This window comes from Notechis scutatus, chromosome 10 (genome assembly GCF_049901735.1).
Source record: "Notechis scutatus isolate UNSWTSFEM ecotype Mainland chromosome 10, rNotScu1.2, whole genome shotgun sequence".
Lineage (NCBI taxonomy): Eukaryota > Metazoa > Chordata > Lepidosauria > Squamata > Elapidae > Notechis > Notechis scutatus.
Genome location: NC_142018.1, coordinates 6,321,352 through 6,465,530, shown reverse-complemented (window position 1 = coordinate 6,465,530; position 144,179 = coordinate 6,321,352). Strand labels below are relative to the sequence as shown.

General features: G+C 41.0%; 4 protein-coding genes and 1 long non-coding RNA gene across 8 annotated transcripts in view; 2 read left to right on the top strand and 3 right to left on the bottom strand.

Moving 5' to 3' along the window:
• Positions 1 to 8,857, bottom strand: part of IRS4 (insulin receptor substrate 4) — a 16,249-nt gene extending 7,392 nt beyond the window's left edge. Inside the window, exon 1 of the mRNA XM_026674628.2 lies at positions 5,006 to 8,857. Coding sequence (XP_026530413.2) covers positions 5,006 to 8,579 — 3,574 coding nt within the window. The 5' untranslated portion in view covers positions 8,580 to 8,857. The remainder of the gene's footprint in view (positions 1 to 5,005) is intronic.
• A 25,095-nt stretch (positions 8,858 to 33,952) lies between these two features.
• Positions 33,953 to 47,159, top strand: LOC148129743 (uncharacterized). Its single transcript, XR_015750683.1, has 3 exons — positions 33,953 to 34,214; positions 44,291 to 44,349; positions 46,811 to 47,159. It is a non-coding gene; the product is annotated as an uncharacterized LOC148129743 (long non-coding RNA).
• Positions 47,160 to 85,090: 37,931 nt separating this feature from the next.
• NXT2 (nuclear transport factor 2 like export factor 2) lies at positions 85,091 to 93,391 on the top strand. The gene is made up of 4 exons (XM_087972035.1): positions 85,091 to 85,456; positions 90,382 to 90,468; positions 91,064 to 91,208; positions 92,565 to 93,391. The coding sequence occupies exons 1-4, from the start codon at positions 85,442 to 85,444 to the stop codon at positions 92,741 to 92,743; spliced, it is 426 nt and encodes a 141-aa protein (XP_087828161.1). The 5' UTR covers positions 85,091 to 85,441; the 3' UTR covers positions 92,744 to 93,391.
• A 2,647-nt stretch (positions 93,392 to 96,038) lies between these two features.
• On the bottom strand, positions 96,039 to 99,252 carry KCNE5 (potassium voltage-gated channel subfamily E regulatory subunit 5). Of its 2 annotated transcripts, XR_015750710.1 has the most exons (2): positions 98,011 to 99,252; positions 96,039 to 97,897 (listed from the first exon to the last, which is right to left on the bottom strand). XR_015750710.1 is itself a non-coding variant. In XM_087972027.1 (1 exon), the coding sequence occupies exon 1, from the start codon at positions 98,755 to 98,757 to the stop codon at positions 98,365 to 98,367; it is 393 nt and encodes a 130-aa protein (XP_087828153.1). In that variant the 5' UTR covers positions 98,758 to 98,883; the 3' UTR covers positions 96,039 to 98,364. The 2 variants fall into 2 exon arrangements, 1 of the variants encoding a protein (XP_087828153.1); XM_087972027.1 differs by having other exon boundaries at positions 96,039 to 98,883.
• Positions 99,253 to 103,114: 3,862 nt separating this feature from the next.
• Positions 103,115 to 143,628, bottom strand: ACSL4 (acyl-CoA synthetase long chain family member 4). 3 transcript variants are annotated; one of them, XM_087972026.1, is made up of 16 exons: positions 143,487 to 143,628; positions 125,959 to 126,040; positions 123,428 to 123,667; positions 121,512 to 121,689; positions 119,990 to 120,099; positions 119,189 to 119,327; positions 116,607 to 116,757; positions 113,513 to 113,636; positions 112,893 to 112,964; positions 111,873 to 112,012; positions 110,933 to 111,105; positions 110,185 to 110,259; positions 108,771 to 108,962; positions 108,283 to 108,397; positions 107,138 to 107,295; positions 103,115 to 105,159 (listed from the first exon to the last, which is right to left on the bottom strand). In XM_087972026.1, exons 3-16 carry the CDS (start codon positions 123,653 to 123,655, stop codon positions 105,002 to 105,004), a joined length of 2,013 nt encoding a protein of 670 aa, XP_087828152.1. In that variant the 5' UTR covers positions 123,656 to 123,667; positions 125,959 to 126,040; positions 143,487 to 143,628; the 3' UTR covers positions 103,115 to 105,001. The 3 variants fall into 3 exon arrangements, with proteins under 3 accessions (XP_087828152.1, XP_026530411.1, XP_026530412.1); XM_026674626.2 differs by having other exon boundaries at positions 123,428 to 123,935; positions 143,487 to 143,608; XM_026674627.2 differs by having other exon boundaries at positions 125,959 to 126,041; positions 143,490 to 143,544.
• Between the last annotated feature and the right edge of the window lie 551 nt (positions 143,629 to 144,179).

The window sequence follows — 144,179 nt, the reverse complement described above, 5'->3', positions numbered from 1 at the left end:
TGCTTAAAGAATATTAAAACTGAAATACTTCCATTAAGCTATTGCAAGATACAATGAGCATTTACCAAACAGAAAGTTAATAAAGAAAAGCCCTTTTAGTAATTTAAAAAAAAATATAAACCAAGCTTTCAACAATTACACTTTTCCTTTCAATGTAACTTTTCAACCAATTTTTTTTTGTCTTTTCCCCCCAACAAAAATGGTTTTCAAGTTGCAGGTAAAATAATTCTTTGCATCTTTTAGGTACACGATGTCAAATATCCATATGTCCCTTTCTCAAGTTTAGAAGACTGGGAGTGAACAACATGCATGGAAGCAAGCAATCTTATTTTTATACATTCAGTTTAAGAAAGTATTTTCTGGTCTGTCGTTTGTTCAGTATCTAAATTGATAAACTATAATTTGAAACAAAAAAAAACCAGAACTGCAAACAAAACTAAACCATGATTTGCACTTCTGATGTTAAAAGACTTTTAAAAATGCTTTGAGTATGGAACTAATAGGAAGTGACAATGCAGAAAGTGTATTACTAAATTGAGCATGTAAGAGCCGGCTGTATATACACATTTCACACCATATTAAACTATGATTTGCTAAACCAGTCATGATCAGAAAAACTGGATTATTTTGGTAATATATAATTGGCTGGGTAGGTCTGCATGACACACATAGCCCCAGGTAAGTACCTGAAGGGAGTAGATGGCAGGTGTAGCCCTGTAACCAACTAGAGATTTAGCATGCTATACGAGTACAGGCTGTGAAATACTACGCTAATATTTCTATTACAGATGGTGCTTTGGAATGGAATTTTCTCAGGTCAAATAAACAGGACTATGTCAAGAGTAGGAGAGAGGTCTTTTCATGATTACAATCAATGTAATTTTTACAAGCAAGGTAACTAGAGTCAAACAATACTTGTTTTGTTCTGTCATTCTTACTACAATCTAAACTGCCCTCCAATAGTGAGTTTCTTCTACAATCAGTCCTCAACTTACAAGTTTGTTTAGTGATGACTTAAAGTTACAACGGCATGGAAAAAAGTGATTCATTTTTCACATTTATGAGCACTGCAGCTTCCCCAAAATTCAGACACTTGGCAACTGGTTTGTATTTATGATGGTTGTAATGTCCTGGGGTCATGTGATCACCCTCGGCAACCTTGTGACAAGCAAACTCAATGGGGAAGCCAGATTCACTTAACCGTATTACCAACTTAACTGCAGTGATTCACTCAATAACCATGGCAAGAAAAGTTGTAAAATGGGGCTGTTCACTTAACAAATATCTCACTTAGCAACAGAAATTTTGGGCTCAATTGTGATCATAAGTTGAGGACTACCTGTATGTGAAACAGCTTTCCTTGCACTTTAGAAGACTGCACACAATTTACTAAATTCAGATGTATATCATATGTAGTTGTGCCAGAACCTGGAACTCCAATGTTATAAAAAAAAAAAAACCAAAAGTATATTATTAGAACTATTAGCCTCTGTTCTTTCTCCCAAAAATTTTCAATGTTTGATGTTTATTTTGAAATGTAACAAAATCTGTATTAAATTTACTTCCATTTTAAGTCTCTTAATCAGATATTATATTTTTATTTTTGAGAGGGTGGGGAGGTATAAACTGGTTTCCAATTGCTTAAGTCAAAACAATACAATAGACTAGTTACTATTTTTTTAAAAACTTACAGTATGTGAAAATAAAACCAGGTCATTTTGGCTCTAACTTAATGTAGTAAACTTCAGGAGCTGCTTATGATAAAACAAACCAGCTTCAGAGGGAAGCATTCTGGAAGAAGAAATAAAAAATTGGGGAAAGGTTTTTGACTTTTTGCTTGACACTTCTTCCTAAAACCACTTGCCAAAAGAAGCTTCAAATACAAGCTTGGGAGAATAAACAGTAGAGTTGAAATGGATACTCCTGTTTCCACTCCTTTGCTACAAACTGCCACAGCATGAATTAACTTTTCTGTGAGAAGAAATGACTGGTGTTTTGTTACAATTCACTTCAGTCTAATGTTTACTCCTGCTCACAAGATGTCACCTTCAATTTATCACAATATAATGTTCTGTTTCCTTAGTTTCCAGTTGTTTGGAATGAGGAATCAACTCTTCCTATTCATAAAAAGCATGGAGGAGGGCCATAGTAATAAAATAACTGCTAGCAATATTTTGGTTGGATCCCAGGAAAAAGGAGAACTTCAATGCAGCACAATTATTGGTGGATGAGACTTGCTTCTCACAACGAAACTTTGCAGAGTTCATTAAGTTTTTGTGTTAATTAGTATATAATCCTGAAGAACAAACCCTTTCAAATTCTATGTGCAGAAACAATATGCAATATGTTAAAGCAAACATGCTGAGAAAAATAGGTGCATTCAACAAGTTACCTGAAACTCATGTTTTGCTTTATAATTTTAAGCAGAAATGTTTGTATTCAGACTTCCCAAGTAATAAAGTATGATGCCTTGGTATAAAAGAATCAGATTCCCTGCACTTTAATTCATACTTCTGGGAAATTTGTTGCATTTTACATGTAAACAATATTACAAAGTTTCAGTGGAGAGGCTTAAAGTAAATGAGCAATTTAGCCTGTATCGTAAACATAAGCTGCACCTTTATGATTAGTTCTTAATCACAGAATACTGAAAACACCTCTGATGTTAGATTAATAAAACTACAACATCTGGAGGCAAACATGTCCCAGACAGCCTAAGCACCTTTGAATAGCCATGTAATGATATTCGTGCTTTCTTTGCTCATGATGAAACGAAAAAGGCTGTATTCACAGCATGTACTGAGCCATGGTTAATTTAGTCACTGCTTATTCACTTTATTCTTGTTTCAAGGTTCACACAACAAAACGAAGCACAAGTAGCCACAAAAGTTGGGTTCCTACAATATGCTAGAATAAAGTGTTGTTGGACCTGTGGGGTTATACAAATAAAGCCAGAACAGAGCAACAAGACAGATGTAAACTCTGACATTATTATATTTCATTCTTCCATTTGGTGCAATTATTAAGCAGAGATACTTGAAAACTCTACTTCTGTAGGACCTGAAAGGCTCCCAACTACTTCTAAGTAGGAAAGCAAATTTTTACCACTGGGAATAGGTTTTATTCAAATATGGTGATTAATCAAAGGAGAGATGGAAAATAAGGAGCACTAGGTCAATAAGCTTAAGTGCTCATAACTCTGGGCTGAATTGCAGCAACTGCCTACAGCACACTAACTCTCACACATATAAACAGCATGTGCACAAATGGCTTTTGAATAAGGAAACAACAGTCAACAGTCAGAACCTTAAAATCTACCAAACTCAGCAACTGATATCACTCCCAAACTTTTCATCTCTTTCACATTTAAGAGTTACCATGGTAAACCTCAGTACGGAGTAATATATAAATTAAGCACAGGCAAATGCAATCATTCTCTTAAATTTTCAACCGAGGTATCAATAGGCAAAAATATAGTAACATGCTAAAAAGTTAATCTGTAGTTTTAAAATTGCTGCAGTCAGATACAGAAAGCCAATTTCTCAGTTGATATATGTATATACAGGTAGGTCCAATTACACTTTGCAGATATAAAATGAGTTTTCTTGAAGCAACTCCAAAGCAGTACAAGGTCTCACTAGTTTTGATTCTAACGAAACCGAATGCACTTAATTTACAAAAAGATGACATTCCACACGACTGAAATTCAATAGCTTAGGGAGAACACTTGAACGCTTTGAATCCAGCCAAAGTCAAAACAAGAGAAAAGAACACCAAGGCAAGCTACATATTTTCCTAAATCCCAATGCCCTGCTTACAGATTGACATCTTTTATGTAATCTTTTCCATAGGCTGTAAAGCACTTTCCCAACCTGGTGACTTCAGGAAGCAATGAACTACAACCTCATCCCTTCCCCCAACTCCCAGCTAGTATAACCAATAATCACAGATGATGGAAGTTCAAACACAGGACTCAATTTTAGAAACTTCCCCCCAAATGTAAGGTGTTTACAGAATACATGGTTCAAAATTTTGGACTCCACACTTTTATAATGTCTGTACATGGAGTGACAGTCAAAGAGTTCTGGTTAAACAATCTGAGCAGCAATGTATTACTCAGTTGTCATTCTGGTATTTTTAAATACTATGTACATTCAATTAATCATTAGTTGCTCAGTGACCTTAATTTAAACACTAATTAGAATCGTGTAATCATGTAATAGAACACAGAGTGTGTTCTATTTTTCTTTATCTTCTGAAAACTACTATTCCCAGAAATCTTTGGAAGAGAATCCAACTTAATTCACTGTAATAATTACTTTTATAGAACTATAGTTTAAAGTTTAAAGTGCCATAGGAAAAAAAAAACAGGGAGACTTCTGAAATTGGAGCATTTCTTCTCTAAGACATGAGAAAATGTAATTGTTTTGCAAGGGATCCATCTCTAAAACTATGAATTAGAAAATAAATTTCAGGCACCTGAAACATTAGCATTTAAAAAGGATGGTTCAAAGATTTCTGGGAATGTGTACAGCTATTGCTTTTTTGCTACTATACTGAAAGATGTCAAACTTTTAACCCAAACCTGGGAATTACAAGTGCAAGCATGATTTATGCCTCCTCAAATACTTTAAATCTGACTACTGTATTATCAAGCATAATAAGGATAATTCAACAAAAAAGAATACCATGTCAAAGAGTTACATTTAGTGGTAATGATTTAAGGTTTTGGTCTACCTTGTTTTTGCTCATAACTTTTCAGTCTTGTCCTTGACTGCAACTGAGCACCCACAACATTTGGTTTAGATGGTGGGTGTTGCAAATCTAGCAGAGAAGGGCTTTTGTTTAGAGGATAGTACCTTATATAATGCCACCCAAGGAAAAGGTTTGGGAAATGAAAAGGGTTAATTAAGGTCCACACATATTTTATAAAGTTGTAATTCAAAATAATATACTGAAACTTTACATGCATTAAGTATTATAGGTGTCTGCCAAAATTACAAACCTTTCCTTGCGGAGTTGCACTTCAAACTGTCGGATCTGCTGAAATCTATGCTTACGTATACTCCACTTTCCAGATTTAGAGTACCATTTGGGAGATGGCAATTTGGTGTACTAGGGCTCTCCTCACAGTTTAGTGAATTCTCCCGTAAATTCAGAGCTATATAATTTAAGCCGTTCTGAAATCCAGTTGAAGTATCTCTGGACATCTTGCTTTCATGGCCATCTGAAATATGTTCCTCAGGTTTCAACCACACGTTGTCAAAAGAGGCCGAGCTGTGCCTTTTACTACTGTCAGTAAAGAAAGAGGAAGAAGTAGTAACAGTGGCTGCAGAAGAAAAGGTTTCAGAACTGTGCCTCCTCCTGCCTTGCGGGTCAGCTCGAATGACTTTAGGTACTACAGGAGGATCAGGATTAGAGACAGGGAAGTCCCTGTGACTAGCATATTGGTCAACAATGCACAGTCGGTTAACTATAGAAGGGGGGCTATCGATCTTTAACCCGTTTTTGCTTTCAGTGGCAAAGGGTCCAGGTGGCGTGGCTGCCATGTTGAAGGTCATCTCGGTGTAGTCATCAATCCTACCACATGCTGTGCTAACACAAGCCATACCAAAGGAAAGCCTAGCATAATCGGCATCAGACAGGTTTCTAGGGATACTCGAATTTGCATAAATTGAAATGTCCGTCAAAGAGTTAGATAGTTCTTTAGCAGCTTTGGGGGACTGGACATCCAGATCAACACTCATGTAGTCAGAAAGTGGCGACTGCCTATGGTCACTATTGGAACCAAGAGATGATGGAGATCCTTCTGCAGATAAAGAATATGGCGTGTTACTTGCTTTTTCACCAAAATCTATATTTATATATTCACCAGGGCTAGATGGCTCAAGTGGAATTGTGCGATCATACATTCTTGGTATGGTGTTACTACCTCTAGTACTGAGTGGAAGTCTCGTAGGCCTAGTAACCCTGTTCTGCGCAAGGCCTTCTGAACTTTTCAGGTGGGGTGATCTGGAAAGGCCATTAGCCACAACTTCATTGCTGATGCTTTTCCCATTTTCAGATCCAATATACAATAATTTTCCAGGTGATGACATTGGAACATACTCATCATGTTCCCCGGTTAGAGCCTTAAAGCTTCGTGGGAGAGAGAAATAGGAGCCAAAATTTTTGGAATCGATGTTGGCATGCATATAATCTGGATCACAGGGTTGCTTCGGAGCAGCAGAATTTCCAGGAGACATATCCATGTACTCGTTATTTGTTGACTTTTCATGACCAGATTTAGAATTAAACTCAGTTAAGGGATTACGTATAGGTGAAGAGACAGTTCGGGGAAACATCATCATGTATCCTTTAGAATCAGGCTGAGATGACAACCAGGAACTGTTAATCTGTTTCGGAACAGACATACTTTTAGGAGTCATGGGCAAGTAGTCACTGTTGCTTGCCAGAGAAGAGGCAACTCCTGGCATCATTGGCATGTACCCATCATCTCTGGCTTTATTCTTGCTTTGATTACATACAGAATCAAGAATTGATTCCTCGTACTCAGGTTCAGGGTTATTTTTGAATCTTGGTGATTCAGAACAAGACAGGCGTCCATGGCTTCCTGAGGAATCTTCATCTAAAGCGGTTTGGGTTTTCTGTTGTCCTGGTACTGAAGCAGGCTTAGTTAATGAGTATGTTCTTTTTCTAAAGCATTTGTCAGCCTCCCTGTAATCATCTCTTGAACTATTATCCATCTGCTGTTTATTCATGGACATGTATTCATTTAAACAATTTTCTTCTCTGATTGGTGGAGTATTGCCCAAGGAATCTGGCGTGTTACTTCTTACACGAAAGTACCTAAAGTCTCCAGGGCTAGAACCATATTCATCTGAGGAAATGAAACCTCCATCGCTTGGGGACCCACAGACGGACGAGCTGGAAGGCCTTACAAAGTTATCAGGAACTGATCCATGTCCACTTCCTGAAGAAACACTGATGGGACTAGTAGTAGAAGGAAAATGAGAAACTGGTAGAGAGGCAGACCTGGTATGATAAGAAGAGTTAAATGCTGCTCTAACGTATCGTCCGCTCCCTTCTTGGCGGCCCAAATTCATCCTTGCAGTATTCAAATGAATCAGACTTCCAGTAACTGATCTAAATGGCCTGGTCATTGTCCCCTCCCCTTCACTAGAAGTTCTGAAGCGATAAGCACTGCTGCTTTTGGAAGTGGGAGGAGTCCCCCCTGTAACACTTTCTGTTCGGGACCTTCTTTGTAGGCCAGTCTGGCTAGGTGGTAGATTACCAAGGTGCCTCCTTGTAGTTATGAAAGAAATGGGATTGGTACTGCTGCCACCGCCAGAAGACTGGCTCTTGCTGCGAGGTCTGAACTCAGAGAAGGCTTTCAGAGCTTTCATGGTCTCTAGAAAAGTCTCATGCATGTTCTGGGCAACCACTGAATCATCGACTTGCATCCATAGCTCACCTGGTCCAATGGAGGCTGACCTGCCCACTTCAATGAAAAAAAAGTTTTCCGAGTGCCCACATCGCCGAATGTTCATTAGTTGTAAGTGGACAGAAGGTACTTCAGTATTGAGCTTGACCAGGTGAATGGCCTTGCTGGAAAGGCATAACCTGTACACCCCTGTCAAATTCTTGGTCTGCCCCAATCCCTTAGGCTTCACGTTGACTTGCCAAACTTCTTTGAACACAGTTCCCGGGCGGAGGGCAGTTCCGTAATGCTCATCATCGTCGTCCAGCTCCTGATCGGCCTGGTCCTCCTGCTCCAAAAACCCTCTCTTGCTTTGGCTCATGAGCTCACTGATGGCCTGGTACCACCCTTCTTGCTCAGGCTCGTTCTCAGCCACCATGGCAAAATACTCATCCTTGGTATACAGGGCAATGATGTGTTTATGCTTGGCATCTGCCCTCCGGCTGACAGTGAAGCACTGGTAGAGAGGAATCACCCTTTTGGGAGACGGGCAGCAAAGGGCCACATTCCCTCCAGCTGCCGCCGCGGCTGCCGCTCTCAAGCTACTCTTGAACTTCTTCTCGCTGTCATAGTATTCCAGTCGGGCCGGGCCAAGGTGACTCTCTGCCCGCAACACAAAGTACCGCTTGTGCCCATGCTTCTGCTTCCTCAGGTAACCGCATTTCCTCACGTCGTCCCCCCAGGTGATGCTGGCTGTGGGCATTAGGGCAGATCCCCGGGCAGAGGTCGCTGGAGGCCCATTCCGGCCCAGGGGGGTGGCAGGGGCTCCTGCTCGCCCCAGCGCTGCGGGGTCCCCGGGCAACAAGGCATCTTCTTCCTGGACGAGGCAGAGGGAGCTGCTGGGCGATTTCCTCAGCAGGAGCATGAGGTGGTGCGGGGGCTGAGTCGGGGGCGGGCAGGGAGCGCTCTCCGTCGGCTCCTGGTCTTCCTCAGCCGCCGCCAGCCTGGACGCCCCGCTGCCGCCGCCGCCGCCGTCTCCCGTTGCTGCTGCTGCTGCTGCTGCTGCTGCTTGGGCCGCGCTGCCCGCCGCCTCGCCTTTGCCTTCCAGCGCGGTGCAGCCGCCTTCCCCGCCGGGGCCAAGCATCAGCGCGCTCGCCATCTTAAGGGGCCAGGGCAGGGTCCAAATCGCTACGCCAGGCGGGCGAGGGAAGCAGCCGCCCTCACAAGGGAAGGGTCTCCCAGGCCCGGCCGGACATGAGTGCCCGCGGGACTCTCGGCGTCGCCTTAGCCGGCGGCTCCCGGCCTGCGAGGCAACGGACAAGCCGGCGGCTTCCACCCCTTCGCCGCCGGTCGGACGCGCCGGACTCCTCCGACTCTCCCGCTTCTCTCCTCACACCAGCGAGCAGGCTCGGCGGCACCACGGCGAAAACATCACGTGACCCACACCCCCTCCCGCGCGGGCGGGGAGGGAAAAGGGGGGAGGCGAGGCGAGGCCGCGCTTGGGCCCGCCCAGGGGCGGGGCGGCACGACGCGGGGAGACTCCGCGGTCGAGCCTGGAGGGGAGCGGGCGGGGCGGCAGCCAATGGGAGTCGGCGGAGTTTTTCTCATGGGCTCCAATTGTCAGCCACTCCCGCCCTTGGCTGGCGAGTGGGTTCTTACGCCTCTTTGAGAATGACGGGCAGCTGCTCGGCCCAATGAACGACAGGAATGATTAATAGTTTGGGGGCCGGGGAGTGGAACGTCGTCGAAGTTTGTATGTGTGTTTTTGAGAGACAAGAGGCACGGAAGGAGGGGCTTGGGTGCCGTCCAATCATCGTCTCACACAGTGGAACAGACACCAAGCGGAGGCCAGAGCCGCTTCGTGCGTGCGTGTAAGAATGAGAAAAAAATACACACACACAAAAAGAGGCCGGCCGCGGCAGATTGAGCAGCAGCTCGGGCAGCCAATCGGCGGACGCCATTCCCTCGCGGCCGGCCAATCAGCAAGGCAGGAAGGCATTTTAGCGGAGAAGGGTAGATGTTTTTCTCCCCCCGCCTTTTACAACCTTTTTTTTTTCTTCAAGAAAGGGCGGCCTCACACACATACACCGCCTTCTCTCCGCGCCAGCCTCGAGGGCCGGGATTGGCTGCGGCGAGGGCCAATCGCCGGGCGCGAGGGCCGGGGGGAGGAGGAGTGGGTGGAGCCGCCGGCGAAGTAAACAACCGTCGGCGCGCGGCCGACCGTTGGAAGAGGTGGCGGCGCTGGCAGCGGCGGGAGGTGCACAAAACCAACCGTCGCCTCTGCTGGGAAGCGCGAGGGGCGGGGCGGGGGGATTTCGACCACGTGCTCTGGGGCCGCGTGGCCACGCCCAAGCCACGCCCCCGCGGCGCCCATGGTGGTAGGCAAGCGGGAACGTGTGGAGTCGGCCAACACGGGTACCACGCGCGCGCCGGCGCTCTGAGAGGGGGCGCTGAAGACGCCCCCCCCGTTAACCCTGGAGTAAAAGGAGAAAATGGGGGAGTGGGGAGAGAACTGGGGTTTGCCTTGCTCCTGGCAACGGAGCCGGGTCATAAATCCTTGAAACGGGTGCAGGTGGCTTGGGGGGGCGTCCTTAGGATGCGGTCAAAAAAGTCAAAATGGTGGCCATCACCTTGCCTTCCCTCATCTCCCCGCCCCTATTGAAGACCTTGGGTCTTGAACTAGGAACGCCTTCATTTGGTTTTATATTTGGTTATATATATTGATATATATTGATATATATATATATATATTGATATATATATTTATCATATATATATATATATATCAATCAGTATAGTATGGGTTCCACACACACAAGAGTTTGCAAAGGAATGTGGAGTGGCCAAACACACTGCAGAGAAATGGAGTGGGGCTTATAACACAAACATGCCTACTGTTTGCAAAGGAATGGACTGGGGACACACACACACACACACACAGACTGATTGCAGAGGACTGAAGAGTGGGGCCAGCCTTTAGGCCTACCCAACATGGCCAAAAGAAAGGTGGTGGCTCAGGCTGCCCTAGCCTTGGAAGCTAAGCTGGGTTATCTATCCCTGGTTAGACCTTGGATGGGCGAACCTCTGGAGATTCCAGGCCCAGGCGTTTAAGAAAAAAAGCCCAGGAGTCTGCCATGGCCAAGCCTTTGCATGTTGATGCAAAGCAAATTGCAAGGAGTCTCTGCTCAACTTGGTTTGCTGTTAAACCCTCCTAGATGGTTTCCCTCCTAGATGAAGTTTCCATTTCTACCCCGTTTGCTTATGCATTGATCCTTTTTATCTAGTTTGCTGTTACTTTTGATGTTTCAATGCCCAATGTTTTAATATTTTTAATTTTCTAATTGTATCGTTATTTCTGATTACTGTAAGCCGCCCAGGCTTGATTGATTGTGAGATGGGAGGCATGCGTATAAATGTAAGAAATGAAAGTATCTCAATCTGTTTTTGCCCTGGCCTCCTTCCAATCTTCCTTTTCTCCTCTTTTCCTTGTCCAGTCCCATTAACAGGATATAATCATGGGAGAGAAACTGATACGTTTTATGGCTTTCAACAAGACAATATTTGTAGTATTAACACCTGGACTTTTGGTCCTTTATTATAAGGGACAGTCCTTTATTTCAGAAAGCTGTCCTTTAGATTTGTTCTTCAAATCTTTGTCCTTTATTTTGGTCATTTAAATTGTACCTCACAAGTGAGGCACAGTCACATTCATGTAAAAATATGGAAATTGAATGGTCCTTTTAAAATAAATTCACACGTTATAGGATTTTAGATATTTTATTGGAATATGCATTGTAAAAGATTTTATGGATTTGCTGTTGAATTTTTCTTTATAAAGAAAAGTTATAAATCTAAACAATTTTTTAATCCTTATGAACCTCTTTTAGATTTGCCCTATTTTTCAGATTTCTCTCTTAATCTCCTAGGCCTCTTAGGGTGTCATGTGGCTTTTTTGTTGAGAATAGAGTTTAGGCCTGGCCAAACAATAACCATTGAAAAAGACTACCATTACAAGGCTGTCCAAGGATTCAGATGTGCAGGAAATGTCCTGATGTTCGAGGCCAGACCTCCTTGCATTGGGAACTGATCTCCCTGCTTCTAAACCATTTTCCAAAATTGTGTTTGTTCTCCACTCCCTCCTACACGGAAGAATTTTTTGTTACTACAGTGTGATTTTTGTCCTTTTTTAACTTTAATCCTTGGGGTTTTTTATTTTATAGTCTCTTAACTTTTTTAATACTTTGGTAACTGCCCTGAATGCTTTTGCTGAGTAGAAAAATATGGAGGAAATAAAAAACAATTTATTCTGGATAAAATTGTACAGCAAAACCCTAATTTAATACACCATTTGGGAAAGGGGTATTATTCCTGTTTATTCATTACATTATCCATTGCCTTGTTACTTCAGTACATTGGCATAATGTTAAACTGGAGATGTTAAGTACAATGGAAAGTTGAACCATTGCATTGAACTCTAGTTAACTGAGGTCATTGTACTTGAGAAAGTTGCAGTGCTTGTGTTTCTGATTTTTGAGGATTTATTTTAAAAGCTTCTCTTTAAAAACTGAAACAAACAACCAGAGACATAAGAGACTGCTGATACCTGGAAGGTTGAAAGTCTGTTCAGTGAACAAGTAGTAGTTCCTCTGCAGACAAATATTTTGACCAAAAAAGCTGCTTTTATATCTGATACCTGAAAAAGAACAATATGGATAATAAAAGTCAGTAGAAATTGTTGACCAAACAAACTGCTTTTATAAAATGGTATTGAAAAAAACAATATAAAGATTAGTATTTCCTTAAATATGAGCATAAACTGGGTGACACAGCAAAAAGGAGCAAATAATGAAAATACAATTGGTTAATAACTACATGTCTACTAACAGTTAAGGACAGAACATTGCAAAAACAAACTTGTTGAATAATAATCATTTTGATAGATATGTAAAGCATCAGAGGAATGCAAATATCCAAGTAATTCTCTTCTGATGAAAGACTTGGGCATCTAATTGAAAGGAATTCTGTTCACATAAGTGAAACTAGAGGCTATTATTGAAAAGCAAAGATTAATCTCATTTTTGTAATATTTGAGATATTCCTCACTATATGCTAGACCTGAGATTAATTTTGTTTACAGGAGATGATACTGTTTGTTTCACCAGGAATATACACCCAATGATTCATTAGTGAAATAGAGATTTCTTCTATTAACTAGCTGTTTGCTGTTTGTTTATATATTGTTTATACAAACTAGTTATTACATAATATCTATCTGCTTATGGAAAATTTATAGTTACCTTTTGGAACATTTTATTGGGTGATTTTACTCACTGTATTTTCATCGTTCATTTTCTATGCTATAGTTTATTCTTTGGTGAGAAAAGATGATAAGAAGTCTCTTATTCCACATTCCAAAAACTCCTTGCTTTCCTTCCTTCCTTCCTTCCTTCCTTCCTTCCTTCCTTCCTTCCTTCCTCCCTCCCTCCCTCCCTCCCTCTCTCCCTCTCTCCATTCTGCTTTCTTTCTTGCTTTCTGTCTTTCTTTTCTTTCTGGCTTTCTTTCTCTCTTTCTTTCCTTTGTTCTTTCTTTCCTCCCTCCCTTCTCCCTTCTGCTTTCTTTCTTTTTTCTTGCTTTCTTTTTTTCTTTCCTGATAATCATTTTCATTTGAGTTGATGGAAAAATATAACCATTTTACAAAATTATATCTGTGAGAACTGAAGATTTTATCTAGATTTAATCCAAGGCCCATCTGTCCCATCTCCAGTTTCCTACTGGGTAACTAACCGTAAGCAGGACATGGAGGCGATAACTGATTGTCAAAAGCATATTGCCTTGAAACCCTTAGGTTGCATTTCCCCAGTGTGACCAGCGTTCATTGAAACTCCTCTTGAAAACCAGCTACACTGGGAGGCCTCCCTGATTAGGATAATTAAGCAAGCAAAGAAGCAATCTTTTCAGTCTGTTTCAAACGTCTGCTTTTATTAGGTGATCCCATATTCCAGATTTGAAAAACATTAGCAAATAGTAAATCCTCTTTTTTATTTTTTAACACATTATCACAGAGAAGGATACGTACTCGTTGCAAATAATTCTCCATCTGACCTGAGACTGTTTTTTCACAATAAATTAAAAAGAGGAGAAATTCAAGATCCATAAGAAAATGTACCATGTTGGGGTGGATGACAGTGTCCAAATTCAGGATCAGTTAGAAATAGCATCTTCCCTTCAGGTTAGACCCAATATTAAGAAAACCAGGAGCAATATTAAACTTTGCCTCCTCCTTCTTGGAGGATACTGTCCTACCTCCGTGTGGCATCAAAGTGTTTGGGTCACTGTGTATTAGTCCTCTGATTCACAGAAAGGAAAATGATGGCTAAGGAGCACCATTTTTGACTCTCCAGCTTACAATTCAAAAAAATTACAGGATTTGCCTAACGATTTAGAGGAGTTTATGCAACTTGGATCTGGTTTAGCTCTCAAGTATACACTATTACACATGGTTCCCTGATATCCTCATGACAGATCTTCCCTCATAGTCCAGTCATCAACATGGATCTTGTGCTTTAGAGAGTGAAAGGGCAGATATGTCCTCTACTCCTTAGTCGTCTACTTCCATACAAGTGAAATGAGGTTCCAGAAAGCAGATGCATCTCTGCAGATGGCAGCAAAACGTTATGCCAAAGGAGCTTATCTCAAGATATTTCTTGGGCTCTTAAGGGAATTTCAGCCATGGTACCTTTCCTGGCCCTTTTTTAAAAATTTCAACTAGCAAGCCTAGTTATGCTGTTTATATTGTGCCACCTTTTGCAATAGAACAGAACAAAAGATACAGAAGATTCAACTGAGGACTCTTCTGAGCTGCACATGTAAATCAGTCATTTGCAGAAGTACAAGTTTGCTTCTAGTAGCTTTCTCACAATGTCATTGAAGGACTTCATGAAGGAACATAAACATTGCTTCTTACCGAGTTTAATCTTATTCAGAGGTCACTCTTGACAATCAAGATGACAGATGTTTACATTACTTAAATTCCAATTCTAGTCCATACTTGCTATTGTCTATGTAGTATAAGTCTATTGTATCGGTATTTTAAGCATACTTACTCGGAAGGAAGTTTTATTAAATTCAGTTAGATTTGCCCTATTAAAAAATGTGTAAGATTGCAAAATTTTTAGAAGTCCAACAGTCATCTGTGTACAAAACATCAAGGATGTGATGTCCTATTTGAGAACAGTGGAATGCTGTTTTGCTACTCACATACCCTTTCTATTTCACGTTTCCCTATCAGCATACTTTCTTTGGCCAGATATGAAGGATGTACATTCCTGAATTGTTTAGGTGTTGCAAAAGCATTCACATTTCTCCCAATTGTCATAATTTCCCATAATTCAATTACAACTATTTGCAATTTCTTATTTTAATGTATCGTTTAAAAAATCCCAAATGCAGATGTATTTTTCTCCATGGATGCATTTAATATATTCGTTGTATTACAAACAAATGTAGAAGCAGATCACACAAAGTTATTATGACATTGCAGTAATAATAGCTGCAGTCGTAATGTAGTTGCATTGACAAAATGGAATGGATGGGCTCCAAACTAATATTAGCAATATTCTGAAAATGTACTATTAAATTAGTACAGCATCCTGATAGTTTATGAAAGACCCAAGCCTTTTTAAGGATAAGGTTGATTTTGCTTTATCTCCTCTTAGGACTTACTGTATTCAGGTTTTTGAACTCAGAATTTTTTGCTGAAGGCAATGTGGAAAACATTCCCAGAAAACATTTGTTTACTTGCTCTTTCTTCTTAATCCACTGACTTGTTTTGACAGTTGCCATGACACTTTTTTTTACCTATAGGAAAATAACTGCTTGATTAGCATTTCCTGTTTGCAGACCCAGGGATTACACAGTCTGTAAATTCACTGAACTTTGCTATAATTCAGAATATTAAGCAGGATTCAACCAATTGACTTCTACAAAATCTATCCATTTCCTATTAATACATTTTATTTTATTAGGCAAGATATTTTGGAAAAGGTGTTCAGTCCTTTTTCCAAACAGGAGCTCCAAAATTAGGAGGGTTTAACTTTAGGACATGTGTGGAAAGAACACTTCATGCAAATTCCAAAGTTCCCCATCTCTATAACAAAAGAGGTGATCTAATTTAAAATGGTTTGGTGTTTTTTTTTGTTGTTCATGGAATAATTTCCATTGAAAGCGAAGTAACGATGGTATAATGATGTACCAATGTGAGTAAATAAATCCATGTTGTGGAAAGCATAGACAATAGCAAGTGATGTGAAAGAATCTATCTGGCCTTGCTCCTTCTATAAATTAGAATAAACAAAAATAAAATGGTCTCTATTCACACATTTACAGGTAGCCCTGGTTTAGCAACTGTAACGATGACAGCGATGAAACAGTAATTGCAATCAATCTTCACATTTGTGACCTTCACAGTTCTGTAAAACAGGGAAGGTGAAGTCAGATGATAAGCAGATGCAGTGCTTTGAATGAGGGGGATTTGTTGGAGCCCTGGCAGCAGTTTCACTTAGCCACCATTTCACTTAATGACCAAGTTGCTGGTCCCAATTGTTGTTGTTAAATTATTATTTTTTAATTTTAAAAACAACTTTATTCACAAATCTAAAAACGTACAATTTCAAAAATACAGAAACAATAATAACACATAATTTTTTACATTTGTTGTCGAATTTGGTAAGTCCTTAAAATCATTATTGGCTAGTACTAGTCACATCTTCACTCATTATCACATCCTAAGCACTAAATAATTCACAATATACTCCATTTATTTTCATGTTGGTTTATAACTACAGTATTTGCCGGCGTATAAGGCGACTTTTTGCCCTAAAAACATGCCTCCAAGTGGGGGGTCGTCTTATACGCAAATACATTGTCACCGGTGCAAGAGCGACGGGGCGGAGCTCCGCAACTTGCGAAGCCCCTTCAAGCCCAGCCGAAGTCTCTTCCTCCTCCTCCCACCCACCCACCCACCCTCCGCCCGGCTCGGGCGCTTGCGGAGGCCAATCTGGAGGGCGCGACTTTAAAACCGAGCGGAGGCCAGAGATAGCCGGAATTACCCTCCACACCACACACACACACACACACACAGAGAGAGAGAGAGAGAGAGAGAGAGAGTTGGCAGCTGTCCATCCCCCACCCTTGGAGTCCCGATGGCACGCACGCGGGGCTGTCACAAAGGGAGAGGAATTGAGTGCCAGCCTGAGAAAGGCGAAGCTGCCTCTCTAACGCATTTTGGTGGCTTTGTAAGTTTGGGGGAAAGGGGTTGGGGGTGTCAATCAAGAATTATATCCAGAATACCCCAAGTGTTACAACTTACCGTATTTGCCGGCGTATGAGACGACTTTTTTGCCTTGAAAAGCATGCCTCAAGTGGGGGGTCGTCTTATACTGCGAGTATATAACAAAAACTATATTTTGAGTGGAAATGTTGGGGGCTCGTCTTATACGCCCAGTCGTCTTATACGCCGGCAAATACGGTATTCTATTACGAATACATTCATGTTTTTTAACTAATAAACACAAAAAATATTATAAATGGGTAATAATAATAATAGTAGTAATAGAGAAAAGAAGATTTAAAACCTTTGTTTTTATGTACTTAATATATTATAACCGCTGGATATACTTTGTATCTTAGGTTCATTTATATGTTTCCCCTTTTATTGTCTACCCATTTATACCATTTATCCCATATCAGGTAATAATCTGTATCCTTCCCATTAATTTTAAGTGTAAGCCTGTCCAATTGGGCACACTCATATGTTTCCTGAATGACAACCTGTATCGGTGGTACATTTGGGTTTTTCCAATATTGTACTAGTGAAATACATACTGCTGTTAATAAATGGATGGTCAGATATTTTACTTTAGCGGGGTAGTCCCCTTTGATCATTCCCATCAAAAATAATTCCGGTTTCCACTCCAGCCCACGCTCTATAATTTCTTCTAGCCACGTTTTCATTTTAACCAATATTTCTTTATCTCAGGACAAGTCCACCATGAATGCAAGTATGTACCATTGTAATGACTGATTCGGTCCATCAGTTTTTAATCACAGAAATAAACATCAGACTGAAAAAGACTAGAAAAGACGCAATCCCAATTAGATGCAACCTGGAATCCATTCTTGAAGTATGTGAAATTGAGAAACAAAGGCCTGCACCTAGTGGACAGGAGCCCAAGGAATTGTGGCAAGAAGTTAAATGACTGTAAAATGGGATGGACTACAATAGATTAGAACAGAACGGAATACAATTTTTATTCATTTAGTCCTTTGGCCATATCAAAGCGTAAAACTGGAAGCCAGCAAATATATAACGGTGCCAGTAGGCAACAACATACGATATCAAGGCCATAAAAATAGCCAGGAGGAAAAAGAAAATGGCAAAAGCCAGAAAGATCTAGGAAAAATTAAAGAACATAATCCAGTAACAGGTGAAAAGAGTTGTATCTGAATGCAAAGTGAAGACAGTTAGAAAACAACAGACTAAAAGAAATCTATTTAGGAAAACCTGAGAAATTATGGGAATGTTCCAACTTTGTGCCAATGTCATATGGAACAAGCATGGAAAAGAATTAAGGATGCAACCAAATCTGAAATAAGATAAATAGAAAAAATCTTGTAATGCAAAACTAGAAGACCAACCCCAATGACACTGTAATAAAAGAGAGGTTTATGAGGATGAACGGGGAAAAAAGCCCTTTCCCCTGAATCTAAAGAGCAAGGCTTCTCACTCGCTTTTCTTCCTGTTGGTAATATTTGCTTCACTCCCTCCTTCCTTATATTTGATAGCAGCCCTTTGTAATGGGATTGTAGGTGTCACATAAGCATGACGGAAACTTTATGGAAACGTTAAAGTTCACCTGAAATATAAACCACAGGATTTCCTTCCTGGATCAATAAACCAAAGATAAAGTTCCTAATTTAGAACAGTTAAAACAAATGAACTGAACGAAATCATAATCCTGGTGCCTCTCACTGTCAACACAAACTATTTATTGTGGGCCATTTCCCAAAGAGCACCACATGCTGTTTGCCTGCGCATGAAGGACACAGAATGCCCGTGCATCGAAAGTCCGGCATGTGCCAAATGTTCAGAAAGAGAAATCCACCAGATGCTCTGAAGTTGTTTACACATTTCACTCTTACGATTACTCTGTGAGTACACCTTGTAGTCCTGGGCAGAGCTCACCTACATATAGTAACTTCGGGAGTGGCTCAGATGAAAAGTTGTTTCTTACAGGCCCTCTGAGTCATCACTCTTCATTCTGCATTGCATAAATGAACATGCTCCATTGGCCCACAGCCAGCCTCAATGTACTCTCATCCGTGTGGCCAGCAGGAAGTTTGTTTTGTAAGCTGGTATAGAGGGGGATAGGCGTTCAGTTCCCGCACACATACTACAAAGATAAACAGGCCTGCAGAGTTTCTCTTTATACTTTGGTGAAATTTGTACTAGGACAGGATGTACAGTCAAAGGGTAACTAACATGGGAGGGCTCTGGACAGCCAGCTGAAGACAGATTTCTCAATTCAATTCAATTCTCAATCAGGATAGAGCTGGAAGGGACCTTGGAGGTCTTCTAGTCCAACCCCCTGCTCAAGCAGGAGACCCTATCCAGGGGTCTCCAACCTTGGCAACTTTCCAATCCCTTCTTAAAAACCTACAGGGATAAAGTACCCACAACTTTTGAAGGCAAGCTGTTCCACCAATTAATTGGTCTCACTATTAGGAAGTTTCTCCTTAATTCCATCATAAGAAGTTTCTCCATAGTTCTACCATCTATCCGGATTAGGAACTACAGTACTGTAACAAGAAGAATATAGGTGCAATAGTAGCCAAGACTATTGGGTTGTTGCAATTATGGAGGGGACTGACTTGGTTTTAGCAAAGCTGAGTTATTGAAACTGGTCATTTAAACATTTATCTTAGAAGTCGGAAAAGAGTTGCTAATATCAATAGAAGGGAATATGTATATAGCTCAGGGTTGAACTGTGGAAATGTTCTCTCTGAGCGTGGTGGTTTTCTTGCAGACATTTCTTTACCCAGCTAGCAACATCCTCACGGCTGGAACCCTACTCCTTTCTAGCACTGATGATATTACCTAGTTGGGTGGTGAAATGTCTACAAGAAAACAGCCAAGCTCAGAGCACCAAGGACTCGACGCAACCGCTAATTTAAAATGCTGAAAGATTTGCAGCACTGGCTATTGGCAGCCCTGAAGCTTTTGACTGGATTGGTGGTAGGTTGAAACATTTGTGAGCATTCCATCTGTTAAGAAATTTTAGTATTTATTTATTCAGTATTTATTTGATTTGTCAATCGCTTACAAGATACAGGTATAAGAATAAATGTAGTTTTGAATACATGAGATAGATAGATACAAGAAAAATAAAAAACAATAGGACAGGGACGGTAGGCACGATTGGTGCGCTTATGCACGCCCCCTACAGGCCTCTTAGGAAGGGGGTGAGGTCAATAGTCGACAGTCTAAGGTTAAAGTTTTTGGGGTTTGGGGAAGAAACCACAGAGTCAGGTATTCCAGGCATTGACCCCTCTGTTGCTGAAGTCGTATTTCCTGCAATCAAGTTTGGTGCGATTAACCTTGAGTTTGTATCTATTGTGTGCTCTTGTGTTGTTATGGTTGAAGCTGAACTATTCATTTGCAGGTAGAACATTGCAATGTATGATTTTATATACTATATTTAGATCGGACCGGAGGCGGCGTAGTTCTAGGTTTTCTAGGTCTAGAGTTTCAAGTCTGGAATGTTCCTGCATAGAACAGACTCCTGCAGTCCAATTTTGTGAGTCAACCTGAATGTCTAATGGGCTGAGTATGGCAGATCTGGCACAGGCTTCAGGTACCAAACCTGGCAACTGTTCTATCTTTTCTGTGGAAGTTCATTGTTTGTTTGGCAGATGTTTAGCACTTTCTCCACCTCCTTCAGATTAAATATTCTTTGGAAAGATAATCAATTCTGTCTTCTGGTGAAAATTTACACCAAGACTATCCACATTCTAGTACAACAAGCAACTCCTCCATACAAACTTACAGCTGTAAGATAACAGCTATAACAGTGTTAAGGCCCATCATCCAGTTTAGTACAGAAAAAGCTTGAGCTATAGATACGATCATGATTAAATAGCCTGAATAACTTACAATCTGTTCAATTCAGTTCCGAACTGAAGAAGTTTTTTGGATGAGAAGCAAAATGTTTTCAAGGAAAAACCAAGGAAGTCCAGCTGCCTTTTGGCAAAGTACCTTTGGGATAAGAGGTTAAAACAGACTATAGGTATTCAGGCTATTTAGTCATGATCGTATCAATAGCTCAGGCTTTTTCCATACTCAACTGGGTGATAGTGCCTTAACACGGTCAATTATATGGGCTGTAAGTTTGTATAGAAGAGCGGTTTGTTGTACTAGAATGTGGTGTAAATTTACACCAGAAGATAGGACTGATTCTCTTAACAGCCAAGTTACTAGCTTATCAATTGCAATGATTCAATTAACAACTGTGGCAAGAAAGGTCATAAAATGTGGCAAAGCTCACATAACAAATGTCTCACTTAACAACAGAAAATTTGTGCTCAGGTGTGCTTATAAGTCAAGGACTTACATTTTTCAAGTAACAGCTACTCAAACTACCAAAATAATCCTGGCACTTTCTTCCACTGAAGATACCATGGAGAAAGTAAAAAAGTGCAATTGTGATTACAATCACCCAATGTAAGAAAACCAACCTTGTTTTTTCAGATGAGGCTTCCCTCATGCAATCATAGCCCCCATCTTTTCATAACAAGGGTGCAGCAGGTTGAAAAATGAGCAGAACCCTGAGAAAGAAGTAGGACAAAAATCAATTGGCATTTCACATGCATTTTGTGAGGAAGGAAACTAAAATTGCAGTTGATTTTTTCCAAAATGGCAGGGAAATCTGCAGCCTCCCAGCATCGCTATGTGTCCATTGAGCAGGCATTCAATCTAACAGGCGGAGGGAAGTCATTGTCAGGAAGAGCCCATTGATTTAAACATGTTATAGGACTGGGGAACGAAACATGGCATGATGTACAAAGAAAGTCACTGTGTTATAAATGATAGGAAAAGGTTTAGTACAACCCTTGAGAATAGAATAGAATTCTTTATTGGCCAAGTGTGATTGGACACACAAGGAATTTGTCTTGGTGCAAATACTGTCTGTATACATAAAAGAAAAGATACATTCATCAAGTATCAAGAACCATAGGTACAACACTTAATGATACTCATAGGGTACAATAAGCAATCAAATCATACTAGGAAACAGTCAATATAAATTGTAAGGATACAAGTGACAGTCATACAGTCACAAGTGGGAGGGGATGGGTGATAAGGAGTGATGAGAAGATTAACAGTAATAGTAGTGCAGACTTTGTAATAGTTGAACAGTGTTGAGGGAATTACTTGTTTAGCAGAGTGATTACTTGTTTAGCAGAGTGATGGCTTTCAGGGGAAAAACTGTTCTTGTGTCTGGTTGTTCTGATATGTACAACCCTTTATTCGGTTGTCTCAGTACTTTGAGACATGTTGAACCAAGGATTCCAGAGGTTTGAAAATCAAAGTCTAGGCAACATTTCTTGTCTTTACTATTTTGATTTATTACATTGAGAAGAATATAACATAGAAATTGATGTGGCAGTATGACTTTTCCAATTATTTCCACATTAAATCCTGCTGCTAAAATGTTTTTAAAACTTCAGAGTTATACCCCCCAGATGCTTTCTTTAATTTTTCAGATATAGTTGTTAGAAAATATTCCAATAACAACAACAATAACATTGGAGCCAAAATCTGTATTCCTGAACATCAGGTTGATTACACAAATCCCATTGTTGGAGAAGAGTAGCTAATTCACACATATCTCAATCAAGAACAATACAAACAATTGTTTTGTTCACAACAATTGTGAACTGCCCATAATAAAAGAATTGCAGATAGGTAATTCAGGACATGTTTTTCCATCATAAACATTTTTTTAAATTAAATGTAATTATTGTGGGTTTACTCCAGGTACAATAAGATATCAATGATACCTGAACTTGCATTATTCCAACTGGCTGCAAAGAATCTACTTTAAGTATAAAATAGTCTGAATCTAATTATTTGATTACTGTAATCATTACTCATCTTCTAGTCTACATTCTTGTTAAAAATTGGGTGGAAAGTAAATCTTGATAATAAATGATTAACAAGAGTAAATAAATGTTGTCCCTGACAACAGAATCTCAAGCTGCAGTTACTGTAAATATTGGATGATGCACAGTTCCCCTTGTTCCTTCAGTATACTAAAAACATTTTTCTTCCCACTATAACATTTTACTGCTGTAACAATTTACTTAAAAGAAAACTTTTTTAAAAGTTTGCTATGAAATTAGTTGAAACTCTGAAAACTCAAAGAACTGCATCTGTGTTAAGTCAAAGTTTCTCTTCTCATAAACCGAGGGTGTAAACCTTTAAAAAAAAAACTTATAAAAGGTAGCTCATAGCATTTTTGTGCAAAAGAAGTAACTTCGGAATAAGCAAGGAACAAGTCAGGAAGATGCTGGAGAGAGGATAAATCCAATCTTGGGACTTGGGCGAATTTGCATCTATTTCTGAAAATGATAAATAAAAAGTACATAGAATTCCACCTTTGCCTGTTGCTTATAAATTTACATTTATCAGGAAAGATGGATTGTTGCTTTATCTGAATTTCCGAAGTATAATTTATAGTGTAGTTCTAAAACTGATTTTAAAACAGAGAAAGAATAAAAATCAGGGGAAAAAATCCATTTTGGTGGAAAGATAGAACTGTGTAAAACATGGGTCTTCCCTCACATTTTGCATTATGGTCTACCTGACTGTCCATTACCTCAGCCTTCAAAACTGAGCCATTGGACATCAAAGAGTGAGCTAAAATGTAAAAGTGGTGCAGAAACAATGTAGAAATTCAGTTTAAAAAGTCAAGCAAACAGAACTTGGATATCAATTCATCAAATAATTGAAGGAAGTTCGTAGAACATGCTGTCCTGCTTAGAACGGGATGGGGTTGGGCATATAAAAAATGCATCTGCCTCCACGAGTTCCAGTTTGTGCCAGGTGGAAGGGATTCCATGAATGGTGTGCCACAGTTGAAAAAAATGAAAGCCTTCCTGGTCATAACCCATTTCATTTTAGATGGTAAAGGCAATTTCAGAACCCCCTCAACTGATGCGGGAGGCTTCTAGATCCTCAGGTGACCGAAGGTGGTTCTTTAGCTTCTGAGGATATAACTGCTTCATCCAACTCAGCTTATCAATGCCAGGGAGAAACGCACTGGCTGCCTTTACGCCTTTCCCCTAATCCCAGTTTGAAGAACTAAGAGGTCAAAGTGGAGATTCTCAATCATCCAGGTCATGGTTGTCCCAAAGGACTGTGTTGAAAATGTTTTGTGTCTCGTGGCGGATCCAGCACAGGCTTCAGGTACCAAACCTGGCAACTGTTGAAAATCTTTTCTGTGGAAGCCCATAGTTTGTTTGGCAGGTGTTTAGCGCTTTCTCCACTTCCTTCAGATTAAATATTCTTTGGGAAGATAATCTGGCTTCCCCATTGACTTTGTTCATCAGAAAGTTGCAAAAGGTCTTGGGACACAGCAACAGTCATAAATAGGAATCAGCTGCCAAGCACCTGAGTTTTGATCACATGACCATGGGGGTGTTGCAAAGCTCGTAACTGAAAAACAGTGGTAAATCACATTTTTCAAAGCCATTGTAACTTTGAACAGTAACTAAATGAATTGTTGTCAGTCGAGGGCTACCTGTATACCCTTCTCACTCCAAAATCTACTGTCTGTCAGCCACTGCACTGCAGAACGCAGGCTGTCCATGCAAACATCTACAGAAGACCTTCGGCAGTCTTTACAACTGGTGACATGAAACTGAGTTCAAAGGAATTTTGGAGAAAAACAAAATAATCTGCTGTATCTCTGGAACTTTTTAACCTTTCTTCTGGCACACTGGCAATCAGAGCAACAGGTTAGTCTACTAAAAACCTATGAAAAGACTTTGAAAGAGCCGTCAGGTTTTTGAAACAAGACGTACCCTTGGCCTGCGTGTCAGAATGACTTTGCTTGCATAGCATCACATCAAAGTAAAGCTGAACGACTGCAAACTTTGAAAAACAAGAATCTGGCGTCAAAAGAAAAAAACACAGAAGGGAGACATCTTTTATATCAAACCCACTCTATCCAAAGTTTATTTTGAAGACATATTCCACTTCAACCGAACAATTTTCTTGCAAGTAAAGCTAAGTTTAATTGCTTTGATGAGATTTACCCCAATTAACTTTAACCGGATCAGGGTTAAAATGGTATTAAAAGAATGTTGGAAGGATATTTAGACCACGAAATTGCAGAGATGTTACTGGTGTAAATATAGGAATCTCAAAAGATCCCTGTAGGATTAACTCAATATTCAGTACAGGTAACCCTTGACTTACAACAGTTCATTTAATGACCATTTGAAGTTACAACGGTACTAAAAAAAAAAGTGGCTTATGACTGTTTTTCATACTTATGATGATTGCAGCCTCACGTGATCAACATTCAGACGCTTGTCCCAAGGTCACATGATCCCTTTTGCGACCTTCTGACAAGCAAAGTCAATGGGGAAAGCTGGATTCACTCAACAACTGTGTTAGTAACTTAACAATGTCAGTGATTCACTTAACAACTGTGGCAAGAAAGGTCGTAAAATGTCTCACTTAGCCACAAAAAATCTGGACTCAATTGTGATAGAAAGTCGAGGAGTCCCCCTAACTTGTTTCCTGGACTGTCTCTCCAGTTGCTTCCAAGAGATCACAAGAGATCAACAAAACATTTGGCAGCTATGATCACTGTCTGTTTGCCTCTCAGCAACTAATTGGCCACCTCTACTGAGCCTTGGCTTTCATTTAGCTATTAGCTGTCTACGCCTCACGGCTCTCTTTCATGGCTTCACCTAATTCCCTTTTAACACCCCCTAAACTAATTATCTTGTAGCTGTGAATCCCATCAGGGAATTCCACCTTATACACAGAAGGAGGCTCCCTGCTTTCAGCTGACCAGCAATTCATTTCATTGAGTTATTTTCTCAATGAACCTCTTTCCCACAATTTCTAAGAGAACATTCCTGTTGATTTTCTCTTCCTGCCTTCCTTTGCCCTTTGACATGAAAAGAGCCACTTTTTTTCAAAAAGATGCTCATGATCATTTTAATTCTTTTTTTTTTTTTAGCCTTGTACTACTGTAGAGCCCATTTCTCCATTTCATGAAAACAATACTTCGGAGGAAAATATTAGATTTTAGGCCGTGCGATGCCTAATAGGAAAGGGTTGCTTTGCAAAAGTGTGTTAGCGTTAACAAAGCATTTCTCTTCAACATATGAAAGCAGACGTGTCCTTGGCTAGGGTTGCACGGCTGCCTTGCAAGCTGTCCCCAGGTGTCCCCAGCTGTTTGCACATCTACATGCCCTTCCCTCGTGAAGCAAGCGGGGCTGCCTAGGCACACATTTGGGGACTCAGCCAGGGACAGGGAGATATGTTTCATTTCTAATGAGATGCTTTTCAAAGTACCTTCACTGACTTTTTTGCTCAGGCCTAGATATCAGTAAGGTTGATACATCCCTATGGAAGAAGAAATCAGGGTTTAATTGGAAAAAATGGGTGCTGCTCATGAACACTGCTGGGAAAGTTGTCTATGGAGATTCGGATTCTCCATCATCCAGGTCCTGGCCATCCCAAAAGTGCTTTTCCAAAAGGCAACTGGACTTTCTTGGCTTGTTTTTCCTTAGAAATGTTTCGCTACTGAACTGAAGAAGCTTCTTGGAGAAGTGGAACATTTTTAAAGAAAAAAAAAAAAAGAAAGTCCAGTTATCTTTTGAAAAACCACCTTTGGGATTGCCAAGAAAGCTATGGAAAAGCAAATCCTTCCCTGCCTGCCTGCCTGCCTACTTCCCTTCCTGCTGACTGATTTGTAGTTCATTTGGTCTGGAGGTACAGGTAGTCCTCAACTTAACGCCATTCCGTTTAGGAATCATTCAAAGTTACAATGACGACACTGAAAAAAGTTACCTCCAACTAGTCTGCACTTCCTACCACCTCAGCATCCCCACAGTCACGTGATCAGAATTCAGGTGTTTGGTGACTGGCATATATTTATGATGGCTGCAGCATCGTGGAGTCAGCTGGTTGCCACTGTGACCTTCCCAACCAACTTCCGCCAAAGAAAGTCAGAATTTGCTCAACAACAACAATTTACTTGAAACTGGAGGGACCTCTTTAATCACTGAGACAAAAACGTTGTAAGATCAGGCTCAACTCACTTAGCAACCACCCAGCTTAGCAACAGAAATTCTGGTCCCAATTATGGCCGTAAGTCAAGGACTGACTGCATTACCCTTTGAGATATGTTCCTTTATCTTCAGTGATGCCATTGATCAAGAGCCGTGGTGGTGCAGTGGTGAGAGTGCAGCATTGCAGGCTGACTCTGTCCGTTGCCAGCAGTTCGAACCTGATGGGCTCAGGTTGATTCAGCCTTCCATCCTTCTGAGGTTGGTAAAAAGAGAACTCAAAATTGTTGGGGACAATATGCTGATACTGTAAACGGCTTAGAGAGGGCTGGAAAGCACTGTGAAGTGGTATATAAGTGCTAGTGCTTCCAATTGGCTACCTAGCAGCACAATAGCATCCGACAAACCATACGCTCCTTGGTTATCTGATTATTGAAGGAATAAACAGTCCACAATTATACAAGGAGAAGGATTTCAAAATAGCAGCAGATGACAACCAATATATATTTTTAAAGCACTGAATACTGTGGTATTTACATGTGGTCCTCAACTTACGATCACAACTGACCCCAAAATTTATGTTGCTAAGTGAGATATTTGTTAATTGGGTTTTGCCCCATTTCACAACTGTTCTTGCCACAATTGCAGTCGTTCAACCAATCTGGCTTCTGAATTTTGACCCCATGACCAAGGGGATGCTACAATGGTTATAAGCATGGAAAAAAAAACTTTAGACAGTCACTAAATGAACTGTTGTAAGTCAAGAACTACCTGTATTAAACTTGTTTCTTTTTTACTCTCAATATCTTTCTTGTGCTCCTTTCCAAAGCTTTTTCCTGAATATTGAAAACAGACAAAAATGTTTGCAGATAGTGGAGAAGTAAAACACGTGAAACACTGAAATTCTTCCAGAAGGCACCGTATAACACCACATAAAGAGATGTGGAGAGAGAGATGTGGAGAAAAGTCACTTAAATTCCATGAGCTTTTTTTTTTTTTAAAAGACAGTTTAGAACAAAGGTTTGACTAGGAATTCCATAATGTGGATTGCATCAGATTCCCCCAAGAGCCCCTTTGTTTAAAAACATCAGCAAGGAAGAAAATATTTTTCCCACATCCCTTCCTGAGTCTGCTGAAATTAAGAACCCTTGGCAGAAAATCAGGAATATCGTTTCGTGGGAAATGGCCACCTACTCTGTAGTGAAACTCAAAATAAGTGAACCACATGCATACTTTTTTCCCCCTTAATTCTGCTTGGGGTTTGTGTGTTCCAGGCACAGCTTTGCTGCTGATACCAACTGGGGAACTTTAAGGCTCAGGATGTCAGCTTTTAAAATTCAGCTGCCACATTTTTTTTTTAAAGAGAGTTGGAGGAGTTGAAAAGTTCAAGGTTATTCTGTATATCGTATTAAGAAATTCCAGTGGCAGTTAATTGGTTCTCGTGATTTATGAAGTGTAGAAGTGGGAGGAGAGAAAGGAGGAGAGAAGGTGGATTCTGTGTAACGGGGCAAAAATAATTTCACTTGGGAAATTGCCTTTGACATGCCAGATCTGTTTCTAAATAAATCAATTGGAGAGGAATGTCTCAGAGTGATTGATATCATGGATACTTTCTGGATGCCTTACACGGGAACAGGCACGGGTGGGCTTCAAAAATTTTAGCAAAGGGTTCTCTTCCCAGTGGCTGGGTGAGCGTGGCCATGGTGTGTGTGGCCTAGTCAGCCTCCTACACCACGGTGGGGGGGCATTTTTGCCCTCCCAGGGCTCCAGAGGCTCTCTGGAAGCTGGAAACGGGGCCATTTCTGGCCTTCCTGAACTTCTGGGAGTCCCGTTTTTCGCCCTCCCTGAGCCTCCGTGCGCACCCTGCCCTTACCTGCATCCAAAACAAGCTGTGTGAAAACTCCTGGGAGGGGAGGGGTGGGCGGGGCCAGCCAAGAGTGGGATTTGGGGGTTCTTCAACCTGCACAGAATTTTAGCTAGGGGCCTCTCCTGAACCCCTGCAAACCCCCAGCAGCCCACCCTGGGGAACAGCCGGTAGCAATGCGTTGGCAGTTTTGATGTTTTGGCCCCCAATCCTAAGCAGAGGATATTTGGCTAGATACAGGTATCTTCAACTTACACAGCAATTGTTTGAAGTTATAGGAAGACTGAAAAAAGTGACTCATGACCAGTCCTCGCACTTATGACCATCGCAGCATCCCCATTTAATCAACATTTGGACACTTGGCAACTGGTAGGTATTTGCAATGGGTGCAGCATTCCGAGGTCATGTGATTCCCATTTGAAACCTGCCCAGCCGACTTCTGACCAGCAGAATCAATGGGGAAATCTGGATATTTTGCTTAACTGCCCCATGACTCACTTAACCTCTGCAGTGATTTGCTTAATAACCATGCCAAAAAGATTCTAAAAATTGGAGGCAGCTCACTTAACAGCCACATTGCATACCAAAGGAAATTCTGGTCGCAGGTCAAGGATTGCCTCTATTCACGAATAAGCTCCACTAAACACAGTGGAATCTTTTTTTTGGACACGGAAGTATAGAATTGCACTTAGTCTTCTAATAAGATAAGGAATTAAATTATGTTCAAGCAGTTGGTGCAATTATATAAGCTGAAAGCATTGGGTCTCTTGTCTTTTGAATCACTTCCTTCCGTACAAGCAGAAACATTCCTCATTCTGTTCATTGATCCAAGGCTTGTTGTATAATCTTGATTTACTCAACCACCCCACCCTTCCACTTCATTCATTCATTCATTCTGTGCTAGCTGGAGTACAGAAATATCTTGGCACATAAATAATACCTTATGTACTTGTATCTAACTCGAGAGGGATACTTTTAGAAAAATCACAATGGCTGCCTCACTGGGCAGGGAAAATGGATGTCAGAAAACTATAACACATAGTCCTCGACCTGCAACAAGTCATTTTGTTCATATGGGACTGAAAAAAATGACTTATGACCATTTTTCACAGTTACAACCTTCACAGCATCCCCATGATCATGTGATCCAAATTCAGATGCTTGGCAGCTGGTTCATATTTAGGACATTTGCCGTGTCCCAGGGTCATGGGGTCCCCTTTTGAAAACCTTAGGACAAGCAAAGTCAGTGGGGAAGCCTCTTCCTAACTCAACAACTGCAATGATTCTGCTTAACAGCTGCTGCAAGAAAGGTTGGATAAAGGGGCAAAACTCACAGGTCTTATGTAACAACACAACTCAACTGCGGTCGTAAGTCGAGAAGATGGATAATGTACCTGTACATTATCCATCCTCTGAAGAAGAAGAAAAGCATTTACATTTCTCTCTCTCTCTCTCTCTCTCTCTCTCTCTCTCTCTCTCTCTCTCTCTCTCTCTCTCCCCCCTCCCTCCCTCCCTCCCTCCCTCTCTCCCTCTTCCTCTCTCTCCCCTTTTCTCTTGATTTGTAATTTTTTATCCTGCTTTTCAACTGTGCTGCCAAAGCAGTTTCTAAGAGGAATAAGAATAATAAAATATACAGTAACTGCTTCATTAGACTGGATAAATCATAAAATTGAAATGCATAGACTAGAGCAGGGTCCCCAACCTCCGCGGACCGGTCCGTCCAGCGAACAACTCCTACCGGGCGCGGTTGCTGCGCCGCCATCTTTATGAAAGTGCTTCCGTGAGCTTTTCGGTAAAGCTCACCGGAAGCCTTTCATCAAAAGACGGCCACTTGAGCTTTTCCGGTGAAAGCCATTTCTCCAGAAAGCTCACGGTCCGCCATCTTTTTAGCTCGTGAGATCACCGGAGCACGTTCATCAAGATGGCGGCGCCCAGCATGCGTACGGCTGATGCTGGTTGGGGATCACTGGACTGAGCAGGTGTCTTGGCACTTTAGACTTGGGACTTCAACTCCCAGAGTTCCTCAGCCAGCTTTGCTGGCTGAGGAACTCTGGGAGTTGAAGTCCACAAGTCTTAAAATGGCCAAGGTTGGACACCCCTGGACTAGAGTCTTCTTCCCTCTTGCTTTCCAAAGTGAGGAACGTAAACTTGTTAAAGGCAATAGAGAGTTGCATCATGAGATCAATCACTCCGGACATCATCATCATCATCATCATAATAGCTAAATGAATAAAAGGAATGTCTGGGGATACTTGCAGTCAAGGTCTCGGCCAACTTCCCTTTCAATGTTGCCTCTGTTTTGCTTTCGGGTGGGATTGAAACATCTTCTGTCCAGTGCCTTCCCAACTACCAGCATGATGCCAGATGCCAACCATCTTCTGTCCAGTGCCTTCCCAACTACCAGCATGATGCCAGTTTTGCATCTGGGCTTCTAATTCAACGATCACTCTGGGTACTTGAGATGGGGTGGGGTGGGGGGCACATGCTAATTCCCCACCAGTTGAGAGCCCAGATCATTCAGGTCAGTGGTGGGATTCCAACATGTTTTATTACCGGTTTTGTGGGCGTGGCTTGGTGGGTGTGGCAGGGGAAGGTTACTGCAAAATCCCCATTCCCTTCCAACCCCACTAACCTGCTTTCCAGCTCTGTTCTCCTGTTCAGGGCAACCAAAGGAGACCCAGCCGATCAGCTGGAACTCAATGGGAGGCAGAGAAGAGATGGGGTTAGCGGGGCCAGTCAGAGGTGGGATTCGCCGGTTCTCCGAACTACTCCAAATTTCTGCTACTGGTTCTGCAGAACTGGTCAATACCACCTCTGATTCAGGGGAAAGCCAGGTAGCGCGTGGGAATGTGCCAATTCAGAGGTGCGGTGCTGTGCTCTGCTTTAAAGCCCCATTGACAAAAACCAGTGCAGAGAATGGGGGATCGTTCAATGGTGGTAGCCTCCGATGAAGGAGGTCCACGATGAGCCAGGCCATGAGCAAAAAGCTGCTTCAGGAAGACCATCCCTAAGTGCCATTCCCCACACATCTGCAATAGGCCAATTCTGGAAAAGGTGCCTTCCCTTTGGCATCCAAGCCTCTTAATACCTGTTTCCTTCTCACCTTTCTTAATTCTGTGGACAGGTGAAGCTGCAACAGAAAAACGATGTGAACCTTCCCCTAAACAGCGAGAGTTGTGGAACATTATATAGAGAAATAGACTTTAACACAACCAAGTGGTCCGAGCGTCACACTTGCCGAGGAAGCTTGTAAATAGGCTGATGTGCCATGACGCAATGCAATGCTCTTTATCTCTTTGCTAACCTTGAATGGTTATTTTGCAATCTGCTGCTCACAAGCACAGCTCTCCACACCACTTTCATGTTAATATTTTGGATATCTGCACCACTAAGATAGCACAGATCCAAGGCCTGGCTGTTGCCAATTCAGCCTCCGAAGTGGTAGGCGTTGGGAGAGCAATCCTTTCTCAGGTAGCTTTCAAGCTTCCAGTTTGTTTCTTGTTTTTAACAAGAGTTAGAATTTCCACTAACAGTAGATTGGTACAAAAAACTTCCAGCAGTGAGGTCTTACTACTACAGTCAGCCCTATGAGGTAGGCCTGGTCAGAAAACAGGCACCCCTTGAATTATTGGAATGCTACTTTACTGTTACAGGAATATAATAATACAGGTAGTCCCCGACTTACGACCACAGTTGAGTCCCATTGCTAAGCAAGACATTGCTTAAATGAGTTTTGCCTCATTTTACAACCTTTCTTGCCACGTTAAGTGAATCGCTACAGTTGTTAAGCTTAGCAACAACACATTGTTAAGTGGATCTAGCTTCCCTGTTGACTTGGAGTGTAAGAAGGTTGCAAAAGGGGATCAAGTGACTCTGGGATCAGACAAGAGTCGCATATGAGTCAGATGCCAGGTGTCTGAATTTTAATCATATGACCACCGGGATGCAGCAACATTTGCATGAAAAATGGTCATGTCGTTTTTTTCCCCAGCGCCATTCTAACTTCAAACAGTCGCTAAACAAATGGTTGTAACTCGAGGACTACCTGCAGAATCTTGAGAACCTGATAACTACCCACAATAAAATGCCTGGCTCAGCATAAAATAAAAATAAAAAAATAAAATAAAATAAAATAAAAAATAAAATAAATAAAATAAAATAAAATAAAATAAAATAAAATAATAAAATAAAATAAAATAAAATAAAATAAAATAAAATAAAATAAAATAAAATAAAATAAAATAAAATAAAATAAATAAAATAATAAAATAAAATAAAATAAAATAAAATAAAATAATAAAATAAAATAAAATAAAATAATAAAATAAAATAAAATAAAATAAAATAATAAAATAAAATAAAATAAAATAAAATAATAAATAATAAAATAAAATAAAATAAAATAAAATAATAAAATAATAAAATAAAATAAAATAAAATAAAATAAAATAAAATAATAAAATAAAATAAAATAAAATAAAATAATAAAAGAATAAAAGAAAATAAAATAAAATAATAAAATAATAAAAGAAAATAAAGAAAATACTGGGAAGCCTTCTGCTCACAGGACTTATGAGAAGCAGCCCAAAGAGGGAGGGGCCAAGTGAAGCACAAGTTAGAAGATCTCAATCCATCAATCAAAATAGAGCTGGAAGGGACCTTGGAGGTCTTCTAGTCCAACCCCCTGGTCAAGCAGGAGACTGTCAGGAATCATGTCAGACTGGTGGCAATCCAGTCTGTTCTCAAAAACCTCCAGTGATGAACCACCCACAATTTCTGGTGGCAAGCTGTTCCACTGGCTAATTGTCCTCACTGTTACTAAGTTTCTCCTTAATTCCAGGTTGCTTCTCTCCTTGATGAGTTTCCATCCATTGTTTCTTGTCCTGCCTCTGGTGCCCTCTTCTTTGTGGCAGCCCCTCCAGCATTGAAACACTGCTATCATGTGTCTCCCCCACCCCCCTGCACCTTGGTCCTTCTTTTCTCTAGACCGGCCATATCCCAATTCCTGCAACCGATCTTCATATCTGATGGGAGAGCCTTCCTTTTACCTCTCTGCCACCTGCCCTGATGACTCTGACATTGTGCACCCTTTCCTTTCATGCTACAGGGGTGGAAAATTGACCTGCAGTGTTTCTCTGGGATCCCACAAGAAAATAATGAGTCACATGGCTTGGCAAAGATCCCAGGACAACTTGTTCTGAAGCGTCACCTCCAAGAAGCTGTATTATTGTGCACGGAAACACAATGTCCACTTAAGGCAAAGTAGTTTGGACTCTTAATCAGCTGGGATGTGACTTAGCAGCCTTTCGGTTGCCAGGTTGTGCTCCACACTCCTGAAGGTTTCTTTCCTTGTCGTTTGGAATATGGACCTCCAATGGAGAATCGACCCAACGGTGAGGAATTTGCACCCTGAATTTACTAAGAAGAGCTGAACTAACCTTTCCCGGTGAGCGTCAGAAGATTTGGTTATGGAACGATGGGAGTTACATGAAGAAATATAATGTTTGGAAGGACTTACTCTTCTTTCTCCTCTGAGCCACTGCTCTCAACTCAAAACTACAGGTAATCCCCGACAGTTCATTTAATGACCATTACAACAGCCCTGAAAAAAGTGACTTGTGGCCGTTTTTCACACTTACAACCATTGCATCCCATGGTCACGTGATCAAAATTCAGACGCTTGGCAACTGATTCACATTTATGACCATTGCAGTGTCCCGAGATCATGGAATCCCCTTTTCCAACCTTCTGACAAAGTCAATGGAAAAGCCAGATTCATTTAACAACCATCTTACTAATTTAACAATTGCAGTGATTCACTTAACAACTGTAGCAAGGAATGTCGTGAAATGAGGCAAAATTCACTTAACAACTGTCTCGCTGAACAGCGGAAATTTTGGGCTCAATTGTGGTAGTGGGCTACCTGTAATTTCTTTCAGTTCTGCGCAGACCCCTTCCACCCTCCTCATGTTCCTTCTTGAGGAAGGGGCATTGGCTTCCCAAATCTTCCCGAAGGGGAAGAGAGTTTGAGTTGAAATTCTCAGGGACAGGTGTGGCCTTTTTGCCCTTCCTGGGCGATGAGGTGGCCACAGGGAGTGTGTGTGAACATCCCCCACCCCCTCTCTCTCTCTTCAATCTTCCCTCCCACAGTCTGCAGAATCCCTGCCTTCCCACATTTTAATTAAATCCAAAAAACATGAAGAGAGAACTCCACCCACACGGCTAGCTCAGATTGGGAAGTGTCAGCAGCCAGGGAGGCTTCAAACTAATGGAGGGATGAATCACAGAAAACAACCCCAGTGGCCTGCTGGCTGTCCTCTCTATCAAGGCCGGACGCTTGGAAATGCCAAGAGAAAATTCAAAGCAAGGATAGAGCACCTTGTAGGAAAGGAAGGAAAGGAAGTGACTCTGGGTGGCTTACAAAAAAAATACACCCAATATACAAACATTAAAAACAATAACTTCCCACCCACCCTGGTGACACCAATCAATCAGACAAGCCACTTGTCTTGACAAGCCACAGAGACAAGCCACCACACTCTGGCAAAACCAGGTCTTCAAGGACCTTGCAAAAGAGTGTTAAAATGGAGGCTATCTAATCTCTGCCGTGATGATATTCGAAAAGGAGGGAGCCACCACGGAGAAAGGCATTCTTTTGAGTCCTGCCAGATGCACCTCCTTAGGAGAAAGGACCCCCCCAACATCCCCTGCCTCCCCAAAATCTTGAAGACACATTTCAGCACATGGTTGAATTATTTATTCATTCATTGTTTATATCCCACCTTTCTACAAAGGACCACCTACTGGCAATCGGACAGAACTTCATTTTGGCCATTGACCAATACAAATACAAGGACCATCAACTGTGAATTCACAAACTGTCCCCTGCACTGGTTTTTACCGTTCCTACATGACTTGAAGGGCTGCTACGGGGAAGAGGGGAGGGTGGATTTATTCTGAGGATAGGACAAGAAGCAATGGGTGGAAACTGGTCAGCAGGAGACCCAGCCTGGAAATGAAGAGGAATGTCTTGACAGAATGATTCATCAGTGGAGTAGCTTGCTTCATGGAGCTCAGCTGTGGGTGCTCCATCGCAGGAGGTGTTCCACAAAAGATCGGATAAACATCTGTCCAAGTAGGTATGAAGACTCCTGCTTGGACAGAGGGGGCTGGACTAGATGACCTCCTGGGTTCCTTCTAGTCCCATGATTCTAAGTCTAGTGAATCCAGATGGAGCTGTGTTATTTTTCAGGGCTAATCCAAGGTCCAGATGAAGGCAAAATAACCAATGGTACTTCTCCCCCACCCCCTCCGGGCCTTCAAACGAGAGACATCGCATGCAAGGCTAGGCAATGATTTGAGCACTTGAAGTGTAATGGTTCCCAATCTGCTTCTTCCCACCCTGGTAGATAAAGAGAATTAGCCACAAAAAAAGGGAAATCGCCAAGATGGATCAGCAGCTGCCTCAATATTTACAAGGAAACAAAGGAATATCAACAACGAGCAAAAGAAAGTGTGATAAATAGAGGCGTCTTCCTCATCCCATCCTCCCAGCTGTGTCCTGCTCCTCTTTCCAACACGCAGCCTTGCTTTTCTCTGTGAAGTAATACAATGCATTGTACATGCCATCGCAAAGGCAATCAGTTTATTCTTTATTTTATTTATTAATGAGCCATGGTGGTGTTTATTAGTGAGTGTATTAACTCATGAGTTTATTAACAGTTTATTAATGAGCCTCAGTGGCGCAGAGGTTAGAGGGCAGTACTGCAGGCTAAGAAAGACTTCTGCTGCTTCTGCTGCTTGCATGAAGCCAAAAGTCTCTCTCTCTCTCTCTCTCCCCGAGAATGGAGCTGGAGACAGTGTCCTGCGATCTCAAATAAAGAATGATTGATCGGTAGGAAAAAATTTTGGGGATTTTCCCAGGGTCTCTGGTCCGTGGGATTTAAAATTATTGGTGCAGCGTTTGGTGCAGAGGTGGTATTCAGCAGGTTCTGACCAGTTCTGGAGAACCAGTAGCGGAAATTTTTAGTCGTTCAGAGAACCGGCAAATACCACCCGACTGGAGATTTTGCAGTATCCTTCCCCTGCCAGACCCACCAAGCCACGCCCACAGAAACAATAGTAAAAAAAATTGAATCCCACCACTGGTTTGGTGGTCCCTGAGGTCCAAAAGGTTGGTGACACCTGGACTGGCAAACTATTAGTTTGCTTAACAGCCACAGTGTTCACTCAACAACTGCAGCCTTCACTAAACAACCAGAGCCAAAAAGGTCATAAAATCAGATCAGTCACATTGGTTTTATAACCATCATGACATACAACCATGATTGTCAGGCACCATTATAGCCGTAGGTCAAGGACTACCTGTATATACAATGAGCATCCATGAGCATCCTCCCCCTCATGGGAGGGCAAGTAGTCTTGGTTTCATTGCTGTCTTTATTGACCAATAAATATATTTTATATACTTTGGAAGCTCTCCAAGAAATGGAAAAGTTCTGAGATTTCCCAAGAGTTGTGTAGGAGAAGGAGTGGCAGAATCCGAGGGTGGAGTTAAAGGAGGAAGCAGCCTAGAATCCTTACGCAGCCACCAGCAGTCTAAATCCAATCCCTCTTAAATTTCATTGACCCTTATCTAACTTCCACCAGGTGCTAACCGTTCATTGAGAGCATTCGGGTGCAAAGGCAATAAGTAGCAATAAGTGGTCTTGATTGTGTGAACCTGATCTCTCACACCTGACAATAACTTTCTCTTCTGGATGAGGCATTCACAGCTGGTAGAATCACAAAAGTCCAGTTGGCTGTCATTCTAAGCTCTGTTCTTTCTTACATGCATCAAGTGGAAAAATCAACATTTACATTGTGATTCTAGAAATACTTCCTTGAGTTCCTCAGAATGCTCTCTCATTGGAACAAAAATTCATCCAGGCAAAGATAAGTGGTATCCAGATTAGTACCAAGAAATACCCAAAGCAACGCCCCCCTTCTCTTTCTCTGTCTCCCTCCCTCCCTTTCTTTTTTAAATCTTGAATCAGGTTTGATTCAACTCCTTAACTGAAGTTGTCCATCGAGAGAATTATTTTTGTTCTTAAGAAACTAAAGTTGGTGATGAGTTTGAATAGGATCACCATCTGTTTCTCATATCCCACTACTCCTCATTTCCATACCTGAGATCATTTTGATCCATTTTTGGTTGAGGACAAAAAGAATTGAGCAAAATTATTTCTAGAATCACAATGTAAATGTTGATTAAACTTCAGAAGGAAAGCAACAATTATATTAAATTTACACCAATGTTTAAAACAGCTCATTTTCAGCACAATCTAAAAGTTATATATGCCCGTGCTCTCTTATTTACTGTACAAATCATCCCTGAACATCATTTTCCACTCTGTGCGACCAAAGCTGTTTTATATGGCAGTTATAAATCGGATCATCTTTTATTTTTCTGCAGCCTTGTGGTGGTATATCACTTGCAAAATCTTCTGCAAGATCAAAAAATATAATAGAGTAAGACTGTTTAACACAGTGATTTAATAAAGGAGAATGTTTGTAGCTCAGGTTTGAAATGTGAAGTCCTTGGTGCTCTGAGCTTGATTGTTTTCTTGCAGATGTTTCATTACCCAAACTAGGTAACATCATCAGTGCTAGAAAGGAGTCAGGTTTGCGGTCTTTATATTCTAGTGGCTGCCCTGTCAGTGTTGATGGGGGTGGGCTTAGAGATTCTTTGGCTGGGCTGTTTCCTGTTGGCTCTTTGGCAGTTTCTTGATTGGGGTGTTGCTTACTTGATAGTTAGTCTGATGTTAACCTTGGAGTTCATCTATGCTGATCTGAATGCTGATTATTTATTTTATTTTATTTTATTTATTTATTTGATTTGCCAATTGTTTTGAGGTCAATAGTAGACAGTCTAAGGTTAAAGTTTTTGGGGTTTGGGGAAGAAACTACAGAGTCGGGTAGAGTATTCCAGACATTGACCACTCTATTGCTGAAGTCGTATTTCCTGCAATCAAGTTTGGTGCGGTTTACTTTGAGTTTGTATCTATTGTGTGCTCTTGTGTTGTTATGGTTGAAGCTGAAGTATTCACTGACAGGTAGGACATTGCAATGTATGATTTTATATACCATGCTTAAGTCAGACCGAAGACAGGCGTAATTCAAGGTTTTCTAGTTCTAGAATTTCAAGTCTGGTGGCATAAGGTATTCTACAATCCAGTAGAGGAGTGGAGAACTCTTCTTGTGAAATATTTCTGGACTTTCTCAATTGTGCTAATATCAGATACGTAATGTGGGTTCCAGACTGATGAACTGTATTCGAGTATTGGTCTAGCAAATGTTTTGTATGCTCTGGTTAGTAGTGTGATATTACCAGAGAAAAGCTACGGGATTAGGTTAACAACTCTTAATGCCTTTTTGGCTATGTAGTTGCAGTGGGCTCTAGCACTTAGATCATTAGAGGTGAGTATTCCAAGGTCCTTTACAGAGCTTGGGTCATCAACAAGTTCTTGATTACTGGAGGAGAGGTGCTGGAGTCTTTTTGTTCTCTTTTGGCTGGGTGACTGACTCTTTTGCATAATCTAGAGATGTAATTAATGTGTATGTGTAACAACATCTATAGTCTGTGTAACACTGGACTTGTTGACCAGAAGGTGGACAGTTTGAGAACCAAGAACCTCATGATGGGGTGACCTCCCATTCTTGTCCCAGCTCCTTCCCACCTCACAATTTGAAAGCATGTAAATAGATAAAGTAAGTACATAAATAGGTACCAATTCAGTGGGAAGGTAGCAGCATTCCATGAGCCTTGGCATATAGTGTTGCTGGCCACCTGACCATGGAATCATCTTAGACAATGCTGACTTCTTGGCTAGCAAACGGAGATGACCACTGCCACCTAGAGTCAGGCATGACTGGAAAAGGAAAACTTTTATTTTATTTTAAAGTCTCCAGAATCTCAGACTAAAGACACAGGAGAAGACATTTGAGACAAAAAAAAGGTGGAGCTTGTTGCTCTTTAGCAAGGTCAGGAGACAATTCCTGCTATGATGGAATCTATCTTGGGGTTTGTCCTGGAGGCCATGAATGTAGCCCTTCAGGCTTTCAATGAACTTGGAAAAAACAAGTTCCTGGTTCTGACTTTTTTACCCTGAGGTTTTCAGATTCTTCTTCTTGTTGTGAACACCAGGAGTGAAGAACATCAGCTAAAACAAAACCAACATAAGTTTTTATGTCAAACCCTAAGACCTGATTGTCCTGTTTGCGCACCTCCACTTCCTTAAAGAATAACAATTGAGGGGAAGCTTCTGTTCTAAACCAGATGGCACCAGTTTGTGAAATGTACCATAAGATGTTGATCCAACAAACCTTTAAGATTTCCAGTCCTATGAAGTGGCCTCATGGAGGGTGGGGATTGCATGGAGTTTTGTCTAGGAATGCAGCCTAACCCATTAGGAAATGTCAAATGCTCCATACAAACAGGATCTTTGAATATGTGCAGGGTAAAGGCTGGAGCAGCACACCCATCTGCTTCAGTCATCCAGTTGTCTCCACAATGAATGGAAGAGAAAGAAGGATATTGTTTGATTCAGCAGTTGAGTTCATCAATCAGTCTGAGCACTGATGATGTTAATTAGTTGGGTCATGAAACATTGCAAGAAAACAACCAAGCTCAGAGAGCACTAAGGACCCCTCATTTCAACCTTGACCTACAAACATTCTCCTCTATCAAGCCAGTCTCTTCAAAGTTGGAGCTACTGTACTTGGGCTGCAAAAGTCTGGATAACCACTAGCTGGCAGGGAAGAGGAAGAGAAAATTTCAAGTCTTCAATGCCATTAAAGAGTGATTCACTTATTACCTAGATGGGGTAAGAGTTGAGGCGAGTCTAACATTCTTCCCAGCCGGGCATCTCATTGTGAAGAACACTTTCCTCTGAGATGACTTGATTTGAAGCAGAGCCATATTTGATCTCCTGGTCCTTTAAGCTCTGAGCTCTGATCACTTTAATCTACTGCCTTTAATTCCTTGTTTCTGTTATCCATTTTTATTCTACAGTAAAATGAGAGCTGGTATATCAACTAATATAGCAGTATCTTTATGAACTTGAAGGCAGTGATGTCCGATCCAGAAGAAACACATTATTTTAGACCAGATACCTGAGTCAGAGAAAAAGCCCCCAATTCCTATAGCCCCACTTTGTAGAATCTCACTTAGTTCAGATTATTCGGTACATGCAAAGTCACTATTTTTGCACCTTTTTGTTCCATAAAGACACCTCCCAAGGAGAACTGCACGCATTAATAAGAAACTGCCTGTCCCAGGGACTAATGCTTTACAGAGCTGTGTGTGCATTTCATGATTAGCTAAATATATTTGCATATTCATCATGATGCAGCTGGCGGGGGGGGGGGGAATCCTCCTAAAAATGTTGCTGAGTCACTGAGACCTGTTTTGCTAAAGTAAACATAGTGTACAATGAACCAGTCTCGGAGGATATGTAGGGTTTGGTCTTTCCGACTAGACTGCTGTCTTGACGGGTTGCCACAAAGAAAACAACTGAATGAAAAGCTGCTGGTGACCTTCTACTGCTGACCACAGAGAGTATCTTAACTTACTACACCCGTGGTTTGCCAATTGCACAGGGGCAGATAGGACAGCACTCCAGTGGGTTAACGTCATTGCCCAGAGGATCATGGGTTACCCTCTCCCCTCTTTGGAAGAGCTTTAGAGGTCCTGCTTCCTTAAGAAAGTTCAAAACATCCTCAAAGATCCATCTCATCCTGGGAACCCCTTTTTAAAAAAAATATTACTATCTGGCAGACAGTACAGGATAATAAAAACAAGGACAAATAAGTTGAAAAACAGCTTCTATCCCAGGGCAGTAGCTCTGCTGAATTCTGCTGTATGGTGCAATATTGATGTGATATCAGGGGTTTTCAATTCAATTGTATAGAATGTGAAGGATGGGTGTTTGTGTTTTATTTTTATAGTTATAATGTACACTGAAGATGATATTTAATTCTGCTGTACGAGGTGCAATGACAATAAACTAAACTAAACTAAAGAAGAGGACAATCTATTCTCCAAAGCACCTGAGAACCACACAAGAAGTGACGGATGGAAACTTATCAAAGAGAGATCCAACCGAGAACTAAGAAGAAATGTCCTAACAGTGAGAACAATTAACACTGGTCTACAAGGATGTTTACAAAGATGTGGCTTAATTTTACCAGAATTGAGGCACTAATAAAGGAAATTTAAATCCTGAGTATTAATTGGCCGTTTTCAAGATACACCTTCAGATCAAAACTGCATCAAAATAATTCAAAATTACGAGGGGGGGATGTGCCATTATATTCCATAACTTTTCTGCAAAATGTGATATAGCAATGAGAATGGTGCCACTGCCACAGCAATCATAAATTTATCTTTGTATTGGTACTAATAAGATAATTCTCCACATAAATTAATTTTTCCATGTAACATTTTCATACTTTTTGTATGAAAATCTGACAAGCTCTAAGATCTGATTAAATGACAAGGTTCCATCTTTATTCAGTATCTAAACTGCACTTTTTGGCTTTTCTCTTGTGAACTGCATTAGGATCGTCCCTAGAGAGATTCCAGTAGTAATGGGCAAGCATGGATGGATTCCATTTCCCTTGCTATCTTTTCTCCATACTTGCGATATCCTGGTGGAATCTCTCCCCATCCCTCACTGTCCCACAGTTCAAAGGGGGAAATAGTCGAAATGTGAGCGTAAGAGGAATTTTCAGTGATGTGTTTGTACCAATATGTCCCTTTATAGGACCTAAGCAAATTTTCCATGTGTTTTTCAGTCATCTGCCTTGCTGTTCTCAAAGTGAAGATAAATGTATACACTTCCATGTGATACCATTTTCATTGTTCTGCTGTACTTTGTCAAGAAGTTAATGAGGCCTCATGAACATTAGATCCCTCCCTCCCTTGTAGGCAAATATTGTGTATATTGCCTGTGTATAAATCTTTATTGTGAAATATCTTAACCAACCAACACCTTTGATGACCTGTTTTCTAATTCATCTAATCAAAATATGTAAAATTAACACATTTTTATCTCGGAGGTTGATAATTTCCCGAAATTTGTAGACCAGTGTAACCAGTAGAATGGCTTGCCTCCAAAAGTTACGGGTACTCCATTACTGGAAGTTTCTTTTTTTATATATATTTATATATATTTTATTTTAAGACAAACACACACAGACAATACATTAAAAAAAACCATAAAACCATCTTCCATTTTGTACATCCAGTGTGTCAGTTGGTTTAGAACCTTTTGTGTGATCCTTTCATAATCATTGTTCACAATTTATATCAATCTCACATTGTCAAACTAACATATGCTTATCTATTTATCAATTATTAATTATCCTGCTATTTATTCAGTATTATATTATATTACGCTGCTTGAGCAGGGCAATGGACTAGATAGAAGACCTGCAAGATCTCTTCCAGTTCTGTTATTCTGCTGTTCCCAAGGCTCTCTACTATTGGCCATGCTGCAAAGAACCAAGCATTGAACTTTCCAAAGATCGGGAAAGACACAAATTCACATAGTGCTGGATTTGTGAGTAGAATAGGAGGCAGTTCATGGGGTTCAGAAGACCTGCTTAGAATTCCAACCCATCAAAAGCCAAGTTTGTTAGTGAATCTTTTATTAAATTACAGGTGAATAGTCCCCAATTGGTATGAAACTGTTGGAGGCAAGGTTATTTTCATTGTTACCATCACTTGTGTTGAATATACACAAGAACCCATGTCCATATTTGTAAATGATAACTGGATTGGCATAGACCAGAGGTGTTTTGACAATTTTAAGACTTGTGGACTTCAATTCCCTTCAATTCCCAGAATTTTGGGACTTGGAAGTCCACAGGTCTTAAAATCACCAAGACTGGGTACCCTTGGCATAGACTTTTTAAATAAATAAATATATGGAGCAGAATACTATTTGGAAACAAGATTTGGGGGACTCTGAGTGGCTGCAGTAATGATGAGAGATCTGCTTCTATCTCAACTTGCAAAAATGGGACTTCCAAATTGACTGATTTGGAAGTAAATCCACTGTTTTCAGAAATATTTCATCTCAGCCATCCTCCGATTCAAAAAAGTTAAATTTGAGTAAATTTCACTCCTAGGACTTCTCACTCTTAAAAGAAAGATACAGAATGTGTGTTTATGTTAACAGAGACATACATCTAACTGAGCCACAGTGGCACAGTGTCAGAGTGCGGTACTGCAGGGCTACTTCTGTTGACTGCCGGCTGACTGCAATTTGGCAGTTTGAATCCCACCAGGCTCAAGGTTGATTCAGCCTTCCATCCTTCCGAAGGGTGTAAAATGAGGACCCAGATTGTTGGGGACAATAGGCTGACTCTGTAAACCGCTTAGAGAGAGCTATAAAGCGGTATATAAGTCTAAGTGCTATTGCTATCTTCCTGCGGTCATTATGCAAATTGCTTGTATGGTCCTGTCACTCTGAAATGGGGAGAAGGGGGAAACACACCCCCCCAATGTGTCATATCACTTTGTTCATGGTCTAAGTCAACAGTAACCCCATTCTTGAATAAGTCTCTTTCATTTCTCTGTCCTGTTTATCTAGACCCTTGAATGACAACTATATCGATTCTCAGAGCATCTATAACTCACCAAAGCGTGCAGGTAAGAATGAGGAGTAGCCACTGAGTCACCTGGGCACAGAAAATATCCCACATCAAAGGAGCATCAAGAATGGACATTGCTGAGCATCTGCTTGGTGTAGGAAGTTCAATGCCAGTTTGCAGAGGTTTCATTCCCGTTGTTTCCTATTGTTTTCCCCCGTTCGCTTGTCTTCTCTAAGTGTGCAAAGCCAAGGTGAAAAAGTAGAGCAATACACTGTACACATTTTAAAATTTATTTTATTATTTATATTCCACCATATATTATTTTTACAAATAACTCAAGACAGCAAACATGCCCAGCACACCTTCCTATTTCCCCACAACAACAACCCTGTGAGGTGAGTTGGGCTGAGAGAGAATGACCGCTTCAAAGTTATCCAGCCATATTCATGCCTAAAATGGGACTAGAACTCACCATCTCCTGGGGATTGGTCCAGCTGGTTCTCATGGCTAAGGCAGGATTTGAACTCATGGCCTCCTGCTTTCTAGCCTGATGACTTAATCACTAGACCAAACTGGCTCTCACCTATAAACGGTTTGGACTTGTGTGAATCCAGGCCAGTGAAAGGGCGGCCAAATGGATAGCAGTCATCATAGGGCAGTAAGTGGGAACTCAGCCCATTCAGAAAGAAGGAATTAGTAGAAGAGGAAGAGAAAAGAGGGGGGAATAAATGATAATTATATTCTTGACATGGTTCCAAGAAATCAGTAAAACCAGCAGTTCAACAGAATGCCATGGTAACAACTCAGACTGTCAAAAAAGGCCATTATTTACCAAATGTACAACTCAATTGTCATGATTGATTGATTAAGTCAGTGTTGATTCCTGGTAACTCTATAGATAGGCCCTATTCAAGATGATCTGTCAGCAACCTGACCCTTTGAATCTCCCAGCTGTCTTTTGCTGCTGGTTGCTCCCTTCCCCTTTTTTTCTTCTATCTTTCCAGTGAAAGAGACTTCTCAATGGAGCCGAGTCTTCCCATAATTTTTCCAAAATGGCTTAGCTTGATCCTGGTTATTTGTGCCTTCAGTAGCAACACTGAATTTATTTGTTCAGTGATCCATTGGGTCTCTATGGTGTCCTCAGGAACCTTCTCCAAAACCAGACTGAAAGCATTAAAACTCTTTCTGCATTGCTTCTCCAAGGTTCAGCTTTCTCTTCTATGGTGGAACACCGTGGCCTGCGCAGTTCTGATCTTGGTAAGGATGGACACATAATAGGTTGTCCTCGACTTACAACTGCTTAACTTTGGTGTTGAAGAAGACTCCTACAACTGAAATACAACACCCTCCCCCCCCTTTAACCCCCCCCCCCACTATTTATTCTCCCCCCCCCCCCCCCCCCCCCCCCCCCCCCCCCCCCCCCCCCCCCCCCCCCCCCCCCCCCCCCCCCCCCTGACCACCCACCCCCCACTCACGAAGCAAGAAAACCGCGGACTGTTTGAAGTTACAACAGACCCTCAAAAAGATACTTATGACTCAGATTCGATGTTCTGACAACTGCCTGTCCCCGTTCTGGTAATGTGATCTGGGTGCTTGGCAACTGGCCCCCATTTATAGCCATTTGCAGCATCCAGTCATGTGACCTTCACTTATGACCTTTATGCTGAATACTGGTGTTTACAGCAATATCACTTAGACTTATATACCGCTTTATGGTACTTTACAGCCCTTTCTAAACTGTTTACAGAATTAGCATATTGCCCCCAGAAATCTGGGTCCTCATTTTACTGACCTCAGAAGGCTGAGTCAACCTTGAGCCGGTGAGAATCAAACTGCCAAACTGCAGGCGGCTGGCAGTCAGCAGAAGTAGCCGCACTACTGCATTCTAACCACTGCACCACCACGGCTTACTTCCCATTTGGGTTTACTTCCAGTTTAGGGAGAAAAACACACCATTGTGGACAATGGGTTCACATAAAGACTTCTGCATTCGCTTAACAACCATGTTCATTTAAAGATATTCACAAAAAATGACTTACAATCAGGTATGGTCATGTGATGACCTGCTTAACAACTGGCACAACTTATTGTTGTTATCCCGGGCTTTATTATGCTTGTAAGTGGCCAACTAATTGTATAGCATCTGCGTTTTGTCTGCCTCCCCATCAAGGAAGACTCAGAAGCAATTCCTGCAGTTCTCCTTGAAAATGGCGGATATCACTCAAGATCATATCGTGGAAACTGGTTGGCTTTGTTCTTCCACTTTAACTTGGCTTGGAAATTCCAGATGACGTGCAATTTGTAATATTTCCACAGCTAGCCTTTGGCCATGCAATCGCTGTGATAATTGAGGTCTTCCACCTTTTTGCCCCCAAAATGTGAACAATCTGATTTCTGTGTGCTTCATCTGGTGACCTTCGTGCGTACAAGCATTTTTTGGTTACTTGAAGAATGCATAAACAATGACGAAATCATTGGACTGACAGAAATCATTCTCCTGCTTCATTTCTGTTTTGTAGGTCATTGAATCCAAAGACGTTTTCCTCCTTATTTTTCTCCAACATCGATATTCCAGTCACCAACCACAAACGAAACATCTTACAAATGAAAGTCCACTGTCTATTTCAGGTTGAAATTGAAATATCCATATATTTTTTATGAAAAGAAGGGAGATCCTTCCTGCATAGCCTTGTCCAGCTTGGTATCTTCTAGACATGGTGGACTCACCTCTCCCAAGGCCCAGCTCTCACATCTTCTGACCTGTTCCCTGTAGCCACGAGGACTTTTCTTTGCCATGACAGTTCCAACTAATCTCTCTTTCCATTGGGTGGAAAAATTCATGCCATGAACTTGTTGGGAGGGAAACATTAAAAAAAAAAAAAGACAGATTCCCACATCTCTTGTTTTAAATTCTAACAAAACACGTATAGGCATGAATAATCAAGCAGAAGCTGGAAGATTAGTCAGGCCTTTTCACCCTTCTTATCATTCTCATTAGTAATGCTTAGTCATTCTTTTCTGTGTCACAGTGACATTTTCATTTTTTAGATCCTATAGAGACAACTGGCATCAAATCATTCTGTCAAGCAAGTTCATACTTTAAAGGAATCTAAAATACAGTGGAGGGAATGGATAAATGGAAACTGGAGGAAATTGGAACAATAATTGTAAGGGCTAGTCTCCAGGGTCACAGCTAACCACACCCACCTCTCATTTGAAGTGTGATCTATATCATGCGTACAGATTTCTTTGTGGGAATGAGTGATGTTAATAATTTACTTATCATTTGGCACGCTCACATCATATTTCAGAACATGAACATGGGATAAAATACAAAACATAGAACATAAAGTCTTTAGGAAGATCACAAACTTATATCTAAGTTGCAAATATAATTTTTTTTTACTTCATTTGTCACAGCCAGGAAATCAGCACAGTCTCCATTACAAGGTCTGTTTTGACACTCTGTCACTATGTATGGGATTGTTTATTTGTCTACCCTACAATCACAATTTGGTGATGTGTTTTGCCCCACATATAGATGGCATTGACATATCTACCGTGGCCAGTGCAAATTCAGTCCACTATTGTCCATACTATATAGACTTCCTTGTCAAATCCAGATGTTTTTTCCAAGATGCAAGTCAAACTTCAACATTGGGGAAGGGGGCAATTTTCTATCCAGTGTTGTTTCTATGTGTTATGAATATCGAGATAATCGTTTACAAGTACTGTTAACTAAATTCTGAAGAACAGGCCGAAGCTCAGAAGTATAACAAAGGATGCAATTTGCTCAAGACTTTATCTTTAAAATATTTTTTTTTATCTTAGCAGTAAGGCAGGTAATACAGAATGTGATAGATAATAGATATGGATACACAGGCAGACAGACAGATGATGGATCGACAGACAGAGCATTGAGAATTTTCTCTCTTTCTCACATAACTAAAATGTAGGTTTATCTACTGATGCTAAAGGATGGAGACTAAATACAGTTAAAATCAAACATTTATTTCCCCCAATGTCCCATTAAAGCATAGAATGCATGGCCACCAAACAATGTGATGGGCAAGAATGATGACCACAAATTTAGATGCTTTAAAAACAGAAGGAAGCAACTGTGAGACAAAGAATATTTGATTAAGTAAGACTTCAGCTTAATTTAGCTTCAGAATCATCAGATGTCCTTCCTCCAGCTGTCTCCTGCTAAACAGGACCAGAAAGTACAAGTTGTAGAAATAACTGTCTATCAAGGACATGGGCAAGTTACTGATAGAGTAGATATGAGTGAATGATGTAAGACATCTTTATATATTGATCTAACAAAGTCTCCTTTTATATACTTTCTGGGATCAATGGCAAAAAATCAAACAGCTTTCTAAAACCAGCAGTGTATTGTGATCATTTTTTAATATTAATGAACTACCACAGCAATATTATTTAAATAAGTTTTCTCAACCTTACAACTTCAAAACAAGTCGATTTCAACTCCCAGAATTCCCCAGCTAACATGATGGTGAACTTATTGAAGTTGAGCAATACTGCTCTAGGGTGACTGAAACAGGCATTTTTCTTCTGTTTAAAATGATTAAGTTACAGAGTAATTTGCAATAGAAAACCATTATATTATTTAAACTCTGGTTTTAAAATGAGTCTCTTAGACTCAGTCATGAACAAAGAACAGTTGAAAAACAAGCACAATTGAAGCCTAATCACTTTAACACCCTGACAATTTAGATTTTTGTCAGCTTAATAAGTGCAGGAGTTTGGATCGGTATTGTTTTCTTCTAGCTGTGACTAGTCTATGTTATGACTTCATCTTTTAAATTTCCTAACAAGGATGGAAGACTTTTACAGCTTAACCAAATCATAAGTAAGGAATGTGGCTGGTTTTTCAGCCACAACTGTGTGAAGATGGCTGGATGGATGTCAGGTAACTTTTCATTCCTGGAGAGCTGAAAATAGGGGCTCAAGGGAGATCAGCATGAGGATTTTTAAAACCTGAAGACATTTTAAGGAATCTAATTCATAGGATACATTACAAATAGTCCTCAGCTTACAGCAGTTCGTTTAGTGATTGTTTGAAGATAAAACAGCACTGAAAAAAGTGATTTATGATGGTTTTTCACACTTACAACCAGGGGTGGGTTTCTACCGGTTCTGTCCACCTCTGTAGAACCGGTAGCTCTGAAGAGCAGCAGACATAGAACCGGTTCTATGTCTTCTGATGTTTTTACCCACTGCCCACCTGGGCTCTTACCTGATCTTTATTTCCCGATTTTTCAACTTCAGCTGCCGAACGAAGCACAGCTGCAGTTAGAAAAGCAGGAAAAGAGGGTTGTTTCAAAGGCTGCTTCTCGGCAGGCAGCTGCTGCTGACGATTTACAGGCTCGATTTACAGGCTCGTGGCTCACAGCGGGCAGGGAAGCTCGTAAATCCCGAACCGGTAGTTAACCCCGTCGTATCCCATCCCTGCTTACAACCATTGCAGCATGGTCACATGATCAAAGTTTAGCCACTGACTCATAGTTATGACTCATAGTTATGACAGTTGTAGTGTCCTAGGGCAGGGGTCCCCAACCACCGGTCCACGATCCGGTACCGGTCCGCGGAACAACTCCTACCGGGCCGCTGGCTTGCTGGGCGCCGCCATCTTTTTGATGAAAAAGTGCTTCGGTGAGCTTTTCCAGGTAGAAAGCTCACCGAAGCACGTTTCATCAAAAAGATGGCGCCAACGCTCCAGTGAGCTTTTCCGGTAGAAAGCCATTTCTACCGGAAAAGCTCACCGAGCTGGCGCCGCCATCTTTTTGATGAAAACGTGTTTCCGGTGAGGTCACCGGAAGCACTTTTTCATCAAAAAGATGGCGCGCCCAGTGATGCCGGTACCGGGCGCGGCGCCCAGCTGATGCCGGTACCGGGCCGCGGCGTCAAAAAGGTTGGGGATCACTGTCCTAGGGCAATGGGGTAAAGCAAAGGCAATGAGGAAACCAGATTCACTTAACAACGGTGTTACTAACTTAATAACTGAAAGTGATTCACTTAACTGTGGCCAGAAAGGTTGTAAAATGGGGCAAAATCACAACTGTCTTGCTTAGCAACAGAAAATTTGGTCATAAATCAAGGACTAGCTGTATTTCTATTCCCTGGGACTGGATGTAACTTGCAGAATAAAATGGTTTCTTTTGGGCTGAAAGCCTAAAGCAAGAATTGATGATGCAGAACATCGGCCAGCACAAAAAAATCTGAATTTGAGGTGATTTAATTTACACTTGTTTAAAATTAAATTTGATGATGTGACTCTTGCCATTAATAATCCATCTTTTAAATATTAATAATTACAGTTCAGTTCTAAACTACGTGAAGATCACAAGAGTGAGGTTTCATGGGATGGGTCATCCATCAACATCCAGAGACCTATAAATTACTCGTCTCTGACTAAAAAGCGGGAAACCAGAGTATCCCACCCTTTTAACTATCTAAACTTTGAATGGTCAGGGTCTGGTCTGCTGAGACCCTCCATCCCTATTTAGCACTGAAAGGCAATTATTAATATTTAAAGGATGCATCATTAATTGGAAGAACAGAAGTCACATTTGTCTTAATTTATTTTAAGCAAATCACGTCAAACTCATTTTTTTTGTGTGTTGGCCAGATCTTAGTGCTCCACTATATTACTGAAGATCAAACATATTTTTTGTCCTCTCCACACCCCAATTACACATACTTACCTTAAAATCACTGAGTAGTCAGTAGATTCATCAAGTCTGTTAAGAATATTACAAGTAAATTAATGTTCTGAAATTTAGTAGCACAGATCTCTCCTGCAGTCATCTGAGGGCCATGGAATTTTCCTTTAGTCAACAGCCATTTCCAAGCCATTTTTAGTCTGTCCTTGATTTCATATTTAATACAGTTGGAAGGGATCTTGGAGGTAACTGAATCAGAATAGAGCTGGAAGGGACTTTGGAGGTCTTCTAGTCCAACCGCCGGCAAACCTCCTTTGCCAGCAATAGAACCCACCAGTTGAAATCTCTGGTGGGGTTTCTTTTGGGGTATCAAAAGATCAAGTTTGTTTTTTCCAGTTAAGGAAGTCTCTTCATTTCCTTTATCCTCCATTTCTTTGGGGATAAAAGCTATTGTAGCAAGAGTCTCAGTCTTTGTAAGGTTACATTGCTTGTAGTAGAACTGTAGGTTTGTGGTTCTTTTTCCATTTATTTAAAAATCATGTTTTTGTCAACATGCCCGCCCAAGCACAGTTTTATAGAAGCTTAAGGTAGAACTGTGTGAATGGATGAACAAGCAAGTGAACAAAATGTGCTACACACCCAGAAACTGACTCCAACTTGAAAGAGTATGGAAAATTCCATGCTTATTGCTTATAGTTTTGGGGCATTCTTGGCTGATCCTAACAAAGGCATTAAAACATATTGGAAGCTTCTGGATGTCTCCCATGTGGCCAACAGAACCCTTTTTATGAAACCTCTGGTATCTGCCAAACTATTTATGTAGGTTAACATTGGCTTATGACTGCAATTGAGCCCAAAATTTATGTTGCTAAGTGAGACGTTTGTTAAATGAGTTTTGCCCCATTTCATGACCTTTCTTGCCCCAGCTGTTAAGTGAACCATCGCAGTTGTTAAGTTAGTAACAGAGTTGTTAACTGAATCTGGCTTCCCCCTTGTGTAAAGTCGAGAATACCTGTAGTTTCTTCCCTGCTTTAATCAGTCAATCAGAATAGAGCTGGAAGGGACCTTGGAGGTCATCTAGTCTGACCCCCTTGCTTGAGCAGGAGAGCCTATACCTGCTTTAATCAGTCAATCAGAATAGAGCTGGAAGGGACCTTGGAGGTCATCTAGTCTGACCCCCTTGCTTGAGCAGGAGAGCCTATACCATTTGCCTATACCCTACACCATTTCAGACAAATGGCTGTCCAATCTCTTCTTGAAAACCTCCAGTGATGAAGCACCCACAAGCTGTTAAACTGGTTAATTAATCTCACTGTTAGAAAGTTTCTCCTTAATTCCAGGTTGCCTTTCTCCTTGATTAGTTTCTATCCATTGTTTCTTGTCCTGCCTTCGGGTGCTTTGGAAAATAAATTGACCCCCTCTTCTTTGTGGAACCCTCTCAAATATTGGAATGCTGCTGTCACGTCCCCCCTTGGTCCTTCTTTTTTTTTAGACTGGCCATATCCCAATTCCTGCTACCGTTTTCCTTATGCTTTTGTCTTCAGGCCTTTAATTGTCTTAGTTGCTCTTCTTTCTTTGATCCTACTTCTATACTTCTGCTGTAGGACTCCAGAGGAGCTTTACCCCATAGCAGGATGAAAGTAGGGTAAATCTTCTTGTCCCAATTGATGATCTCCTGTGCTAAAAAGAGACAGAAATGGGGGCCCAACAGCTGTCTACTACACCACCAATGATTGCTTAAAAATGCAAGAATGAATTTTCTAATTTGTTTGGATGCAAGTCCTATTTTTGTTCCTTTGAATGACTGCCCTTTTTTTCTTCCCCTTCTGAATGAAGGCACTTACATTGCCTCCCACTCCAGCTAGCTGTAGCTCAAGACAGGAAGGCAAATATATTACTTTTCATCATGGATGGCAAAAGTCCAAGCACACGGAGCAGAGGAAGGAAGCAATCTTATCAGTCCTGGTTCATTGATAAAACCACAGAAGGAAATCATTCAGCTTTCAACAAGGAAAAGGAAGTCTTAAATGAAAATTAGAAATTGCCTAGGGAGCTTTCAAGTCCACAGAAATTACATGTGCACTAAGCTGAAAGGTTCCAGCTCGCTAGTGGTATGAGATCAGAGCAAAACTATCTACTCACAACACTTTAGACCAGTCCATAAAGTTAGTGAAGGTCGTATTTTTTTTTCCTTTTTGCCAAATCAGCCACAAGTTTACATTTCAACCCTTTAACCTCGAAGAAACCCCAAAGGATTTAATGGGATTTACTTCTGAGTAGATGCGTGCTAGATGCTGGCTGGTTTTCCAAATATGTATTTACAAAACCGATGTAACTTTTTAAGGGTTGAATTTAAAATGCATTTTTTTTTTAATTAGCCTGGGAGTTTTAGCACTCTTTTGCAAGGTCAAATGGCCAGTTGGGAAAACTCCCCCAGGGTTTTCTATGCAATTTAGAAGGTGGTCATGATTATTATTATTTAAATAAACTAGATCAGTCTTGTGTTTGCAAAGTAGGATGTAGTCAAAATACACACACCAGGCTTATTCCTCACTTGGTCTGTGCTCGTCTGCAGTGAAATGTCATGACATCACAATATTTGAGAACTTCCTAATCCGCACATTAAAACTAAAACAGCAGAGTTTTAGAAGGCTGCATCTTAGTCTTCAAGGGGCTTGAAGATCACTCAGGGTCATCTGTTGCTTTCATTGGCCATTGCCCAGTGCTCACCAATTAATCTTGGCATTCTATTTACATCATTGCAGAGAAGCTCCATTGGTGACCAGTTTATTTCCAAATGCAATTCAAGATGCTGAAATCCCTAATGGTTTGGGGGTCTTGGCTACCTACGAGATCATTTTTCCCTGATAAAATCTGCCTCTTCAACTCCATAGTCAGAGGATTTCTGCTCTGGGTCCATATTTACCGGGAGATATGATCAGAGGAGCTTCAAAGGGAGATATTGGGGACTCTCCTTCCGTGGAATAGAATATTTCTGAGATTGAGGGTGCTTTCTCCTTTGATGGTCTCTGTAAAGTTTCTATTTGCTCCCAAGGTGCAAACAATTGAATTTTATCTCTTGATTCTGAGCAAAGACACAATCCCACCCACCTTATTAATAAGGAGTAGTTTTTCTTTCCTGTACAAGTTTCTTGCTCATCCTTTTGTTTTTCTTATTAAAAAGAGCCAGTTTGGTCTAGTCGTTAAGGTGTCATGCTAGAAACCAGGAGATTGTGAGTTCTAGTTCTGCCTTAGGCATGAAGGCTGACTCGGTTACTTTGGGCCAGTGCCTCTCTCTCAGCCCAGTCTACCTCACAGGGTTGTTATTTTGGGGAAAATAAGAAAGGAGTTTGCTGCCTTGAGTTATTTATACGAACAGTAAAGGTGGTATATAAAATAAATAATTAAAACAAGACAAACCTAAATTTAAAAAAAATCTTTTGAAGAGAATGCTCTCAGTCCATAGACTTGCCATATTTCGGCTATTTCAACTGAGGAATTAAATCCAAAGGTCAAATACACAACCTTAAATTAAGATACACAACCTTAAATTAAAACCTCCAGTGTCCTAACTAACTGGAAGAAAACCAAGGGAGATATGCACAAGAATGAGGGACTGGTGAAAAGCTGCTTTTTTTTTTTTACACATCTGTCGATCATGAATGCTGTTTATAGTGCCAGCAAGCTCTCTGATGTTGGGTATTATTCATCCAAGGTACATAACCTGTAGCCCATGTTAGGAAAACAGTGTTGCACATGATATGCCTGGCCTATGATGGCTTAAGATGTCCACGATCCCACAACATTCTAAAACTATGGCTAGGTTGCCCTAATGGGGTGGGTGAAACTACCCGAAACTTTGGCTGATGTGTTGTGTCTCTCCATCTGAACAGAAGGCTTAAGAGTCCCCTGGAGGTGCTGCTGACTCACAGCAAGATCAAACAAAAGCTTTTAAAGGCACCTTTGGTTTTTAAATAGTGTTCCTCAGTCTATCTAAAATAATCTAGAAGTTCTGTTTACTCCTACAGATCTGCTGTGCTGTTTACGTCTTTTAAGGCATCCTAGTTTATTATCATTGACTCACATTGTGGTTGTCAAACCTGATTTATCAGAGTCCTGTTCTGAGTGACCTTTAAAGTACAGCATGTTATAGCAGCAAAATCTCTCTTTTTTTTCCCAATAACATGGAATGAATCAGATGACACAGCAATGCCCTTCTAAATTTAAAGGCAATCTGTGTGGCAATGAACAATTCACCGTTTACATTTCAGGCATACAGTGTGTAAGATCGTGCCTAGAAAAGTTTCTGTATTCTGGATTATGGATCTCTGGCACTCATTGGAGCAGCTGGTTTGCAAAATGCACAAAAAAAACTCCTTGGCACTCTTGAAAACAACAAGGAAACAGTAGGTTGAGGGATTCTTGGTGCTCTTTGAGCTTGGTTGTTTTCTTGTATTAAATAAACTAGGTAACATCATCACTGCTAGAAGGGAGTGAGGTATGTGGAGAGGAGGAAGAGGAGGAGGACAACTATGGGGGTCTTGGGGGTCTGAGCTTGCTTGTTTCCTTGCAGATATTTTATGACCCAACTAGATAATATCATCAGTGCTAGAAGGGGGAGGGGTATTGTGGAGAGGAGGAGGAGGAGAACTATGGGGTTCTTGGGTTTCTGAGCTTGTTTTCTTGCAGATGATCCATTACTGAAACTAGATAACATCATCAGTGCTACAAATATTCTCTTTTATTGGGAATAGTAGGTTTTTAAGTCTTGCTTTATATGATCTCATTGCTATACTATGGTATTACTATGGTTTTTCGCAGTCAGCCAGATGTTTAGACTGGATTTGGCATTTGGATCCACCTGTTAAGTCCTATCCAGGGACCTGGAATAGGCAGATGTTGCTTGATAGTCTTAAAGGCATCATCACAAAATGTGAGCTGTTCCAAGTAAAGCTGTTATTTGCAATCAACCGACGGTGATTTTGTCAGTGATGATGGTGTTGAAGTGGTGTTCCAGATGTTTTGGGATTGGACCCAAGGTGCCTATTACTATTGTATTATATGTGCTCTCTTTGCCATTGCCATTTTACTTCTATTTGCAAGTCTTTATATTGTATTTCTGTTATTATATACACAACGATGTGCAGTTTTTTAGTTGGCCTTCACATTGCCTGCATTTAATTCTTACCCCAATCCTTGGAAATCGCAGTGTATTTACATAGTGTAAGTGCAAATCCAAGCACTGTGGTCTCTTGCTATTGACAGATGGAAATGTTGTCAATATACAGATTTTTTAAAATGCTGTCCAAGATTTTTTGGGTATGGCACCCAGTGTGCTAATAATCAAAGGATCACCATGACCTGTTTATGTATGCCACAATCTTTCAACCTCAGTTTTCAGAACTTGATTCTTTGTAATCTATTCCAATTCTTTCTCTTCTGTTCTACTGCCCCTTGGTTGTTGTTGTTGTTGCTGTTGTTGTTATTTTCATACATTTCTGAGTTGTGAGTAGGAATCTGCAATGCAAAAAAAGAATACAATAAAACACTGTACAAATACCGAGGGGGGGGCTTGCCGTTAATGACCCGGATATGGTGCTACCTGCGTTGGTGGGGCACTCTATCGGAGACCTCCCACCGTTGCTTCTTCCTTCTCCCTTGCTGCCCTTCTCCCTTGCTGCCGCGGCGTTAGCATGTGCGGCCAGTCAGGGCTCCTCCCTGCAAGGGCCCTGAGGAGACACTTGGCTTCTATTACCTTCCCACCTTTGAAGTGGCGACCTATTTTACAAAGCCTCCCCTGCCCGAGAGGGCATATATGCTAATTTCCCGGGGCCTCTTGTCCTCCCGAAACTCCTACACTGCGCGTGGGCAGGGTCCCTTCAGCCCAGCGAGCTCTTCCACCTCAAAGAAAGGCCAGGCGGGCTGCTGCAGAGCAGCAGCAGTGGGTCTGAGCCGCTCGCAGCGGAAACAGCCACTACCCTTAGCCCGACGCGGAGAGAACGAGCGTTAGCGCCCGCCAGCCCGTCCTTCCTGCCTTTGGAGGCACCTGCACCGAGCGCCTCCGCGGCTCGGTTTCCCCTACCGGCGGGCCTCCTTTCGTGCGGAGGGCTGCGGGGAATGCGCTCGCCGAGAGGATCTCTCCCTCTCTCTTCCCGCAAGGTCAACGTCTGCGCTGCAGAGGAGAGGGCTGCAGCCGGTTCCTCCTGCTTGCTGAGAGGTGAGGAAGCCGCGGCTCGCCCGGGTGAGATTTGAGAACGAGGGGCAGGAAGAGGCACACACACACCCGCGGCTCGCTTTCCCAGCTCTGCCCAGCATTTACGGCTCTGGCGCGGCCCTGGCGGGCAGCGAGCGCCTCTCCGCCGGACCCTCCGCTCATCCTGCCAGGGCCTGGCCTTTCTTTGACGTGGAAGAGCTCGCTGGGCTGAAGGGACCGGCGCGTCAGAGGCGCGCAGTGTAGGGAGGTCGGGGAGGAACAGAAGAGGCCCCGGAAATTAGCCTCTCACGTGGGGTTGGGCTGCCCTCTCGGGCAGGGGAGGCTTTGTAAAATAATTCGCTTTACCTTCGAAAGCAAAGGGAAGACGGGCGCTTGAAACCAAGTGTCTCCTCAGGGCTCCGGTTGCAGGAGGAGCCCTGACTGGCCGCACGTGGCTGCGCCTAAACGCCGCGGCTTTGCTCTAATGCCGCGGCAGCAAGGGAGAAGGGAAAGCAACGGTGGCCCGAACCCGAAGGTCTCCCGAATATCCAAGCTGTCGCCGCCCGCCCACCCACCCGAGGATGCAAGGGGGATTAAGTCACCCCGAAAAGACGTCCTAGCCGTTTTTCTGGGGTCAAAAAAATAAGGCCCGGCCTTATTATGTGAGAAACACGGTAGCAGTGAAAGAACTGAAAACTAAATTCATTTTGCAGGACAGTAATGGCATATGCAAATCCAAAGATGAATAGTTTTCTGAAGAACCCAACAAATCTTGTCCTGATGCTTAAAAAAGCCATATGGAGTGGTCATAGCAAAGACTTCCACCATAAGATATTTCTTGCTTTTGGTTCACATTTTATTTATTTGTTTGTCTGTAAGTTTAAAGGTTTCCCGTCCAGTCATATTCAACTCTAAGGCACAGTGCTCATCTCCATTTCTTGGCCGGGTGAGTCCAAAGACAGTTTCTATGGTCATGTGGCCAGCATGGCTATACCCCAAGGGTGCACAGAATTCTATTACCTTCCCACCAGTGGTACCTATTAATCTACTCACATATATGCATGTTGTCAAACTGCTAGGTGGGCAGGAACTGGGGTAGGTAATGGGAGCTCACCCTGTTGCGTGGCGCTCGAATCTAAAACCCAGGCTGTCAGCTCAGCTGACAAATTTCTCTGTATCCCATCTTCATTATTGTTATAAGTAATTCAAGGCACATATCCAACACACCTTCCTCCACCTATTTTCCCCACAACAACAACCCTATGAGCTGGGCTGGGCAAGAGAGAGTGACTGACCCAAAGCTGGCTAAATGGCTTTCATGGTTTAGGTGGGATTTGAACTCACAGTCTCCCACTTTCTAGATTGGTGCCTTAACCACTAGACCAAACTGGTTTATGCCCACCATTGTGTAAGAAATCAATGATGACCAACAGCTCATATGTGGTAGAGTTGCTGGGATGGTGGATGTTTTCAGAAACCATCCTGAAGAATTCCTGGCCATGATACTCTTCTAGTTTCTCTTCCCAATACTTTTTCTCTGGGTTCTGTTTGGTGGTCCCTCCCCATCTCTTTCCCCTCTCACACTTCTAAACAATTGGCTTGGATGTCTGCCATAGAGCAAACATTACAGCTATATTTGACATCTGCAGGCCTCCCATCCTATGGAATAGTTCACCCTCTTGGCCTAGGACGTCCCACTCTGAGGGCATTTGAGAAAGCTGAAATATCTGGTTTTCAAAAAGGAGGAGACTGACTTTTTCTCTAGGGGACCATAGGGCAAGACAAGAGATAAGTATGGAAGCTTATCAAAGAGAGATCCAATCGAGAAGAAGACATTTTCCGACCGTGAGAACAATTAATCAATGGAATAGCTTACCTCCTGAGGTTGCGGCCGCTCCATCACTGGAGGTTTTTAAGAATAGACTGGACAACCATTTGACTGGGATAGTATAAGGCTCCTGAGCTCTGAGGTCCCTTCTAGCCATATAACTCTATGAAATTGATTTTTAATTCCCTGGTGTAAGATTTAGTTTTGCTAAAATTTATAGACTCTTATCTTTATGCCATTATGCATTGTAATTATATATGTGGTAAAATGCTTGAAGTCAAATTGATTTGGGGAAGCCAATAAATTTAATAAACTAATAATAAATCAGTCCATTTTCATTCTTCTGTAAGACTGGAAGGAGAATGGGAGGAAGAAAGGAGGGGGAAACAGCGTGATTTGAATAGGTGCCCTGCTGAATCTGAGAGAGCCCAAGCAGCCCATTTTTGGAAGGAACCCATTAATTAGTCCACCACCATCATCGCTGGTCTGATGCCCTCTTCAGGCCGAGTTTATCACGCCAAGTGCCGCCTTTGAAACCACATCAAAGCAGAGCCTCGCCTAATGTTTGTCATCTGTGTTTTTCAATGCCTGCAATAGAACATTGCGTTCTTCTTATTGTATGTCCTTTCCTTTTTGGCAGTGGCAAAAGGGCTTAAAGAATAAGCAAAATGTCAATAACCTGGGGGTCTCCTGAACTGGTCTTCATCTTCTCCACCATTATATGGCCCTCCCTCACTACTGCAACCAGGGCTAGGCCTTTCTTTAGTTGGCAGAAAATTAAATCTGCAATCCCTGATTTGCTCCCAAGGGACGGAACGACAGAGCCTAACAATTTACCATCTTGTAACTCTCTCTGCAAAATAAGGAGAACACCGTTACAATAAGGGATGTCTGCCATTTGACCCCACTACAGCTAAGGATGACAAGGCTGTCTCTGATCCTAGAAAGTGTGCAGAGAACCGCAACATAGACAAGGGGTCTGGAGGCTAAATAGTATGATGAACGGTTGAGAGAACTGGGTGTATCTCGTTTAACAAAGAGAAAGGCTATGGGTGATATGATAACTGTCTTCCAGTACTTGAGGGACTGCCCCAGAGAAGACTAGAGCGACTTATTCTCCAAAGCATCAGAGGGAAGGGCAAGAAGTAATGAGTGGAAGCTTGTTAAAGAGAAATCCAGCCGAGAAGTAAGGAGAAATTATCTGACAGTGAGCACAAGTAAGGTTGCCCTCCCAGTTGAGTCGCCTTCCCTGGTTTAGAATTCTCTAAAATACCAGAATAATAGAGTTGGGAGGTCTTCTACTCCAAGCCACTGCTGAAGAAGGAAACTTTATACCATTTCAGACAAATGGTTGTCCAATCTCTCCCTAAAAATCTCCATTGTTGGAGCACCTACAACTTCAGAGACAACTTGTTCCACTGATTAATTGTTCTGTCAGGAAATTTCTCCTTAGTTCTAGGTTGGATTTCTCTTTAATGATCTTCCGCCCATTGATCCTTGCCCTTCCCTTCAGTGCTTTGGAGAATAGCTTGACCCCCTCTTCGTCTTTGTGGCAGTCCCTCAAATATTGGAAGGCTGCTATCATGTCAGCCCTGGTCCTTTTTTTCATTAGACTAGAGTCACTAGACAAACCCAATTGCTGCAACTGTTCTTCATATTTTTAACCTCCAGGCCCCTAATCATCTTCGTTGTTCTTCTCTGTACATTCTAGGCATCTCAACATCTTTTTTATATCATGGCAACTAAAACTGGATGTAATATTCCAAGAGATTTATGGTATTAACTCATGTCTTTTCCACTTTCCTTGAGTTCGTCAAACAGTCAAAAATTGCTATACGGGAAGGGAGGACAGATCTCTGCACCCAACTCGTGTCACCAGGAAGCTGCATGAGGAATTACCTCCAAGGAGAAATGTGTTGTTGTCTTCATCAGAGAGACAAGAATGTGCACCTGCAGACACTCAGCACAACTGGGGTGGATTTGCATGTGGAAACATCTCTGAACAGACTTTCCCAATAGTGCAGAATACTTCCTGATAGTGATTCCTGGAACAAGCTCTGCTGAAAACATCCATGTCACGAAATGTTTGGGGCCGAAGTATTTTGAAAGGGCGTTGGGTGCATCTGTTAGACATTCTCTAAAATTCATTAACATCATGTAAATGTAGGTAACGTTATCACTGCTAGACAAAAAGACCCCCAAAAAACCTACTCACCAGCAATGGGTATCTAGATAAGCATATATTAAAACCAAGATTAATACTAGACCAACAACCAAGCAACAATACCCCATTAGAGGAACTACCTATTCAGACAAATAATTAACAACAGCCTAACCAAGGAACCACCAAGAATGCTCCCAACGTCACTGACAGGGAAAGCTACTGTACATAAACAGAGAGGACACCCCATTCTCTTCTAGCACTGATGATGTTGCCTAGTTGAGTAATGAAACATCTGCAAGAAAACAATCAAACCAGAGACCACCAAGGGTTCCACAATTCAACCCTGAGCTATAAATATTGTCTTGTATTCCATTTTTTTTCTCTGTTGATGATTATGAGCAGCCATGTAAAAGTATCCATGGGACCACAGAATGCTTCTATTTGCAATTATATCTTTGTATTGGACGTCATTTCTACTCTGCTTTCCTTGTCCAGTCATCAAGTTCCCCTCCCATCTGATTTTCCTTTCCTTCTCTCCCCTCCCGGCTATTTCATTCCATTGCTCTTCCCAGCCCATTTTTAGACCTCACCTTGCTCTCATTCTTGTCACTGAGCAATCATTAGATTTCTTAATTTTTCCATTACATTGCGTTCCCCAGAACATAGTCATATCCATGCAAATTTCAGGGTTACCTAATGCTTACTGATTTTTTCCTCCTTGGCTGCACAGTGTACAGCATTGGTCATGTTTATACAAATATGGAGAAAAGTAAACTAGTTTTAGAAAGAAGAGTCCTGCCGTTGGATGCAATTAATGGATCCTTCAAACAAAGCAGCTGAAACTAAAAACGACGTACACGCTTTAATTTTTCTTAATTAAAAGCTGCCTCCTTTGTGTTAGGATGAAAGTAAAAGTAAACTGCTCTAATGGAGATCTGTTTCTAAAAGGTTTGTCATTGGGCAGAGAAAATATCTTGCATTGTGTTTTCTACCAATTCTTATTCAGCGTTGGTTGAATTCGAATCAGAATTTGCTTCTGAAATTTTGCTCTTCGTTATCCGGTCGTGTTTCCTGTCTGGTCTGCCTAGTAAGGTTGACATTCGTCTCACAAGTCCAATTTGCACTAAATTATCAGAAGCTGAAGGAACGATGTCATAAACCCCAGGTTGTGAAGAAACAGTCCTCTAAGCCAGGGTGTCTTTCACAAGAAGACATTCCGAAGTTCATTCCGAAGTTCTTCTCTAAATCATGGCCCCAGTGCTACCTGGCTGACTCAGAAAGGGAAGGCCTTGTAGGCTGATTTGAATGGAGACTTGTGATATTGTCTCCACCTCTTCCTAAAACATTATTCCAGCTATAACAGGTTTCTAGATTTGACCAAATCATGTTTTTTAAAAAAGTAATTGAATGCTGAATCCAGTGTTTCAACTTAGACTCTTTTTCTGACCAAAATTATTCCTTTTCAGCTTTCTTCTTACAAACCCAACATTTTTTGTCTTTTTTCGAAGGTGGGACCATTTTTATATGATGAGTATGATGATTGGTTTATTTCACATTTCATTTGCATTACAACAATTTCTCCTGAATAAGGAACATGTTGAATATTTTTGTCACACTTTCATTAATTTTAACCAAATTTGGAATCAGCAAATTTGGGATCAAAACTTTTTATTTTTAAAACTCTTAAAAGTTTTATTTTTCTTGCAAAACTTTTTACACAAGGTTAATAGCCACCCATCCCCATGACTTCCATGAATGGATCCAACCCTTAGAAGCCAGCATCATAACGTGGAGCTAACTCCAAACTTGAATTATTCATTTTGTTTTTTAAAAATCCCCTTTATCTATCCTGATTCTTTCAGGATTCAACAATGTTGGGTGATTCATGGTCCTTGTGTTTTGGGATAAGGAAAACAGCTTCTCCTTATCCATAAGGGTTTCCACAGGATGTATTAAAAGTCAAGATGGGTGACCAGAAACATGCGATCAGAGTTTCTCCTCTTTTGAATAAAAGGCTGTTTCTATTCTTCCCATCTACCCCTCTCTCACACACACAAACACACACTATCTATACACTTTCCTTTAACCCAGCCTTAATTTTACTTTCAATCAATAGATTTAGAAGTTGGTGATGGTAGGGATACATTATACTAATATTCCTTCTTTGCACGTGTCTCTGAATCATCACCAGCTGTATTTAGGACATTATCCACAACAGCATCCTTGAATATATTCAAATATTGTGTGATTCTTAGCAACAAAAGAGCTTTCACATCCTGTCATACTAAAAAGGAACACAGCATGGTGGGGGTTTGGAAAGACAATTTCAAACCATTCAGATAGGATTGTCAGTTGCTGTACTCTGAAGGATTGAGATGTCCCTCTTGTACAAATGAAGGGGAGTGACCTCAAGCACTTCCAGATTGTTGTCTGTGTTAGTGTAAATCAGAGCCAAAACCATGAAGAACTGTTTAGAAAACTGAAGAAATTAGAAGACTCCTGCTGGATCAAACTTACAGGCAATCTTGTTTGGTTTTCTTTGTCATGCAAAAGACTCATGAAGTAAATATGTAAATATGAACGGAATGGCAAAAATTGGTATCCAGGGTCTGCATGATTCCACAGGTAACAAAGCAGGATAATTAGGGGACTGAAGGCTAAAACATACGATGAACAGTTGCAGGAACTGGGCATGGCTAGTCTTCTGAAGAGAAGGCCCACGGGAGACAGGATAGCAGTCTTCCAATGTTTGAGGGACTGCCACAGAGAGGAAGGGGTCAAGCTATTTTCCAAAGCATCAAACAAGGAATAATGGATGGAAAGTGAACAAGGAGAGATTCAACCTGGAAATAAGGAGAAATTTTCTGACAGTAAGAAAAATCAACCCATGGAACAGAAGTTGCCTTCAGAAGTTGTGGGAGCTTCATCACTGGAGGCTTTCAAGAAGAGTTTGGACTGCCATTTGTCAGAAATGTTGTAGGGTCTTCTGCTTGGGCAGGATATTGGACTACAAGGTCCCTTCCAACTCTGTTAATCTGTATCTGTAACATCAAGGCTATTATTTGTGGGTAAATCAATCCTCCAAGAATCTGAAGAATCTGATTCTCAATTCCATCTACATTTTGTAGCCATCATTGCTCCAGAACAGCCATTCAATCTATAACTTTTATTTTGTTTTTATTTATTTATAGTGCATCTTTATTATTTTTACAAATAACTCAAGGCAGTGGACATATCCACCCACACCTTACTTCTCTTACATTCTACCCAACAACAACCCTGTTGTGAGGTGTGTTAAGACTGAGAGGCAATGACCGGCCCAAAGTCACCCAGCTGCCTTTTAGTGCTAAGGTGAGACTAGAATTCAGGGTCTCTGCTTTCTAGCCTGGCGCCTGAACAGCGAGACCTAACTGGCTAGTGTTTACTAATTTAACCATTTGTTGCATAATATTATAGAATTGATAGCTGTAGTAGTGACTGAATTAGTGACTACGTAATTGCTACTGAGCCTTCCTGCATTCAGTTTTAATGGAACATCCAAAATAGTGAGGCTATGAATCTACATGCTATCTGCCTGTTCCATTCTATGTATGAATTTTTCTATGTCTCCCTAGTTATTCCTGCAAACACCTCCAAATACTGAATTGTTTCCCCCACAGAAAAGTGCTACTGACCATCTAATGATCTCGGTTGTCTTTTTAAAATTATTATTTCCCCCTCTTCTTTTTTAATTTTTTTTTTTTTTGCAATTCTAAAGCAGCCCTTTTCAATTTACACATGCAGACATTAAAAAAAAAAATTTAAGGGTTTTGGCTGCATATATGATTCAGCTGCGAGTCAAGAATTGGTGACTGATCCAATTTGCAAGTCTGGTCTCTGACGTATGTCCGATTTGCAAGGGAGAGCCTGTCCAGTCAATTTCTTGAGTGGAGTAGTAACCCACTTGCAGCAGAAACAACAAAGAGAAATGGAAGAGAGAGGAGTTTATACAATTAGAGACTTGACTATTGGCAGGAAACCTATAAAAGCATTGGTCAGAAGTTCAACCTGATTCCAAGTGACACAGGGTAGTTGCGTCTTTGTAAATTAGTGAGATGATCTCAATCAAGAATAAAAACAGTATTTGAAGAATGGTTTGTCTGAAGCCACACAAACTAAAAATCAGAGGAACTTCTGCTGCAATTATTACATTATTTTATCAAATACAACAGGATCTTTTGAAAGCAGGCAAGGAGGACTTTGGAATGGAATCATGTGAACCATTTTGAAATGTTATGTGGTATTAAATTCATGTTAATCTCATGATCAGCCTTGATCATACCCTTATGCAATATTAAACAAAATATTCCTAGTGCGTTATAAACATCAACTGCTAATCGAGAGGCACGCGTCATTAATCACCAGTGATTTTTAGGAAGTTGGAAAGAACATTTAGTAATCTTTGATAATTAATTTGAACATAACTTTATTGATTGTTATATAAAGAATGAAATATGAGAAATTAATCTTTGGTGGTGATGGATGTCAATTGTCAGACTTATTAACAACAAAATATTAGAAGAAGGGACTATAGGTTTCTTTAGATCAGGGGTGTCAAACTAGATTTCATTGAGGGCCACCTCAGGGTTGTGTTTGCCCTCGGGGGGAGGGAGGCATGGCCAGGGAGGGACATGGCCATCTCGACATCACTCATGTCAGGGGCACCTGTGGTAGCCTGGGCAGGGCTGGCGGGGATCCATTGTCTCCAGTGGAGGAATTTCTCGATGCCTCCTTGTCTTGTGATCAAATGTACTTTTGCTAGAAGTTTGTTTCGCTAGCCCTCTGCCAGTGAAAACAGAGCTTAGGAGGGCCCCGCGTGGCCAGCTTGGACTCTGTTTTCGGCCATGACGGCCTCCTGCAGCGCTCTGCGTGGGCCGCCTGAACTCTGTTTTCGCTGGCAGAGGCACCACGGTCCTTCACTGTTTCCAGGGCACTCCCATGGGCCAGATCCAAGCACCCCATGGGCCAGATCTGGCCCCCAGGCTTTGAGTTTGACACCCCTGCTTTAGATCAATAGTATTTAAAAATATGAGAAATATCATTGATGGAAAAAATTACCTGAAAAGTCTATGGAGATTCTCAGTCATCCAGGTCTTGGTTGTCCCAAAAGTGCTTTTTCAAGAGGCAAGTGGACTTTCTTGGGTTTTCCTTGAAGACATTTCACTTCTCATCCAAGAGGCTTCTTGGACGAAAAACTAAACTTCTTAAAAGAAAAACAAGAAAGTCCAGTTACCTCTAAAAAAAACAAAAACACCTTTGGGATTGAAAAGCAGAACTTTGCAGAATCCTTTATTAAGGCTTGTTTTGTTCATATTTGGTTTCTATTTTTTTTTTTTAGCCATACTAGCAGAGGAGTGTTTCAGAGCCAAACACATCCGTGCTGTGTGGAATGATGAACTAAAAGGATTGACTAAGCATTTTCTAGTGGGTTTGTAGGTTTAAAGGTGAAACTAAGCATGGCCCATAAAATGCAAAGTTCTAATTCAATTAGAGCTTAAATATACACAAACAAAACCACACCTAGAGTACTGCATCCAGTTTTGGTCACCACACTATAAAAAAGTTGTTGAGACTCTAGAAAAAGAGCAGAGAAGAGCAACCAGGATGATTAGGGGACTGGAGGCTCAAACATACGATGAACGGTTGCAGGAACTAGGCATGGCTAGTCTAGTGAAGAGAAGGACCAGGGGAGACAGGATAACATCTTCCAATATTTGAGGGGCTGCCACAGAGAGGAGGGGGTGTCAACCTATTCTCCAAGACACCTATAGACCAGACAAGGAATAATGGATGGAAACTGAACAAGGAGAGATTGAACCTGGAAATAAGGAGAATCTTTCTGACAGTGAGAACAGTCCACCAATGGAACACCTTGCCCTCGGAAGTTGTGGGAGCTTCATCACTGGAGGCTTCCAAGAAAAGACTGGACACCACTTGTCAGAAATGGTGTAGGGTCTTCTGCTTGACCAGAGGGGTTGGAAGGTCCCTCCCAACTCTGTTTTTCTGTTATGGTCATTTGTGGCAGTGAATTATTGGTGATACAATCATCATACAATATTTCTAATTTAATCTTTTTGGGGGGGAAAAAACAACCATATTCCAGGACAGACAAATACCATCGTATCTTCAGTTTTGTTCTGTTTCTTTTAAATCTGTTCTAGAACCTCTCTTGAAAAATCCCTTTTCCTTTGCCACAAATAGCTAGCTGGGTGCATGCATTATTCTAAATTCTAAATTGAGGTTATCTTTACAAAGTTGCTGTGTTCATTTTGATTTGTTCTGTCCCTGCAAAATAGTTTCAGGTAAATACTGTATATATTTTGCTTGTTTCTAAACTAGTCTGCTGCAGTAACACACTCTCTGTGATGTATAACCCTTATTTTATGGTAATAGGCCATCCCATTCAATTGTGTCTTATTCCATGAGCCATGATTAGACTCACAATGGCTTAGCATAATGTATAAGCCTCATCAAAAAGAGATGGATGAGCATCTGAAATAAAACAAGTGAATAATTCAGTTCTCAGACTACATATACATTTATTTGCTCTGTCATGTACTCAGTTGCAAATGGTATATAAGTAGTACTCGACTTACAGCCACAATTGAGCCCAACATTCATGTTACTAAGTGAGACATTTATTATTATGACCTTCCATGGCAGTTAAGTGAAATATTGTAGTTATTAAGTTAGTAACACAGTTGTCACATGGATCTGGCTTCCCCATTGACTTTGCTTGTCAGAAGGTGATCCCATAACCCTGGGGACTCTGCAACCGTTGTGATGACCCAGGGCGGGATACAAACATAACAAAATCCAAAGCGTAAATAAATGTCCTTTAATGCCTCCAACTTGGCCCCACTGTTCAATAATACTCAGTTGGAGATAAAACTTATTCAAAAATAGTCTTCAAAAGAAAACAATACAGACCAAACTTAATGAGCAGATAGAGGTGAAATAAAAAAACCAAACAAACTACAATGACGAAATTTCCATAATGGACCACGATAAGTATTTACCAAATTCAAGGAGATAACAAGGCACAGTCTGTTGGAAGGATGCCAACCAAGATAACTTCAAACTCTTATTCAGTTATCAAAGCTGCATTCCATGAAGAGGATCAAGGCCCTCTCCTCCTGAGTAGACCACATCTCTCCCTTATCCTCTCCTTCCTGCATGCCCTAGGATGGAGAGGGGATGGGCCTGGGTCCTCCTCTGACTGCTTAGCCGGCCTCTGCCCTTCCCCAGCCTCCTCCACAACTTCCGGAGCCGCACTTCCACTTTCTGTTGGCTGTTCCTTCTCTCCCTCACAGTCAGTCTCCACCAGGGGCGTGATAAATATGAAGCAGTGGCCAAGCATCTGGATTCTGATCAGGTGACCATGGGGGGTGCTGCAACAGTTGTGTGAAAAATTTATTTTTTATTTATTTATTTATTTATTTGATTTGCCAATTGTTTTATTCATTGACAGGTAGGACATTGCAATGTATGATTTTATATACCATGCTTAAGTCAGACCGAAGACGGCGTAATTCAAGGTTTTCTAGTTCTAGAATTTCAAGTCTGGTGGCATAAGGTATTCTACAACGAGTAGAGGAGTGGAGAACTCTTCTTGTGAAATATTTCTGGACTTTCTCAATTGTGCTAATATCAGATACGTAATGTGGGTTCCAGACTGATGAACTGTATTCGAGTATTGGTCTAGCAAATGTTTTGTATGCTCTGGTTAGTAGTGTGATATTACCAGAGAAAAACTTCGTAGGATTAGGTTAACAACTCTTAATGCCTTTTTGGTTATGTAGTTGCAGTGGGCTCTAGCACTTAGATCATTAGAGGTGAGTATTCCAAGGTCCTTTACAGAGCTTGGGTCATCAACAAGATCTTGACTATTCAGCTTGTATTTTATTTTCTGATTTTTTTTGCCAATATGTAAGACAGAGCATTTATTTGTTGAGATTTGAAAAATGGTCATAAGTCACTTTTTTCAGCACTGTAACCAAATGAACTGTTGTAACTCAAAGACTACCTTTATAACCTCTGAAAAGCACATGAGGATTGAGAGAAATAAATTTCTGCTATATTATTCCAAGGTATATTTTTTTAATCAGCCTAAACATGTGGGTGCCATTCATGAAAAGGAGAGGTGGAAAAACTGCTTCTGCAAATACGCCTTATCTTCACAGAGAAGACAATGTTTCATTGAAAACATTGTGCAGTGTTACAGGAAGTGTCGAAGTCTCATTCAGCCTTGTGAATTGTTAATTAGTTTCCTTTTCAGGCTGCATGAAATGTGGTTAAACGCCAAATGACTTCCCTAAACAATAAATTGAGCATTAGTGTTATTTCTCCTATGCGCGAACTAGTCAAGTCAAGGAACACAACTTCCTCCTTCAGGAGCAGCTTCCTTTGCAAAACAACGGGCCGAATCCCCTTGAAAGCTGGTTGGGTTGGTTGACAAAGGATCTTGTATCCTCCAGGTGATTGGATTTAAAAAGAAGCAAGATGCGTAAAAGTCATGGTTGCTTCAATAGAGGGAAACAAGTGGTATTTTATCTGCAGCAGCATTTTTTTTTTTAATGTCCAGCATTTTTCATCTAAAATCCATCTCGGCAGAGGAAGCAAAAGACAGGTGAAACGTTTGTCAGATCAGTTCTTTAAATAGGTAGACAGGCAGGATAAGTTCTGGTTAAGGATCTTCAGAATCCAGACTTCATATTGTGCTAAAATTTATGCTTTCAGTTTTCAAAAATTGTAAACCCAACAGAATGGTTTCTTCTTCCTCCTCCTCCTCCTCCTCCTCCTCCTCCTCCTCCTCCTCCTCCTCCTCCTCCTCCTCCTCCTCCTCCTGGTTACTTCTGAATTTACTTTGCAGATTTTTATTGTTATGATTCTTTTGCAGCAAAGAACGAGAGAGAGAGAGAAAGGAAAAATAAACTTTCAGGGGTTTTCCTCTCAAATGTCATATTTTGCATGAGCGTTCTTGAGAAATCTCTTAATAGCTTTCTGGAGAAGAAGGAAAGAATTTAAAAATTTGAATAAAATATAAGCAGCTAGTGTAGGAATAAAAAGAAAGAAAACAAGTGAGGTTGGAAATCCTGTGCATTGATGAAGGGTTGCATTATAATAGGTACCATAGAAATGATAACTGCTGAAGACAGTCAATGCTGCACATAGACCAAATTGCTTTTCCTACAAGGATAATGGAAGGGACAGCCCAAAACTTCTGATTGAAGATGCTTGTCCCAATTTAAGTGCATACCAAATCACATAACTATTAGAATGTTTTCCAATGCTTTTGGGAGACAAGGGGACCAAAAGATATGCTAATTGGGAGTTCCGATAGTTGTAGTCCCAATTCTTTGGAAGGATGTAAGGCTGGTGAAGGTGAACCTCAAGAACCTACTAAACTGATGGTGTTGGAGAAGTAGTCATGGTGGCACTGGAAAGCACTACTTTAGAGCAATTGCAGTTTTAGATCAGGCTTTTCCCATAAGTAAGCACTGGAAGAAAAATCAGGGTGCCAATTTAAGAGGGAACTAAGAAACATTCTCTTCTCCTGACCAGCAGACCCAACCTTGTAGCAAATTGCTTTCCAGGTTTCAGAGAATGCTCACGTCTTCCTTCACCGGTCCTTATCCGCAACGCCCTTGGTATCAAACAGCTCAGGTTTTGCTCTCCTACGGTAGCCACACTTCTTCAGGGCTTCTCCTTGGTTCTCCACCCTCCTGATGTTTCCCCAAGTGAAGCTCACACGAATTGGGTGCATCCTTACTCCCATGTTGTTTGTCTCATGGACCTTAAAATAAAAATGCTTTGCTTTCTAAAAAGCAAGCATGGGTTTTAGAATCATTTGTGGCCCTTAAAGTGGGAGGGATTGACATTTTAGGAATGTTTCTTTTAATTTGGAGTAAGGAAGTAGAAGCTGAATGTGTGAAACATGCCTTGGGTTTTAGAATCTTTCAATCCCTCCTACTCCTGGCACTCCTTTCTCTGTTTTGGAGGATCTTAAAATGCAAAGCCTGGGTCACCAAACATGTTTCATTTAAGGAGAGGAATCCAGCGTCCCCGGGGGGTCAGGCAACCTTCCAAATGTTCTGGATTGCTAAGCCCCCAGTTTTTGCCTTTGGCCTGGGCTTCGATGGAGATCCAAACTTCTGCAAGATACAGCTGCCTTATGATGCGGGGAACGAGTACTCAGAAATGAAGGCAAATATACGTGTCCCAGGATACTGGTGCGAGATCGAATATGGGTCAGTCACTGTGAATGAGTACTGTAGGCCATTTGACAAGATGTTTGCTACTTTCTTAAAAGTCCTGATCCACAGCTACCCCTTGCGTGTCTCAGGATACTAGTGCTCCAAAAATATGGTATTGTCATGGAAGAGTAATCCTACCACACATCTCTTTGACTGCACTACCTCTAATGGCAAAGACCAATGAGTTATTTCTTTTCAAGCAAGTATAAAAGAGAAATTTTTAGAACATTGCTTAAAAAATATACCAGGTAATTAATTCAATCATGGAGCAAATTTTGCTCATATGAAACAATGAAACTCATATGGAACCAAATCAGTCCCAGGACTTATAAACTACTTTTTCCTTGTAGCAGCTGCCAGTCTGTCTACTGTAAAATGTTGAAAAACTGAAGTATATCTTTCTTTGGATCAGCGGGATATAAAACTATTGAAAACAATACTGACTGAAAAGCATAATTCAGCAATGTGATCTTGAAGAATCCTTCAATTATTATCAGTTGCTATTTTTCAACCATTTTAACTTCATCGATCTGCCCCCTTTTAAAAAGGGCAGCTGACTTCAGAAGTGTGAAGTCTTGGCACTTCCCTTTACGATAAGGTATTTTCGTGTCAACGTGTCAATAAATGCTTGTTGACATACTCAAAAGGGGCGGAGCTCATATTTCTTCCACTCCTAACAGCTGCTTTTCAACTGGTTCAGAACTTATCAAGGATGTTCCCACACACTTTCCTGTAACTTCTTCCTGACTTTTACAAGTTGAAACCAAAGGGGAGGGGGAAGAATTGAGGTGGAAAGTAAATTGACAGAGGGTTAACCTTTATACTTTGGCCAACACATGATGACTAAGTGTTAGTTAGTTGGTTGAACTTTGTCCCAGTTCCAGAACAGAGATAGTTTGGTAGTCTAAGAATGGGACAAACCTAGGGAGAAATTCTGGTCTATTCTTGGTTGAACACATCAATGGGCATTCACAACCATTGCTGGCCTGCCATCTCTTGGTGAGAATTGGATCTTTTTTAAAGCCCTGAGAACAGGGGACAAAATCCTGTGCTGTATTTTGTCCCCTCTTCTCAGGGCTTTAAAAAAGTTACAACCATGATAAACAAAAGTTACAGCCATTCATTTAGTGACTGCTTGAAGTTGCAACAGCACTGAAAAAGTGACTTATGACAATTTTTCACGGCTGTTAACAGCATCACGTGGTCACTGACCAAAATTTGAGCCCTTGGCACCGGGCAGGCATTTGCGGTGTCTCAGGTCATGGGATTACCATTTGCAACCTGCCTACCTGCCTTCTGGCATTGAGGGAAGACAGATTTACTTAACAACTGCATGATTCAATTAACAACTGGAGTGACTCACTTAATTATGGCAAGAAAGGTCGTAAAATGGGGCAAAACTCACTTAACACAGAAATGCCTCACTTAGCAACAGAAATTTGCGGCTTGTAATTGAGGCTACCTGTTTAGCCACACGCGCAGCCTTTCCCCAGAAGCACCTGAAGACAACACATTGATGGCTTGGCAGCGTCTTCCTCCTGCTGGACCCTTTCATCTCTTCTTCCTGGCTCACAAGTGGAACAGCCTTAAATCTGCACCAGTGTGGAAGTGGCACTGAGTGAACCCAGCTGTTTGCTTAATTTATCATTCAATGTGCAAATCTGGTCATTATTCAGCTCAGTAGCTGAGTTAAGTACCTTGTGCAAATGGAACTCACTGGGAGCGGTTCCACGAAGACCCTAAAACTACCACTGTGCAATAAAGCTTAGGGAAAATAACAGGGATATTCTCTATGTCTCAATTCATACAAACTTCCAGGATCAATAAATCTTCAGTTAATAGCATCTAGGGCCACCATATCATTCTCCAACATTCTTCAAAGAGGTCAGAATTAAAAACAGCAACACTCAAAAAAGATTTTGGAGTCTCAGGTAAAATATGTGACTAATAGATATATGTGAATATATATTCACTAAGACCACTGACATACTGTAGACTATGATAATTTAATTATAATAATTATTATTATTATTTTAGAATATAGATAAAACCACCATTCATAAGACGGGACTAGCAGAAGTAAAGACCAAACAGTTGTAAAACTGAGTTTCTTGTGGCCTCTTCAAGCAATTCCAGATAGTCTGAGTCAATGGATTGTACGTGAATTGTGCCATCTTAGAAAATTATTCAGTTTGACAATCAAGCTAAGTATATTTTACCATCTCAATTAAGAATGCTTTCTCAGTGTTCAGTCCAGCTCATCCTATTTCCAGAAAAAAAGTACAATTGCTTAGGGATGATGCATTCCAGTAATCAAAATCTGACTTAAAACATCCAGGAGACTATATCAAAGTAAAATTTACAGATGTTCCTGAAATCCTTGTTAAATCAGATATGAATAAATGAATGGTCAGGAAATATTTACGGGATTAGACTTACTTGGTGAGATTGATCATTCCTAACTATTATTATTATTACTATACACTGTACACAAGGAGTGAGGTGGTAACACCAGCCAACAGCCTCTACTTCTTGGCAGAATTGTCTAATAAGGAATGTCTAACTGGGGATCATGTCTCCAGTTTTCTTCTTTGGCAGTGCAAATTGAATTAATGCATTTTACTGTATTAGATTGACTGTGGGCACATAACTAACAGGATGCCACCAGTTACTTTTTGGGCAAATCATGCCTGAACAAATGCTGAGTGATTACAAATTGAAGTGAAAATATATCTCCTGCAAAACTATGCTCTGCTAAGACTATGGAATGATTCCTTGGTGATAATGGAAGCCCAGGGGCCAGAGAGAATTTTTTCCAGGATGAGGGGGCTGTCTGTGGAGATCACGCCGAGGAGGAAGTCATGAAATGTGCAGGGCTCCTTGGTGTTTTCTGAGCTTGCTTGTTTTCTTGCAGACGTTTCATGACCCAACTAGGTAACATCATCAGTGCTAGAAGGGAGTGAAGTATGTGGAAAGGAAGAAGAGGAGGAGCGTGACAACTGTGGGGTCCTTGGTGCTCTGAGCTTGTTCGTTTTCTTGCAGATGTTTTATTCCAACTAAAGAGTACTGTTTGCTGTCAGTTTATATTCTAGTGGCTTGCCTATCAGGGGTGGTCTTAGAGCAGAGGTCCCCAAACTTGGCAACTTTAAGACTTGTGGACTTCAATTCCTGAATTCTCCAGCCAGCTATGCTGGGAGCTGAAGTCCACAAGTCTTAAAGTTGCCAAGTTTGGGGACCCTTGTCTTAAGAGATTCTTTGATTGGGCTGTTTGCTGTTAGCTTTTTTGTTGTTTCTTGATTGGAGTACTGTTTTCTTCAGGGTGTCAAACTCAAGGCCTGTAGGCCGAATCTGGCCCACAAGGTGCTTAGATCTGGCCCATGGGACCAGCCTAGAAACAGTAAAGGACCAGTCTGCAGTGCCTCTGCCAGCAAAAATGGAGCGCACCCCTATGCCCTGTTATCGCCCACGATGGCCTCCTGAGCCCTCTGCTAGCAAAAATGGAGCGCTGGGGGGCCGCAAACTCCATTTTTGCTGGCAGAGGGCTGCAGGAGGCCGTCGCAGCCAAAAACAGGGCACGGGGAGGGGGCTGCACATGCCCCCCCCAGCTCCATTTTTGCTGGCAGAGGTCTAGCAAAGCAACCTAAAAACAAAACAAAAGGAGAAATGTTTCCCCTTTTGCAAGAAGGGACAGGAAAGGAGAAAGGGAAAGAGGAAAGACAAAGAAAAAGAAGGGAAGATGGGAAGAGAGGAAGGAAGGAAAAAGAAGGAAAGAGGGGAAGGAAGAAGAAAGGAGAAGGAAAAGGGAAGGAAAAAGAAGAAAGGATAATGAGAGTGAGGGAGGGTCTCGGGGAAGTCCTACCTTAGCACTTGGCCACAGGTGCCCCCCAACACGAGTCCCCAGCCACGCCCACCCCCCATGTTCCCTCCGCCCTCCAAGGTCAAACCCAACATCATTTCATTGATGTGGCCCTCAATGAAATTGAGTTTGACACCCCTGGTTTGATAGTTGGTCTGAAGTTAACCTTGGAATTGATCTATGCTGATCAGGGTGCTGATTGCTGGTGGAGAGGCGCTTAGGTCTTGGGGTTCCTGGGCTGGTTGATTGTCTCTTTTGCACAGTCCATAGATGTTAATGTTTATGTGACTATTGATGGCTGATCTGTCAGAGAGCCAGGCTTCTAGAAATTCCCTGGCATTTTTGGATGTGGCCAGATCTAGGATGGTCACATTTTCCCAATTGAAGCTTATGTTAAATCTGTTTATATTGTGAAATTAAAGAATTTTTTTATCATGTCTTCTGACGGCTAGTTCATGGATGCGCTCTGCCAGTCTTCTGCCTGTTTGTCTTACATAGGGGTTTGTTTCCATTCTTAGATTGTATGTTGACTCCTGCTTTTTCTTCTGGGGTTGTTGGGTCTTTTGGCTTGCTTGGGATGTTTTAGTTGGCTTGTGTGCTACGCGGATTCCATGGGTTTGTAGTCGTCGGTTGGTGGTTTCGGAGATATTCTTGATGTATGGCAAGTATAAATTATTTTTAGGGTTTGTGTTGGTTGTGCTGAAAGACACATCATGAGATCAGGATGCATATTGTCAGTCGGGAAAGACCAGGTCCACACATGAAGGTCCCATTAAACGGATTTATTGCTAAGCATACCAATGCACCTTCAGAAGTCATGGTTGGCACCTGCTAGGGGTTAGATAAGGGTCATTGGCACACAAGGGGCGGGGGGGGGGTGTTGGACAGTCTACTTGAGGACTATCAAAAGAGGGATTCTAGGCTGATCCCTCTTTTGACTCCACCCCCAGTATAAACTCAAAAGAACTTTTCTTTTCAAACATGGAGAACCCACTGTTCAAAAGCGGACTGAGATGGAGATTGGAACCCAAACATTTAACTAAGAAGGCAACAGTCTTGGCGATCCAAGCACAAAATGACATTTCTCAATATTTCAGCCCAAATACTGGCTGCCTGACTACAGATTGAGCAAGCAATTGTTTGTGAATGAAGGCTTCTGAGCAAACAGCTGTCACCGCAGATGGAACAATTTGCGCAGACAACAAGCTCAGGTGCCCAGCCCTGGAAGCCAGTCAGTTTTCCTTGCCGCAACAGCCCCTCGTTGAGTCCTTCTAGTGTTTCTTTATACAGAGCTGAAGCTTGCCCATTTGTTAATTCTCCAAATCAGCTGCCCCACAGGCAAGCTGAAATAGAGAGCAAAGAGAAAGTCCAGGTAGTCCTTGACTTACAACAGCTTGTTTAGTGATCGTTCAAAGTTACAACGGCACTGAAAAAAGAGACTTAGGACTGTTTTTCATAGTTACGGCTTTTGCAGCATCTCCGTGGTCTCACGATCCAAATTCAGATGCTTGGCAACCGGTTCCTATTAATGACCGTTGCTGTATCCCAAGGTCATGTGATCATACCTTTTGTGACCTTCTGACAAGCAAAGTGGAAGGGGGAAAAAGCCGGATTCACGTAATAACTTATCAACTGCAGTGATTCACTTAACAACAGAGGCAAGAAAGGTCATAAAATGGGGCAAAATTCACTTAACAAATGTCTCATTTAACAAAAAAAAAAGTTTGAGTTCAATTGTGGTCATAAGTTGAGGACTACCTGGACTGGGATACACTTAAAAATCAAGTTATACTCCCATTTCAGACTGGATACATTCTCCATTACTTAGGAAAACTGAAGGAATCAGCTCTGCGGGAACTTTCGCCATATTCCCAGACTTCGGTCACCCTAACAGGTCTTCTAAGGAGAAACATGGCCTCATAGGAACTACAATATTTGGATGTTTTTGCTTTCAGGCAGATAAAGGAACATTAAACACGGAGTAAGAATGCTGCTGGGAGAAGGTCCAATATATTTTGTTTATTATTTCTTTTTTGTAAACAGTGGACAGGAGAAGGTTTTCTTACTCCAGAATTTACATCAATTAAGGACAAGCGGTGACTAAATGACATTCTTTGCTTCTAGTTCTTAGTATTCCAAGGCTGGCAAAAATGAAGACATTTCCCCTCCACCCCCAGACCTTAAATTCTTTTTGAGAGATTCTCTGTGGAAGTGCTCTTAAAACCCTTGTAAGTCGGAATGCTCATTTGGAAACAGCAAATAGACTTTTTAGAACTAAAAGCTTGTGAGGGGTAAAAGGAGAGATTTACAAACTGCCTAAATGCATAAAGAAAATTACACAATAAGATTATTATTTTTTTCTGTTTTTGCCAAGGTCTTAATTAGAAAGATCAGGCAATGCAAAACCTTCTCCCTTATATATGCCAGCAGATGAAAAAAGGAAAAGGATCTGGTCCTTGATGCTCTCTGAGCTTAGTTGTTTTTTGGAAGACATTTCATTACCCAACTAGGTAATGTCATCAGTACTAGTCACAGTTAGCGTTGACAATGTTACCTAGTTTGGGTAATGAAACGTCTGCAAGAAAACAACCAAGTTCAGACAGCACCAAGGACCCCCCCTCATTTCAACCCTGAACTAAACATTCTCCTTTATTGGAAAAAGAAGTTTTTTAAAAAAAAAGATTTAAGATTTCCAGATTATAGATGAGTATACAGGTGAAGGCAAGAGAGGCATAAGATACTTTCTCCCACTTTCCCTCCAATTTTCACACACAGTTTAATGGATAAAATTAGTTGTCCTGCTTTTGCCAATAAAAGTTGACTGCTTTTCAATCAACGTCTGGTAACGTGTGTAATGAACAGAACAGATTGCACTTTATGTTATTGAACGTGTTTTAGTGTTTATCCTTATGGCACAAATGTAATTAATTTATATTAAAGCTACACCAAGCTCCTATTTAAAAAGGCGGCTGGAATACACGGAGCTCTACCATACGCAGCTCCTACCTGACCTGATCCTAGAGTTAAGCCGGTGGGATTTGGTTGCAGAAATCTCAGATCATTGTCCATATGTTCTTCAATCAGTGGAAAGGACTGCAAATCTATTGTCCCTTGCATATATAAAGCTTTAAAAATGGCATGCTTGTATTATCATCATCATCATCATCATCATTCATCCTGGCTTTAGGATTATTTATCTTTAGTGAGATTCACAACCTTTGGGGCTGGTTAGTAGCTCAACAGCTCGAGTCCTAACCAAGGACCTAGGAACTGTTCAGGTAGTGTCGGAGGATATAAGCTGTTCCAAGTAGGGTGGTTTTTTGTAGAATCAGGGTATTCAAGTCTGATAATTTCAGGATTTCCAAATAGCGAGGCAGCCCTTTAGGTATTGCTCTAAGGGCTCTAATTAAATTTGGGATCACACACAATTTCTTTTTCCAAAGTCACTCAAAATTTGTAAGTCCTGATACTTTATGATTTTTTCTTGCTGAGTGTCTCATCGCCAGGTATTGCAATGTCAATGAACCAAACCTTTTTCTTCTCAACTATTGTTATGTCAGGCGTGTTGTGGGCTAAATGCCTGTCCATTTGAATTCTGAAGTCCCACAAGATCTTGACTTTTTCATTCTCCAGAACCTTCTCAACCTGCTGTTCCCAGTAGTTGTTACTATACTCAAATCCAAACTTTTGGCATAGTTTCCAGTGAATGATTTTAGCAACTCAGTTATGGCATTCTAGGTAGTCAGTTTGTGAAATTTTGCTGCATCCACTGATTAAATGGTCAACTGTTTCATCTTTCTCATTACAGAGCATTTGCTGTTGGTGGTAACATGCTGAATCTTTATTATTATTATATGCAGTTGCTATAGACAACCAATGATAGCAGGTACAAGATACAGGCAATTCTTATCTTGGAAGCCACAAAAAGAAACCATCTGCAATAACAAAGTAAGAACACAGACTTCAGCAGATTGCAACTGTTCATGATACGTCGTCTAAATCACGGAAACAAAACTATCAAGTGACTTGTCCAGGATGGAGACTTCTGTTAAGACAGGAGGACCACCAGATGTCCCTCAGCTTCCCTAAAGAGTATTCGTAAATTACAGGCAGTCTTCATTTACAACAATTGAGCCCAAAATGTCTGTTGCTAAGCAAGATAGTTGTTGAGTGTTTTTCTGATCCATTTTATGACCTTTCTCGGGATCCAATTTATGAACTGATGAAAGTTGTGGGTGCTTCATCACTGGAGGTTTTAAAGAAAAGACTGGACAGCCACTTGCCTGAAATGGTATAGGGTCTCCTGTTTGAGCAGGGGGTTGGACTAGTAGACCTCCAAGACCCCTTCAAGCTCTATTCTGATCGGTTGAAATTAGAACTTCGACCAAGCCAGGAAGAACCTGGCTCATCATTCAATGAAAAAGCTATAGGTGCACAACCTACTCACTCCTGTTCAATTCTTCTCATGACTTTAAGAATGGGGATGTGAAAGGCCACACATGGGTTTTTTTGGAGTCCTTCTGATGGTCCTTAAAGCCCTCTTAGATCATAACTTCTGAAAAGTGAGGATACATATTAAGGGGGAAGCAAACTGGAAGAGGAGCTGGAAAAAAACAAGAAATCTTTGTAAAATAGGGCAAGGGATTTGGGATGCTCTTGAGCTTGGTTGTTTTCTTGCAGATGTTTCTTTTCTTGCAGATGTTTCATTTTCTTGCAGATGTTTCATTACCCATAATATCGTCAGCTATTAAAGGAGTGGGGTTTGCTTTCAGTTTATATTCCCTAGTGGCTTCCCCTGTTAGTGTGAGTGGGAGTTGTCTTGGAGGTTCTACTCCACCCAATAGCAATCGGTTGGGCTAACTTATTAGCTTGCTTGGCAGTTTCTCGATTGCAGTATTGTTTACTTCTGAACGGATGCTCTGATCTTTATCTTGGAGTTAATCTATGCTCATCTCAATGTTGATTGCACCAGGGCCCCCAATTTCAACCCTGAGCTACACATATTCTCCTTTCTCTTTGTAGTATGTTAAAATAAACACCATTTTATTGTCAGAATCAAACACGTACACAAGTTGAGGCTTACTTTGCTATCAAAATGAGACTGCAAGTGGTGGGGGAGGACAACGGCCAACCCCCTGCATCCTCTGGTTAAATAACAGCATTCTCACTTTCCGCAGTACAGTATTAGTGACCAAGAGAAAGGATCATCTGTTCGGTTTTTTTCCCCTTGTTGGTGGTTGGTACTATTCATCTCTTGTCAGGAACAACGCTATCCTGCTGGGAGGAAAGCAAACTATGATCTAATAAGTTTTCCAGCTTGAGATTCTATGATGCCTTTGTGCGGAGGGATGGCTCCCTTGGCTTCATTGATCGGTGAGATAATAATTTCTTTTTAAAAAAGACAACGCTGTTTTTCTTGCTTCGTTTTGTAATAATGCAACTCGAAACGCAGCCACCAGAAGAAAAACATTGGGTTTTTCTACACCCATCCTACATTTCCAGATTCAGTTTGTTTTTAGCATGGTGAGCAGCTTTTTAAAAAAATTCCTCTCCTCCAACAGAACAAACCTAGCAAGGCTGTTGTTGTGGTTACTTTATGAAATTTAGCCAACTCTGGGTGGCTTACATGATAAAAGGCAGGAAGGGAGAGAGGGAGGGAGGGAGGGAGGGAGGAAGGAAGGAAGGAAGGAAGGAAGGAAGGAAGGAAGGAAGGAAGGAAGGAAGGAAGGAAGGACATCAAAAGAACAAACAGAATGGCCCAAAAACACCTAACAAAAACCCTGATGGGCTCAATGGCCATCCTAATCTCCAAGCCTGGAGGCAAAGATATTAATGGCTGCTGGAACACCATCAAGGTGGGAGTAGTATAGATTTCCAGGAAGATGCTATTCCAGGTGGCAGGTATTGCAAAGAGAAGGCTCACTCCCAAAGTCACAGTAGATAACACTGTTGAATTAAAGGGATCTGGGTTAACTTGACCTTATCCCATAGCTCTGTAAATGATCTCCCTAGATCTCCTGATCAAGTTGCCTCAAGCTTGATCAATTCTGCTCCTCTTCCTTTTAATTAGGCAGCTTTGAATTTCAACACAGTCACATTCAACTAGCTTTAGCTTGGCCAAATCTGTTATTCTCCACAATAATTACTGTGATTTAAGTTAAAATGGATCACTTTGAGCAATGTATTGTTCAGTGAGAGCAAGACTGCTCCCCCTGCAGGCTTTTGTAAAGCAGAAATAGAAAAGTAGAAACCATAACATTAGAAAAGGGTGAAAATATTTTTTTAAGTTTAAAAAAAGGAAAGATTCAAACATATTTTAATTTCTACAGGCAAACGGGACACATTTTCCATTATAGCAATCGTACATAACACTGCATCTTTATTTTATACGATGATGGAAGGGTAAATGGAAATTTCCATATCTATGGCAGAATTTAGGTCTCTCTGTGTGGAAATTTTTTAAGCAACAAACAGGGACTTTCACGTAGAAGGTATTGTGTGAATTACTCAGAGTGCTGAGCGCTAAAAAAACCAAGTTATTTGAGATGGAATGTAAAAATCTACAGCCCTGTATTTGTACATCTGGATTTCAGTTTCATGTAAATCAAAATGCAGATGGTTGGCTTTTTAGTCTTATACCTTGAAGCACTGGGAAGAATGGAAACATTCTTCAGAAGTGCAAGTTTTCAACTGAACTCCTGTTTAGATGAACATGAACTCATAAACGTGAGTTTTAGGTCTCACTAAAAGAAAGAAAAAAAACAAGCAGACAATGTTTTATTTATACTCTTGTCATGACCAACTGACTTCTTTAGTGCCCACAGCGGATATGGAACGTCCTAATATGTCCAGTTTTTTACCATTCAAAAATATTCCTACACCTTCTTTAGAAGAAAAAATTTTACACTGTCAATCCTTCCATCTCAGTTCAAGTTCTTCCTCAATTAGCAACCATTTGAAGTTGCAACAGTACTGAAAAAAATTACCAGTCCTCACAATTATAACCATCACAGCATCGCCTGGTCATATGTTCAAAATTTGACTGCTTGACAATCAGCTTTTATGACAATGACTACGTTTCACTTAACACATGCAGTGACTCACTTAACATCTGTGACAAAAGCGTGAAATAAAACTTTGTACAATTCACTTAACTGCCCTGTTTAGGCAACTGAAATTCTGGTCCAATTGTGGTTGCAAGTCAAAAATATGTACATTTTTCCGGTTTGCCCCTAAAGAAACATGTAGGCTTCCTTGAAGCAAACCAATATAAGGCAAAGGTAAGAAACTTGTAATCTTGCAAACATCAAACTACGACTCCCAGCAATTCCATCATAACAATTACAAGGGTTTGTTGTGAATGGAATTATGTTACTTGTTGGTGGAACTTACATACTCCCAGTATCTTCTTACGCAAACTTTCTTAAAACTGTTTCTACACGTGGTACAAATATATGCCCTGCATCATGTACAACTCACCCAAATCTCCACTTTCTTACTAGGAAACTTTTTTCATCATATCATTACTATTAACTTCCAATATTATACAATAATTCTTAGAATTAATATATGTTCTTTTTAATATATAAATTTTCTAATAATATCTGGCAATGATATTACCAGATATTCTTAGTATGACTATTTCATGTTAATGCCAAACATTTTCCAATAATTCCTAATATATACGGGAATGCACTTAATGACTATTTTTTAATCATCTAGCAATATCTTAAATTTTCTCTTAAAATTGTTACTCGAAATGTTAGGCTTCATTACACTATTAGCATTTTCAACACGGGAGTCTAGGCCTCTTTTCTAACTTTAGGAGAGCATTTTATTTTCCTTCTTCTTGGCCAAGACCTTTTCTTTTGGTATGAGAGAACTTTAGAAACCAAACAAGAGAGAGCACACTCTGAAAGTCCTTATATACACTTGCGAGTCTAAAAGATACAAACCCTTATGGGAAAGACTAATGTAACCCATAAATTCTCCACTTGAGGAATGTTAACTAGAATCAGGGCTTTCTATTGTTCAAATCTCACATGCAATCAATCTGCTTTATTGTTCACTTTCTGATGTATCACCCCATACCAAGTGTACGCAGCATTTATTTCCATACCTTCCAAAAATACTCAACCCCTCCCTTATTAAATGTTTTTTTTTCTTTGCCTGAATTACTTGGGATTCATATTTTCAGACAGGTGAAAAATCCATCTTTGCAAAGGTTTTCTCCCTCAAATTCAGGGAATAGGTCTTCAACTCCACGCAAACTCGGTGCATGAGATTATAGGCAACAGTATGGTTTTGGAGTAATAATGCTTCACTTTATCAAGTAATAGCTAACATCATTAATATATATTGATAAGAATGCGCCTATTAATGTATTATTTTCTAACCATATTGTTTCCATTATCTAGTAATGATAGAGCACTTTTCCCAGTAAGACTATCTATTAACAATGCCTAATCCCATCCAGTAACTCCCAAAATTACTAAGATCTGCACTTAAGATTCTGTAATAGCTTTATATCATATAGTATAAACCTTAAGACTTTTTTCCACCGAACAAAGGAATTTAAGACTGATTTTACAACTATTGTGTGTGTATATACATATACATGGCCAAGGAAATGTGTGTGTGTGTGTGTTTCTTCTTGGACATGCTATATGTATATACATATACATCGCCAAGGATATATATGTGTGTGGGTACATATATGTATGTTTACATGTGTCATGTATGTGTATGTACATATGGATGCCTGTATGTATGTATGTATGTATGTATAACTATATGTATAACTTTTACGTGTGTCATGTATGTATATGTACATATGGAAGCCTGTGTGTATGTATGTATAACTATATGTATAACTTTTACGTGTGTCATGTATGTATATGTACATATGGAAGCCTGTGTGTATGTATAACTATATGTATAACTTTTACGCGTCATGTATGTATAACTATATGTATAACTTTTACGTATGTGTCATGTATGTACATATGGATGCCTGTGTGTATGTATAACTATATGTATAACTTTTACGTGTGTCATGTATGTATATGTACATATGGAAGCCTGTGTGTATGTATAACTATATGTATAACTTTTACGTATGTGTCATGTATGTATATTAACATGGATGCCTGTGTGTATGTATAACTATATGTATAACTTTTACGCGTCATGTATGTATAACTATATGTATAACTTTACGTGTCATGTATGTACATATGGATGCCTGTGTGTATGTATAACTATATGTATAACTTTTACGTGTGTCATGTATGTATATGTACATATGGAAGCCTGTGTGTATGTATAACTATATGTATAACTTTCGTGTGTCATGTATGTATATGTACATATGGAAGCCTGTGTGTATGTATAACTATATGTATAACTTTTACGCGTCATGTATGTATAACTATATGCATAACTTTTACGTATGTGTCATGTATGTGTATGAGTATATATTTTCTTTTGCGAGCGGGCATTTCATTTTCTAATGCTTGTGTGTTCACAGAAAAAAAAGTGACAATAAAGCTTATTTACATTCGCCTTCATTCATAATAAAGCTTATTTGATCTCAATAAGCTCTAAAGGACGCGCCCTTCCAAGTGGGCCCATCCCTAGCTAGGCCCTCCTCGAGTTGAGGGGCGAGAAGCCGCCGCTACCGCCCGCACGGCCGCCTGCACACCTTCCCGCAGGTCGCCCTTCCCTCCCAGCGTTGGGAGAAGGACGAGCGACGCGTGGCTCCAACTTCCGGCAACTGCCGGAAGTCGCCGTGGACATAAGGCCCGCCAGGAGTTCCAAGCGGTGTCGCTCTAGGTTTCGGCACTCTATGACGGAACCACTTCCTTCCTTCCTTCGGAAGCCAGAAGTCTCCGTACTTGCTCCGGTTCGCTCGTTGTTCGTCAGATCCTACGCAGAGTTGCTGGAGCGTGGCTCCGGTCTCTGCGCTGAGGCTTGTTTCCATCCACCTGCGCGTTCAAAACGAGCCGGAACTGTCAGAGTTGGGCACCTGCGGGCACACCGGAAGACGTTGGGGAACGGACCGGAAGGGAGAACGGGCTGGGGAGACCCGCTTGACCTGAGAGACGCTCGGCTTTTGACGACGCCGGCATGTCCGTCTTCATGGTAAGAGAAGCCCGGGCGCCGGACTACGATCCCCATCTTCCCCGGGGCGGGGAGGGGAGAGCGGAGGATGGGGCTTCTGGTCCGAAGCAGCGTGGGAGAGCGCGAAGGCCGGGAGGAGCGAAATTGGGTTTTCATTGGTGGAATATTTTATGTCAGAGGTCTCGAAGCTTGGCCGCTTGAAGACTTGTGGACTTCAACTCCCAGAATTCTCCAGCCAGCATAGCTGGCTGGAGAATTCTGGGAGTTGAAGTCCACAAGTCTTCAAGCGGCCAGGTTTGGGGACCCCTGTTTTATGTGTATCCCAAAGGTGCTTTTTTCCCAAGAGGCAACTGGACTTTCTGGTTTTTCTTTTAAAGCGTTTCTCTTCTCCTCCAGGAAGCTTCTTCAGCTCTGTCTCTCTCTCTCTGTGTGTTAATTTCTTGGGCCAGTCTCCATATATTTTCAGTATAGATTTTTTTCTTATTAGATTTTTTTAAAAAATTAAAAAATAGAATTGTTTTCTTACACAAAAAAATAAAGATATATTTAAAACAGAAAAAAAAAATCCCTGTTTTATGAAGTAATGCATTTTTTTCCAGCGAAAAAAAATTTTTTTTTTTTAAACAAGTTTTATTGATTTTCAAAACACACAAGTCATCATTTTCCATTACATGTTTAAACCTTTTTCCATTATAAATTTAACAAGTCAGGTAAACTATAATTCTATTTTAAACCATTTCCATATAAACATACAAAAACCTCTTATCCAATTTCCCTTTATTTCTCTTCACTCTTATTCAATTTTATTATTATTATTTCATCTACTTCTTTCTGACTTAGTTACCATTATTCTCATTCTATATTTCTACAAGGTTTTATTAATTTCCCCCCCAAAAAAAACAACATAATCACACAACACACAAAACATATAAAAGATCTTTTGGAAAGTAACTTGGACCGGGTATCTCTCTTTTCATGGACTTCAATTATATTCAGGCTCATCTTACATATCATTACTTATTTTATTTACCATTCTAAGTCTTCTATATTAACTTCTCCACATATTTCACTCTTCTTGATTCTATCTTAATTAATCATCTTAATTTGAGTCATTATATTTATATCTTTTGTCCATTCTCTATTATACCTTTGTCTCATTCCTTTTAAAAAGAAAGAAATTTCTCCTGAAATCACTAATCAGAGTATGATGCCTTTCTATCTCCCCACTAAATTAATCAAATTAATCTTTAAAATACCCAATCCGATTTTGCTTGGTACATTCTAACTGAATAATACATCTAAAACAATTAAATACCTAGTTAAGCAATAGATTTAAATATTAAAAACAAAATACTATAATGAAAGTTTTATAATAACATCAATACCATAATCTTAATAAACTCTTTAATTAAAGTTTAATATTCTAAATCTCCCCTCATATTATATTTTCAAACCAATCATTATTAACATTCCAACATTTTAATCTCTTATCAACTCTCAAACCATTTAAATTTTCTATTTCTGATACAATACTACAATGTCATCTTATGTACCTTGCAAAATCTCTTTGAAGAAATTATACTTATCCTTTATCCCTAAAAAAAATTTCTTTTTCTCATTTAATTTCAAAACTTTGTAACTTTTCTCCACCTTTTCTCTTTCTTTCTTCCCCCAACAAACCTTTCTAGCCCCCTTCTAGCCCCCTTCTTCTAGCCTCTGCCTTACTGGCTTCCCTTCTCTGTCGCATTCCTCTTCCCTTTTGTTTACCATCCTTATATTGATTTTGCACCTTGTTTTTCCCTTTCTTAAATGTTTTTAAATCTTAAGTCCTTTATTTCTCTTCTTTTTCCTCTTCCTTCCCTCTTGGTCGAGTTCTGAGATTTATTAAAGATGGCTTCCTTTCTTTGTTCTTCTTCTGCTGTCTTCATCTGTTGCAATGTTTGTTGATAATTAATAAGCGCCATTTCTAAAAAAGGAAGGCTTCTTTCAAACCAGCTTTACCATTTTGTTTTGCTTGCTCATAGTCTTTTCTCAGTTCCTCGATAGAAGAAGCCATTATAAATCTTTTCTTTTCTTTTCTCTTACAACAGCCAAAATATTCCAAAAGAAAAATAAGACAATCCCAAAGTTCTCAGTCAGTCCAAACCAAGACAGAGTTCCCACTCTCTCCTCCTGGGGTAGTATCAATTAAATAAAAGGAAAGTCCAAATCTGTTTCTTAAAGTCTTATTACAATATATTTTAGTCTTTCAATCCTTAAGGCATCTCCTCCAACAAAGTCTTAGCATACAAATATTTTTTTAAGTCCTCTCTTTTCCCACTCACCGCTTAGAGCCAGTTTTCACCTAAAAAAATAGGTTTCTTAATGTTCACTTTTTATTCCGTAAAAAGAGGGTAAGCTATCCTTTCAGCACCATTAAACTGCCGCTTTTTTCCTCTTCTCGAAGGTATCATTCAGAAAGTCATACTTTTCAGGAATTTTGTTAAATATGTCTTAGAGACCTAGGAACCAAGAAAAACTTTCTCCTCTCAAGCACTTTCTCCACTTCCTCCTGCGCATTCTTACCCGGCTGCCAGCTTCTTTGTGGCGGCCATTACAGACCGCCGCTGCACCGTCCTGGGAAAAGGGGGTTCTGCCGGCCGGGGAGGGGTCTGCAACACCCCCAAACCCTTCTCCGGATCCCCTACCTTCAGCTGCCCCTGCAGGGTGGCCTAGCTCCGTACCCGTCTGGGTCGGAGCCCCAAAAACGGCTAGCGCGGCAGGGATCGCGCAGCTTCGCAAATCCCTGCCGCTCGCGAAGCCGACAAACCGCCAGCGAAAAATTTCTTAGTTCAACAAATCAAGGAAAGGTTTAGAGTAAGGGTCTTCCCACTTGGCAAGTTTAAGACTGGTGGACTTCAACTCCCAGAATTCCTGAGCTAACATGACTGGAGGAGGAATTCTGGGAGTTGAAGTCCACAAGTCTTAAGGCTATCAAGTTTGAAGACCCCTGGTTTAGAGGTACATGAAAGTGATTTGTTTATGTGACCTGACTTTATTTATTTATATAGATAGATGGATGGATGGATGGATGGATGGATGGATGGATGGATGGATGGGAGAGGGAGAGGGAGAGAGTTAGTTAGTTAGTTAGTTAGTTAGTTAGTTTTATTGTATTGGAGCCTGCTTACAGTCTAGGACTGTGATGGCAAGTATAGCTTAATAAGTAAATGTTCCTTGCTAAAAGTAACTTCACATTAGATAAATATTTCTACGCAATTCAATTTGGACACTACAGCTTTCCTGTTTATGTGGTTTTTTGGTGTGAATTAAATTAGGATTGGATATATTGTAGGCTGGAATCTTTTTGTAGATGGACAGCCTCAATAATCCCACTAATAAATGAGCAGGGACCCAAATCAGCGAGATGAAACCTTCTCAGTTGCAGAGTTGCCTCTGGGTAGCTTTTCAAGCACATGCAAGTAGAGGTGCAAGCACAGGTTTCCCAAAGGTTTACACGACACCTGAAGCCAAATGGGTTTGACAGGTTATAGGAATCCAAGAGTATTATAAATCCCTGCTTGGGGGTTGTTGTATTGAGCCACAAAATAATGGTGAGTTCAGAAAATGATGGGATTATATAATACAATAATTGTTGGAGTTTGTGTGAAAGGAACCAGGTTTCTCTGCTCCTTTTCTATGGTTCTGGAGCTAAAAATGAAGGGGGAGACACTGTTGAAATTGTAAATATTTAAATTGTGGTTTTTCTTTTCATCAATTGGGAATGTAGTAAAGAAGCAAAACATGGCTAAAGAAGGGAGGAAAGTGGATTGTGGTATTTAAAAAGGATACAAAAAAGTTAGTAATGTGAGGAATGTAGTTGGTTACTTCTCATCCATGTTAAACTTTCAAGCAGTTTTTGTTAAGGGTTTCAGCAGGTGGCAGCACCTGGCTAACCTTCAGGAGATTCAAAAGTTTAAGAAGACTGCCTCACAAGTGGCTAGAAGGGACACTGCCAGGGAATCCCTTGGCTTTGACCCATCAATGTCTAAAATAAACTATGGTGACCTCAAACCCTTATTGGTTTATCATTCTCTCCCAACCAGCACCCACTTTGGAGCACACGATGGAAATTTAGAAACATCCCAGGAGATGATTGCTATATTATTTTCAGAAATATAGGCATGCAGTCTAGTTGCATTAAAAACAGCATTGCCTTGATTGTTCAGCAATTGTTTAAGGTGACCTCATATAAAAACCATAATGGGGGAAACCCCACTAAGAATTACCCAGAAAACTGATTGTGTTGCAACCATTTAATTTTGTGTTGTTTTTGTTGTTTGATTTTTTTTAACATTGATTATATGCCATCAAATTGGTGTACATTTTCAGCACCCACATAAATAGATTTTCTCCATGATGATGTGTGTCCCTGATCTGGTCTTCCAAAGATGGGTTTGGAACTGCAAACACTACATCGCAACTGTACCTGAGTCACCAGCTCCAGGCAACTACACAATACGTCCAGAATTGGATAATTTGTTATTTTACTGATAATGTACTTTTTTTACTGGTTTTAATATGCCAGTATATTTAAATCTTTGTTTTTTTACAGGGTTGTAAAAAGGGAGTTTTTTTCTCTCTTAGTAGCAGAAAACGAGGTCACACTGTGTACCAAATTTAGTGTGCTGGATCATTTGGAATCCATTTTAGGATCTAGAATAATTTCCAAGAGAGTTGGAATGGCCTTTTTTTTTGGCATCAGAGCAGCCTGTTTTGGCTACAAGTTACTAAATGATGGGGTTTCTGTACTCATGAGAGTCAAATTGTGACATAAAAGCCCCATGTCTTCTGACTGTTAAATGTGTGTCTAGTAGCACTTGGCAGAATAGAATGTCTAAATTTGACTAGCCTATTATTGATGTCCCTTGAGGATAATTTCATTTAACTATGTGGGTTTATTTTAGGACTTCAAAACCCGTGTGGATCAAGCATGTGCAGCAACAGAAGAATTTGCAAATATTTATTATGAAACCATTGATAAAAGAAGACAGGTATGTAGATTTCTATTTTGCTATTTTGTTAGTTAAGAATGTATGGTTTTATATATTTTTATATTTCTTTTATTACTTTTGGAAATACTTCACTGTTAATATTCAGCTAGGAGTCAACTAGAGCCAGTTTGATGCAGTGGTTAAGGCATTAGGCTAGAAACTGGGAGACTGCGAATTGTAGTGCCACCTTGGGCACTAAGTCAGCTGGGTGACTTGGACCAGTCACTTTCCCTCAACCCTAAGAAGGAAACAATGGCAAAATCTTGCCAAGAAAAATGCAGGGACTTATCTCTAAGAATCGGTTGATATGTCCTAGGTTCCCTTTTCACTGGAGATGTTCTAAAATTGAAACAACCTGTTCTAATTTAGAAACATTTTGCACACTTCCTATCTTTAGTTTCATACTTCTTATCTATCAGTTTATTGGGAGCAGATGTTTAACTGAGAACCCAGAGAACCTCTTTAAGAATTCTTTGAATGTAAAAAAAAAGGCAATAGGTTGAGTGTAAAGCAAAAGTAGGTTTTTCAGTAAGTTTGCAAGTGGAAAGGGCAAATCCTGCTGGCATTTCACATGATGTTTTCTAATGTTCTGCAGGTAATAACCAGACTGTACACTGATGATGCAACTCTAGTTTGGAATGGGAATGCTGTATCTGGCCAAGAAGCTCTTGCTAAATTCTTTGAGATGTTACCATCTAGTGACTTCCAAGTGAACAGCTATGATTGCCAGCCTGTTCATGGTAAGATAACTTAAGAAGACAGTGCCACTATCCACAACGTTATTAATATGCAGTGGCATGGGTAATCTTTTCCATGGTGTGAAGGACAAACAGCTTTGCTCTGAAATGCGATTAAAATACTGAATTTGAATTTATATAGCTAGGAGCTATCTGAATGTCTCCACATCATTTGTATGATTCTTATAATTCTTTTAGATTTTAGAAAGCGTAGTAGACTAACATCCTGCTCAGTCCTTTTGAATGCAACCTCCAATTCTGCATTTAGCTCCGACTGAGGAATGAACTGTCTCATAACACCCAGAGTCTCTTGGCAGGGTGAGACGAATGGCATTTAAATAAGTCTTTGTCCACAGTGGAAATCCTCTTTTCCACAGTTTGCCTGAAGGTTGAGAGCATGTGGTTTGAATTATTGGTTCTCAGGAACATGTCACAAAATGCTTGCAGTTGCAGAACAGAATTGCTGACTTTGATGTACTTGGGTAGGTTTGAAAGAAAGAGGCAGGGGATACCAGCAGCATCTCGGTGTGGGTGTGCATTTTTTAAAAAGGCAGGAGATTGGGAGGTACGTCCCTATGTACTCTGCTATGTAGATACCATTGATTAGACAACACCTCTTTGCTCAGATGAATAATATGATAAATTGTAGAGTTGTAATTGCAGGAATGTCCCAATCTCGGATGGCAAACCTCAGATAAAGAATGTTTCCAAGCAAATACAACTCAGGTAAACAAAGTCACTAATCTAAAGGAGGATTAGAGAGAGGAAGTAAACATATGTTAGACTTTAACTAGAGATAATTAATTGTAAGGATTACTGTGCTAAACCGTAACGAAAGTTAAGCAGTAACCAAAGTTAACCAATGATGGAGGATAATTAAAAATGTGTATAAATTAAAGACTAGGCTCCAATAAAGATCATCATGATTCAGTTGTTCATGATCAAACAACTCAACTGCCTCGTCATTACAACAATAAATAAAACTGCTGAATTTTCTTCTAAGTAGGTAGGGTAAAGATAAAGTACTGTTTAAAACCCTGTGGATTTTACTCTGCTGGTCATTGCCAACTATAGGGGGCAGTGATCATCTATGTTTCAAGGCCATTGGGACAACATTTCCCTGCTCGTACGCATGACATCACGCAGCTTCCTTCCCACCGAAGTGATGCCTGTTTATCTACTCACATTTGCATGCATATTGAACTTCTAAATAGATTACTTCTAAGTGCTGAGAAAGAATTAGATTGAGATAGAATGACTTTAAAGAAGATCTTTCCTTAGAAATGTCCATGCTCGTATTTAAAAGTAGACTTCCGAGGAGCAATTGTGTTTTAGCACCTTTTTCTTTCCTTTCTCTAGAGCAAGCGACTCCGAATCAGACTACTGTTCTTGTCGTGACCTGCGGGACTGTCAAATTTGATGGGAACAAGCAACAGTACTTCAACCAGAACTTCTTGCTAACAGAACAGACCACAAATAATAACACAGTCTGGAAAGTCATGAGTGATTGTCTCCGTTTCCAAGAAAGCCCTCATTAGTGAGAGGAGCAAGAGTGGATGTTTTCTTCTGGATTTTTTTTTTTTAAATAGCCCTGGCATTGGGGGTGAGCCTGTTGAGTGTGGATATTCACCGGTCTCTCCACACCTCTTTGTACGTTTCACAGTTATAGCATATATTGTTTTTAATGAAAGAACTTCCTTGCTTTCAAGGTTTCATTAAGCTGCATCACAACCAAGTTTAACTATACTGTGATTGCCTCTTCAGGTGACAGTGGAATAATTTCTATAAGTGTTCTGTGCATTTATAACAGATTTCAAAATTAACACTCTATGGACCCTTCTCTTTTGAATATTTTGGGAGAAATGTTATTAGGCTCAAGTTTTGTTTACAGTGAGAATTAAAATGATGGTGGGAGAGACAAAGATTGTATCTGTGATTCATGAGGTCTTTTGGAATGTGTGGGCCTTGCTGAAACAAGTACAAGAATTTTGCTACAGGCTAGGTGAAACATGAGCCTGTGGCCGATTTATTCCTGTGGAATTTCTCTACGTGTTTATGCTGTTTTTATACGTTTGCATTTTTCACTTATTCCATAGCAGTAATTGCTTCAGATTTCAGTATTCAGAGAAAAAAAAAAGTTTAATAAAAAGGGAAATCCATCTAAGGGAATTTTTCTGTTCTCTAAATTGTTCTTCATTTGTCATTTTTTACAGTGAAGAGTCAGAACATTTCTGAGTAGTTAGGGACAAATAAATTTAATGGGATTGAAAATGCCCCACTTTACTCTGTTTAATTTTGCATTTGTTCCCCAGTTTTTTCCCAACCTGTATGAAAAGGACCTGGTGCCTGTTTTACTGCTTTCCCATGCCATAGCATTGTTATGACCAAATCCAATCTTGGATTTGAATCTGGGTCATGGTTGTCCCCAAAATGGGCTTTTTTTTCTCCTTGAAAATGTTTCTCTTCACATCCCAGAATCTTCTTCAGCTCTCTTTGAAAATGGGACAGTCTTGGTTAAGAGATTCCTATATAATGTTTTGAAATATCAAACATTTGTTCTCCCTCTTCTTCCGTGCCACAAATTTGAATAGTAAGAAGCATTACAGGAAGAAAATTAACACTGAAAGCTTTCCGCTAAAATCTGTTAGGCACCTGCAGTTTTATCACCTAAGACTCTTCTTTCACGCCGACGTACAAGTTGCCCTTAACTTACAATCATTCATTGGGCAACTATCCAAAGTTACAACAGCACTGAAAAAAGCAACTTATGACCAGTCCTTGCATTTATGATCTCTGCAGCATACATTCCTATGGTCACGTGCTTGGAATTCTTGGCAACTGGGATGTATTTGCAACCGTTATAGCATCCCAGGGGTCATGTGATTGTCATCTGTGATCTTCCCAGCCAACTTCCAACAAAGACAATGCGGGAAAACGGATTCGTTTAACTGGTATTTGCTTAATAACTGTAGCAAAAAAAAAAAGGTATGAGCACGACTCACATCACCACCATTTTGCTTGGCAATGGAGATTCTGGCCCCAGTTGTGGTTGTGAGTCAAGGGCTACCTATAGTGCAAAGATCACACTGAGAGATAAGGTCCAGATTGTTTTGGTGATGGACAATATGCCTGTGGGTCTTAATTCAGATGCACTGGTGATCTTCTGAAGAGGTAGGTAGGTGCTGGTGTGTTTCCATGGCACTTACGAATGTGCAATTATAAGGTGCCTTTTCCCAAACTGCAGTTCTGAATTAATCTGACTAGTGCCATAGAAACAGGTTTCACCGAAGACTGTGTCTACACCAGGGGTGTCCAACCTTGGCAACTTTAAGACTTGTGGACTTCAACTCCCAGAGTTCCTCAGCCAGCAAAGCTGGCTGAGGAACTCTGGGAGTTGAAGTCCACAAGTCTTAAAGTTGCCAAGGTTGGACACCCCTGGTCTACACTGTTCATAGCTGCAGTACAGTTAAAAAGGACCCACCTTTATATGCCTTCCAATTCAACGGAATTTTGGAAATGCATTATTTAAAGGGGCTGGGTACTCTGTCCAACCAGTGAGTAATTCATCCCAAAAAAAAAGGAACGGAATCAAATTTGGTGCGGGAGGAAAGCCGAACAAAAGGAAGGTCCCAGTCTGAAATTGGTAGGGGCCTACACAGGAAGTAAAAAAAATCCACAGGGCCTCTCTTTAGAGCGAGCTATTTGTGCAGCAGCATGGAATATTGCTGGCTGCTTATTCTAAGCCCTGGCCCTGGTCCCATGACCCAGGGCAGTGCATCTCTGACTTCTTTTTGCTTCCCAGCATGCATGATCTTCAGAGAGGCGAAGGGAGCGCAGGAATGCAGGCATGCACAAAGGCCACAGAAGACACACCTGCTCTGATTAATCCATGGCATGGAAGGGCATCCAACCCCATAATATGGAGCGATAGTAAATAGAAACTCTGTCACTGACATCAGCTGCGTTCCAAGCAGAGGCTTCAAGTTCTTGCTACTCTTAACAGGAAAAAAAGATCTGAGGGCAATAAATGCCTAAATATCATTTCATGTCATATCTTTACTCCAAAGCAAGGAAGCTTTATTGATAACAGACCGCATTGAAAGCTTTCTGAAGTCAGCCAACATGAGGTCTGGGAGATTTCAACATAACCTGGATGTTGGTATAATTTCCAGCAATTATAAACCACTAAGGTATTTATTACCAGTGGATTCCACTCAGCCCATGAAGAGATCTTTGCAGGCACATTTTACGGGTTGTTTTTTTCCAGTACGTAACTATTACAAGCATATGTTCATATACCGTACTTATGTAGAAATTGGACTATATCCCCCTGAATGCCTTTGAAGGTAAAAGAAGAAAGCATCCTTACTAAGATTAAAACGAAAGGGTCAAAAGAAGGCAAAAGTTGTAATGTTAAAAAAAAATATTGTGAAAACAAGCATGCTCTGAGCCATTTGCTCAACTGTGAAGGGATCTCTTTCCACTCCAATGGAAATTCGTTCTATAATATTGAGATTAATACTGAGGCAAAACATTTAGTAGGGAGAGCAGCCTATCCAATGTTGCGCAAGTTATGACGGAGAAAGTTCTCTGAGCTTCTTTTCTTGCAGACATTTCATTACTCAAACTGAGTAACATCATTAGTGCTAGTGATGAGAGGTCACTCTTGAGCAAGCACGTGGTGACCACCAAAAACGGCACAAATATATTTAAGTCTGCAAATCACAACTGCCAAGTTCTTTAGCTGTTTTTTTGCCTCCCTACACATCAAATCCTTCCCAAGAGCATGAAATGTCGTATCGGCATACATTCATCCTACCCTAGAAACCAGAATTGTTCATTTCCAGATGTTCATGTAAATGTTACTTTATTTATACTGGAAATCTCTCAAAAATCATTTAAATAATGGACATTGTTTTCATTAGCTCTACTTCCTAGTTAACAAAGTCATAGTAACATTTATCACTTCATTGTACACCAAAGACAACACCTTTGCTAAATTAAACAGCAAGAGAGTTCTGTCTATTTGATTAAAATTGCTTCATTACAGAAATGGCCTCTCTGCCAAAATACTACTTGTAGAATTTGATGATCATCTGAAAAGTTTTTTTTTTTTAAAATGCTGGCTGCAAAATAACCAAGAAGAAATGCCATCACCAAAAAAGGGAAGTGGACAGGGGGTCTAGGACAACTCACCACGGGACAATTTGCCACGACCAACTTGTCATGGAACAAGATTTACATTAAGATTGAAGAAATGATGGAATAGAATCAATTAAAGGATGCAAAAGAAGGGACAAAAAGTGAATGACCAAAAGTCCAATTAAGTTTTATTTTAAAGAATTAACCTGAATTGTCCCACAGCGAGTTGTCCCCTGGTGAGTTGGCCATGGTGAATTGTCCCATTCTGGTAGCCCTCTGGTAGACTATGAATGATTGAGGACAGAATGTCAAGGTGAGAAATGAGAGCCCACTCACTGCATCCTTTTTCTTCTCTGTGGATTTCATTTCCCACGAAGGCAGACATAGTATTAGGGGGGGGAAATAGGGAAAGTCCAATTGTAACTCAATTGGGGTCAAACTCTCAAATGAATTTGGCTCTCTCTGATTATCTGAAACTGATATGTTGGAAGGGGTCCCCTTTATGTGTGAGACTAATAAATTCATCCAAACAATTCTGCGAAAATGAATTGGAAATACACCAGGGCACTGTTTCTCAATCTCATGCTGGCTTAAAGAATTCTGGGAGTTGTTAAAAGTCCACACATTGTTGAGGTTGAAAAACATTGCTCTGGGCATTAAAAGTTCCAACCCTTGTTTAAAATGCACACATGCCACACCACCATCTCATAATATGGATACAAAATGAAGCTCCTAAATAGCCAATTCCAAAAGAGAAGATCCAGGGATGAAAAGATCCCCTTCCTCAATGGCCTGTGACTTTACCTGAGACCTGGCAGTGAAGCAATTGGCATAGGGCAAAAGGGCTTTTTAACTATACCTCCCATCACTTTCAATCGTGCAGAGAAAAGGACTTGGAACCAGCAATTTCTTTAGGTCAATTCTCTATACTTCCCCAAGTACGGCACTGCCAATGACACAAAATCCTAAAAGTTTGGCTTTGGATCAGCCCTATTTTTCAAACAGATCCATCTTCTCATATCTGTGTTTGTCCTAAATTTTTCCTCTGAAAACTTTTTTTTTTAACAACGAGAAGCAAACTGAATCCAGCAGGGGAATCTCGGATGGGGGCTTGAGGCAGCTCTTAAGCCACATTTAACAGTCCTGCTTTATTTAGTCTTATCCTGAGATCTTGAGAAAGTCCTTTTCTGATTATTCGGGAGCATTTGAAAGATGCTTGAGTTTTCTGAAGTCCAGCATCACAGCATAACGCTCAACCCTGGAGCTGGTCCGCTCTTTTGCCTTAACTAGATGCTGACCTGCATTCTGCGACAGAGACGCTGCCTGTTGATTTGTGATTGCGAACGCGGGAAAAAAATAATGGCACCCTTTGGAAATGTGATGCTCTGGCTCTCTTGCAAGGTGACATCAAGCCCCTGAATTTTCACCCACTCTGGATGCAGCCGGGGGGCCTTTTTCCACGGACAAAATCCAGCCCTGGCAGCTTCCAGGAGGGATGAAGAAGAGCCAGCCACTGCATCAGTCACCGACTTCCACGCTTGTGTTTTCTCCTTAGCAAAAAAAAAAAAAAAAAAAATCCATTGTAGAGTAATACATTTGGCAGCCAAGCCGCCTTACAAATTCGGACCAGACGGGTGAGCAGGGAGCTGGCTGGAGAACTCACCTGTTTTGCAGAGCCGAGCCAGAGGAAGCAACCAGGGTGGGTTGGAAGCAGTCCAAATCTGTGGGGGGTTCCCTCATCTTTCCAAGGATTTGGAGGGAGCGTGTGAATGAGCGAGAGTCAACCCGACCTGTTCGCCTTCTTCACCCACAGGCTCTCTAACGCTGCTTCTCCGCTTCGGGCCGTCGCAATTCCTGGGGGGGGAGGCTTGAAAGCCAGCGGGCCGCCTTCCCCACGCCGAGGAGGAGTCCTGCGGAGCCCTGAAGCCCCCCAACCAGGAGTGGAGGTCTTACCCGCGGAGTCCGGAGAAGGCTCGCTTCGCGCCCCCTCCCCCCACTAGCCGGGGTTGGGAAGGGCTCAGGGCCGCTGCCTCCCCCTCTCACAGAGGTTCGCTTTCTCCGCTGCTGCTGCTGCGCTCGGCCGGGCTGGCGGGGACCCCCTTTCCCGCCGGGCCGCCCCCCCGCCCGCCGCCCAGTCGCTCTCGATGTAGAGGTGGTAGGGGTCGTCCTTGGACTCCAGCTTGCGCGAGCGCGTGTAAGCCAGGATCAACCCGCCGGCCAGACAACCGTAGAAGATCATGATCAGCAGGATGTACAGGTAGGCGTCGTTCTCGCCCGGCGGCCGCGCGGCGGGGCTGGAAGAAGCGCTGGGGCCGGGATCCCCGCCGCCTCCGCGCAGCTCCTGCCACAGGCGACCCAGGAGGCGCTGCAGCCGCCGGCTCTCGCTGCAGTTCGCCTCCGGCTCTTGCATGGCTCCAAGCAGAGTCCGGGGCTTTTCCTCCGTCTGGGACCTGCCGGGCGTCGGGCCACAGACAAAGGCGGCACAGATGCTGCCCTTGCCGGGCTCGCAAGGGGCCGGGGCCGCGCCCCCTCCCGAAGCTCCCCGGGTCTGGAGGGTGGGGGGCGAGCCGGAGTTTCTCCGCCTCCCGAGGCGCCTTTGTTCCTTAACGGGCAATCCTGAAACCTGAGCTGGTTTGGGAGGGATTCTGCCGGGGAGCCCCCCCCCCGCCCCCCTCCAGAAATTGGAAGGCAAGCAGTTGTGGTTCCTCCTGGTTTGGGAGCAGCTGCGGGCCTCGTCCGGGGCGGGGGGGTTGGGGGGCTTCCACGTGTGGCCTGAGCCTCTTTGTGGAGTCTTTTCAGGAAAGGGACAGGCAGCCTTTGGATAAATGAATGGATCGATGGGAAGAGGAGGAGAGGGAGGGTAGGCACGCTGGTGCGCTTCTGCACGCCCCCTTACAGACCTCTTAGGAATGGAGGGAGGTCCATGGTAAGACAGTTTAAGGCAGGGGTCTTCCAACTTGACCGCTTTAAGACTTGTGGACTTCAACTTTCAGAATTCCTCCTCCAGTCCTGTTAGCTCAGGAATTCTGGGAGTTGAAGTCCATCAGTCTTAAACTTGCCAAGTTTGAAGACCCCTGGATCGATCGATCCGATAGATCTATCTATCTATCTATCTATCTATCTATCTATCTATCTATCTATCTATCTATCTATCTATCTATCTATCTATCTATCTATCTATCTATCTATTTCTATCTATTCTATCTATCTATTCTACCTTTCTCTATCTATTCCATCGTTCTATCTATTCTATCTATTCTATCTTTCTCTTTTGACAGTTGATTCACCTTATCAACTATAAAAAAACCTCCACTTCCTAGCAGTTACAGATCTTGAGTTCTACAGTTCTGAATTGCGAAAACAAAATATTGTTTTCACAATTGTCCTTTTTTGGGGAAGCACAGAGTAAGTATATATTTAATTGCAGGCATCTCTGGATCTGCTTTTTATCATTCTGTCCATAAATTCAGGTAGTTTTATATAATTCTCAAATGCTGAACATCTATTTCAAGGATGACTGTTCTGGGTTAATTCATTTGGTATGATCTTCCAGTGACTGCAACAGACTGAATCTCTTCTAACAGCTGAAGAAAAAAAATTATTCTGATAAATCTGATTGCTCCAGTCTTTTTAGATTTATTATGAATTTTAACTGAGTGGGTTATGGGTTTTATGCAGCCCAAATTTGCATAGTGTGTTCGCTTCGGCATTTGTTTTAAAATAGTAACTTCAGAGTAAATGCTACTGAATGTAGTACAGATTGTGCTTCACATTTATCCCTATTTTGTTGACAGCCACCAAACTTATGCCGGGGCACTTTCATGTACTGCATTTCTAGTCATGGCTAGTTGCGGATCTACAGACCAGCTCTGGCCCAGGTATATTGAGATGTAGGTCTGACATAACTAGACAGCAATAAAAATTGGAGGTGGCTGCCTGGAGTTGAGAAACAATGCAGGAAGAGCCACCAAACATTTGGAAGTCTTTACTCTTCAACAAAAAGTAGTGGCTTCGATTTTACTGATGTAAATGGGTAATATCCCCATATTTTCCTTTGGGAAACCTGTTTTTTTTTCTGGGTGTTTGTGGTAAAAGAGATGTGGAATTTTTAGAGCACATGATCGAAGAAAAACAGGCCAGTTTGATCTGCTCTTCATCAACCAATTCAAAGTTGTTCCATTCAAAACAACTAACCCAGAATGACCAAAAAAGGCTCAGACTGCAAACATGCTAGAATCTGTTTCTTGTAAGGAATGACATATTTCTCGAGCTAAATCTAGATACACAATTGTGGGTTTTTATTTTGTCCAGCTTCCAAAACAGTAACTGAGCCTAAAGCAGCTCCACACGGGATGATGGAGATGGATGATGGTTTGATGCCACAATCTCAGAAAGGCTCATCAGGCTTCTAGGCATTTTTCAACACTGGATGACTTAGATGCAGATAGGATTGCGTTATTAGCTATACATTTTAGAGAGGAGACTGACATTCAGCCGCGTTGTTTCAGCAAAGGTAAGAGATGTGAGCCAAGGACATGTTGACAAAAGTTGAAAGCAAGCAGGAAATCTTACTTTATGGATGCTTCAGGCAAAGTTCTTTGGGAGGAGTGAGGCCTCACAAGCAGTAAATGCACTCATTTCCATCTTTATTTTTATTCCAAAATTGTACTGCTGAAAACTCAAGAATTTTGCCCCTTTCCACAGAACAATTACACAGAGCTTTAAAAGCCCTTGGGGTTGTTTCTCTTATTTGTGACTTACAAGGTAGGATCTGTCTGTTAGATGTCTCCAGAAAGCAATTTTCAGGCTGCTTTAAGACGATCCCAGATCCATTCTACCTTTTTAGTCAAGCTGCAAAGAATACCAGGTCTGATTCTGGCCCAACTGTATGTTTTAAAACTTTGTACATGATGAAAATAGCACTTATATCCCGCTTCATAGTGCTTTACAGCCCTAATTGGTTTACAGAGTTAGCATTTTGACCCCAAACATCTGACTCCTCATTTTACTAACCTTGGAAGAATGGAAGGCCAAGTCAACCTTGAGCCAGTCAGGATCAAACTGCTGGCAGTGGGCAGTTAGCCTGCAATACTGCATTCTAACCACTACACTACCATGGCTCTTATAAAACTGGTGTTTGGGATAAAGGTGGCATAAAAAAAAAGTATGGCCAGTGAAGACACTTCTGCCGGGCTTAGTGAATCTGTGCAAATAAGTTTATTGCTGTGCCCCTTATCTTATAATTACAAACTTGTACATATTATAGTTAGAGCCTTATTCCTGCTTACCTGAGAAACTGGTTTACGAGAGGAGATGCACAGCCCATTTCCTCAAGGTATGGTGCTTTATTGACTTGTTCTAGCTGAAAATGAGGGAGTGCTAGGTTAGCCTCAAAGTTGAAATCCATCCTAGCTTCTCTAAAATGGGATGACTTCCTTGTTCTAGTTGTTTCTTAGCATCTCCTGATAAGAGAGTGTTCTGATATGAGAGTGAAAGGCAGAAATGTGTTCCCAGTTCTAGAAAAACTTGTGCAGATCTCTGGTGTGCAGAGATGTGTTCCCAGTTCTAGAAAAACTTGTTCACAGTAAAAAGTATGGTTGTACAGCCTACTTATTAATCGGACGGCAATGTAGTGTACTCTCCCTAATTAACTATACACATTTAAAACTTGGAAAAATCCTGGTAAATTACAGCCTTAACAATCATGTGAATGAAGAGGAAGAAAAAAAATGTTTTGTTGACTTTTTCTACTGAGTAGGCTATCCGCCATCTTGGGAAGTTTATTCCAAGAGCACTTCCACCCCTACTGAAAATGATGCTAATTGAGAAACTGGAAGAGAAAGATTGCACAGGCCAGCAGTACCATTAATGCATATACAAAGTAAGTGTGAGTTGCTGAAACCACGCCTCAGGCATTTCTTCTGCATATACATTCCATTTCCTGTTTCATCTACATATACAATCCATTTCCTGTTTAACCTTTCATTGTGTTTTAAATCAAAATATCTTTCTAACTCAAGAGTTTTATCCCATGCCGAATGAGCTTGTTTTGGGGAAAATCCACTAAATCAGGGATCCCCAACCTTTTCGACGCCGCGGCCCGGTTCCGACATCAGCTGGGCGCGCGGCCGGTGCACGCGTCAACTGGCGCCGCCATCTTTTATGACGAAAGGCGCTTCCGGTGACGTCACCGGAGCGCTGTTTCGCCATAAAATATGGCAGCGCTTCTGGTGAGCTTTTTCGGTAGAAATGGCTTTCTACCGGAAAAGCTCACGAACTGGCGCCATCATCTTTTTATATGAAACAGCGCTTCCGGTGAGCTTTCTACCCGGAAAAGCTCACCAGAAGCGCTTTTTACCAAAAAGATGGCGGCGCCCAGCAACCAGCGGCCCGGTAAGGGTTGTTCCGCGGCCCGGTACCGGTCCGCGGACCGGCGATTGGGGACCCCTGCACTAAATGGTAAGGGGGGGCATTTGTTGTTTCTGTAAATAAGGGTTTATGTTTGGTTGAGCTCTTAAGAGGCATTTTCCTGGGACCATATTTTCTTTTGGTTTGACCTGTTGTGAATGTTTCTATTTTCAGTCAATAGGAGAGGATAAGCTGGCCCAAAAACTATCTCAAAAATATTCCTCGTGCATTAAAAATGGGTCCTCTTGCACAGCCAATTCTGATCAGGCAGTAAGATTAACAAGGATTAATGATCTGTTGTTACTCTAGAAGCTGGCTCACCCACACATCTACCTTGCAAAAGGAAAAACTTCCTCCACTTGAGTTTAAAACCACTGTGTATTGAACAACATCTCATACAAAATTTCTTCATTCACCAAATAATATCCAATTATTTTTCTTTTTTTTAACCACAATATACACATTAAAGTATAATGAATAAAAGAGAGTCTATTTTATAAATACTTTAGAGCCACCAAAAGGTAATACAATGCACCCAAGAGCCACATTTGTACAAAAATGGAAGCCACATACAGAAAAGGATCGAAAGTGCACAGTAAGAACAGCATCCCATCGTTGCCACGTTCGTCTCAGTTTTTGTTTCAAGTGTGAACTACTAGTATGAATAGTGCCCAGTGCACAAAAGACATTCTGTGGGATAATGCACACAGAAACGCAGAGGAGGCTGCTGCTCTCTCCCGCCCTCCGTACATCAAGGATTTCCAGTTTTTCAATAAAAATAGCAGACAAAAATTTTCCTTTGCAAACATTTTAAAACACAAAGTTGCCAAGGCTACATCCATCACTTGTATAGAAGAGAAATTCGTTTTAATATAAGATTTTGTTTTATGCGATATAGTCAAAGATAAATTAAAATGCCCTTTTAAAATAAAAAAACAAACAAACAACAAACAACAATAACCGAATATTTTATCTGTGGTGGGGATGTTGCTTGGAGGAAGCGGCGTGTACATCCCAAAAAGCATGACACTCCGCAAAAGGAGATGGTGTGCGGACTACTTTAGCTACAGGACTTGTTTTGTTCCACTGATATATTTTTTTTAAAGGTGGTGAGTGCGAATAAATAAATGATCAGAAAAGATACCAGCTTAATCGGGGCAGTAATGCCAGCGTTCTTAGGACAGCCAAAGTGATGCAAGACACGGCCAAAGTCATCACTTGCCTTTTTCCAAAAGACATCTTGAAATGTTTTGATTGGAATGTCTTAATTTACCTCTGCTCGTCTGTGAGGATCGTTTCTTTGTTTTAGGCACTCTAAATGTTTAATACTACCAGTTATCTCTTTCTGTATAGAAAACCACCATTTGAAAGAAAGAAAAATAAATATGAGAGAATCTGTCTGTGCTCACTAATGGCAGTGAAAGATTCCCCACCACCCACCAACGCAGGAGCAAACGTGACTTTTAAAAGTACCGCCAGTATTCTCTTGAGCCGTGGAAACTGCTGCCAACTGCCTACGGTGCCTTTTTTGTGGAATGAATAATTTTAAAAAAATCAGAAATTGCAAGAATAATTTCATGACAGAGATGGTGCTACTGAAAGGAAGGAATAACTTGGGACATGGTGCAGGAACCCAATCAGGCGTTGTTGCTTTGGACTCTCAGTTTACGGCGGGGTGAAAGTACCATTTTCACAAGAGAAATCCCTCTTCCTCTCTTTGGACCACCAACGACAGTCACCTTCCAATGAACCATTTAGCAAAGGACCTGAGAGAACCATTTCCGGAGCAGAGTTTTGGAGGGGGCTTGGTTCTGCGCCCCACTCTTACAACCCCTCTTCCGTATCGCCTTTGCAACTGGCTTGTTTTCATCCATTTCGAAAACATCGCCTTGGACTCAAGCCAAGATGATCTGACTGCTTTCAAATCAGAGAAGAAGCCAGAATAGAAAGATTGTAGAAATACTGGTTTATCCGGTGAGGGAGTTCCATACGAACACAGCCATTTGGAACTGGAAGTGGTCTAATGAAACCATGGCAGTGGGTCAGTATTTTTGACAGCATCTTGGGAAACTGCAGGGCAGAAAGCCAGCACAGCCGTTCCTTCTGGGTAACTGAGAGTAAATTTTCAACTGTTTTATGAAACACTGCTTCTGTTTGGAAATGCAGCCGCTCTTTGGGAAATTCGTTCGTCATTCAGTTCCAGAAGAAACAACGCACGGTTTCTGACGCAGGGCGATTGGGAGGCCTTATTTCCCTCCGTACATCCGCTCGATGTCGTTGAGGTAATGGTTCTTCAGCTCCTTTCTTTTCAGTTTGAAAGCATCAGTGACTAAGCCTGTTTCGGGAGTCCAGGGCTCGGGACTCAGGCGGACTTTGATGGGCACTTCAAATCTTTCCAACTTCACTGGAGAAGAGCAACGGGGGGGTGAAGAAGGAAGAAAACAGCAATCAGGATTTGAAGAGAGAGGAGCCAGGCAGATGGACACAACCTACAAATGTTATTCATTTATATGTCAATGGAGCAGGCTTGGGTTTTTTTTTCCTGTTCAAAACCTTCTTTTAGCCACAAAGTCGAGGGAGTCAAGCTATTCTCCAAAGCCCCTGAGGGCAGGACAAGAAGCAATGGGGGGAAACTAATCAAGGAGAAAAGCAACTTAGAATTAAGAAGAAATTTCCTGGACAGTGAGAACAATTAATCAGTGGAACGGAAGTGGCCTCCAGAAGTTGTGTGCTAGAGGTTTTAAAGAAGAGATTTGACCACCATTGATCTGAAATGATAAGGTTTCCTGCTTGAGCAAAGGGTTGGACTAGAACATCTCCAAGGTCCCATTCAGCTCTGTTATTCCATGGTCTTTAGACAGGACTAACTAGACAAGAGCAGTTCTGCAGGACTCCTACTGTCTAGAGACCATCCAGATTTTCCTTGGAAAGCCTAACTTATCAAGCACTCAAATCCAGAACACCAGAATTTGGATACCTTGATTACTTTTCATTGTCAAATGAACGGGATAAGACGCCCCAGTGACCTAAATTCTACAGCCTCACTTTTCTGTTACAGGCAATTCTCCAACTTAACAACCATCCGTTTAGTGACTGGTCGAAGTTACGGTGGTGACTTACGACTTGGTCCTCGCCCTTAACAACCACCGGAAACATCCGTGTGGTCACATGATTGTCCTTCAGGCGCTTGGCAACCACCGTGCCCTTACGATGGCTGCAGTGTCCCAAGGCCAGGGGGTCGCCCTCTGCAACCTTCCCCGCCGGCTTCAGACAAGCAAAGCCAAGGCAGGGAAGGTCACAGCTCACAGTTGTGTGATGCCTCGCTTCATGTTCACAGAGGTCCTAAAATTGGACGTGGTCATGTGATACCTCCCTTAACAACTGCACCACTCAATGACATTTTTTCTGGATCCCTACTGTAGTTGTAAGTTGACGACTACCTGTATTTCTAGGGACGCTTCTTCCACTACTAAGGCATACTGGACTTCCATTTCAAATAAAGATATAAGGCTATTTTTATGCTTGACGGAGATGCCACACCAAAACAACATGGACACTTCAAATCAAGTGAGCACTGATTATGTTCCATAGTTGGGTAATGAAAGGTCTTCAGGAAAACAGCCAAGCTCAGGCAGCACCGAGGACCCCTCACACTTCAAACCTAAATACAGGTAGTCAAGGACCACAATAGAGCCCAACATTTTTGTTGTTAAGTGAGACATTTGTTATGTGAATTTTGGCCCATTTTATGACCTCCCCCCCAGCTATTAAGTGAATCACTGCAATTGTTAAGTTAGTGGCACCGTTGCTAATGAATCTGGCTTCCCCATTGACTTTGCTTGTCAAAAGATTGCAAAAGGGGATCATATGACTCCAGGACACGGCAACTGCCATAAGTATGAACCAGTTGCCAGGTGTCCAAATTTTGATCACATGACCTCAGGGATGCTAGAACAGTCATAAGTGTGAAAAACTGTTGTAAGTCACTTTTTTCAATGCCGCCACTGCTGTTGTAACTTTGAACAGTCACTAAATGAACAGTTGTAAACAGAGGACTATCTGTTTGTTAATAAGATACACTGTGCTTTCAGTCTTTTCTCGAGAGCATTCTTCCCCATGGCCGGCAGATGGCAGGATAATAATAAATGTAGCTTCACAAGGCCTTTAAGATCATTTTCTATCTGAAATACGTCTCTAAGTCTACTCCAGGTACTTGTTGCCTGCCCTTAAACCCTCAGTACATGGCAAATATTTCTTTAATACTTGAGGAGAGGAGTAACGGGGAAGTGGCTTGCAAAAGCTCTTAAAATACTGAATGATACTCAAGCAGGGCATCTGCTGCAGATAAGATCATGAGTTGTAACCACACTACATTTGCTTACTTTTGTTAGCCATGTCTTTAATCTCTTTCAAAACTTCCGATTCCATGACAGGATTGTTACAGATGTTGATCCAGTTGTCAGACATGCCCCTCTGCTCAGCAAGTGCCATGAGTTTCTTCTGATTGGGAACCACAAAACTGATAACGTAAGACTGGTTGCTAGATTGAAACACAAGAAAACATTGTTTAGTTTTTATGACACTTGACTAAGCAAAATGTTTTAACCCTGAAAATTACACTAGCCCAGCCTTTTTCGACTGAGGTTCTGTGAGAAATTGTGCTTGGGGGTAAAATACTTGTTGAACTTCACATGCTAGCTGTAGATGTAACTTTTACGCAGATGTTCCCAGAGATCTGAACATTATTTCAACTTATTTCCTTCAGGATTAAAAACAGAAATGAGAAAGGTTGCTCCAACCATGTATATTTAGATCATTAGAACCTAAGAATGCCTTTCTGGGTCAGACCTCTGGCCCATCTATTCCGGCAGTTTGTTCTCACAGTGGGCAACCAACATGCCCAAGGACGCCCATCCGTCTCCCAGCAGGTGGGTTTCAGAAGCGGATCCCTGGGATTTCCATAAAACCAACCAAGTTGATAGCCAGCACATCTCTATGGTTACTTGTCAATCGTGTGTGTATGTGTATATAGATAACGGCTAAAAGGTGAGAAGAAACCAAAAGAATACTTTTGTACTTGCATAGCGTATGAATATTTAGATCCAGAATGATTTCAGAAACGTGGGCATGTACCTGTGACCCTCAAAGGGTTTCTGAATGAAATGCCAAGGATCCTTTACTATGGCTGGTTTACTGAGGTACAGAATTTAGGTCAGCACCATCTGAAGGCTGGTCAACTTGGGGACCTTCTAGCACCTAATGCTTCCCAACATATGCAACGTTAAGATACATGAACTTCAACTCCCAGAATTCCTCAGCTGCTGAGGTTGGGAAACACTTGAGTTATGTGTGTTACACCTGCTGGAATGGGCCTAGCTAGTTCCAGCAATTTGAATCCTACTGGAGCAATGATTTTGGAAAGCGGAGCACAAGATTCTTACTTTCCAACCTGTTCGATATAAGTTGGTGTTTAAAAAAAAAAAAATCCCATGAAATTGTATGAAAGATCACATATATGTAAACTCACCTTTTCGCATATGCACAAATATTGTCAATCAGGGGACAGTTTTTCAAGGCTGCCTCAACTTTGCCAAGAGACACGTATTCTCCAGCTTGCAACTTCACCAAGTCTTTTTTACGATCTGGGGAAACAATCACACACAATTTGGGGTTTGAGAGACCATCCTCCTATGAGTGAACACACCTTTCCTCAGAAGGAACCCTCAGTGGAGCCAGAGACGGAAGGGTAAAGTCGGCATTCTCCAGACATTCTATTTTAAACACAACGATGCCAGTTCTCATGCAAAACCAACTGCTGAGATAACATCTTCTACCTTTGCAACTGCTAGGACCACATTTTTAAAATGTAGTTAACAAAAAGTGAAGACTGTTATAAAAAAAAAAGGCAACTGTTTTATATGGCTGTTAAGTGTATAACTCATCGTTGTGCTTGGAAGAGCTTACTCACATAAAAACAGGGACAGGTTTGTGAGTAAACCAAAATATTGTGCCTACCTATGATTTGGAGGCACCCGTCAGAATGAAATTCACCAATATCTCCAGTACAGAACCATCGCTGGCCTTTGACATCGACAATGAAATCTTCAGCTGTTTTCTCATCATTTCTGAAGTATCCCATAGAGACATTGGGCCCTCCAATTATAATCTCTCCCCTAGGGTGTGGCAAGTCTCTTGTTGTGTAGCCTCCTAAAAAAAAACCAGAAAGAATAAATTAATTGGTGGCTACAGCAATTCCTTTAAATCAAATCAAAATGATCATCAAGAAAGAATGGCAGGATAGCAACAGCACTTAGACTAATATACTGTTATATAGTGCTTTAGAGCCCTCTCTAAGCGGTTTACAGAGCCAGCCTCTTGCACCCAACAATCTGGGTCCTTATTTTACCCACCCTGAAAGGATGGAAGGCTGAGTCAACCTTGAGCCTGGTGAGATTCGAACTGCCAAATTGCAGGCAACTGGCAGTCAGCAGAAGTAGCCTGCAGTACTGCACTCTAACTACTGCGTCACAGCGGCTCTTGTTGATTAATTATGTTAAGCCACTAAATTAACATGGGTAGTAAAATGTAATGATGTGTTAAGTCCAACTAGGATCACAAACTCTGGGGACCAAAAAACTTTTGAATCTAACATGGGGGTGTCCAGCCTTGGCAATCTTGAGATTTGTGGACTTCAACTCCCAGAATTCTGTAGCCAGCGTAGGAGTTGAAATCCACAAACCTTAAAATTCCAAAGGTTGGACATCTCTAATCTAGAATATTTATATAGGTACGTATGGGACACAAACAACTTATTCAGAGGTAATCCCACTATATTTAGTGCGTTTTTCCCCAGATTCAAGGAAATACAGGATCGCTGCTTCCCTCAGCAAATTTATGCAATTTATTAGGAAATGGATTCCCCTAACAGATCAGATTAACAAGCGTTTTTCAACACTGATAACTTTAAGATGTGTGAACTTCAACTCCCAGACTTCCCATGCTGGCTGGGGAATTCTGGGAGTTGAAGTCCACACATCTTCAAGTTGCCCATATTGAAATGGACTGGTTTAACCAATACAAGTTAAATGTATCTATAGCCATTAGCCTCTTAAGGCAACAGATTTAAAAAGTTAATGGTTTTCTATGGGATAGGATTCGTCCCACAAGTGCACCACGAGGGGAAAACAGTTTCAGAACTAGGATATCCGGGACAAAAAATAATCAAGCTTCCCAGATGGTGCTGTATTTTCCTGCCCCCCAAAAAGAGAAATGGCTTGAGATGGGATTTAAGTCTTCTTGCGAAAAACTTAGAGATGGAATAACTTTCCAACAAGCACCTATTTATCTAGTTTGTCAAGGGCATAAGACACACCTCCTATTTCAGCATGGAAACAGATTAAAGTATATTAGAATAATGGGATTTTCTCACCTTCTTGCCAGTCTCTGAGCTTAATCTCACAGCAGATAAGAGGAGCTCCAACTCTTCCAGTACTGTAGTCAGTTACTAGGTAGAAAAACATCAGGAAACGAGGAATGAGATAAGAATCAAACTAAGAGAAGAGCAGGGAGAGCCGACGGTGGAATTAAGCATGTCATCAGCTTAGAGTTATTATGTGGCCACAAATGGTCCAATTCCTCTTCAACTCTGCTGATCCTTATTTGGCACCAATTTAGTATTAAAATTTAGATTGTCGTGTATAGGCTTGAGCAATACATCTTGAACTGCAACTTAATGTATGGTCCTGATCTTTTGCGGCTATATTTGTGTCAGGCACAAAAGAACAGGACCATACATTAAGTTGCAGCTCAGAAAATTTATCCCTCTAGCCCAGGGGTGTCCAACCTTGGCAAGTTTAAGACTTGTGGACTTCAACTCCCAGAATTCCACCCCTGCTCTAGCCTATACACAGGAATCTAGTCAACTAAAGTTCAAATCTGAATTGGTGCCAGATAAGGGTCAACAGAGCTTGAACTTGGACTGTTTTTGGCAATGCAACTACTTTAAGCTGATGACATGCTTAACTCCATCTTCCAGCTTTGCCTACTCTTCTATACAAATGCTTTCAAGTTCTTTTAATGTAATTGCAGACTAGACTAAAAACAGCCCTGCAGGCTGTTTCTCAAGGGCTCCACACGAAACACCTTCACCATGACAGAAGCTAACCACAGATCCTTACCTTCAGTAATGGTGCCCGCTCCACAGGTTTCCGTCAGGCCGTAGCCTTGGCCAACAGGGCAGCAGAAGCAGATGTTCATGAATCTCTGGGTTTGAGAGGAGAGGGGAGCCCCTCCGGAAAGCATCATACGTACGTTCCCTCCCAACAGGGCCTTCACCTTTTTAAACAGCAGTCTTAAAGGAAAAGAATCCCACAATGACATAATGAAAGGACACACTAAGAGGATTTATAAACAGCAGATACATGACTCTCCTTGGCCCCCTCCCAGATACACCCATTAATCCACCTGCTGTGGATTCAGCCCAATGTTACAGATCTGATCGGCTTTCTGCTCTGTTCAGAAGTGAACAAGAACCTGGTTTTCAGGGTGCGGGTTCTAGGTTCAGTTGAAGTTGCTACAGACTCATTGAAATCATTGGCCCCAAAAATGACAGATAGGGCTGTCTTTCACATCAGAGAAGTCTGGTTCAAATCCAATTATGTACAAGTCAGGGAGATTTCAACATATTCACCGGAGGTTCCCTGGAAGTTCAGGAAATTTTTATAGGACAAAATATTCTACATGCACCCAAGGATTAGCTGTATGGCAAGACTCAAAGATAAACCCAGGGCCCTCCAAATAATCTGGACTGCAACTTTCAGAATCCCCATGTGAATGGCTATGAATTCTGGGAATTGGTACTCAATATATTAACATTCTGGCAAAGGTTACCTTAGAAAGCCCCCGAAGATAAATGGTCTCGCTGCAACAATTTTAAAAGGTGCAATAACCTACACTTAAGAACCACTGATTTCCATGATGAATGAATGTACACCTGAAGGGAAGGTTGAGATTTAGACAAAGAGCCTGTCCAATCTGGTTGAACCGGTGGTTTTTTTACTCAAATGTAATCCCCAATTATATCTGCAACAAATATTAAAATACATTAACTCTACTTACAAGTTACAGAGAGGTGCATCATAGCCTCTTTTTATTTGTTCCAATTTATAGTCATATCCTATCTTGAACAAAGTTTTCTGGAAATAGTTCATCTCCTGAACTTTACTCATAACGTTCTTATAAATTCGATCCATGATTTCCTACAAACAGTTTAAAGGAAACAGCTAAGAAACATTTTATTCCTGAACTGGTTTATACCAGCCCAGACCTGTGAATAAGGATAACAGGAAGGAGCAATTCATTTATTTTAAACAGCTAACTATTTCCTTAGTTGTATATCCCTTAATATGTAATCCGGCTAATCTATTGGTGGTCAATTTTAGCTGGGGGTTATTTGCGTAGGCATTCAGCGGAAAGCAATGGAAATATTGAGCGTAGATCGCTCTCTCTCTCTCTCTGACACACACACACACACACACACACAAAATAAATTACAATTTTTGCAGCCAGTTGCATTTTATTTTGGATGTGCTTAACAGGGTTTGACAAGGGAAGGTAGACAGAAAGGAAGACAGATTTTCAAAATGTGTATTATGAAACATGAGCAATGACAGCTGTTTCAAGCAAGCAAAGCTGTAGATATATGCACACCTGCAATTGGTTTTATAAGAGCCCTAATTTCAAAATTTTATTAGTTTCTCAAAATATATAAAATACAAAAGAAACTAATGGCAAGGGAGGGAAAAGGGAAGGAAAAAGGGTTGACTTCCGACTCCTTTGGGTACAGGAGAATAAGGTAGCAGCATAAACACTCTACTTTTTTACTTTTATATAATAATATATGCTATATTATATTTTAAGAAACTAATAAAAATTTGAAATTAGGTATTAAAAGACCCAGGATATAGGGGTTTTTTTTTAACTTGTGGGTCTAAGATGGGTGATCTATATGAACCTATTGGGAAAAATAAGTTACTGTACTTTTTAAAGTTTAAAATTTAACATTTAAGCCATTTCTAATAAAGTTTCAGCATGGAATACACGAAGTTTCACAAGTATCTCATCCTTACTGATACTTACTGGCACAGCTGCCATCAAAGTGGGCTTCAGAACAGTGCAGTCTCCTTTGCTTCCCTTTTTAATTTTGCTGGACTGAAAGAATGAAGGGGGGAATGAGAGCCCAGTTTTAATTTCAATTACTTTCACAGAAGAATTAAACTATGGAAAGGTGTTTAGGGCTATTAAATTTTGTGAATTGAAAAAATAAGCCGAAGGAATGAAAGGTAGAGCATTTCATCGTATTTCACTACTTGAGGATCAAAGAGCTGATCAGATTCTAAAGCTGCTGAGAAAACGGAAAACTTGCAACCAAGAAAATTAGAAATGTTCCAGGAATAACAGTTTTACGATGCCCTTATCTGTGCACGTCACTTTGGTTCAGATTATTGTAGTGGCAAGTTTAAGACTACTTCTCGCTCTAAAGTTATACAATAATATATTAATCTGTGCAGTTTAATATTTTAATAACCTTTTACTTATTTTACAACTTTTAAGCTGCCCAGAGGCATCTTGTAGGGGAGGTGGGTGGCATAAAAATTTGATCAGCAAATAAACAAATGAATTTCTATCCAATGTTTGACATTAATTGAACACTTTTCCTCCTAAACAATTTACAAAGCAGTTTCCATCCATTGGCTTACCTGGTCTGACAGGGTGAGTGGTGAGGAATATCCAATCCTGCAGCCATAAGTAATACAGGAAATTTCTGCTGTTAGTTCTAATACATGAGCCAAAGGCAAGTAGCCAATATATGTGTCGTTGGGTCTATGGGAAAAAAATGTACAGTAAATTGTTTCAATATGGCAGTCAAGTTATCTTGGTCTAAATAAACACAGAACATGGTTTGGAGTTTTTGTCCACCAAATCCTTATAATCTAATAAGGTCTCCAACCTTAGCAACTTTATGTTTTGTGGACTTCAACTTCCAGAATTCCTCAGCCAGCCTGTTTGAGGTTGAGGAATTTTGGGTGTTGAAGTCCACAAGTCTTAAAATTGCCAAGGTTGGAAACCCTGGTCTAATGTATATTCAGGTTGATAAAACATCAACTTGGATTGACTGAGTTAAAATGCAACTTCAGCTAAATTGGTTGGCCTCCAGAGGTAAGGATCTCAACTTGCTCGTGCTGCATAGAGAATTCTGGGAGTTGATGTTCATCTAGCCAGAGAACCATCAGACTGGAGAAGCCTGCTTTAACAGACCTTATGCCTGTCATTTCTAGTTACTAGGGCAGAAGTCTCCAAACTTGGCAACTTTAAGACTTGTGTGGACTTCAACTCCCAGAATTCTCTAGCTTTGCTGGCTGGAGAATTCTGGGAGTTGAAGTCCACAAGTCTTAAAGTTGCTAAGTTTGGAGACCTCTGTACTAGGGCAACAGAAATGTTATCTTCTACACACAATTTAGGTAATTCAAGCCAAAATAGGTCAGGCCTGGAGCCATGGCCTCTTGGGAGAAGTATGCTTAGTAATTATCCTGCAGTCTTTCTGTCTCCCAGATACTTGAAATCCTTTGATATTATGATATGTTAAAATCCCACACTATTCTACTGCTATACTTTACTATTCAGGCAGTCCTTGTCTTACAACCATTTGTTCAGTGACCATTCAAAGTTACAACGGCACTGAAAAAAGTGACTTAGGACTGTGTTTCACACACCCATTCCACCATCCCCATGGTCACATGATCAAAATTCAGATATTTGGCAACTAAGTCACAATTGCAGAGTCCTGGGGTCATGTGATCACCTTCTGTGATCTTCTGATAGAAAGTTTAGGCTCAATCGTGGTCATATATAGGTAGTTGACAACTACCTATATTATGATTATCATCCCTAATGTTCATTTTATTTTGTATTGAGCTTTGAAGCTTCTATAGATTATATTTTAAACAATTCTGTACAATGCTCAAAGAGTTGAAGTTACTAGACAATCCAGAAATAAGTTGTGTACAAAGACAGACGTACTAATTCGCTCCAACCTCCAAGTTCTAGCAGTCAAGAGCATCACTGCTTTCTCTGCTTGACTTTTGGATAGATAATGGGCCTAGTAAAGCTTGAAAGACCATAGTGGGCTTGCTTGAATCAAACAATAAAAGCAGAGTACAGCTCTGAAGAGTTTGTCCCACTCCTTGAGCAGTGTAACTGCGTATTTCTGCTTCACTTGCAGCAGCAAAAACACAGGAAGACTTATCTTTACCCCTATATAAAGATTAACCTTATTGCTTTTATTGCTCAAGTAGTGGAAAAAACTCTCCTTGGGAAGCCAATTACTAAGAAGAAGCTATGTCTCCAAAGCAAGGGAACCACATTATCTCTTTGAGATAGATATATTTATTTCTAATCTTGATGACTAATCTGTTTAAGTTTAAAGACCAATGTTTAAGGTACAGGTCATTGATTAGGTACTGAACATGCTGAATAGCATTCTTCACAGCACTGATGAGCACCATCAAGGTTTTGCATGGGCTGGGCAGAATATAATAGTGGTGTGTATACAGGGAAGGAAGAGCTAGATGGTAACACAGGTCAACACCAAGGCTCCAATAAAGAAGAAGATTTGTAGCTCAGGGTTGAAATGAGGGCTCCTTGGTGCTCTCTGAGTTGAGTTGTTTCCTTGAAGACATTTCATTACCCAAACTAAGTAGCATCTTCAGCACCGATAATGTGACCTAGTTTGGGTAATGAAACATCTTCAAGAAAACAAGCAAGCTCAAAGAGCCCTCGGTAGCAATAGCACTTAGACTTATACACCGCTTTATAGTGCTTTAGAGCCTCCTCTAAGCGGTTTACAGAGTCAGCCTCTTGCCCCCAGCAATTCTGAGTCCTCATTTTACCCACCCTGGAAAGGTGGAAGGTGAAGCCAACCTTGAGCCTGGTGAGATTCGATCTGCCAAATTGCAGGCAGCTGGCTGCAGCAGAAGTAGCTTGCAGTACTGCACTCTAACCACTGCGCCACCGAGGCTAAGGCTATTGCAATTATGATCACAAAACCTTAATCCAGTAATATATAATCCTCCTAGTACCAGCTGTTATTGTGTCCTAACCACAATCCAAGCCCATTTCCCCCAAATTAAAAATGACAGAAGCTTTGACAATTGATACTTTAAGATCTTGCATGAGACACCAATGTTTGTGACATGATCACACCAAACCAATGGGAAGGGAAGGGTTGCTGGCATTATTATGGGTCCAACAGGTTCCTGGGAACATGGCAATATCCACCCAATTTAATCTCTTAACATAAATTGCTGTTACTGCCAAGCATCAAGGAAGGATGATAAAAGTTTGGCTAGTTCAATCTCTGCATCTTTCATTCTGTTTACAGAATACAAACACTCATAGCTGGAGAAGGCAGCACACATATGGGAAGATCCACCAGGGAATGGAAGGTCCTGGGTTTCTATCTGTTGGACTCTCTCACCTGCTATCCCCAAAGTGCTTTTTCCAAAAGGCAACCAAAATTCCTTGGGGTTTTTTTTTCTTTGAAAATGTTTTGCTTCTCATCCAGAAGCTTCTTCAGTTTTAACTTCTAGTTCTAACTTCTAAAAGCTTCTTCGATGAGAAGCAATAAGTTTCCAAAGGAAAAAAAAAACTATGACTTGGATGATTAGTCATCAAATGACTTGGATGATTGAGAATCTCCACAGACACCTGCTGGTTCCTCTCTATTCTCAGCCCATCTGCCCTCTTTGTGGAAAAAACTGAATTAGAAACAAATGCATATATTTAACTGCTTACCCCAGGCCAGGTATTCGCTCACACTGTCCAGTCATTCCAGCTATCAAGTTTTTATGGACCATCATGACCCCTTTTGGCCTCCCTGTGGAGCCACTGGTATACATTACAAGGGCCATGTCTGTAGGGACAGGGCGGCAGGGAGGGATGCTTACTAGGCAAAGGTAAGAAGGCAAAACAGTTAGATTACAATTCTGAGAAGAAAATAAAACTGAGTCTAAAACTAATAAAAAGTTTTTATACTGTGGAAAAAAAAAAAACAGCTAAGTATAAGTGCAAACAGACTTGCAAACCAAGCAGGGCTAAGCCTTGTGGCCTACATGACAGTAAAATGTTGAAAATGGTGGGAAAAAAATCTGATCGCTGTTGAGAAAGGAAGGTGTGGGCTTAGGTCTTTGAGGCACTGAAGAAATGGTCGTGTGATCAGGACACAGTTAGGCCAAGTGACATTGTGGCATCATTGTGGCTTGTGTGCAACTGTGATGAGAGTTTGGTGGAGAAAAATTCATTCTTCCATTAAGTTTCTCACCTATGAAAAACCTTGAATGGGGAAGGCCAAGGGTTATTTTTTTTTAAACTGTATTTTTACTTCTAGTGCTGGAAAGTGAGAAGCACCAGCTCATGATTGTATCACACCTTTGTAAGAACCCTTTAATTCCAGAAAGTCTCAAAACACAAATGATTATACAAACCCTCAGGGCACACAGCCTTGTGCACAATTCAGGCTGCTTGATAAAATCTCTCTCTTGCTCACCAGTAGCCACGCTAGACTCTGTTTTCTCTGCAGAGGTTTGAGGTGGGATTTCAAAAGCCACAGCTATTCATCCTCCCCTTGTTGTTCTAGAGCAGGGGTCTCCAACCTTGGCAACTTTAAGACTTGTGGACTACAACTCCCAGAGTTCCTCAGCCAGCTTTGCTGGCTGAGGAACTCTGGGAGTTGAAGTCCACAAGTCTTAAAGTTGCCAAGGTTGGAGACCCCTGTTCTAGAGGACCGAGCCCTGTGACTGTGTCAGCTCCCTTTCAAATTCAGAACAAATTTCTAGGGAAGCAGACTACAGGTAGTCCTCAACTTACAACAGTTCATTTAGTGACCGTTCAAAATTACAACGGCACTGGAAAAAAAGCGACATGACCGTTTTTCAGAGTTACAACCTTTGAAGCATCTCCATGGTCATGTGACCAAAATCCAGGCACCTGGCAACTGCTCCATATTTATGACTGTGGCTACGTCCCAAGGTCGTGCGATCCCCTTCTGACAAGTAAAGTCAATTGGGAAGCCAGTTTCACTTAACAACCATGTCCCTAACTTAACAACTGCAGCGATTCAATTAACAACTTTGGCAAGAAAGATCGTAAAATGGGGCAAAACTCCCTTAACAACTGTCTCACTTAGCAACAGAAATTATGTCAAGGAACTCCCTTTCTACCAACAATTTTATAAGATGAACAATGCGAGAAGCGCCGGTAGAAGGCACATGAAATATTCAAATTTTTAAGAAGTATATATAAAGTCAATTCACTTAAAGACCAGGTTACTAACTAATCAACTGCAGGGATTCACTTAAGAACTGTAGCAAAAAAAGGTTGTAAAATGGGGGCAGAACTCACTTAACAAATGTCTTACTTAACAACAGAAATTTTAGGCTCAATTGTGGTTGTAAATCAAGGACTACCTGCATTGTTAAGCAAGAACAAACAGGAGGGAAAAGGAGTGTAGGTAGTCCTCTACTTACAATAGTTCATTTAATGACTGTTTGAAGTAACAACGGCACTGAAAAAAGTGTCTTATGACTGTTTTTCAAACATATGACCACTGCAGCATCTCCATGGTCATGGGATCAAAATTCAGACACTTGGCAACTGACTCATATTTATGACGGTTTGCAGTGTCTTAGGATCCTGTGATCCCTTCTGTAGCCCTCTGACAAGCAAAGACAATGGGGAAACTAGATTCAATTATCAACCATGTTACTAACTTAACTGCAGTGGCAAAAAAAGGTTGTAAAATGGGGGCAGAACTCAATGGGCTCGATTATGGTCATTAAATCGAGGACTACCTGTATATTTCTTATGCAGAGTTAAAGATGAAATTATTGAAATGGTCTAGAACAGTGATCCCCAACCTTTTTTATGCCGCGGCCCGGTACCGGCATCAGCTGGGCGCTGCGGCCCGGTACCGGCATCAACTGGGCGCCGCCATCTTTTTGATGAAAAAGTGCTTCCGGTGACCTCACCGAAGCACTTTTTCATCAAAAAGATGGCGGCGCCAGCCTTCGGTGAGCTTTTCCGGGTAGAAATGGCTTTCTACCCGGAAAAGCTCACACGAAGCGCTGGCGCCGCACCTTTTTGATGAAAAAGTGCTTCCGGTGAGCTTTCTACCGGAAAAGCTCACCGGAAGCACTTTTTATCAAAAAAGATGGCGGCGCCAGCAACCAGCGGCCCGGTAAGACTTGTTCAGCGGACCGGTACCGGTCCGTGGACCGGTGGTTGGGGACCCCTGGTCTAGAATGCTGCTGGTAATATAGAAAAAAAACCACATAACACGATGATTGGAAAGGTCTACTACTCAAAGATGGTCTACTTACAGTTTTCTGGTTTGGCCCCAAGTTCTTCTACTGCTTGCATGTTATGAATCTCCAGCCCTTTAGGATACTCCGATTTATTGATAGTCTTATTGTCCACATAAATGATGTATTTAAGGCAGGGAATTTTTGACAGTACATTCTAGGGAACAAACATAGTTGAGAAATGACTGTGGGAAACCAAGCAGAAGTTTGCAATGCACGGCATATGTCTGCGTTTGCTTCTCACGGTTGTGAAAATTTGTTGTTGTAATAATGTTTTAAGAATATATTCTTCTACTTTTGACTGTTCATAAACCATCGAAATATGAGGAAATCTTATTTATACGGCTTATGGCATTTCCAAGGCAGAGAAGTTTCATGTAAACTAAAATGGCTGCTTTCAAAGTTTAGTACAGAAATTATAGCTGCTGGGCAAGTTATTTGTCTGCGATGATTAATTTCTGACAACTTTCAAGTAATTGTTAAGGTTATGACCACACACATTTTACAGTCTCATTGCAAATTACCACTGACTACAGTTTTATAGTATACTCAGAAATTCAGCCTAATAAACTTTAGAATGTTAATCTTCTTTAGTCAACAGAGTACCGCAATATACCATTATATCAAAATAATATAATGTATGATGTACTATACATAATACAAATATTATTAAAAAATAAAATAAAATGTAAGCTTTCCTTACAGATTAAATTATGTTAGGCCCCCATTATTCCCAGTATCTTTTAGTAACTCAGCTTTGATCTAATTTTATTTTGATCTAATATTTAATTTTACTATCATGCTTACAGAAAGATTTACCTTCAGTTTGCCTTCCAAAAGATCTAAGCTAGTGATTAGAAAGGATGCTTCACATTCATTTAATCCATAGGTTACTGCCTCTTCTCCAAGGGTTGCATATAGGGTAACAACTATTTAAAAAGCAAGAAGTTAGTAAGTAGATCAATAACTAATTCAGCTGAAGCAGTAAATATTCCATGTTAATTTTATGTTTTGTGTACAAGTAGACCTCAACATACAACAGTTCGTTTGTTTTACGTTACAACAGCACTGAAAAAAAAAGGCTTATGACCGTTTTTCACACTTATGACTGCTGCAGCATCCCCCATGGTCCTGTGATCAAAATTTGGATGGCTTGGCAGTTGGCATGTATTTATGATGGTTGCTGTGTCCTGTGATCATATGATCCCCTTTTGCGACCTTCTGACAAGTAAAGTCAATTGGGAAGCCAGTTTCACTTAACAACCATGTCACTAACTTAACAACTGCAGTGATTCAATTAACAACTTTGGCAAGAAAGATCACAAAATGGGGCAAAACTCCCTTAACAACTGTCTCACTTAGCAACATAAATTATGTCAAGGACTCCCTTTCTACCAACAATTTTATAAGATGAACAATGTGAGAAGCGCCGGTAGAAGGTACATGAAATGCTCAAATTTTTAAGAAGTATATAAATAGTCTGTTGTAGGTGTAAAAGTATGAAGACTTGACCCCCTAATAAATTATCTGGTCTTAAAACAGATCATTTTATTATTTCATGTTGTATGTATTTGAACCATATGTATAAATGTCACCATTAATTCAACACAGGCACCAGTTTTTTAAGCTATCTTTGTGCTCGGGTGGGATTCGAAAATCCCAGCAACCAGTTTGCTGCCCGGGGGGTTTGCTGGGTGGGAGTGGCCTACCGGAGCTTCCTGTTTATGGCTTCCGGTGGGCCTCCAGAGCCCAGGGGAGGCTGTTTTTGCCCTCCCAAGGGTCTGGAGGCTTCCCCTGGGCCTGTGGAAGGAGGGTGAAAACAGCCTCCCCCGGGCTCTGGAGGTCCACCGGAAGCCATAAATAGGCCTGTTTGGTACTTCCAAACGTCTGGTACTTCCGGGAGGACCATTTTTTTGCCCTCCCAAGGGTCCAGAGGCTTCCCCTGGACCTCTGGAACGGCGAAAACAGCCGCCCTCGGACTCTGGAGGCCCTCCGGAAGCTGCAAACAGGCCCATTACCAGATTTCTGGAAGGCCCGTTTTCCCCCTTCCCAGAGCCTCCGTGCAGACCCTGCACTTACCTCCATCGAAAATAGGCCGCGTGGAGGCTCCTGGGAGGGGAGGGGCTGGGAGGGGGGGCAGGGCCAGCCGGTCGGTTGAAATACCAGTTGTAACTTTAACATCCGGCTCACTTGAACCAGTCCGAACCGGTAGAATCTCACCCGTTTGTGCTGGTGACGATGTGACACTGAAGGCAAACGTCTTTCAGGAGTGGTGACACGCTGAAGAGAATCGTCACTATGGCCCTTATTTATGGAGGTGAAATGGAGCACGGATACTCACGAGGGAAGTTGTACCGGAAGCAAGACTGGGCGGCAATAAACCATTCGGCTCGAGTCTCGCAGAATACGGCCACGGTGCTCTTGGGCTGCAATCCAAGCGCCACTAACCCACTCCCAAAGTGCTTCGCCTTCTGGTTGGTCTCTTCATAGTTCAACCACCTATAGTTTCCTAGGATTAACTGGTCAAGATTAAACATTTGATCAGATAGCGTTAAAGCAAGAGGATCAAAACAAGAAAGACTTTAAAAAAAACAAAACGGTTCAGCCACTGCTGATATAAATCCATTTATACTGGATCAGTTTTGATTATTATTTTAGAAACGGTCCAAGCCGCTCTAAATTTTCCTCTTCTGTTCCACTCACTTGGTTCAATAAAAGGAACCCCCTCTGAAACACTTCAAACTCTTCTATCATGTAAGGGCCCATTTCCAATCTAGAGGACAACTACTCTTGAACGTGGGATTGCACCTGTATCAGCACAGCAAAGTAACAATGAAAGGGCCATCCAAAATCCATACTTTCATGATGGCCACAGTAGAACAAACAGAAGAGAGTTCAAAAGGAAATGGGACAACTAAGAAATAATACTAGTAGTCCTCAACTTATAACCTTTCATTTAGTGACTGTATGAAGTTACAGTGGCACTGAAAAAAGTGACTTGTGACTGTTTTTCATGCTTATGACTGTTGTAGCATCCCCCTGGCCACGTAATGAAAATTCAGACACTTGGCCATGAGTCAATATGAATCAATATTTATGATGGTTGCAGTGTCTCAGGGCAGGGGTCGCCAACTTTTTGACTTTGGGGGCCACCAAACTCATAATTTTAAATCCTACGGACCACTAATGAATTTTGACTGGCGGTAGCTTGCTGACATTGATGGGAAAGTCGGTCCCGTATTCCAGAGCTGCAATAGTCACAGGAGTGGCCCTTTGGTCATCCTGGAGCAGCTGCTCCTCCACCCTGGTGCACCAGCCTGTCATGGACTGGAGGAGCTGCTCTGGGATGCAGTAGTTCTGTGACTACTGCAGCACTGGAATATGGGACCGACTTTCCCACCGTCAGCAAGCCACCCCCAGGCAGATTTCCCTCCCCCGCCGTTGCTCTTACCTTCCAGTTCCAGCTCGCGTGGCTCTACTCAAGGTAAGGTTTGTGCTTGGCCGAAGGGTGGGGGCCAACGGGTGGGCGGACCATGTGGGTGGCGCAGCCTTATGTTCCCGCGCATCCTGGATTAATTGCTTTTGGGGGGGGGGGCTTTTCTCTGTGGACCACCAAAATTTTCTCGCTGACCACCCGTGGTCCCTGGTCCACCGGTTGCTGACCACTGTCCCAGGGTCATGTGATTTCCCCCCCTTTTTGCAACCTTCTGGCAAGCAGATTCAGTAGGAAAACCAGATTCACTTAACCACCGTGTTGCTAACTTAAAAACTGCAGTGATTTTTTTTTTAACAACTGTGGCAAGAAAGGTCATAAAATGGGGCCAAACGTAGCAACCATGTCACTTAGCAAAGAAATTATGGGCTCAATTGTGGTCGTACCTCTCTTTCAAAACTAATTCTAGCTTTTTTCCTCTTGTCCTGTTGAAAATCAAGACAATTATATCTTCACGCCTCCTGAAAATCTTTTGGGGAAGATGATGTACACCTGCTTAAAACTCCTTTACCTTTTTTGTGAACTTGCAACTAAAGTCTAATGAGGACGTAATGATAACATAACATGATATGGAAAGTTGATTAATATGATATGAATATAAATTTAAATTTAAGAGGGAAGACGATAGATATTGTGCACAAGAAATATGTATCAACTGACACACTGTACAGCTGAAAGGTTTTATTTGTTGTTTTGTGTTTGTTTATGTTTGTTTATGTTGTCAAAAAATAAAAAAACTTTTTACAAAAAAAAAAGTCATTTACCTTTTTAAATACTTTTCCATTTGGCTGCATTTCGTTCTCTTCGCTCAGGACCTCTCTTGTTCCAAGACAGTCTTTCTTCCCAAACTTGGTCACAGCAAGGTCAAACAACTTGTCCAGTGTGTCCACTCCAGGAAAGTCTATATTGGCTAATGATTCCATATGCGAAACAGACCGATAGGGACTTCCAGGGCTGTCGGAGATCGGCTTAGCTTTTAAGCGCTTCGCCATAGCTTTTTTCTTCTTAACATTTGTAAGAAAATACCAGGGTATGAATACAAGGGCACTGTACACATTTATCAAAAAATACAAGGGGAACCACACAAAGATCCACAGTCTTTGTTTAAGATTCATAGTGAACAGCTTTCTTTTTCTTTTAGATCTGCCACCTGTCCTTTTGGGGAATCCAAGTTTCTTAAGTTTTTTTTTTTTCTCAAGGAGGAAACAGCAGCAGCAGCAGCAGGCAAAAGCAGAAACGGAGACTTTAGGCGGCTGAAGTTTAGAAGAATCACTAAAGGGTTAGAAACGATCAGCAACAATCAGCAATAGCAGCAGCAAATTATTTGAAGATCATGGCTAATCAGAAAGCATTAGAAAAGCAGCAATAATTTGTTAGCTTCAGTCTTTGATTGGCTTCATTTCAACATGCAGCTGGGCCCCGGACACTCTGACATTTGTAAACAGCGTCATGGAATTTAAATCACTGCATCGGGAGGAAGCAGATCTGTTCAATGGATCTTTGCCCCACTCTAAATATTTAGGAGAATTAGGTAAACATTTTGCTCTTAAAATGTTATGCTTTTAATCCAATTTAGCAATATGACCATTACTTCATTATGGTCAAAAGTCCATGGATTTCCTCCCACCCCCAAAATGTGAAAAGGCTAACAACATTTAATAAATAACATTTAATAAGGCTGTTTATGATTCTGACAATCATTTCTCTTTGTTGTTTATTGAACTGTTTATTTGCAGGATTTTTGTTATTGTAAGGGAAATGATGTGTTGCAAACTTAAGAAATCTGTTAATTATTACATACATTCTTTAGAAAGTTAACTTCAGCAGATTTTTTTTAAATTGCACCTTCCAAGTAAATGTTCAAGCCAGCTCAAACTAAAAGATTAAAGTTAATAAAAAGGCCGGAAGAGAAAACCTTCAGCACAAAGACAAGGGTTGGATTAGGAGCACTGAAATAAATTTCAATATTTATAATTTCAATAAGATCTATTTTCAGCCCTCTGCCAATGATTAGTGTATTTCATGTTGCCAATATTCAGAAGAGGAAAGCCTCTGAAAAAAGGACATACTTTCTAGAACTTTTCCCAAAACTGGACGATCAAATGGACAGCGGGGAGAAAGGGAAATAAACTATTTGTCAACTATTGCTTCAATCTAATGCTCTCCAGAGGTTTTGGGCTGCAATTTTCATAATTCCCAAGGGCAAGGCAAAACATCTGGAGGGCATATATGACAGAGAGTCAGTTCCAGGGCAAAACTGTAATGAAGCTCAAGAAAGATGTTGTAGCCTTCAAGCACTGTCTTAAAGTCTAGGCAACCAATTCCATCTTAAAATACTTACAGGTTGCAGACTGGATTCTCCCCATCCCAATAATGGAATATGGCTCGTCTTAGACTTCTGCTGAGTATTGTGGTTGTTTACTTACTCTAACTGGTTATTTTTGGTACAACAGCAGATTTATATATTTACTTACAGTCCCCAAATCACTGCATTAACCATGAACACCTGTAAGCTTCCAAGGGGACTTGAGTGATTGGCCTTCATGAAAACAAAGGCATGAGATTTAAATCCCAGCTACTGGAACGAAATGTCATGATTCCTCATTCCGGTTAATATAGAGTAGTATTTGTCAGGTGAGAGATGGATCACATGCTGAGTTCCAGTTATGCTGATGAGTTCCAGTTATTGGTCATGCCTTTACACAAAAATCTAGTCAACTAAAGGTCAGCCCTAAATTGGCGCTAGATAAGAGTTAATGGAATTCAAGAGGGTTTAGATTTAGATGTTTGTGGGAACGTAAGGACTCCAGGATGATTCCTCTCTTGACTCTGGCCCCAGAATCTGCCTGCCGTTCTCCTACAGTAGCTCCTTAAATGCTATTTTGATAATTTTTTTCACTTTAACATTCCAGAAGGATTCCACACAAAGAACATACACAGAAAATGTTAATATTACAATCAGTGCTTGACATAACACATAACATAAAGTATTATCTAAGAATGAAGCGCTTAAGAGGTTCTGAAAAAGCAAAACATGGAAGAACACAGTGATTCACAGCATCAATTCCAAATCAGCTTCCCTTCCCACTCATTTGGATTGGTAAGAAGCAGTTCCCAGACACAGTCTCAAATCCTATTTTAAAACACCCAACTTTCTTCATTATTTCCCCAAATTAGAAAGCACAATACATTACATTTATATATTCTGCAAAGGCAAGACTGCTGAGTTATACAGGTAATTAATAGATGAATAAAGACAGGCTTCAATCAGACAAAAAACCGACACTCTACTTACATCGCTTCCAAGAGAACTCAGGTCTTCTAAACAAATTCAGTCCACAGCAAGGATGGGGAAACGAGCAGTATTTGTATCTAGGCTAAGAAAAAGTTTTATGTAAAAATTAGTAACTTAGTCTGACTGTTAGGAAGTTAGTAACTTTCTTGCTTTCCCATCCTGTTCTGGAGCATTCATGTTTATTTGGAAAATGTTGCGTCGAGGCAGTTTCAAAATTCAGAAGTGTTTCCTTCGAGTCATGGTGGTGATTCACGGATGGGAGTCCTTTTGCATCAGGTTAGCAGAGGATTTCAACTGTCTTTTTCTGAAATGTTTTTCCACTCCCCCAGGACTAGAAGACCTCCAATGTCCCTTCTAGTCCTGTGATTCTATAATATTCTACCCTAGTAATAACCAAAAGCCAGTAGTTTTGCCGGGTTTCTACCCAAGAATTCATTTTGAGCCATTTGCCCACGATTTTAGCAGACAGCAGACACGGTTTGTTAGGCTGTCATGGACTATTTCACACATGTATCAGATCAGCTATATAAATAACTTCGATCAATTATAAGAAAGCAACATACTAGAAACCAGAAATACACAAAGATATATAAATTATTTCTTACTAAAATCTGAAATAGGACCATATTAAGTGGCAAAACTAAAGATTTTACTTATATCTTTATCCAAGGTTTATTTGAGCTGAAAACAAACATGCCTTATGCCACCAGACTTGAAACACTAGAAAACCTTGAATTACGCCTTCTTCGGTCTGATCTAAGTATGGTATATAAAATCATACATTGCAATGTCCTACCTGTCAATGAATACTTCAGCTTCAACCATAACAATACAAGAGCACACAATAGATACAAACTCAAGGTTAACACACCAAACTTGATTGCAGGAAATACGACTTCAGCAATAGAGTGGTCAATGTCTGGAATACTCGACCTGACTCTGTGGTTTCTTCCTCAAACCCCAAAAACTTTAACCTTAGACTGTCTACTATTGACCTCACCCCTTTCCTAAGAGGTCTGTAGAGGGCGTGCATAAGCGCACCAACGTGCATACCGTCCCTGTCCTATTGTTTATTTTTCTTATATGTACCCATTTCATGTATTCATAACTACGTATATACTTATACCTATTATCTTGTAAGCGATTGACAAATCAAATAAATAAATAAAAATTTATTAATGTTAATTGAACAACTGAGAATTCTCACATACTTCTCATCAGAACTAACAACACTAATCACAGTCCTTAGATTAGAAATGGAAGCTTCTAACCTGTGTTCAATTTCAAATTTAACACTAAACACAGAAGGGCAGAGTAAAAGTACACAACCTTGCAATATGTTACAGTAAAGGACTACGGTTAATAAAGTAAATCAAATAAAAAACTAAATTCTGGTGAAAGCAATCCTGGCTATCTTAAAACAATGTCATTATGACATTTAACCTGACCACACCATAAAAGAACAATAAAGTTATTCGTCTTCTTGAGTTTGTCAAACACAGAGAGAGACACAAAGCTATAAGAGATTCAGCTTCAGGAAGAAATTCAGGACTACCTTAATACTAAAATGGTACAAGAGGTTCATTAGAGGCCCAATCTCTCTCTCTCTCTCTGTGTGTATGTGTGTGTGTGTTTCTTGAATATGTGCATGAAAATTATATAAGGTATGAATGAGAGAAGGGGAATATGAAGGAAAAAGACATAAAATGGTTGTATGTATGTGATTTCCCAAAGTAAATTTAGCAATGAATTTTAGCCTTAGCAAGTTTAATTAGATCAGTCTGTGTCAGCGGTGTCGAACTCACGACCCGCAGGCCAGAGTGCCATGTGGTGGCTCCGGCCCCGCCCAGTTTAGTGAACGGGGGAAAAAGTCCCAGTAGGTCACGTGACGCTGCTGTGACGCCGCGAGTTTAGCACCCCTGGTCTACGTAGTCTGATTCAATAAAGCAGGCGGAACCATGGATATGAATGCAGTATTACACAAACACAGCCAATATGATGGGAAAGCCAGAAAAAAAATTAGGAGAAAATATACTACCGGTACACATTTGGCAGCTCTCCACTTGTAAATACCGTAATGGAATAATTACAGTCACTGACTCCTGACAAGTTCATTTCAGGATCCCACTGCATTTTTTCCATCTGAGTCAGCACTTTTTACTGCCTTAAGCATGTAATATTCAGAATGTAAGCTGTCTAGACTAGAGTTTATTCACTTTTCAAAAACCCAACAATAATATTTCTGTGTTTTATTTAACTGTGTGGTTACCCAACTAATTCCATTTCTTACCGTGTATTAAAACCGCACGAACATGTTTGATGTAAAAGCGGTACAGGTGGTTCTCGACTTATGAGTAGTTGCTTAGCAACTGTTTGAAGTCCTCATGAGGGCTCCTTGGTGCTCTCTGAGCGTGCTTGTCTTCTTGCAGATGTTTCATTACCCAAACTAGGTAACATCATCAGTGCACTGGTGACATTACCTAGTTTCAATAAAGGAGAATATTTGTAGCTCAGGGTTGAAATGAGGGCTCCTTGGTGCTCTCTGAGCTTGGTTATTCTCTTGCAGACGTTTCATTACCCAAACTAGCTAACATCATCAGTGTTAGGGTAATGAAACATCTGCAAGAAAACAAGCACGCTCAGAGAGCACCAAGGAGCCCTCATTTCAACCCCAAGCTACAAATATTCTCCTTTATCGGTTCTGATGGATCTCCCTGGAATGACCCAGAATCCGTTTTAATAGCCTCCCCCCCCCCACGGTCAATGAATGCACTTTGGACGCTCGACAACCAGACCACATTTATGGCTGTTTGCAATGTCCTGCGATTGTATAATTGAATTTTTTATGATCGCTTTGTTAAAAACTGGCATTTATTTTTGGTGTTTTGGGGGGAAATGGTCCATAGCAAACCCCCTGTTCACTTAAGCCGTGAACAACTACAGTAAAAAAAAAGGTGGTAAGATCGAGTCAGCCTTGTGGGTGTCCTGATTTACAACCATCGTGAGTTACAACCATGATGCTCAAGCTCCATGGCAGTCATAAGTTGAAGACTACCTGTAATAACTTGGGGATGATGTTTTATATTTCCAGTAGCTAAATATATTTATAAGAATTGGCTAAAAATGTAATGACCTGGAAGGCATAGCACATATAGCCAAACAGTATTTTAAAAACAATAACTACAGTAAAAGCAGAATATTTTAGTGACCCAGGCACATTGCCGCAAAGACATTTGGGCATTCATGCCAAACTGCAAACGAGTATGAAGTAAAACAGCTATTCATGCAGGGGGGAAATTCTTAAAATGTGGGGTAAGTCCGTGTGTTTAAGAAGCTACGAAAGCAACAAAAGAGACATGCTTCTTTACATAAGAATTTCAGAAAAGTTCTGTGGGGAATTACGTATGTTTTGGGGAAAATAATTTAGAGTTGACCTACAAAGCCAAGGTAATTTTTGCACGACTTAAGTATTACTGGAAAACATGGAGGAAAATGTTTAACTGTCTGCAGAATACATAAATAACATTTTGCTATTATACTATCATTTTCTTGAATTATTTTAGAACAAGTTGACATATGTTTTGGAAATAAAACGCCTAGCCAACTCCTAGCCTGCACCTTTCCTGGCTTCAAAAGTATGAAGAGGAAAAAACCCGAGAAATTTCATAGTGGATTGCTAATAAAGGCCAAATTTGCCTGTTTCTTGGCTGTCTATTTGGTGGAAAGTTGAGACATTTATATATTCAGCCAGTTTTCCTATATGCAATTTTCCTCATGTCAATTTTGTTTCTACTCTGGCTTTTCCTACTTTCAGGCTGAAATTGCGTTGTTCAAAATACATTTTATGGCCCAAAAGCTAAAAATACTACTATGAACAAAATGAAAATAACCCATCAGACTGCCATTTTTTAAAAAAAGATTTTCCCTGTATTACTAAAATTAATGTATGTAGATGTCTTTAGAACAGCCCACTGCTGTTCCTAGCAATTTTAGATATATGTTCACTGGCAATATGCTTATGATATGCTTTCATCTGCATGCTCATGTCTTAGCAATGTCCTATCGTAACCTTTTGAACTGAGGAAATGAGTAAGCAAACTACTCAGAGGGAAACGCGGCAATGCTGTACACAGTTGAATAATCAAATGACGTGAGATGGTGCAAAATAAAATTTCTGAGAGTGGAGCTGAGTTCTCTATTCCATCCAGAGATATCCGCTTTCACCTCTCACGTCAGAGGGTCCACAATATTGGGGGGTTTGCTGTTGCTCATTAACGGTACACAACCGCATCTGGCTGGAAACTTAGGGAAACTGACTTGGATGAATCGAGAAAGATTGCACCACCATTTCTCAATTCACTCTTTGCATTTACACACACACACACCCCGTGCGCGTAGTACATAATTGCACATTTCAGTGAAAAATGGGAACATACAAACTGCCAAACCAGTTATGCGACCTTAAAATAATCAAACCATTTTTTTTTCCTGAAGCTGTTTTCCACATCAGGTGAGATGGCACCACGTTCTAAAAGGGGCGTTTCAAAACCTGCTTCTTGGAGGGGAAAGGAGTCAGCAGTTTCACAGAACCCCCATTTGAACAAGCCTCTTCTGGTCTTTGGATGAGACACTAAAAGCGCCTGCATGTTAAGATTCGCTTGAATTTTGGCATGTAACTCCGCCCTAGGTAGTCCAAAGATCATAAATTAGCAATAGGTCTGTTCTTAATAGTCTTACAACTGCAATTGAATGTAATCAACCCAAAATCAACAATTAAAAACAGAAATGTAGCATGAATGAGTAAAAGAGCCTGGCATAAAAGGAAAAAAAAAAAAACTGAACATAAGAGGAGAAAAATATACAACTTATCCTGCCTTTCTTCAAGCGCACAGATGTTCACACAACAAAGGATCACACACAGGGATAACTTGAAGGAGAGCAACACTAATTCAGAGAGTGGTACAATTCTCAAATATGATGGGGATGGAACAAGATCTAAATGAGGAAGTCCCATTATCAATTTCCAACTTTTCTTTCCCAATCTAGGAGCCCAAAGATGTTTGAGGGCAGAACACCATGTAAGTCCAATGTACAGCCAATGATAAAAAAAACACGGGAATAGTTTTTATTAAAATTATTCGAGGTGAGGAGAGAGAAAAGATGGCAAGTAGGACTTCCTGGAGTCACCATTTTAAAAAAAAATGTGTCAAACTTGCGCAGGCAAAGAAATCGTACCAGAAAACCAGCCTTGATGATGGTTCCTCTTTTGGTTGCACAAAACTTTGATAAACTTTGTGGCATGAAAATTAAAATCATTCACGTTTTGGGGATTTGGGAATTGCTGGCCAAGATTTTGTGTGATGTAGACAATTCTCTGAGAAAGGCAAATCACCCACAGTGCAAACTTGAATGCCCCAACATTGTGAGAACCAGCCCATACATTGGCACATTGGCAAAATTGTCCTCAACAAATTAAGGAGAAGAGATGCACATGACATAGCGGAAAAAGGCTCTGCTCTGACCCAAGAAGAAATTTCACAACCCATTTTTGGGGCCAGCCAACCCAGAATATTTCTGTTGTTGCTGGACTTGGAGAAGACAAAACCCAGAGAGGGCAAGTACAATGCTTCTTCTCCACAAAGCAGCTCTCAGCCCCCACATTCTGCACATTCTTTTTTCTCAGCGCTAAGTTATATTAGGTACTAGTTATAGTACTGCTCTACACTGCATTGATGAGGCCACACTTGTGCATCCAAGATTAAAAAAAAAAAGATGCTGAGACTCTAGAACAGGGAAGAACAAGAGAGATGATAAAAGGTCTGGAGGCTAAATCGTATGATGAACGTTTAAGGCAGGGGTGTCCAACCTTGGCAACTTTAAGACTTGTGGACTTCAACTCCCAGAATTCCTCAGCCAGCTTTGCTGGCTGAGGAATTCTGGGAGTTGAAGTCCACAAGTCTTAAAGTTGCCAAGGTTGGACACCCCTGGTTTAAGGGAACTAGGTATGTTTAGCTTAACAAAGAAAAGGCATGGGAGTGACACGTTGGGCCATCTTCCAATATCTGAAGGGCTGATGCAGGGAAGAAGGGGTCAAATTACTCTCCATAGCACCTGAGGACAGCAACACATGAAGCAACAGGCGGAAACTCATCAAAGGGAAAGCCAACCTGGAACTAAGGGGAAATTTCCTGACAGTGAGAAGATTTAATCAATGGGACAGCTTACCTTTGGAGTTGAGGGTAGAGGATTTCAGGAAAAGAGTGGACAACCACTTGTCCGGGATGATATAAGGTCTCCTGCCTTGGGCAGGGGGTTGGACTGGAAGACCTTCAAGGTCCCTTCTAGCCCTGTGATTCTATGATTCTAGGTTAGGCAGGCATTTCCCATGGCCCGCCCACCTGCCCCTTGTGCCTTCTCTCTTACAGCCACCTTTGACTCCTTCACCCCTTCTTCCTTCCAACAAGCCATTTCTGCTGAACCTTGGAACAAGACAGCCCCCTCAGTACATGGGATGATTCACACATGGTATATTTTGCAAGGATGAAGCAAAGGTCCACTCCCACTGTTCACAATCATACTGCAACCCACAAAAGTGTATTTGTTTTAAGATCTAAGTTTCTAGCTCCTTGTGTCAACATAATGCAGTTCAACAATACCTATTAGGGTGAAAGAAGAAAAGGTTTTGTACTGGTATTTAAAACACACACACACAATGTCAGCCTTCAAGATTTTCTTCTTTTGCTTTGCATCTTTCGGCTGTCATAAGTAACGGGAGGAGGAGGGGGGACATGGTTATGGGAAGTGAGCTGGAGGTGTTACAAAACAGAACTGTATAAGTTGGTGGGGGGAAGGTTCTTGCTTAGGCTTCTATCCTATGCTATGCGCAGCCGCAACTCTTTATCAAAATATGCCAAGGTCAACGGACAGAGGCCTCATCACCACCTGGAGATGCCCACATGATGATATTCACAACTTTTAATTGGAAGAACCATTTGAACTATTGGGGGTGGGAACGTTGCCATCACTTTGTATATGTGATTTACGCGCCCATTTTCTCAGATTCACAATTCTTTTGTTGCTACCACTTAACTTCCAGTAAAGGATATCTTTTCTCTAATTAATGGAGTCTAAGTATTTCTTTCCTGGATTTTGAATGGAGCACCATCTGACACACACAAATTAAAACTGCAATCATATATAGTTTTCCCACCCAGGGAGCTTTCCTTCCAAATAAATATACAAAGGCAAACTGTACTGTTAACCTATTGAGGAAATCAACATTAATACAAAGGAAATGCTTTTAAAGAACAAATTGAAATTCAGATTAAAAACTACCAATGTCAGTGATTCTGGATAAAATTCTGTATGCAAAATCGATAATAGATGTTGCTATAAGAATGATACAACATTTGAAAGGAAATCAATATTTAGAAAGACTAGTTAGGCAACATATACCAGATAGTGTTATTCTGTTATGTTCCAGGAGCCAATTGCTCCTAAACAGAATTTCCCAAGCATTTTATATTGTGAGGATGGGTAAACTTTGGGGCGATTTAGGTTAATGACAATCAGGAGCCTTAAGTGTCAGTCTTGATAGACAAAGGCTAGCCAAAATCACTCTTTTTATCCCTATCTGGAGGCTGAAAAGAAGTGAGGAGAAGTCCGTCCTTTTCAGAAATAAGAGGAGCAAGTAAAGGGTTCGGGATAATAATAAAGTTGCTGTTTAATTGTTCTGCTAAAATTGTATTTTTGTAAGAGAAATACATTTGTGTGTTTGTGTGCATGAATGGATGGATGGACGGACGGACAGACAATCTGGGCTTTTAAGTAATTCAGAACGATCTTGAGACTAGATGGTGAACACTGGCTCATGTACGTATCATTCATGTTTAAATGAAGCACAAACATGATCCTTGGTTTTTAATTTTGAGATGCTTTGGGAAGTAATTGCTCAAAGAACAGGATAACCCCAAGTCTCAATGGGTGAATCAGAATGGACTTTGACCAACCTTCTCCTGTGCCTGGGTTTTCTATTCTGTATGCCCTGAAGACAAATTACCTGTGAATCATTACAATCCTAAGAACAAAACATAAATCTCATGCTTCCCTCCTCATAGCCACTCCTCTTTCCTTCACTTCCAATTTAATGGTGAATTGCATCTTGCTGTTTGGGTGCAGTTGCAGACTAGGGCTTCTAAAAGGTACAGTCTGCTTATAAATCAGGTTAAATTGAAACAAATTCCTCGCTCTTCATGTAGCAGGGGAATCTGGGAGCTTGTTCTGGGAGTTAAAGAAAAGACATGGGGACTTTAATCCTGGAAATGTCACTAAGTACTAAACAGTCCTCAATTTACAACAGTTCATTTAATCCAAAGTTGCAGCAGCACTAGAAATAAGTGACTCATGAGACCATTCTTCACACTTACCACTTTTGTAGCATCCTCATTATCATGTGATCAAAATTCAGACGCTCGGCAACTGGTTCATACTTATGACCATTGCTTTGTCCCAAGGTCATTTTGATCCCCTTTTGCGACCTTCTCACCAGCAAAATCAACGGGGAAACCAGATTCACTTAACAATCTTGTTGTTACTAACTTGACAACTGTAGTGATTCACTTAAGAACTGCGGCAAGAAAGATCGTAAAATGGGGCAAAACTTACTTAACAAATGTCTCAGCTAACAGAAATTTTGGGCTCAATTGTGGTCATAAGTCAAGGACTACTGTATTGTTAAAAGCATACTTTAACTAAAGGAAGGATGCTTTATTTCCCCTTTCAGTCTACCTTAAAAGGCCGGGGGGGCAGAGTCAAGGTAACATGAACATCACCTCTCCCAAACAATCAGAATTCTCATCTGGTTTAAACCTGTGACAAGGGATCTTTATCCAATGTGTATCAAGGGCAACTTGTTTGTTTAAAGTACTGCTTTACCCCAGGGCCACCTGTTCACAAACACGACATACATGTTGTGTTTGCTATGACTAACTTTTAATTGCTATGCTAATAATCTGTTAGATACTTTTTCCTCCAGTTCTGATTGGTTCCCTAGGTATGTCTAAAACCACCTTAGAGTAGACCTAAAGGTGTTTCTGCCAGCCTGATCTTCTCGGGAAGATTGCACAACCATTGCATGCCCTTGGGTTTAATTCCTAGCTTCTCCTGATAAATTCTGGCAACCTTCTCACATGACGCATTTTTAATAAAACAGCATATTATTTTTCTGAGGTTCCCAGAAACTGATTTATGTTCATTTCGGTTTACATTATAACATTGTTTTGTTATAGCAATAAAAAAATCAAAGAAATCAAGTTGCCATCCTTTCTTTCAAAAATGAATATATCTATCAGAAGTGAATTAGCATTCTATGTTTTTTTTTTATTGTATCAATTGCCTCCCAAGTTTCCTTCTGCTCTCTTTGGCTACTTTGAAGGTATAAAATGTTTGTCCCGTTTAGGACGTTACAATAAAGAATCCATTTGGAGTTTTTTTTTAAAACACTTTCAAAGTGAAATTGTCATATCAACCTTTGAACACTGTAGAAAGCAGTCTTTCCTCTTTGTTACCAAGAAACTGTAGAAATATTTTACAATTGGGATAAATGCTCATAACAGAACTAAAAATAAAATTGTCACTGCCATTTTAAAAGATGGGCGTATGCGGTTTTTTACTATCATAATTTAATGCTGTAATATGATGGAACTGATGCAAGGACCAAGAACCCTCAGATGTTTTTTCTGAATATTTCTGAAAAGTTTGTCAATTATAATTCTATAGTTCTTTACAAAATGTAATAAAACAGCCACTAGATAAAAACCAATTGATCAGAAAAAAATAATTGTATACTAATACACAATGAAAACATCCCTATATTTGAAAATACACATCGTCATGGAGGGAAAGAAACCCTTTAAAAAAGATGAATTCATTCATCGCTATAATTATAAACCTAAGACATCTCCTTAACAGCCGGCAATGAAGTAGTTTATTTCAGAAACTTCATAAGCTTGTAGCATCATGGGCCAAACCTGTGGGAAAGGTTGCTCTCTCTCTCTGCAGGGTGATTGGTGGAGCCAGGCTGCCAAAACAAGTGTGACAATGCAACAATGCATCAGTGTGTCACCACTGAAGGAGGCAAAGGTAGAATTACATCAACAGAGCAACACACACACACACACACACACAAAGCACTAACATGGCATTTAAAAGGGGAAGATCTTCCTTATAACTGTTCTCTTAAGATTTAACTACGCAGTTTCCTGCAATAGTTTTTCGGTTGGCAGAACCACGGTTTGGAATTTTGCCTCATTATAATTCATTATAACCTAAATACAGATTGTATCTGCGCTCTGTAAGTCATTAACACAATTAGCTCAAATTGGTTTAATAACTCTATTTACAAACCTGCTAAAATCTTATTCCTAAGTGACGCTTGGATGTGGGAACTGCACAGAAAGTCTGTTCCCAGTCTGGTTCTGTATTTTCCCTGAACAAACTGGTATAAACACAACTGATCTTAGTAGCTTTGAGTATAGGTAGTCCTCGACTTACAACAGTTTATTTAGTGGCCGTTCAAAGTTACAACAGCACTGAAAAGTGACTTGTGACAGTTTTTCACCCGACCATGGTCACATGATCAAAATTCAGCAACTTGTCAACTGTTTCATATTGATGACAGCTGCAATGTCCTAGGGTCATGTGATCTCTTTTTTGTGACCTTCTGACAAGAAAAGGAAGCCAGATTCACTTAACAACCAGGTTATCTAGTCAAACCCCCACCCAAGCAGGAGACCCTGCATTATTTCTGACAGGTGGCTGTCCAATCTCTTCTTGAAAGCTTCCAGTGATGAAGCTCCCACAATTTCCAAAAGCAAGCTGTTCCATTGGTTGACTGTTCCTCATTGTCAGAAAAATTCTCCTAATTTCCAGGTTGAATCTCTCCAGTTTCCATCCATTATTCCTTGTCTGGCCTTCAGGTACCTTGGAAAATAGCTTGACCCCTTCCTCCTCTCTGTGGCAGCCCCTCAAATATTGGAAGGCTGCTCTCCTGTCTCCCCTGGTCCTTCTTTTGACTAGACTAGCCAGGCCCAGTTCCTTCATACATTTTAGCCTCTAATCATCTTTGTTGCACTTAACGCAATGATTCACTTAACAACTGTGCAAGAAAAGTCTTTAAATGGCACAAAACTCACTTAACAAATGTTTCACTTAGCAACATAAATTTTGGGATCAATTGTGGTCAGAACTCAAGGACTACCTGTATCTCAGATCAGCTTCAGCTGATTAGCCAAGAACTGCATTCTTGGGCCTTTCATGACTCAGGGCCTAACGCAGAGCTCTCCCGACATTTCCAGCTTTGAGAATTGGGGTCTATTGCGTGCCACGGCCTCACTGAACTTTTGATATGATGTGCTGTAACACAACTGTGGCAATGGAGTCAAAGGACACTTGGATCAGTATGGTGACAGATGACAGACCCATCTCTTTAAGAACATCCTGGATTAAGTTTTTTCTCTCTCAAGAGCTCAACTGCAGCTGACCACTCTCTAAGACCCATGCTTTTGATGTGTAGGAGTAGTAGATGACTACCATAAATATACCACAAAAATTATGGCTTTGTTTTTCCCTGTTTTAATTGTTTTGATTAATGGTTTTGTTATTGCTTTAATGTTTTTATTATTTCTTAAAGATAGAATGTTAATGCTTCTTTTGCAGTGTAGAATTATGGCTCAAATTATCAAAACTTAAAACTTCTATACAAACGTCTGGCCTGCTCTCCAAACATTTCAATACATACAATACTTTCTAAAAAGTAATGCCCCAGAGTTGAAAAGGCTGCCATCCTTTCTTAAACATGAATGCAAACCTAACTCAACCAATTATTTACCTGCTGCTTAATGCTGTTCAATAAAAAATGTTTCTGAAAAACGGTTGTGCAAAGTCCTCTGCCCATCAAACACAGAGTAGAAAAAATATTAATCGGCAGAGGAAACAAAAGGACAGAGAACATTTGAATATTTCCATGTTTCCCATTAATAGGTTCAGCAAGTCCTATGGGGAAAAATAGAAGTAATCTGTCAACTCACATAGTCGAACAGAATTGTTACAAAACCAGTTAAGGCTACTGAGAACAAGCCAGAAGCAAATCACCTCAGCTATTTAACAACAAGAGAAGGATAATGGCATTGTTAGTTCAGCTTGCCTACAGGATCTGATACTCAAATATATTTTACATAACAATCTAGCAAAACAGGAAACAACATCCTGAGATAAACTACGTATGTTTTGAAAAAAGATTTAGGGAACAGTGTTTTTTTTTAAAGAATTAAAAGTCTTACAGTCTGTATGTTTCCCTCCATAATTAGCTACTGTATTATGTCCATACTTTACACATTATGAAAACCGTATTACGTGCAAAGATAAAAGTTGTAAATGATGCAAGAATTCTTGCAAGTAAGTTATTTTTATGTATATATTAGGGCTGAGATTTTCTCAACTTTTTCTTATCCTTATGATTCACCAAAGTGTGAACATACCTCTCGTCTGATAAAGCAAGGGCTATGGTTCCTTTATACATTGGATGCCCCAATTTTTATCAGAAAACCAACTCCTATTAAGTACAGAACAGTACATAGCATTTTTTTAAAAAAAACAACACAATTTATTCCAATGTTCCTAGACATGTCATAGTAGATAGCAACACCTTTTTTACAACCCTGTAATGTAAATATATAACCAAATTTAATGAATCCCCAGCCCCAAAGCTGAGAACGATGAGATCTAGTTGTTATCTGGACAGGAGATTCCCTTCCCCAATCCTACAGATCACTCAAAAGCCAGAAAAAAAACATCCCAGAAGGAGGCAAGAAAAAACTACGGCATTATGAAAATTATATGATATTATATCTCCATATTATCTCCAGGAATCAAGCTTGGTTTAAGGAGACAATGCTTATTGCAAAACATGTTCAATGCTTAATCTTTATATTGCAATGCACCTTCATTTTAATAATCTTTTGATGATGCTTCTTAAAGGCAAGATGACAAAGATTAGTAATAAAAAAAAACCCACGGACTGTTCATTAGTAACGCAAGGGATAAAATAGTTATTAAGATATTTAATAACAGGCTGGCACAAACTAAACTATTGTGCTGCTGTCGACTTTTCTAAAATACAGCACATATGCTAAACTGAAATTTTATATTGTCAGATCCAAAAATATCACTTGAATCTATTGGTTTCCAATGAAAGTTAAAAATATGGTGTTCTTTTATCCTTGGAGAAAGAAAGCTCCTCCCGCTGGTTAAATCTGCATTCTTATCCTAATTGACAAGATGAAATATACAACCTTGGATTCTCCTAAGAAGTGAATCACATTTTCCAGGTCTTTTTTTTTCTTCCCCCAGCCTGTTACATCAGCATCAGGCCACATCCGGGAGCCCAGCCTCCCGAACTGCGTCTAGGAAGGGGCGGGGAAGTGAAAAGGAAGAGATTGTGCCGTGAGCAACTCAGGACACGAGGGGGCCTGAACTGAGACAGATGTGACTATCTCTAAGGATGACAAAGAATGGGTTCACCCCCCTTGAGATCCTAGGAATGAAAAAAATAGAAATCCAGATCAGCTCATTTGGTGGGGGGGGGAGGTGTCTAATCTAATTAAGACCTTCCTCAATGTATAGAAGAAAATGTAAAATAAAAATAACTATTACAGCCGGGAACAAGAATTGATGAACAAAGTAGATAAAAATAGTCCCGATTGGCATGCTTCATGCCATATCTAAAGCACAAGCAATAGGCAAGATTTTCCAGTCAAATTCTATTTTCCATAATTACTATCGTTTCTCTTTATCTCACAGAGAAGACAGACGAGTTTCATCTACTCTCATTCTTCATACTGACAAGAATACTTTGCTTGTAATAATGTGATTTTGCATATTATTCACTCAGCTACTGGATCAGTAAATCACCTGGAAAAGCAGCTGGTGCTGGTTCTAGAAACACTAACACTGATCCTGGAGGAGCAGCATAAGCCTCCCCAACAGCTAGAATGCAAATCCCTACTCCAGCTCTGCTCATTACATGATGCTTACACTGGCCCTAGCTACTTATGCTCTCATTCATTTTCTCTCAGACTATCAATCTTCTAACCCTGCGGTACAGATAGTCCTTGAATTACAAGTATTAATGGAGCCTGCTCATTTGGATTACAAGTTGTGACAGTTATTAAGTGAGGTGACTTGATTAATGAACCCTCCAGTCCGGTTCTTAAGCAAACCTGGTGAGGGGTGAAAACAGGCTCCAGGCCTGGTGGGGAATATGGGGGAGAGGAGCAGGGATCTATTGCCGCTTCTTTGTAGTCAGTCATAAAGAAGAATTGGCTAGGCCTGCTGCAACACCTGTACGTTTGAAATGGGGTCATAAGTAGCTTTGGGGTGAGTCTGTTGTCACTTCACACTGTTGCTAAGTGACCAGTCATAAATTAAGGGTTACCTGTGCTTTCTCAGATTTGCTCCTTCCTTTATTTCTCTTGCTTTTCTTGTTCTGTTTTCCTCTCAAAGAACTGGTCTTCATCCAGTTTTCACCTCTTTAGAGATGGCGTTTTTATTCATCTGTACATTTGTTTCATTTCTCATTTTCCACCATTGTTTTCTAGCTGAACATTGCTATCGTTTTTTTTAAACTCCATGATCAAATAATCTAAGAGCCCTTGTGTGGGGAGAGGGGAACAGGGAGGAATTTATTTTAGCAGCTGAATACTCAATCAGCCATATTGCCATGAAGGTAGGACATATTTATTTTCCCTCCTCAAAGCCATAATAAAATCTGAATAGATTATTAACATAAGAACAACATCAACAAATGACTTTATGTATTGATTTAGAACGAAAGCTATTTGACTTAGTGGGATTTACACCCAGGTCAATGTGCCCACAAAAATGAAGCTCCCTCAAGACAAGCCCAGCACCTGGTGGCTTCAAGACCATTCACTGGGACTGGGTGTCACTAAACCAGACAGGCTTTCTTTCTAAGTAGGCATCTGCGATGGTGTTAGTCTCCTTACTTAAAAGAAAACCTCAGATGATGAAACATGAATAACAAAAATAATTTTAGTAACAAAAACAAACAATAAAACATAAGTCTAACACAATATCTTTCTCTTTGACATTTAAGTACACGATACAGGTAGTTCTCAATTCATGACAATTGAAAAAAAAAAAAAAATTTCTGTCAAAGACATTTGTTAAGTGAATTTTGCTCCATTTTATGACCTTGCTTGCCTCAGTTGTTAAGTGAATCACTACAATAGATAAGTTAGTAACTTGGTTGCTAAATGAATCTGGCTTCCCCATTGATTTTGCCAGAAAGTCACATGATCATATGACCTTGGCACACAGCAATCGTCATAAATATGAACCAGTTGCCAAGAATCTGAATTTTGATCACATGATCATGTGGCTGGCTGCTCAATGGTTGTAAGTGTGAAAAATGGTCATAACTCAGTTTTTTCAGTGTCATAACTTCACTAAATGGTCACTAAATGAACTGTTGTAAGTTGAGGACTGCCTGTACTGTTGCTTTGAGTATAAGCCCTATCGGAACAGAAAACTTGTTTTTTTTCTCCCAGACAGAAGAACAACTCCATTTATTCCCCTCATGTCCTGTATTGTATTATACATTTTGGTATCTTTTTCTTAGTAAGATTGTCAGACTGAATGTAGCAGCCATACATCATCTCTGTACATACTGCCAAAAGTGCAAGATCTATTTTATAAGTGGATTACTATGTCAATGACTTGGCTGCAAGATTTATCTCCAAATTTATCTCCAAATAAGCATGCAAAGGGAAGAACTACAGGAAGGATTTTGACAAGAATAAAGTTTTTTAAAAACTACTACAGTATTCTAAATAAAAATATGCATAGAATGGCAACATTTGAAACTTTTTGTCCCCTCAAAATGACCAGATATATTTTGATATGTTGGGATATTAACACATGAAGGCATCCTGGATATTATGCCAGAATGAATTAATAGTATCTTTTTAAACATTTCTGTTGCAATAAGTCAGCGTTTCTCAACCTTGGTAACTAGATGATGCGGGAAATTCCTAAAACTGAAGTCCACCCCATCATCAAGTGGTCAAGGTTAACAAACCCTGCAATGACCTCATCCCTTTTGAAACCGCTCTCTTAAAAAGATTCACTGCGATAGGAGACAGAAGACAGAGACAAGACCAAGTTCTTACAAAGTCATGTCTTGTTCTACCAAAATCCTGATAAGGTTCTAACCTTTAAGAGAAGGTTCAGATTCCTTTCAGATACTGCAATGAGAGAAAATTAATACATGTCCGAGGCCGGCAGATTTGGGCTCTCTGGAGATCTTTCATGGGGGAGGGGTTCCTCCATCATCAAAACAATAGACTTCATCTGGCAACAGATCCAACATCCGTACCCGATTTAGGAAGCATTTAATTTTCAAAAGTTTCTTTCTTCAGGAAACACTCAAACTCTGCATCTGGGTGGAGTGGACTCTTAGGGCAGGGGTCTCCAACCTTGGCAAGTTTAAGCCTGGAGGACTTCAACTCCCAGAATTCCCCAGCCAGCTTTGCTGGCTGGGGAATTCTGGGAGTTGAAGTCCTCCAGGCTTAAACTTGCCAAGGTTGGAGACCCCTGTCTTAGGGGATGGATGAACATCAGCGTGTGCCTTCCAGCTCATTCGTTAAACTATGGAGTTTGCCTCAGCATAGTGGATCTTCTTTTAAGCTTTAAAGGGGTTAAAATTATTTTTTTCTGGATAGATAGAAACACACACCTCTATGTATCACTGCCCATACAAATACCTTCCTTGCATGGCATTTCACATCCTCCAGAGTTACCTCTGTAGGTATTTTGCACCTGTCTGGTCCCTGCCTGTATTTCTATAGAGATCAGAGCCTCTACAGGTAGGGAAAAAATAGAGGCCGACACCCATCTCGGTGCACCTGCCCTTATATGCTAAATAAGAGGGTTAGGAATCTCCCTAATTTCTGCCGAAAAACGAGACGATGGGTCATTACAGTCCACTAGTAAAAAACTGATCTCGTCTGGGGCTCCTGGCCAAAAATTCCTCCCGTTGCCCGGGGAAAAGCCGAGTTCCCATCTGCACCCACTCGGGTATCCAGCATCACCGGTGAATCAGCTCGGCTTTACGGAAAAGAAGCCGGTTCCCGGGAAGCTGGAGGTGGGGGAAAAAAAAGAGGCAGCCCTGCCCGGAAAGGCCTCCCGCCACCCCCGCAGCCCCATGGGGGCTCGATCCGCCGGCGGCTATCCCGAAGCCCCCAAGGGAGGACAGTTCCCAGCTTGGCGCCGCCTGCACGTGGCGCAGGGAGACCCAAGCCAAGCCGGGTCCGCCTTTCCCGACCGGACGGAGACGCGGGGACGAGAGACGCCTGCCTACCCCATCCCGACGACCACGGGAGAAGCGGGGAGGGCGGAACAGACGGGAAGCCGCAAGCGCGCGCCCGCCGGGTTTACCCCCCCGGACTCACCGCGTGAAGGGATGCGACGTCCCTCGCGGGTCGAACCTGCCCTCCGAGCGACAGCGAGACTCGAACCTCCCTTCCACCGGCGTTGCCTCGCGCCGTTTTAAAATGGCTGAGCGAGGGCGCGCGAGGAAAGGCAAGCGCGCGCGGGGGGCGGGAGTCGGAGGGGGGAGCAGAACCAATCGCCGCGGGGCTGGCGTTGATGGACGTTTCCGGCGACCTCTGGGAGGAGAAAGGGGCGGGGCGGGGCAGGTTCCTTCGAGCCGGCTTAATGCAAACGTCAAAAAAGTCGAGGTTGCCGCCGCGGCGGCGGTGCCGGCAGCCGGCTGGCTCCCCGAGTAGCCTGGGCTGCTGCTAAAGGGACCTGCCGGGGGAGCCCTTGGCTGGGGAGGACCGGCAGCTGCATCTCAAGGAGAGGGGCGGGAAGGGAGGAGGATCTCGCGGTCTCCCTCCGTGCAAGAAAAAGGCCCGTTGCAAGCCTCCTTCTTTAAGGCGACCTAAATGGGCCGAGCGCATCGTCGTGCAATCGCCCCCCAAACCCGCGCAATCCTTTGCCACCCGCCCCAAACGCCCTTCCCGGGGTTGGCCCAGCAGGAGAACGGGAGAAGGACGACGTGCCCAGGGCAAGGACCCACCGCCAGGGCTGGAGGGCATCCGGCTTCCCCCCAAAATGTCGTCTATCTATCTATCTATCTACGT

Bases quoted from the DNA above. Each gene is read 5' to 3' on its own strand.
- NXT2 (XM_087972035.1), top strand. The intron at 90,469-91,063 runs GTATGTAGATTT...AATGTTCTGCAG, and splicing joins CCATTGATAAAAGAAGACAG to GTAATAACCAGACTGTACAC. The intron at 91,209-92,564 runs GTAAGATAACTT...TCCTTTCTCTAG, and splicing joins TGATTGCCAGCCTGTTCATG to AGCAAGCGACTCCGAATCAG.
- KCNE5 (XM_087972027.1), bottom strand. From the start codon at position 98,757: ATGCAAGAGCCGGAGGCGAACTGCAGCGAGAGCCGGCGGCTGCAGCGC.
- ACSL4 (XM_026674626.2), bottom strand. From the start codon at position 123,778: ATGAATCTTAAACAAAGACTGTGGATCTTTGTGTGGTTCCCCTTGTAT. The intron at 121,690-123,427 runs GTAAATGACTTT...AATCTTGACCAG, and splicing joins ATGGAAAAGTATTTAAAAAG to TTAATCCTAGGAAACTATAG. The intron at 110,260-110,932 runs GTAAGGATCTGT...TTTTCTACCTAG, and splicing joins AGCGGGCACCATTACTGAAG to TAACTGACTACAGTACTGGA.